The 140,837-nt window shown below is 41.1% G+C and overlaps 1 protein-coding gene across 1 annotated transcript; it reads right to left on the bottom strand.

Moving 5' to 3' along the window:
* Positions 1–53,931: 53,931 nt before the first annotated feature.
* On the bottom strand, positions 53,932–135,404 carry CLIC4 (chloride intracellular channel 4). Its single transcript, XM_065875292.1, has 6 exons — positions 134,903–135,404; positions 95,132–95,241; positions 77,348–77,473; positions 69,739–69,845; positions 55,162–55,343; positions 53,932–54,465 (listed from the first exon to the last, which is right to left on the bottom strand). Exons 1-6 carry the CDS (start codon positions 134,972–134,974, stop codon positions 54,301–54,303), a joined length of 762 nt encoding a protein of 253 aa, XP_065731364.1. The 5' UTR covers positions 134,975–135,404; the 3' UTR covers positions 53,932–54,300.
* Between the last annotated feature and the right edge of the window lie 5,433 nt (positions 135,405–140,837).

Genomic DNA, 140,837 nt, shown 5'->3' with positions numbered 1-140,837 from the left:
TCTCTTGTCCTGCCCTCACTGGAAAAAGTAGTCCCCTGCTTTTATCTCTTCAAAATAGCTGCTGGGGGTATCCTGCTGACTCCCTTCAGCCGGGGGAGGGGTGGGGGGGGATATCTCCACCCCTTCTCAGGAAGCAGCTACAAATCCATTGCCCTCGTGTCTCCTCCTCTCCTATTCTCTTTGGTTGTAGACTGGCCCCAGGCCCCAGTGGGAGGCACCCTTGGGTTCCCAGTGCCCAGCACTTTGTAGCCCCTCCCCAGATTACTACCCCTTCCTGACATCCAAGCCTCGGTGGGGGCAGGGACAGGAAATAAATCGACCCCCTCCCCAAAACTCCCTGACTCAAAGTGATGGCAGCCGTGCTGAGTCTTTTAAGGCCCATAGTGGGTACAGACAGCTTGGGCTGGTAAAAATGGGTCCTTATTTACAAGGCTGCTTTGAAGTTGTACTAGGCAAACACACTGATTTAGAAAGCACAAGGAAACAAAGGGGTTTGGGCACCATATTACTGTAAGCCTCTTGGTGGTGGGTGCGGATACGTTGTGACATATTGTCATGCTGAGGAGTTAATACCTGCTATACTCATATCTTCCGTAAAACCGACCCAGGGCTGGGAAGAAGGTGGGGAGGAATGGAAACTGCTTTGCACTATAATTTGCTTGGTGTGTTTGTTTTTAATGCACAACTTCCATGTACAGTAAACTGTCTTCTATACTATTTAACAGTAAAATGGAATTTTGACTGATTTGTTACAATAATATAGCTCTGAGATGTGTTGAAGGATCTCAATGCCAGACTTCTAGAGCTGTATGCATGGGGGTGGGAGAGGATGGGAGTCCTCCCGCCACGGCCAGGGAGGAATGGGGCCGGGCCTGGGGACAGCAGCAGGACTGACCGCACTGCTGTGGAGATTCCCCAGCGCCTTGGCCTCCCTGCATCTGGCTCCATCCGGAAGGGCCACAGAGACCACCCTGGGTAAATATAGCTGGCGAGGGCTCTCCCATGTGTGGCTGGAACCCCAGAGGAATAGCAGGTCTTCAAGGTGCCACCATCCCTTCTCCCTTCGCAGGCGGCCCATGACTTTTCACAAGTCAACAGAACAGGCGAAGCACCTGTTCCAGCTCATCCCCCAGGCTCTGAGTTGGGAAGGGGGCATAGGCAGGTGGACCGTGAAGCAGCCTTGGTGAGAGCCCATCTCTGGGAGCTGTTCGCGGCCATACTGATAAATGAGCAGCGATCAGCTCCCCCATTTTGCAGATGAGGCGACTAAGGTGCAAAGAGGGGGTGTCACCTGGCCCCACAGCTCCGCGGAGGAGTTTGTGGCTGACGGTGAGGGCGGCGGGTGTGAGGGTGTGGGCCCCTGGCTTGATAGCCTCCCCAAGCCTGCCAGCAAGGAGGCCTGGCCCACCGTGCCTGTCCAGCTGAGGCTTGGGGACGGGAAATTTCATAAAACACCTTAGTTTTGAGTGAAAATACTTCAAAAGCTAATCCCGAGACTTTGCCCTGTTCAGTTAGGTTGGTCTGCCTGAAACCCAACACCCGACAGGAAGTTCCCCTTTCCCCGGCCTAAACCCTGATCCCCGCCCCTCTGCGCTGAAGCAGGGCTTCTGCCCCAGGGCCAGCAGAGTCTTCTCTAGGCAGGATTCCGGCCAGAGCTGCAGAACTGCTCTGTGTGTGTGCTCTGAGTGCCGTCACCCGGATGAGCAGGAATGGTCCTGAAGCAGCATCTATAAGTCAACACTCTGCTTCCGTAATATGTGTTTATTTGGGGGCCCTTTGTAGAGAATGATGGAGGTTATGAGGGAGCCACACTTTGGTGCCACAGCTGATACAAGAGGAGGTGTGGCCTCCAGAGCCCCTGACTCAAAGCTCCATCACCTTAACCCTAGCAAGCACAGACCAGCACACCCAGGTTCCCAAAGGGAACCTGAGGCCCAGAGAAGTCCAGGACTTGCCTGAGGTCACACAGGCTGCTGGGGGAAGAGCTGCAGTAACCATATCAGCCTGCAGGTGGCAGCAGGTGGGGAGAGTGAACATGCCCCTCCAGAGAAGGGGGAAAGGGATTTGCCTCAGTTATGGCCAGAATTCAGGTTAGGTGTTGGAAAGAACTTCCTAACCTCAGGGGGTTCATCCCAGAAGCGCCTGGAAAATATCTCGACATGCAGGAAGGGTTTTCTTTCCTTCTTTAGCTATGTGCCTGTGGGAGGTCCCTGTCCCTCTCTGAGCCTCCCTTTTTATTCAGATATTACACGAGCATCTACCGTATGCCAGGTATGTGGTATCAAGTCCCATGATCCCCAAAGGCCCTGCTTTGGGACAGGGGTTTACTCGGCTTGAAGGAAAGGTTGACATCCCTGGCCCAGCATCCCCAGCCTGCTGGAGCCCAGGCCCGAGCCCCCGACCTCCTGCACCTCCCATCAAGGGTAAAGGGGCCATTTTGTTCCAGAGTCTGGGAGCCCCTGGACCCTTGAATTCCATTTTGAGCCTCGAGGAGCTGGTCCAGTTTGGGCAGTGCCTACGGGTTCACCAGCCGTGTCAGGCCACAGCCTGTGTCTGGCCTGGCCAGAGGCTGAGAGAGGTGGTCCAGGCCTTGGGACTCCAAGGGGTGGTCTCCCTGGGCACTGGACCGATCTTGGCACCTCCTGAGGGGTGAAGTGGTCCCAGACAGACTTGAAAGTGCTGGGCTTCTGGCCATGGGGATGGCTTTGGTTTTTGTAGTGAGAGGTGGGTGTCCCGGCAGGGGTCTACGGGCCACAGGCGATGTTGATGTGTGACCAAGGGAAGAGCTGTGAGGGCCGAAGGAGGCTGCGGTGAGGGGCTGCCCGGTGCGGGGCCAGCACCGGTGCCCTGGGGAAGGGCTTCAGGTCTGCCTTACTCCCCCCTTTCCCCAGACTGCACCCCACAAACACAGCCAGGCAGGCCCCCCCAGCATGGCCCAGGGGGCAGCTCTCAGCTGCCCCAGACACGCAGCTTGGCCACCGGGGAATGCACCTCAGTGGGTCGGTTCATTCTGGGGTCGTAAATGAAATGAGCTGTCCAAAGGACGGGGGCGGGAGGGCACCGGAGTGAAAGAATGAACTGTTCCTTGCGGAAACTCAGGGTGCCTCCCATTCCTCCCCATGAGGGCTGGGGAGCTGGGAGGGGGTGAGGCGCCGCATCCCCCCAACACCCACATCCACACCGATGTGGTCCAGCAGCTAGAGGAGCCCGGGGAGCCGGATTCCAGGCTTCCTATTTTTAGTTTTGCAGTTAACGGCACGCTGTTTGTTTTATACATTTATACTCACCCGCAGAGGGAGCCTGCCCTGAGCCAGCCCGGAGGAAGCCCTTGAGCAAAGGGGAGAGGAGCAGCCCCCGAGCTGGCTTTCTGGAGCCACCTTCCTTTGTGCCCATGCCAGCTGCTGGAAACCGTTGTGACCTCGTTGTCGTCCTAATGGGTGGCAGCTGTTTGGGCCACATACCCCACTCTGCTCTTTGGGCCCGGTGTCTGCGAGGCCTTGGCCAGAGTTCATTCACTCATTCACCAAACAGACCCAGGCCTCGATCCACCCTCAGAAGACAGACAGGAAGACAGGAGGGCTAACCCGTGGGATACACGGTGCGGATGAGACAAGATGGAAAGATGAGTAGAAGTTCACCAGCAGAACTTCTACTCAGAGAAGCAGCAGGAGGGCCTCTAGGTGGAGGGAACCACACGTGCAGAGGCCTGGAGGACAGGAGTGTGTCTAAGCTGGGAGGACAGTGGGGAAGGTGGAAGAATGGCGGGGGGATATGGGAGACGAGCAGGCCAGGGGGTCACAGGGGCTGAAGGTCAAGCTTGGATTTGGTCCTGCAGGCACTGCGGAGTGGGGGCAGGCTCAGAGGGTTGTGTGTCTGTTGGGGGGAGTCGCCATGGCAGTCTGGAATATGAACTGCATGGGGGTGCAGAGAAGACACCTGTTCACAGGCTACTGCAATGGTCCAGGCAAAGGAGGGTGAAGCCTGTGCAGAATGGTCAGAGGGGGAGCTAAGTGCTCCCTAAGGCATCTTTAGCACAAAAGTCATAGGATGGATCCAGTGCCCCAACCTCAGCTTCAAGTGTCTCTCAATTTCTTGGGTTCATGGCATTTGATGGAGCCACTGGGGACAAGGTCTTGATAATAGTTTTTGTTATGCCAAGTGTGTAATTACAGCAACCCTGCCCTCTCCCTGATCCCTACCCCCCACACATGTTTTAGTAAAGCTTTATGTCCTAGCTCGTGACAACCCCCTCACCACCCCCGAGGCCACATGGAGCCCCCCAGACTAAAGGGTCCAGGGCTCAGAGTCTGGTCCTGCCACCCCACTCTCCTCCATGGCCCAAAGATGTAATGGTTGTAAGATCCTGACTCTGAGGTTCCCAAATTCTATGTATTAAATTTTAAAATCAAATTTTTTAAATTGAAGTATAGTTGATCTACAATATTGTATTAGTTTCAGGTGTACAGCAGAGCACTTCATTCCTTTTCTGATGATACTCCATTAAAAGTTATTACAAGATAAAGGCTATGTTTCCCTGTGCTACATAATATATCCTTGTTGCTTACTTATTTTTTACACAGTAGTTTAGATCTGTCAATTCCATACCCCTGATTTGTCCATCCCCCTTCCCTCTCCCCTTTGGTAACCACTAGTTTGTTAGAGAATATTATGCTTAGTGAAATAATCAGACAGAGAATTATAAATACTGTATGATATCACTTATATGTGGAATCTTAAAAAATAATATAAATGAATGCATGTGCAAAACAGAAACAGACTCACAGATGTAAAATCACATTTTAAAATTACACCAAATAATACTAGTGTAATTAGTAGTAATTACAGAGAAAAAATAGATTATACAGATTACCAAAAAGAGGACAAGAAAAATTACCCATAACCCCATCTTTCCAAAGATAACCATTGTTAATACTTTCAGGGATTTTCCCCCATCCAGATCTTTATTTTCTATAAATATTTTTCCTGGAATAAATTTTTTCTAGCCAGGTACACACTGTATATACAGTATATCAATTAATGTAATTTAAAAAATAGAAATAAAAGGAATCTAGAGTGAACTCACTGGAAGGTTGTGGGTTATAGCTGTTTTCTGTTTTCTTCTTCATATTTTTCAGTGTTTTTTCAAGTTTTCTAAAGTGAGCACATTTGTTAGGGGTATAGTGTATTAAACTTCTAGACCTTGATGAATATCCAAGCAGAGGAGTTCAAAATCATGCTTGGACCAACTCCTTTGACATTAGCTGAGGTGTCACCTCTTCCAGGTAGTCTTCCCTGATAACCTCATGCTGGGTTTGGTGCCTTCTCTGTGAGTTTATCTTTGGAATGATAATAATAGCTAACACTGCATGCCAGGCACTATTATAAATATTTTGCCGTGTTAAATCAGCTCTTTGAGGTCTATATTATCATTATCCCCATTTTACAGATAAGAAAACTGAAGAACAAGGAAAGAATTCCCTTCCATTTCTAACAAGGACAGAGCAATACCTGAAAAAGTTGAGCTTAAGTTTCCCATTAGCTAAATGTATTGGGGGCTCAAAGTAAGAATTAAGTTCACTTTAGGAAAAAGGTGTAATTTCTTGCACACCTGAGTTTGTGCCCCATGACTCATCTTGGCCATAAAGATTGCCCATCATAGGGAAAAAGAAAGGAAAAAGCCATGAGAAAATGTCTTTAAAAAAAAAAAAAAAAAGCAGAAGCAGGGAGGACACAGGCGTTACAGCCCTTTCTTCTCATCTGAGAGCGATGTGTCCGCCTTTCTGAGTTGTGAACCTAAGATTTCACAGAAGTGTGAAATCGAAAGAGAGAAATCACCGTCTCTGGACCCTCTGGCGACCCCCAGCCTGTCCTGCATACTCAAGGGGACAGACGCCCTGCGAATGAGGCCTCCCTGGGGGGACCCGGGCCCTTGGTGGCAGGGCTCCCTCGCCCTGGACAGGCACACCCAGTGGGACCACCAGCCGAGGGGGCAGTGTTCCCTGCCTCAAACAAGTACTATTTCTTTTTCCATGAAAACAACCCAGTTCTAAACCACCGACGCCCAAAATTAGAAAAATACGCGACCAGTATTATCATAAAACTATTTTAACACGGTGGGGCCCTCTGGGTGGCAGGAGGGGTGGCCAAGAGCCCACAGCAGCCCCTTCCAGTTGCAGCCCCTGGAAACGCTCAGGGGGACAAGAAATTTGGTTTTCATTAGCGGCGAATGTGAGCGGTTCTGTCACTCTGAATGGACCTTTGATTCTGGCTGGCGGTGGAATCTTTCCAGGACAAGTGAGTTTTGTTTTGTTTTGTTTTTTTCATACAAAATGGGCCAGGCCCTTCTAGCTTACATCTCCCCGAACTACACGGGAAATGGGCGACTCCCCAACCTCTTGACTTCTAACATCAACAGCTGGGGCCGGCAGGAGGGGCACCTGAGACCATTTGGCTTTATTGACCCTGAGGTTTTATTAAAAATGTTATGTTTCCTTGAGGTCTGCCCCAGACCCAACAAGAAGCCCAGCCAAGGAGGGGCTCACCAGGCCAAGGGGATTTTCACCACCTGGAAGACAGCCCACCTAGACCTGCTTTCTCCCACCCCGGTGACCCCCAGATGTGGCCTCCACTTTGAAACCTCTGTAGAAAACCCTATCGTTTGACTTCTGTCGACTTCAAGCGAAAGAACACAGGTCCGCTCTTTTACTCATTTGACACATTGGTTCAGCACCTACTACCGTGATGGGGGCTTGGGATGCAGCTGTGAATAAGCCAGACTCCTCAGCCCCATGGAGCTTACGCCCTTAGTAGGAGAGAAAGACTGTAAACAAACAAATAAATACATGCCACGATTTCGGAAAGGAATAAGGGCTACAAAAAATAAAATGGGAGAATATGATGGAGGAAGACGGAGTGTTTGTTAGAAGACAACGTAGTCAGGGAAGGACCCTCTGAGGAGGGGACGCAGCCTGCCAGGAGCTCGGCCAGGTGTGGCTGAACCTCCGCTACAGGGGGCATCTTCACTGGGGCAGGTCAGCGTGTCTGGAGTCCGGCAGACAGCTATTGATCTGGCAAACACTCTTCATGATGTCCCACGGCAGAGAAGAGACAAAGCAGCTTGCCTTTACACGGCAGGGACCGCAGAACCCCCTTCCCGGCCCTGCCCGAGCCCCATCATAATAAGACTGCCAGGGACTGTCTTAGCTCAGGTACCCTAGAAGCAGATCCAGAGGTAGGGATTTTTGTGGGGTGGGCTTTCAGAAGTGGAATGAAGGAAGTAGGACAGAGCAGGGGAAGAAAGCTAATCCATGATGTCTTCGGGCTGGAGACTGGCCTGCTTCTGATCTCACGGGGGCCTCTGAAGTGTGAATTGCCCCTGAGTTGCCTCCCAGGCAGCCAGTGTGGCTGACCTGCCCCCGCCAGAGGGGAGTAACCCCCCTGGTAAGATCCCTACTATTGGGAGGAGAGCAATTCTCCAGGGAAGGAGGCATCTATAAGCTGCTAGAGCCAACCTGGCGGCCCAGGGTGGTGTCTGGAATGTTTAGAGGATCAGACACACCATAGTCGATGCTGCCAGAACATTACCCCTACCCCCCTCCCTGGGCCAGTGCCCCATTCCCCTGCCGCTGTGAACCTGAGGAGCTGGAAGTGGCAAGAACATGGGTGCCAGAGGGTGGAAGATAAACCCCGTGAAGATTCAGAGGTCCGACATGTTAATGAAGACAGTAAGGAAAAGGGAGTTGAGGCACGCCACGCCTTCACCTCTAAGAGAAGTCGCTACATTCTGCACCTTCTACCACGCAGCAGGCAAAAAAGTCCCCCCACCAAAAGATGCGTCCATGTCTTTATCCCTGAAACCTGCGATTATTACCTTATTTGGAAAACGGGTCTTTACAGATGTAATTAAGGATCTCAAGCTGAGAATATAATCTTGGGTTATCCGAGCAGATCCTAAATCCAATGACAGATGTCCTTATAAGTGACACACAGAGGAGGAAGCAATGTGACCACAGAGGAAGAGATTGGAGTAAAGAAGCCACAGGCCAGGGCATGTCTGGAACCACCAGAGGCTGGAGGAAGCAAGGAATGGTTCATCCCCTGGAGCCTTCAGAGGGAGCAAGGCCCTGACAACACTTTGATTTCAGGCTTCTGACCTCCAGAACTTTGAGAGAGTAAATTCTTTTTTTTTTGCTGTATGCGGGCCCCTCACTGTTGTGGCCTCTCCCGTTGCGGAGCACAGGCTCCGGACGCGCAGGCTCAGCATCCATGGCTCATGGGCCCAGCCGCTCCGCGGCATGTGGGATCTTCCCAGACCGGGGCACGAACCCGTGTCCCCTGCATCGGCAGGCGGACTCTCAACCACTGTGCCACCAGGGAAGCCCCCGAGAGCGTAAATTCTTATTGTTTTAAGCCACCATCTTTGGCCTCTCTAAATTTTGAAGCAGCATATTCCACACTTGGCAACACTACTCTGACCTATTTATTAGGTGATCAGAAAGCTACCAGCTTTGTGTGTATGTGTGTGTGCGTGTTAAAATACATATAACATAAATTTGCCATCTTTACCATTTTAAGTATACGGTTCAATTGTATTAAGTGTATTCACATTGTGGTGTAGTCATCACCATCATCCACCCCCGTAACTCTTTTCATCTTGCACAATAGAAACTCCATATCTATTAAACGATAACCCCCAAGCCCCTGACAACCGCCACTGTACTTTCTGTCTCTATGATTTTTGACTACTCTAAGTATCCCATATACGTGGAATCATACAGTATTTGTCTTTTGATGACAGCTGATTTCACTTAGCATTAGGTCCTCAAGGTTCACCCATGTTGCAGCATATGACGGGATTTCCTTCTTTTTTAAGGTTGGATATTGTTCCATTGTGTGGATATACTACGTTTTGCTTATCCATTCATCCATCGATGAATACGTGGATTGCTCCCATGTTTTAGCTATTGTGAATAATGCTGCTATAAACATGGGTGTAGAATATATCTTCAAAACCCCGCTTTTTATTCTTTTGAGTATATTCCCAGAAGTGGAATTGCTGGATCATATAGTAATTCTATTATTAATTCTTGGAGAAGCTGCCATAGTGGGGATGGGGGGGGTATTTTTAAAGTTGATTTACAATATTATATTAGTTTTAGATGTACAAAATAGTGTTTCAAAATTTTTATAGACTATACTTCATTTAAAGTTATTATAAAATATTGGCTATATTCCCTATGTTGTACAATATATCCTTGTAGCTAACTTATTTCACTAAGCATAATACTCTCCAGGTCCATCCATGTGGCTGTAAATGGCAAAATTTCATTCTTTTTTATGCCTGAGTAGTATTCCATTGTATATATACACCAAGCCTTCTTTATCCATTCATCTGTTGGTGGGCACTTAAGTTGCTTCCATATCTTGGCTGTTGTAAATAATGCTGCTATGAACATTGGGGTGCATGTATCTTTTCGAAGTAGTGTTTTCATTTTCTTCAGATGTATGTCCAGAAGTGGAATTGCTGCATCATATGGTAACTCGATTTTTAGTTTTTTGAGGAGCCTCCATACTGTTTTACATAGTGGCTGCACCAATATACATTCCCACCAACAGTGTCCAAGGGTTCCCTTTTCATCACATCCTTGCCAATATTTGTTATCTGTGGTCTTTTTGATTATAGCCATTCTGACATCTGTCAGGTGATATATCTCATTGTGGTTTTGATTTGCATTTCCCTGATGGTTACCACGTTGAGCATTTTCTCATATTCCCGTTGGCCATCTGTATGTTTTCTTTGGGAAAATGTCTAGTCAGTTCTTCTAACCATTTTTCAATCGGGTTTTTTTTTTTTTTTTTTTTTTTATTGAGTTGTGTGCGTTGTTTATATATTTTAGGTATTAACCCCTTAGCAGTCATATCATTTGAAAATATGTTCCTCCATTCAGTAGGATGTCTTTTCATTTTGTCGACGGTTTCCTTTGCTGTTCAAAAGCTTTTAAGTTTAATTAGGTCCCATTTGTTTACTTTTGCTTTTGTTTTCTTTGCCTTAGGAGACAGATCCAAAAAAATATTGCTACAATTTATGTCAAAGAGTGTTATGCCTATGTTTTCTTCTTGGAGTGTTATGTCTTACATTTAGGTCTTTAATCCATTTTTAGTTTATTTTTGTATATGGTGTGAGAAAATGTTCTAATTTCATTCTTTTAAATGTAGCTGTCCAGTTTTCCCAGCACCACTTATAGAAGAGACTATCTTTCTCCATTGTATATTCTTGCCTCCTTTGTTGTAGATTAGTTGACCATAACTGTGTGGGTTTAGTTCTGGACTGTCTAGTCTGTTCCATTGATCTATATGTCAGTTTTTGTGACAGTACCATTTATTTTGATTACTGTAGCTTTGTAGTATAGTCTGAAATCAGGGAATGTGATACCTCTAGCTCTGTTCTCCTTTCTCAAGATTGTTTTGGCCTGCCATACTGTTTTTCACAGTAGCTGTACCATTTTGCATTCTCACCAACAGTGAACAAAGGTTCCAATTTCTTCACATCCTCACCAACATTTGTTATTAAAAAAAAATAAAACTATCGTTTTTGAGACAAAAAAAGTGATAACTGTGGAGGTTCAGGCTGTAATGCAAGCTGCCCTGTTATTTAAGCCATGTGACTAAGAAGATTCCACGGTGCTAGATAAGGATATTGGGCGGAGTCTTTGGCAAACCCCAGAAGAAGAGTGCTGGTGCACACTCCTTGGTTTTCTGCAGCAGAGAACTACTCTTTCTTTGTGATAATTTCTGGCATTCTCCTGGATCCTAATAGAGACTGCATGCCTGACCATGAGACACCCAGCAACTATACCATCTGAGCTCCCCTTGTGAGCTGGGTATTATCAAATCCACCGAGTCATAATATTAGGAGGGCCCAGCATCAATCCATTATAGAATGGAAATGATATATTTGGAAATGGGACTGAGCAGGTCCCGAAGATCCAAGCAGGTTCCATGAAGAGGTGTGCCAGCCCCATGCTGCCCACTTGTGTTGCATCTATACCTGTCCCTCCACACACTCCTGTGGCCTCATGGTCATAGTTCCCTATGGTCAACTGTCAGAGGAGTCAAGGACTCAGGTCTGGGTCATGGGCTGGCACACAGCGACGAGCGATGCATGAGGTCGTCCCCTTCATGCGTCCCCTTCATGGCACTAACTCCCAAGCTGGTTGGTCAGCAGCCTGAAACTTCAAAATTAGAAGATCTCAGATGGCACGGCTGGGAAGACTGGCCTGAGCAGGATGTGTGGAAGACTCCTCAGGGCACCCAGTGGGTGAATCCATGTACAAAGCATCACCAGCTACAAACCACTGAATCTTGGGACCCTGTGAGGTGGGTCCCTTCGTGGCTCCCCTGGGCTGGGTTCCTGCATCAGTCCTGGCCACAGCAGGCTCAAGGTATGGGTACTTGTCTCAGGTTGGGCTGCCCTGAGTAGACTTTTAGAAGAGGTTCTATGTGAAAGTGAATTTCTTAAGGAAGTGCTCCCAGGACAAGCCATGAACAGAGTGGGGGTATCTGGACCTGGAAAGTGAACTAGTCAGCTCAGCTCTGACCTATGGAGGCCTCTGAAGTGTCAGCTGTACCTCAGAGTTTGTTCCCAACTGGAGGCCAGTGAACTGGGCTTTCATACTCCTGCATGAGGACCAGCCAGTCATTATCATGCTAAGGCCGCCCTGGGGACAAAAATGCCCAGGCACTTCTGGGTCTGTGTGTGTGTGTGTGTGTGTGTGTGTGTGTGTGTGTGTACGTGTGTGACAGCAAAACAGCTCTAGTAGCTCAAGGGGAGGCCCCTGAAGAGAGTCACAGGTGCAGGCTGTTAGAAGCAAAGGCACCCGGGGGGGTCACAGAAACAGAACGTCAGCTCCACCCTCCTTCCCTGTGTCAGCTCCAGCCAGCTTCCCAAGAGCGACAACTCCTCACCTCAAGCATTGGGTTTCACGGTGTCCCTTCCAAAATTCATGTCCTTCCTGGAACCTCAGACCTTATTTGGAAACAGGATCACTGCAGATGTAATTAGTTAAGATGAGATGGTAAGATCATCATCAGATGAGTAGGGTGAGCTTTTCATCTGCTATGACCGGTGCCCTTAGGAGAAAAGACACAGAGACAGCGACACAGGGAGAAGATCAGGTGAAGACGAAGGTGGAAACTGGAATGGTGCATCTGCAAGTCAAGGGGCACCAAGGACCGCCAGCAGCCACCAGCAGCTAGACGAGAAGCGTGGAACGGATTCTCCCTCAGAGCCTCCAGAAGGAACAAACTCTGCCAACAACTTGATTTCGAATTTTTAGTCTCTGAAACTGTGAGAGAACACAGTTTTGCCGTTTTAAGCTACGCAGTTTGTGGCCCTTTGTTACAGCGGCCCTAGGAAATGAATGCGCCTGGAAGCGTCTGGGTGACGGGCAGCAGAAGCAGCACATGGAAGCCCGGCGCTTTGGTGAGGAGGCCAGCGGGCCTGTACTGTCATCATCTGGCCAGAGAGGCTTGGAAAGAGACTCACGTTCCGAAAGAAAACGAGCAAAGGAAAAACCACACGCTTCCATCACCTTCCAGGAGGTGAGGAACTGCCACCCCACCCGACAGGAACCTGGGTCTGGGCTGTGGACAGGAGCACCATTGGTCTGGGCTGGAAACATATCCAAATGCTCCTGAGGTTGTTTTTGGAACCACATTGGCCAGATGGGAGAGGTGCTGGGCCTGGCAGCTGGACCAAGGCCCAGTTGGGGGAAGAGGAGGGAGCGGACGGGCACCAGATGAGCAAGCAAGAGGGATGGCTCTTCTTTGCTCCCGGAGACCCCTCGTCCAGGAATGCAGGTCTAGGAAGAGCAGGGGAGGTGAAACCTGGCTGGGACCTTGCCAAGTTGTCCCTCTGGGTGGGAGACCAACAGCCATATCACCTCAGTCCTGGCATCTTTCACTAAACAGAGCATCTCCCCAGGCCAGAGGAAATCTTCAAGGAGCAAAAATCCACTAGAAACAGCATCTCCCAAACTTCACTCACTCAAGTATCATCCCTCCACTTTTTCCCATCTCTGGCCCATATCAGCTACACAGGTGTTTTACTTAACATTTTTCTTTAAAATATTATCTTGGGGTTTCCCTGGTGGCACAGTGGTTGAGAGTCCGCCTGCCGATGCAGGGGACACGGGTTCGTGCCCCAGTCCGGGAAGATCCCACATGCCACGGAGCGGCTGGGCCCGTGAGCCATGGCCGCTGAGCCTGCGCGTCCGGAGCCTGTGCTCCGCAACGGGAGAGGCCACAACAGTGAGAGGCCAGCGTACCGCAAAAAAAAAAAAAAAAAATCATTAGGGAAATGCAAATCCAACCCACAATGTGATACTACTTTACATCCACTAGAATGGCCAAAATGTTTAAAAAAGAAAGAAAATGGTAAGTGTTGACAAAGATATGAAGAAATTGGAACCCTCATACATTACTGGTGAGAATGTAGAATGGTGCAGCCACTTTGAAAAAACAGACTGGCATTTCCTCTAAAAGTTGTACACAGAGTTACCACGTGACCCAGCATTTCTGCTCCTAGATGTATACCTCAAAGAATTGAAAATAGGTATTCAAACAAGTACATGAATGTTCATAGTAGCACTATTCACATTAGCTAAAAGGTAGAAACAACCCTAATGTCCATCAGCGGGTGATGGGTAAACAAAACCTGGTCTATCCATATGATAAACTATTATTCAGCCGTAAAAAAGAGTGAAGGACTGGTACATGCTACAACATGGATGAACCTTGAAAACGTTAAGTTAAATAAGTCCGACACAGAAGGTCGCATATTATATGATTCCTTTTATATGAAATGTCCAGAATAATTAAATCCATAGAGACAGAAAGCACATGAGTGGTTGCCAGGGCTTGGCGGGGAGGACTGAGGAGTGACTGCTTAGTGGGTACAGGGTCTCCTTTGGGGGTGATTAAATTGTTTGGAACCAGATAGAGGTGACGGTTGCACAACCTTGTAAATGAACTAAATGTCACTGAATTGTACATTCAGTGTACAATGAAATTAACAAGAAATGGAAACAATCCAACTGTCCATCAGTGGTTGAAAGGATAAACAAAATGTGCTGTATCCATACAATGGAGTATTACTTGGCCATGAAAATGAATCAAGTACAACACGGAAGAAGCTTGAAAACATTATGCGCTAAGTAAAACAAACGAGCACATACTATATGATTCCATTTATCTGAAATGTCCAGAAGAGACATTGACATTAACATTGTCTATTGTTCACAATGTTTAGAAATGTCTATCCATAGAAACAGAATAGATTAGTGGTTGCTAAGGGCTAAGAAGAAAGGGGGATGGGGAGTGACTGTGGCTAAAAGGTACATCATTTCTATGGAGGGCAATGAAAATATTCTGGAATTAGTGGTAATGGCTGCATGACTGTGTGACTATACTAAAAACCACTGAATTGTACACTTTGTAAAAGGGTTAATTGTATGATATATGAATCATATCTTTTTTCAGAAAAATGCTTTTGAGTCTGGAAAAACTGGGGACAACCTGGCACGACTGAGGCTTCTACTCTTCATGATAACAGCACCTACCTCACAGGAGGGATGAGCAGGCTAATAAGCTAATGCCGTGATTCTCAAATTTTACATTTTAGCAGAATCTCCTGGAGAGGTTGTTAAAATACCAACTGCTGGCCACATTCCCAGGGTTTCAGATTCCGAAGGAGCCCAAGGATTTGATTTCTCACAAGTTCTTAAGTGACACTGATGATGCTGCCGGTCCCTGGACCACACTTGGAGAAGCACAGAATTAATTCCTGTAAAGTGCTCTGGGTCTGGCCTCTGAGCGAGGACTCACTATCACGTAAGCACATTTTAATTATTCCCATAACCATAACTGGGAAGTTTGCAGGACCAGGGCTATTATCGTGGTGGTGAAATTGAGGCTTAGAGAAAGCAGTAACCACCTGGAGTCATGAGGACTGGAGGTGGCAGGACTGGGACTCGAGCCCAGATATTCTGGTCCGTGTACTTCCCTCTGAATTCCCCACAGTTCCTGAAGCACACGCTAGGTCCGTTCCAGACTCCCAGTGATCCAATCCACTCGCTCCATCTTAAACAAACTCACTGCAATCTCCCTGCTATTCTGGGGTTTTATCTAAACCCTCTGCTCTCAATCCCCTTCAATCTGGATGCTGCTTCCGGCCACCGCCTCCGCCAGCTCCAGACCAGGTCTCAGCCTTATCCTCCCTGCCCCACCCACCAGAGACCCAGTCCTTGGTCCCAACAGGCAGGGTTGGGGTAGGGCGGCCTGAACCAAGTCACAGAAGGAAGGGGTGGTCCTGAGGTCTCCAAAGGGGTCACATAACGATGCTCTCAGTGAACCCCTCAGAGTTCCTGCGAAGCCATGTTGCATGCCATCCTGGTCGCTCCTGTCAATTTCACAAAAAGGGACTTTCTCAAGGGCAGGAAGTCAGGCAGGCTACAGGATGCAGGATGACGTCCCTCCACCAGGGTCTGTCATTGGCTCATTCATTTAAATATTTCCGGGGCACCTGCTCCGTGTCAGGGGTGTGCTGGGTTTTTTTTGTTTGTTTGTTTGGTTCGGTTTTTGTTTTTTTGCGGTACGCGGGCCTCTCACTGTTGGGGCCTCTCCCGTTGCGGAGCACAGGCTCCGGACGCGCAGGCTCAGTGGCCATGGCTCTCGGGCCCAGCCACTCCGCAGCATGTGGGATCTTCCCAGATCGGGGCATGAACCCGTGTCCCCTGCATCGGCAGACGGACTCTCAACCACTGCGCCACCAGGGAAGCCCTGTGCTGGGTTTTGAGGGAACACAAAGTTGCAGAAGGTCACAGCCAGGTTGGGAAGACGACACTGACCCCGAAACAGTCATTAGAGGGGTCTGTCTGAGGTAAGACCCCATAAAGAACACCTTGAACCATCCCCAGAGAGCACAAGCCCCACCTTCATCTGCACCCAGAAAAGATGGTCCAGAAGCAGCCTGGTGTCAGAGCCACGGTTTCCCTCTCTTTCCAGGTCAGGGCCAGAGGTAGTAACACCCTGGAGATATGGGCAGATGCCACCTGTTTAGGGATGGGATGACCAGTGAGACTGCTGGCCGTGAGGAAACGGAGGCACATCTGCTTTACGGAGCTTAATCATCAAGACGAGCTGCTTCTCAAAGGAAACTGCTTCAACAAGGAAAGATGTTCAAAAGTGTAACAATACACTGTAACTCAGCCATTCTAAGAGGCATGGTTTTTCACATTTTAATAGCTCTGAAATGAGGGCACGTCTCCCAGTATCTGCTGGCCGGGGGCCCTCTGGATGGAGTCATTATTGTCTGCCCAGCACTCTGGTATGGGTTTCTGCAGCTTGGAAGAAAACCCTAGAAGCAATAGAAGAGTATTCTTTTAACCTCTAGGAACCAACCGGTTGTGGGTAGAGGGTGGAGGAGTCAGTAAAGCAGACGTGTTCAGCCGCATTCCTCACGCGGGGATCAAATGTGGGAAGAGCCACAAAAGGCAAGGCCAGTGTAAGGACCCTTGGCTTTCAATTTATCTGTGAATTCTTGTAAGAAATGCTGCTTCAGAGAGGCTCCTTGGCGGAGGTGGGCTAGGGAGAGCACAAAGGGGCCTTCTAGGCTGCTGGAAAACTCTCTCCTGACCCCTACAGAGGTCACACTCAATGAGGTGCTCGTAAACCAATCTCTGAGGGGGGGAGGGGAGACCCTGAATTGTAGCGCTTGCCAATTTCCATGGTGTAAATATTTTCACCATGGCTCATTTTAAGTGACCAAGAGTTTAAAAACCAGTGTGCAAAATTCCTACATATTTAACCATGAGCCCACCACTGATGTATACATACGTGGACAAAAACTCATCAGATAATCATATGGTTTTTCTTCTTCAATTCGTTAATATGGTGTAGCACGTTGATTGATTTGCGTATATTGAAGAATCCTTGTATTCCTGGAATAAACCCCACTTGATCATGGTGTATGATCCTTTTAATGTGCTGTTGGATTCTGTTTGCTAGTATTTTGTTGAGGATTTTTGCATCTATGTTCATCAGTGATATTGGCCTGTAGTTTTCTTTCTTTGTGACATCCTTGTCTGGTTTTGGTTTCAAGGTGATGGTGGCCTCGTAGAATGAGTTTGGGAGTGTTCCTCCCTCTGCTATATTTTGGAAGAGTTTGAGAAGGATAGGTGTTAGCTCTTATCTAAATGTTTGATAGAATTCGCCTGTGAAGCCATCTGGTCCTGGGTTTTTGTTTGTTGGAAGATTTTTAATCACAGTTTCAATTTCAGTGCTTGTGATTGGTCTGTTCATATTTTCTATTTCTTCCTGATTCAGTCTTGGCAGGTTGTGCATTTCTAAGAATTTGTCCATTTCTTCCAGGTTGTCCATTTTATTGGCATAGAGTTGCCTGTATTAATCTCTCATGATCATCTCAATAGATGCAGAGAAAGATTTCGACAAAATTCAACACCCATTTATGATAAAAACTCTGCAGAAGTAGGCATAGAGGGAACTTTCCTCAACATAATAAAGGCCATATATGACAAACCCACAGCCAACATCATCCTCAATGGTGAAAAACTGAAAGCATTTCCACTAAGATCAGGAACAAGACAAGGTTGCCCACTCTCGCCACTCTTATTCAACATAGCTTTGGAAGTTTTAGCCACAGCAATCAGAGAAGAAAAGGAAATAAAAGGAATCCAAATCGGAAAAGAAGAAGTAAAGCTGTCACTGTTTGCAGATGACATGATACTATACATAGAGAATCCTAAAAATACTACCAGGAAACTACTAGAGCTAATCAATGAATTTGGTAAAGTAGCAGGATACAAAATTAATGCACAGAAATCTCTGGCATTCCTATACACTAATGATGAAAAATCTGAAAGGGAAATCAAGAAAACACTCCCATTTACCATTGCAACAAAAAGAATAAAATATCTAGGAATAAACTTACCTAAGGAGACAAAAGACCTGTATGCAGAAAATTATAAGACACTGATGAAAGAAATTAAAGATGATACAAATAGATGGAGAGATATACCATGTTCTTGGATTGGAAGAACCAACATTGTGAAAATGACTATACTACCCAAAGCAATCTACAGATTCAATGCAATCCCTATCAAACTACCACTGGCATTTTTCATAGAACTAGAACAAAAAAGTTCACAATTTGTATGGAAACACAAAAGACCCCGAATAGCCAAAGCAATCTTGAGAACGAAAAACGGAGCTGGAGGAATCAGACTCCCTGACTTCAGACTATACTACAAAGCTACAGTAATCAAGACAGTATGGTACTGGCACAAAAACAGAAAGATAGATCAATGGAACAGGATAGAAAGCCCAGAGATAAACCCATGCACATATGGTCACCTTATCTTTGATAAAGGAGGCAGGAATGTACAGTGGAGAAAGGACAGCCTCTTCAATAAGTGGTGCTGGGAAAACTGGACAGGTGCATGTAAAAGTATGAGATTAGATCACTCCCTAACACCATACACAAAAATAAGCTCAAAATGGATTAAAGACCTAAATGTAAGGCCAGAAACTATCAAACTCTTAGAGGAAAACATAGGCAGAACACTCTATGACATAAATCACAGCAAGATCCTTTTTGACCCACCTCCTAGAGAAATGGAAATAAAAACAAAAATAAACAAATGGGACCTAATGAAACTTAAAAGCTTTTGCACAGCAAAGGAAACCATAAACAAAACGAGAAGACAACCCTCAGAATGGGAGAAAATATTTGCAAATGAAGCAACTGACAAAGGATTAATCTCCTAAATTTATAAGCAGCTCATGCAGCTCAATAACAAAACAACAAACAACCCCATCCAAAAATGGGCAGAAGACCTAAATAGACATTTCTCCAAAGAAGATATACAGACTGCCAACAAACACATGAAAGAATGCTCAACGTCACTAATCATTAGAGAAATGGAAATCAAAACTACAATGAGATATCATCTCACACCAGTCAGAATGGCCATCATCAAAAAATCTAGAAACAATAAATGCTGGAGAGGGTGTGGAGAAAGGGAACACTCTTGCACTGCTGGTGGGAATGTGAATTGGTACAGCCACTATGGAGAACAGTATGGAGGCTCCTTAAAAAACTACAAATAGAACTACCATATGACCCAGCAATCCCACTACTGGGCATATACCCTGAGAAAACCATAATTTGAAAAGAGTCATGTACCAAAATGTTCATTGCAGCTCTATTTACAATAGCCCAGAGGTGGAAACAACCTGAGTGTCCATCATCAGATGAATGGATTAAGAAGATGTGGTACATATATACAATGGAATATTACTCAGCCATAAAAAGAAACGAAATTGAGCTATTTGTAATGAGGTGGATAGACCTAGAGTCTGTCATACAGAGTGAAGTAAGTCAGAAAGAGAAAGACAAATACCATATGCTAACACATATATATGCAATTTAAGAAAAAAAAATGTCATGAAGAACCTAGGGGTGGGACGGGAATAAAGGCACAGACCTACTAGAGAATGGACTTGAGGATATGGGGAGGGGGAAGGGTAAGCTGTGACCAAAGCGAGAGAGAGGCATGAACATATATACACTACCAAACGTAAAACAGATAGCTAGTGGGAAGGAGCCGCGTAGCACAGGGAGATCAGCTCGGTGCTTTGTGACCACCTACAGGGGTGGGATAGAAAGGGAGAGAGGGAGGGAAGGAGACGCAAGAGGGAAGAGATATGGGAACATATGTATATGTACAACTGATTCACTTTGTTATAAAGCAGAAACTAACACACCATTGTAAAGCAATTATACTCCAATAAAGATGTAAAAAAAAAAACTCATCAGATATACTTCTGATTTGTGCATGTTATTATATGGAAGCTTTAGTGCAGTCAAATGTTTTTAAAAATAGAAAGAGAGAGTGAGGTCTGCGTCACCAGCCCTGGCCGACCCAGAGGACGATGTCGTGTGAAAAAGCACCAGCCTTGGCCACTCTGAGTCAGAGTCAGATTTTGAATGTGAAGAAGTTTATTTTCACATAAATTTAGTTTCATATAAATTTCCTTTTATTATGCACAAGAGTCATATGTATATATATACATATATATGATATGTATCTAAGTCTAAAAGAGCTCTTTTACTAAGTAGGAAACAAAAGAATCCTAAGTGATAACGTATTGTGTCTTGGTTTAACTGACAGCATTTTTATTTCCTGGGGTATATAAAATACTGGTGTATCTATGTTCAGTGATGTTGTGGATTTACTGAAATACAGTAATGTATTTTTTTCAGTTTTACAGCTGTTCTCAAGAACTGTTTAGAGCACTGGGCCAGGAATCAAGAGATGAGTTCTAAGTCTGGATTTGCTGCTCTGTGACCTTGGGCAAGTCAGTTATCCTCTCCAAGCTTCAGTTTCCATACTTCTAAAATAGGGATGATAATATTGTCTACCTCTTACAGCTGCTGGGAAGATTAAAGGAGATGTTGCGTGCAGCATGGTTGAGCATCGTGCTTTTAGTGAGGCATAAAAGAGCTCAATAAAGGGCAGCAGATTGATGTCATTGTCATTTCTTAGCTTCTCTGAGCCTCCATCTATCAAATGAGCCCAAGTCCCAGGTTTGCTGGGAAGATCCACTGAGCTGTTGCATATATAAGTGCTATGCAAACTAGAAAGTGCTCTGCTAATGAGAAAGATTGTTGAGAACAGTCTAAGGAGTGTATGCAATCGACATGAAACACATCAGAGCATCAAGACCACCACTGGAACACATCACCCAAGGAGAGAGTGAAAAGGGAACCGTGAAAACACACGTCAAGGCTCAAACTCACTTCCACATGTGGAAACATCTGTCAATCTGTGGTTAGACCTCCCGTCCCAGCCTGGTCTCTTGGTCATATCAGAATGGAGAAGTGGCCATGGGAACGGCCTCCTCGTCTGTAAGGGACTGACGTAGGGCCTTGGACAGAGGGCGGGGAATGAGGCACCAGAGATGAACTGAAAACGTTCCCAGGGAGGCATCCCATGCATTTCCGCCCCACTGCCCAGCTGTACTGTGCCAAGACCATGTGGGCTGGCCCCAGGCCTTCACAGCCAGGGAAAAGGGTTCAAATCCCTGTGTGCCCCCCAGAGCCGAGTGGGCTTGGACCCTCTCCTCTCTGAACCTCAGATTCTCCAGCTGAGACACGGGGATAATAGTGCCTAAATTCAGGTTATTGGGAGAATTAAACAATGCATGCAAAGCATTTAGTGGGTTAGCGCTGGGGAGGCAAAGTCGTGTCCACCAAGCTCTGTGCTCCGCTGAATCAGGTGGACAAACGTGGAGATTCATGTGTGATGTCATGCAGTTAGTGCTACGCAGAGAAGCAGGCACGAGGCGCTTTGAACGGGCACAAGGGTAGCGTCACCCAAGATGGGTGTGCTGGGAGGTTTCCTGGAAGAGCTGAATCTCATCAGGGGGGCGAACGTCAGCTGAGCAGCGGAGGGTGGGAAGGGCATTCCTGGCAGCTACGACAGCATGAGCGACGCCGGGAGGCATGAGGCGACTGTCTTACACAAAAGGCTCCCGCTCCAAAGATAAACCCTCATCTTCAGGGTGGGAGTCGCAAACGTCTTTTCCTTATCCTGAGCCAAGGTTCATACCCAGCAGGCAGTGAAATGAGCTGTTGCTGCTCCCTCTAGGATTAGAGAGTGAGCTCCCCAGCACCTGAGGCATTCAAGCACAGATAGTCACAGGCCAGTCCTGGGCTTCCATTCTCAAATACCTCCCTGTCTGTGTTGCATGGGGCTGATGCCTGCGGGCTGCATTGCCCAGGCTCTCCTGCCAGCCGGCTTCCAGTTGGGTGCTGCCCTGTCAAGGCACTGGGGGGCCTGGAGGAGGGGGGCGTGAAGAGAGAAGCTGGACTATTCCTCCCCCGTTCAAGTCTGCCCCAGGTGGGGTCACTGGCAGCAGCTGCTTTTCCTCTGTGCTCCACCCAGCAAGGTTCCAGCTGGCACCAGGTAGCCCAGGATCCTGGGTTCTGCCCACCCCACCGCCTCCCCTGGTCCCTCCACCCCTGGGTGGTGGCAGTTTCCCACGGTGGATGATCTCTGGTTTGACTCATCTCCCGTCTGGCCTCTCGGCTCTCCTATACACCTGGGTGGCCAACTCCCTGTTTTAAGTCCCTCTGTCTGAAATACCTAGAGCGTGTCTGTTACTCGATTGGGTCTGAAAGGACACAAGTCCTTCCTGAAGCCACATGAAGAGCCTTATCCTGACAAGTCATGGATAGAGGCTGATCCGGGAGGTCCTTTGTGAGCCTGCGACTCTCACCCAGGAGTCCACAGCCCCCTGCCCATCCCAGTGCCCACTTCCCTCTGATGGGGCATTGGACAGGCTGGCTCCACCCAGAGAGGTCCTAGAGCAGAAACTGAACCACCCCCAAGCCATCAGAAAAGTCCAGTAGCCTTTCATTGTCACCAGAGCAGAGAGAGTCCTTTCGGACAGCAGGGAAGAATTGCAGGGCGCTGGAGAAGAGTCCTTGCCACGTTTTCTGGACTGGCATCCGATGCAAGCCAAGAAAGGCTGCCCGTGCCCTCTGGCCAGCATCCTCTTTTGAGCTAGAGGAAACAGGCTCAGAGAGGGGAAGTGACTCTCTAAGAGGCCAGGCCTCCTGACTCCTGGCCCAGGACTCTTTCCCCTCCTGCGTCATCCTGTTCCCAGCCACCTCCCAGGAATCAGGGTCTCAGGTCTGCTGGCACCCTGATTGTGACCGGCGATGCTGTGGTCCGGCCAGTCCACCCTTGGGAAGGTTTCCTACGCCTGCCTAAGCGTATCAGTGCAGTGGGGTCACTGAAGCCTTGTTTAAAAGTGAAAAGCTGAAGAGAAGCTAAGTGACATCCGCAGGAGATCAGTCACAGAGCATGGCACGCCCACACTTAGCCCCCCGGGGTAGCCGTTAGACCAAACGCAGTATGACCTGCCCTCCCCTGGGTGTTTGGGGGTTCAGAGAACGCATAGCAGGGGTCAGTGTGGGGGTGGGACTGAAGATAACTCGTTTTTCACAGTAAACCTTTTACGCTGTTTACGTGGCTGCCTCAGGCACAGCATTGCTCTAAGAAGAGTTAATAAAGTTGTTTTTCATATTTCGTTTAAAAAATAAAAAAGAATGAGGTTGTGCTCTGTGTGCCGACATGGAAACCTGTCCCTGATCAATGAACGATCACTATGTGTAGTGCTACCTTTGGGAGGAAAAAAGGTTCTCCGTGTGGAAAGAAAAATGCCTTGAAGGAGACTCACCAATCTGTCGACAGAGGTTAAGGTTTGGGGAGAGAGAGAGCAATGAAAAAGGGCTTTGCTTTTTACTCTATACGCTTTGGAATTGCTTCACATTTTTACAGTGAGCTTGTTTCATTTTTGTCATTTAAAGATGAGAGGAAGGACTTCCCTGGTTGCGCAGGGGTTAAGAATCCACCTGCCAATGCAGGGGACACGGGTTCGAGCCCCGGCTGGGAAGATCCCACATGCCACGGAGCAACTAAGCCTGTGCACCACAACCACTAAGCCTGCGCTCTAGAGCCCGCGAGCCACAACTACTGAGCCCACGTGCCACAATTACTGAAGCCCGTGCGCCTAGAGCCCGTGGTCCGCAACAAGAGAAGCCACTGCAATGAGAAGCCCGCGCACCACAACGAAGAGTAGCCCCCGCTCGCCGCAACTAGAGAAAGCTCGCGCGCAGAAACGAAGACCCAATGCAGCCAAAAATAAATTAATTAATAAAAAATAAAGATGAGAGGAAGAAAACATGTTTTCAGTTAAAAATGACGGTGGTTTGCCAGGGTCTCCTCTGGTCTCTGGGCACGAGGCTGACTCAGCCTGACCCTCCTCTGGCTAAGACCTCCATGCCTCAGACAGCTGTGCCTGTGCTTTTAGAACATGAGAAAGAAAAGGATGAGAGCAAGAGAGAGCTGGCAAAGGTCATGATGTCAGGTAAGCCCACCCTATATGAGGAGGATGCCGGAGGCCCCTGTATCTTCTCTGCATTCTGCAGCCAGAGTCTTGTGCTCAGCCCTGCATGGAAGAAGGATCTGGACAAATGAGAAGGGTGGGAGGTGGGAGATAAGAAGAGCGGGGGCCTGGAGCATGCTGATGGAGAATGGCTGGGGGGACCAGAGAGCAGACCCAGATAACTGTAACTCGTACGTGGATTAGACGTGCGATGTGCTCCACGCGGTCCCAAGAGAAAGGACTGGACCCCATGGGACGAGACCCCCCAGGATATAGAGCTGGACTCCACATCAGGAAGAACTTCCAACAGACCTAAGATGGAATACACTGCTTTAAGGGGGGGAGTGAGCACCCTGTCATCAGAGGAGACCAAGCTGAGGCTGGCACTGCCCAGCAGGACACCACAGAAGTGATCAGTTACAGGATGGAGGGGTGGATTCTTCGACCTTCCTTCCACCCTGAGAGTCCGTGATGCTATGACTGGAGGACCCAGGGCCGGGACAGCCCCCTTTGCTGCTCCCTCACTTTGGCCCATGTGCTGAGCAGCGGGCTGTGCAAACACTAGCGCCTCAAGCCTCACAGCAAAGCTGCGGGCGGCATGCTACTGCTTTCCTGTCTTCCAGACGAGGAAACGACTCAGGGAGCCAGAGAGACAGTCAGACTCCACCCCCGCAGGGCAGTGGACGGCACTAACCACCTTCCTGAGACGTCCCACGGGCACCCCTAACCAAACCAATTGCCCTGGGGAGAAGATGACATTTCTGGAAAGATCCATCTTGCTAAGGATCATGATCAGTGGCTGGGCATTAGACGTCTGGGATTTTTAGAGGATGTGGGACTCCTGTGACCAGTCCAAACCCCTGCCTCTGCCTAGGGCACCTGGAAACCTGCCTTGGAGATGTGTTCCGGAGAGCCTCTCTGGGCACCTCCCGGACGCCCCTCTGGACCGCCTTGGGCTCCGCTCTCTGGGCTCCCCTCTGGGCCTGTGCACGTCTCCCCGCATCTGGGGACATCAGGCTCCTCTTGCACCTTGATCCCCCCTGCTTTGCTCCCAGGCCCCATTTCTGACATTTAAGCCTGCCTGGCCTCTCATCTTCCCACTGGAGCCGCTCCAGGGGACCAGGGGCTCTGGGCAGGGGCCTCCTCCTCCCACCTCCCCAGTGGCCCTGCCCAGGGCTCCTGCTTTCTCCCCTGTCTGAGTGGGAGCCTCTCTCGGCTTCAAGGAAAGGACACATGTCCTCAGACACGTGCCCGCCTCCTGAGACGTGTACACAGATCCCACCCGATGGGCCCCCAGCTGGGCAGCGTGAGAAGTCACATGCGCAGCCCTGGGAAAGCCACCTACTGTCTTCAGGAGTCCTTCCGACTCCTTCCCTGCTCTCGCCGCCCTGGCCTTCCTCACCCCTCAGCCACGCCAGCTCTTCCCTTCCTTGGGGCTGTCCCTCTGCCCAGGGCACTTCCCCTAAAGAGCGTAACACACGGACCTCCCACGTCTTGGCCGCTGTCAGATGTCAGCTCCCCAGAGAGGCCTCCACCAGCCACCCGCGCAGGGCCCAGCCTCTGAGGCTGCTCCATCCCACCAGCACCAGCCCTCCGCCCCGCTCCGCGTCACCACCCATGAATCCTCTCACTGGTTTCCCTGTTGATTGTATGGTTCCAGCCCTGTAGGCCACCTTGGGGGACCAGGACCTCGTCTGTCATGAGAAGGGCCTGCCTGGCATGAAAGCAGGTGCGTTATAAATGTTCTTTTCGGGAATGAATAAGCAGCACCTTACAGTTTACACGGTGTTGTCATGTCCACAATACGCTCAATCCACAAGAGCCTGGCAGGTAGGTGGTTTCTCATCCCCTTTCGAAGATGAGCAAACTGAGGCCCAAAGAGGTGAAGGGACTTGCCTGACGTCACAAAGCCAGGAAGTGGCAGAGCTTGGACACAAGCATGTCTTTCTGATGCCAAAACCCTTGCTCTTCAACACGATGTCATAAATTCTTTCCCCGGTAGCATGTTCTTTGGGCTGTTTCTCCCCTTGTGTGAGGAGGCCGCTCTGAATCCTGTCCTACCGAGCCAGTTGCCCAGTGGCTGTTGTGATCAATACATACTAAGGGACTAGTAATCTCCCACAGGGGCCAGCTGTGCTTGGGGTTAGAATCGGCCTCAGCCTTTCCTGGCTGTGTGAGCCTGGGCCAGTCACCCACTCCTCTGGGCTTCAGTTTCTTCATCTGTAAAATGGGCATCTTAATGATCCTCACAGCCTGCTACAGAGCCAGAGTTCAATAAATGGAGACTATTATTGTTATTTATTCATATACAAATATATTAAAATATTTTCAATACAAAAGTAGAACCTCAGTACATTTCTGTTACAAAAATATTAAAACATTGCAAATAAAGCTAAAGAGCTCCTAGCAACCGCTGTTTGTTTGGTGAGAAATTTCCAGACACTTTTCTCCTCATCTGGAGAGATGGGACGGGGGTGGGGGGGGGGTGGGGGGTGTTGGGGGGCGGCAGTTGAAATAATGAACATCACCATCCTGTGTGGCTCAGCCTGAACTTGATTTTCCCATCAGCACTTCGTCTCAGAGATGTCCTCATGCTTCATCTTTCATGGAGTGTTTCCCTCCCGTCTTCTATCTTGAACTTCACAGGCCTGTGATGGGAGCTGGGCAGGCAATATCCCCATTTTGCAGATGAAAAAACTGAAGTTCCAAAAAGTAAATGACAATTGCCCCAGGTCACACAGGAGGAAGGAGTGGGGCCACATCCCAAAGCAGGAAGAACCACCTCCTGAGATGAACCACCCAGGCGGGGACAGACTGCTCATCTTCATTCACTCATTCATTCACTCATTCATTCATTCAGCCTTTACCAAGGGCCTGTCACAAGCCAGGCCTCTCTCTGGGGTAGGGATTCCAAAAGGGGCCTCGAGCAATTTCCACTCCAAATGAGGGATGAGAAGTCTGTAGCGGCTCCAGAGACAGTGCAGGCGATTCAGACAAGAAGAGGCGAGGACCTTCATGTCTGTGCCGTTTACAGTCTTAAAGACAAACACACATTTCTTTCGTCACTTAAAAAGAAAAAAAAAAAAAAGCAAGCACAAAGAAGAAGTCATGACAGAGGTTCAGCAGGTAAAGCCAGGTGAGAAATGGGTGACTGGAGGACTCCGCGAGGCGCCCCAAAGCTCCGGGCTCCCAGCAAAGCCTTAGGTGCTGAGCAGGTAAAGCCGGGAAGCGTGGAGCTGTCAGCGGGAGCTCAGGCCCCATTAAAAAGGCCCCCAGACCCGAAGGTCATTTCCTCCTGTGCAGTAGATGTATTTCTTTTATGGATCTGGCCAAACGCAGGGGAGAAACCGGGCTGCCGAGCGGAGGGGCTGAGAGAGAGTCAGTGGGGGAAAGAAAACATCGTGTTTTACAAGCGGCATTAAATCCCCTCACACGATGAAGCACGCAGCCGCTAAGAAGACGACTCCAGAAAGTCTAGGGGACGGAGTCGGGGGAGATGCAGGGAGTCGGATCACGGTGAATACAAACACACATGTGCCACACACACACGTATCTGCTCTGAGAAAAAAGGGGTTGGGGAGAAAACACACCTGCAAGGTTAGAACTCTGGAACCATCCCAGCAGAGTCCCTTTGTTAGAACCCTCCAGGGTCATGGTCACCTGCGTGGAGCGCCCGGTCTCACTTTATCGTCCTCCTGCCCCTCCCATAGGGTGTAGGTGTTGGGCCTGGCTGAAGACACATCTCTCCTTCACACTCGCACACTCATTTACACACACACCACTTTCATTTCTTTTCTTCTTGGGGGAAACATCTTGACCAACCATCAAAACCATCAAAAGGTCCTCCATGGGGGTGGGAGTGGGGCAAAATCGCCAGCGCGCCCCTCCCACCCCATCCCCCTCCCCCCCCCCCCCCCACTGCAGGAAGAGACAGTTTTTCCCCACGTGGGGTTGGATGAGGGCCCGATGAGGCTTGGAAGAGCTTAGCACAGGGCTACGTACAGTCTTGGTAAATGGGAGGTATTATTTTTCATGTCATGTTATTATCATTAGCAGGGACCTTGGGAGAGCCTGTGTCGGGGGTCGGGAGTAAGGGGGAGAGAAGCAGAGGACCAAGGAAGCTGGAGCAGGCGTGGTCGGGGAGGGACTGCCGAGCAGTGTCCCACCAGAGAACAGGCCTGTCCCGAGGGCCCGAGCTAGGGTCTGCAGTAGGGTTAGGGAGCTGGCGTGAGGCCAGAGTCACCGAAGGTCACCCAGACTGGCAGTCAGAAAGGAGAACTGGATGTGAATGAGAGCAGGGACAAACCGGGTCCCCCGAGGATGGGGTCTGAGCATCTACCACTGAGCGTGGGGGGAAGGAGGGGGGAATATGGGCTCTGTCACCAGGAGGAGGGACAGGGGGTGGCCTGGAAAGATGCCTTGTGTCCACTCAGTTGTACATAGAAGCTTTGCCTCAAACTGTGTGACCCTGGGCTCACCCCTGACCATTCCGAGCCTCAGTTTCCTCTCTGGGAATCTCAGGATCCCGCCTCCCCACAGATTTATGGCTCAGTCTGACGCTGCCCACTGGCCCCACCAAGAGTGTTCCCTGCACCCCCCGCCTCGCCCTAAGCCCCCATAGCTCAGACAGCAGCCAGGAAGTTCTACTAACTGTCTCTCCCTCCAAAACAAGCCGGAAGGAGTCACGATCCAAGCGCACTTTGGGTCTGCTGCTGGTCTTCCTGAAGCCCTGCCTGATTTCCTTGAGGCCCAGTTAGACAAAATGCTACTTTATCTGACAATTGAGAAAGAGAACTGGGTTCTCATGTTTGTTCCGGACAGCAGGTAATCTGGCAAGTCGTAGACTGGTGAGTGCAGAATTGAAATTATTCAAGGCCGCACCCCAGCCCTAAGCACATACCCAAACTGTGGAGGGCCCGTAGTGAATTCGTCAAAGTTAACAACGGGTTCTGCCAGGAGGGAGTGCCGGTCAGAACCCGAAGCCCCGGGAGCCAGCTTCTGGGCAGGTGGGCGGTAAATTGTCCATTGTCTGAAGGACGGCTTGGGGGTGGCACCAGGGCCGGAGACCTCAGCACCAGCCCCGCCTCCATGCTCTCCTGCTCCTTTAAGAGTTGTGAGCTGGAGGCTTCAGGAAGCCCTCCCATCGGCCCCTACAGCTCCACCAGGGCTCCCCAGACCCCAGCTGTGGTCATGGCCAGGGTTAGGGAAGCCAGCAACATCACCCTGTTTCTGGGGGAGCCCAGGGCCAGTCATGTTCCCCAGTCCATTGTTATCGACCAAGGTTCTTGGCCTCCTTAATCAATAGAAATTGATCAGAAGCCAGACAAGAAATTCCTGCAAGGCTTTACTGGGGCCTCTGCAGCAGCAGCGGGGAGAGAGAACAAACAACAGTTTCCCTTGGTTGCTGGCTCCCCGATGGGGGCGGGGCAAGCTTGTTCCTTATATGGGGTGAGGGTAGGGGTGTGTCCAGGGGTCTGGCCGCAGGGGCGGCTTAGGGGGTTTGCCCACCCGTTTAGTGGTGGTGTGTGCAGGGGGCATGAGTAGTACCCTGCTTTTGCTCCAGGCTCTTCAAAAGTTGCAGCTGGGTTTTTTGGTCTCTTTGTATGTTTCGTCCAGAATTTGCCCCAACTGCGCATGCACACAGTTATTTTTAGTCCCACGCAGTTTCTTTGTATTTTGTTGCTGGAGGAGAGGTGCCTTCAGGTGCAAGCACTGAAGCAAAGGGTTCCAGGTTCCAGCTTGTCTCACCATCAGGGGCTGCTCAGCTGGCAGGGTCGCCAGGACAGCTGGGTGCCTTTGTGGGTCACACCCAACCTTGCCCCCTTCCTGCCAATCCTGCCCCATGTCTGATGCCCCAGGGAGGGGGAGTGACAAGACTGGGGCCCTTGGTGGCTGCAGTCACAGAATTCCCAATGCCTCCTGATGCTCTTTGCACCTCCAGGTGACGGGACTTCTGCCTTGGGGACCTACCGGTCAGCAAACAGCCATCAACAGTGGCCAAGAGAGGGCTGGGGCCCTGGATTTCCGGATGCTCTTGCCACCCAGTGGTTACTAATGGGTGTGCGGTGAGTGACACATCAGGAACCAGGATCCCCCAGGGTGGCTGGGGGACTCATTTGAAATTTGACTGCTCAGACCCCACTGCAGATCTACTAAATGAAACCCCTGGTGCCCTGGCCCTGAATGGGGCTCCTGGGCCCCCTGACAATGCCATGTGGGGCACAGTTCTTAAGGTACAGTCCCAAGAACCAACAGACTCAGGGCAGAGCCCTGATTCAGCCCCTTATGAGCAGTGCAGCCTTGAGCAAATAACTGAACCTCTCTGAGCCTGTGTTCTCATCCCTAAAGTGAGGATGCTACTGGCACCAATCTCACCTGGTTGTGAATAAAACACAAGAGGATTCAAGACAGCACTCAGCGCAGGACTCAGCATGGAGCGATGCTCACTAAACGCCACTGTTGTCATTGCTGTTGCTGGGTGACAGGGAGCCCACTGTGAACCACTACCTTGCTCGCTTTCAGGCTGGAATCTCTCTCTGCCCTGCCTTGCTGACCAAACTGCCCCTCCCAGTCAGGGCTGCCACATGTGGTTGCCTAGTCTGTGCACTGCACAAAGTGCTGTCATTGGCATTGGGGCTGAAATCCAACCTGACTCCACTAAGCCAGGTGCACTGGCATGTGAGCTGTGCCCACAAGGGGCACGTTTTCTAATCTGTCCAGAAGTACCACACAGGCAGTGAGGAGTTTTACAGAGCCCTGGCCACTTCCTGTCAACGGACCAGGATCAACGTTTGTCAAGGACTGTCATCCAGCCCCAGCTCACTGGAGCCTGGTTTGTAAATATATATATATATATATATATATATATATATATATATATATGGAGGACAACTTGGGAAATTTGAAAATCCATTTATTATCAGATGATATTAGGAAATGTGTGTTAATTTTCTTAGGTGTTGGGCCTAAGAAATTATTGAATTATTTATGAGGGATATGTCATGAAGTTTACAACTTACTTTGAAATGTTCTAGCCAAAACATAGGGCTAGAGATAGAGAGATAGAGATATCATATAAATGGGTAAAACACATGTGGCCAAGTGTCAACAGCCATTACATCTAATGGTAGGTATATACCTATACGTTGGACTAGTCTTGCATCTTTTCATTGAAATTCTTTATAATAAAAATATTTAATAACAATATTTTTAAAAAGGCAATGGTGTGAAAGGGGCTTCAGGGTCATCTGAGACCCCATTGTCCTGTCTCCAAGGTGCACTGCTATCTTCACCTCCAGGAGGGAACCTGCTGGGCAGACCCCTGCCTCCTTCGGGGCTATCTAGGGGGTCCTCCTAGGGTGACACGGTAGAGCCACTCAGAACCCTCACCATCTCTGACTCGACCCTCCCAGGGTAGCGACAATACTCCTTGTTGTATTTGCATAATCAAAAAAATGGAAATAGCCTAACTGTCCCTCATGGGGAGTTGGAGGTATACATTTAACAGTCATATATCTGCACCTTGTGACATGAAAGTATGTCCATGATATTCTGAGTGAAAAGGCAAGTTGCAGAGCAATATGCGAGGTATCATGCTTTTAAGAGAAAACACTCCCTATATATGCTCATCATGTATTTCTAGAGAAAGATCTGGAAGGTGGCCCACTGAACTATTCTCAGTGGTTACTTCTGGAGTGTGAGAATAGGTGACAGAGGAGAAACTCACTTTTCATGTCAATCACATTTGCATTTTTGGAAACTGCTTACAATTCTACATAGCACACATCTCAGAGCACTTACTACCTTCTGGACAGTGTAATAATACCACTACCCACATAGCACTTACCACGTGCCAAGGACGTCATGCAGCTTACCTCAGTTAATCCACATACAATTTAATCCACACATTATCATCTTCATCTTTCCCAGTTTAGAGATGAGTGAGGCACAGAGCTTTAAGGAAGTTGCCCAAGGTCACACAGCCAGTTAGTGGCAGAGCTGGGATTTGAACCCGTGCAGTCCCTTTTCACCGGTGGTGCCGTCACAACTCTATTATATCTGCACAGAGGCCTGTACATGTGTTGTTTCATTTCCTCCTCATGAAGCTCTCAGAGGGGCTCCTTGCCCGACTCGAGACTCCCAAAGAGCATGATCCGAGATGGCCCAGGTACTACCACGATCTGAAGCTGTGGGAGGCTCATCCCCTCCTAAGAAGGAGAAGGTGAGGGCACCTGAGAAATAAAGAAGACGTGGGTATATACAGGCTACACAGACATCTCTGGGGCCACACAGTGTTAATCCTGCAAATCGAAGCCCAGATGCTCATTTGACAGATGAGGAAACTGAGGTCCAGAGACAGGAAGTGCCCAAGCCTGGATGAGTTTGGTCAGGGCCTTGCAAGGGAAAGGGAAGAATGAAGACAGTCCTTCCCGCTGCAGGGTTCCTGGTCTTGCTCTCCATAGTCAGCGAGGACAAGTCTTGAAATTCTATCTGCTTCCCACGTGCAGCAAAAGGTGCGGCCGCCTGGGGACCCCATCACAGCTGGGACCCGATGGCTCCAGCACGCACCCCACCCGAGACATCACTGGGGCCTGGACAGAGGTGTCCACTGGCCTGGAACCACACCTTAGAATTCTGAAAATAAAAAGTGGCCCAGATATAGCCTCATCCACCAGAGGGCAGACAGCAGAAGCAAGAATAACTACAATCCTGCAGTCTGTGGAACAAAAACCACATTCACAGAAAGATAGACAACATGAAAAGGCAGAGTGCTATGTACCAGATGAAGGAACAAGATAAAACCCCAGAAAAACAGCTAAATGAAGTGCAGATAGGCAACCTTCCAGAAAAAGAATTCAGAATAATGATAGTGAAGATGATCCAGGACCTCAGAAAAAGAATGGAGGCAAAGATCAAGAAGATGCAAGAAATGTTTAACAAAGACCTAAAAGAATTAAAGAACAAACAAACAGAGATGAACAATACAATAACTGCAATGAAAAGTACACTAGAAGGAATCAATAGCAGTAGAACAGATAAGTGACCTGGAAGACAGAATGGTGGAATTCACTGCTATGGAACAGAATAAAGAAAACAGAATGAAGACAGCCTAAGAGACCTCTGGGACAACATTAAATGCAACAACATTTGCATTATAGGGGTCCCAGAAGGAGAAGAAAAAGAGAAAGGACCTGAGAAAATGTTTGAAGAGATTATAGTCAAAAACTTCCCTAACATGGGAAAGGAAATAGTCACCCAAGTCCAGGAAGTGCAAGGAGTCCCATACAGGATAAACCCAAGGAGAAACACACAGAGACACATAGTAATCAAACTGGCAAAAATTAAAGACAAAGAGAAATTATTGAAAGCAGCAATAGAAAAATGACAAGTAACATACAAAGGAACTCCCATAAGGTTAACAGCTGCTTTCTCAGCAGAAACTCTACAAGCCAGAAGGGAGTGACATGACATATTTAAAGTGATGAAAGGGAAGAACCTACAACTGAGATTACTCTACCTGGCAAGGATCTCATTCAGATTCGATGGAGAAATCAAAAGCTTTACAGACAAGCAAAAGCTAAGAGAATTCAGCACCACCAAACCAGCTCTACAACAAATGCTAAAGGAACTTCTCTAAGTGGGAAACACAAGAGAAAAGAAGATCTACAAAAACAGACCCATAACAATTAAGAAAATGGTAATAGGAGCATACATATCAATAGTTACCTTAAACGTGAATGGATTAAATGCTCCAACCAAAAGACACAGGCTTGCTGAATGGATACAAAAGTAAGACCCATATATATGCTGTCTACCAGAGACCCATTTCAGACCTAGGGACACATACAGACTGAAAGTGAGGGGGTGGAAAAAGATATTCCATGCAAATGGAAATCAAAAAAAAGCTGGAGTAGCAATACTCATATCAGATAAAATAGACTTTAAAATAAAGAATGTTACAAGAGACAAGGAAGGACACTACATAATGATTAAAGGATCAATCCAAGAAGAAGATATAACAATTATAAATATATATGCACCCAACATAGGAGCACCTCAATACATAAAGCAACTGCTAACAGCTATAAAAGAGGAAATTGACAGTAACACAATAATAGTGGGGGACTTTAACACCTCACTTACACCAATGGACAGATCATCCAAACAGAAAATTAATAAGGAAACACAAGCTTTAAATGACACAATAGACTAGATAGATTTAATTGATATTTATAGAACATTCCATCCAAAAACAGCAGATTACAATTTCTTCTCAAGTGCTCATGGAACATTCAACAGGATAGATCACATCTTGGGTCACAATTCAAGCCTCAGTAAATTTAAGAAAACTGAAATCATATCAAGCACCCTTTCTGACCACAACGGTATGAGATTAGAAATCAATTACAGGGAAAAAACCGTAAGAAACACAAACACATGGAGGATAAACAATACGTTACTAAATAACCAAGAGATCACTGAAGAAATCAAAGAGGAAATCAAAAAATATCTAGAGACAAATGACAGTGAAACCACGACGATCCAAAACCTATGGAATGCAGCAAAAGCAGTTCTAAGAGGGAAGTTTATAGCAATACAATCCTACCTCAAGAAACAAGGAAAATCTCGAATAAACAATCTAACCTTACACCTAAAGGAAGTAGAGAAAGAAGAACAAACAAAACCCAAAGTTAGTAGAAGGAAAGAAATCATAAAGATCAGAGCAGAAATAAATGAAATAGAAACAATAGCAAAGATCAATAAAACTAAAAGCTGGTTCTTTGAGAAGATAAACGAAAATGATAAACCATTAGCCAGACTCATCAAGAAAAAGAGGGAGAGGACTCAAATGAATAAAATTAGAAATGAAAAAGGAGAATTTACAACAGACACCGCAGAAATACAAAGCATCCTAAGAGACTACTACAAGCAACTCTATGCCAATAAAATGGACAACCTGGAAGAAATGGACAAATTCTTAGAAAGATATAACCTTCCCAGACTGAACCAGGAAGAAATAGAAAATATGAACAGACCAATCACAAGTAATGATATCGAAACTGTGATTTAAAATCTTCCAACAAACAAAATCCCAGAACAGATGGCTCCACAGGTGAATTCTATCAAACATTTAGAGAAGAGCTAACACCCATCCTTCCCAAACTCTTCAAAAAATTGCAGAGGAAGGAGCACTCCCAAACTCATTCTATGAGGCTACCATCACCCTGATACCAAAACCAGACAAAGATACTACAAAAAAAGAAAATTACAGACCAATATCACTGATGAACATAGGTGCAAAAATCCTCAACAAAATACTAGCAAACAGAATCCAACAACACATTAAAATAATCATACACCATGATCAAGTGAGATTTATCCCAGGGGCGCAAGGATTCTTCGTTATACACAAATCAATCAATGTGATACACCATATTAACAAACTGAAGAATAAAAACCATATGATCATCTCAATAGATGCAGAAAAAGCTTTTGACAAAATTCAACACCCATTTATGATAAAAACTCTCTAGAAAGTGGGCATAGAGGGAACCTAACTCAATATAATAAAGGTCATATATGACCAACCCACAGCAAACATCATTCTCAATGGTGAAAAACTGAAAGCATTTCCTCTAAGATCAGGAATAAGAAAAGGATGTCCACTCTCACCACTATTATTCAACATAGTTTTGGAAGTCCTAGCCACAGCAATCAGAGAAGAAAAAGAAATAAAAGGAATACAAAATTAGAAAAGAAGAAGTAAAAGTGTCACTGTTTGCAGATGACATGATACTATACATAGAGAATCCTAAAGATGCCACCAGAAAACTACTAGAGCTAATCAGTTAATTTGGTAAAGTTGCAGGATGCAAAATTAATGCACAGAAATCTCTGGCATTCCTATACACTAATGATGAAAAATCTGAAAGAAAAGTTAAGGGAACACTCCCATTTACCATTGCAACAAAAAGAATAAAATACCTAGGAATAAATCTACCTAGGGAGACAAAAGACCTTTTTGCAGAAAACTATAAGACACTGATGAAAGAAATTAAAGATGACACAAACAGATGGAGAGATAGACCATGTTCTTGGATTGGAAGAATGAACATTGTGAAAATAACTCTACTACCCAAAGCAATCTACATAGTCAATGCAATCCCTATCAAATTACCAATGGCATTTTTTACAGAACAAGAACAAAAAATCTTAAAATTTGTATGGAGACACAAAAGACCCCGAATAGCCAAAGCAGTCTTGAGGGAAAAAAAACAGAGCTGGAGGAATCAGACTCCCTGACTTCAGACTATAATACAAAACTACAGTAATCAAGACAATATGGTACTGGCACAAAAACAGAAGTATAGATCAGTGGAACAGGATAGAAAGCCCAGAGATAAACCCACGCACCTATGGTCAACTAATCTATGACAAAGGAGGCAAGGATATACAATGGAGAAAAGACAGTCTCTTCAATAAGTGGCGCTGGGACAACTGGACAGCTACATGTAAAAGAATGAAATTAGAACACTCCCTAACACCATACACAAAAATAAACTCAAAATGGATTAGAGACCTAAATGTAAAACTGGACACCATAAAACTCTTAGAGGAAAACATAGGAAGAACACTCCTTGACATAAATCACAGCAAGATCTTTTTTGATCCACCTCCTAGAGTAATGGAAATAAAACCAAAAATAAACAAATGGGACCTAATGAAACTTAAAAGCTTTTGCAAAGCAAAGGAAACTACAAACAAGACGAAAAGACAACCCTCAGAATGGGAGAAAATATTTGCAAACAAATTAACGGACAAAGGATTAATCTCCAAAATATATAAACAGCTCATGCAACTCAATATTAAAGAAACAAGCAACCCAATCAAAAAGTGGGCAGAAGACCTAAAGAGACATTTCTCCAAAGAAGACATACAGATGGTCAAGAAGCACATGAAAACCTGCTAAACATCACTAATTATTAGAGAAATGCAAATCAAAACTACAATGAGGTATCACCTCACACCAGTTAGAATGGGCATTATCAGAAAATCTACAAACAACAAATGCTGAAGACGTGTGGAGAAAAGGGAACCCTCTTGCACTGTTGGTGGGAATGTAAATTGATACAGCCACTATGGAGAACAGATGGTGGTTCCTTAAAAAACTAAAAATAGGATTACCATATGACCCAGCAATCCCACTACTGGGCATATACCCTGAGAAAACCATAATTCAAAAAGACACATGCACCCCAATGTTCATTGCAGCACTATTTACAATAGCCAGGTCATGGAAGCAACCTAAATGCCCATCAACAGACGAATGGATTCAGAAGATGTGGTACATATATACAGTGTAATATTACTCAGCCATAAAAAGGAACGAAATTGGCTCATTTGTAGAGACGTGGATGAATCTAGAGACTGTCATACAGAGTGAAATAAGTCAGAAAGAGAAAAACAAATATCGTATATTAACACATATATGTGGAACCTATAAAAATGGTACAGATGAACTGGTTTGCAGGGCAGAAATTGAGACACAGATGTAGAGAATGAACTTATGGACACCAAGGGGGGAAAGCGGTGGGGTGGTGGTGGTGGTGGTGTGATGAATTGGGAGATTGGGATTGACATATATACACGAATATGTATAAAATGGACAACTAATAAGAACCTGCTGTATAAAAAAATAAATAAAATAATTGGCATTGGAAAAAAATGTTGTAATAAAAATGCATAATAAATTAATGTCAAAATTAATTTACTCCACCTGTAATACAGGCTAATTTACTATGTATTTCCATGTTGGCACTTTTATCCTTATATATTAATTTCAAAAAGTGGCTTTATATACTTAAAATAGTCACTTTCTAGTATTATTTCTATTATTTAGACAAGAATGAAGATTCTTGCCTTCCTAAAATAAGGCCGGTAGAAAAGATTTTGTGAAAATAAATAAATAAAATTAAATAATAAAAAAAAAAAGTGGCCCAACACCCCTGAGGACACACCCAGATGTTAGCAGTGGCAGATCTGGGGCGTGAAATTGCAGGTAATTTTTATTTCCTTCTTTGTACTTTCCCACAGTTTCCAAATTTTTATTCGATGAGCACACATCACTGTTATAATTAGAAAAGAATTATCATGTTTCTTTTTTTCCCCTCCAGGAGAAACCAAGGACATATCACACGAAGTATTTCAGCCAGTGAGGGTGAAACATCCTTGTTAAACCAAGAAGAGGAAATAGGAGCAGGAGAGAGGGGGCGACCAACATCTGTTGGGTGCCTAGCATGTTGCAAGCATGGTGCTAGGAACATCTCCTCCATTATCTCTTCAGTCGTCACACCGACCCTGGGAGTTTGGTGCCATGATCCCCATTTTACAGATGGGGACGCTGAGAGTGAAAGCAGCTGCTCTTTCCGCTCACCATGCTACCTCTCCACGAGGTGGCAGAAAATGCAATTTCAAAACCAGTTTGATTTACAGACATTCAGAGTACCTATTACCTGGGGCTTCTTAGAAAAGAGTCACCAGTTCTTCACGATACAGCTGCCCCTCCAGGTATCACAGTATTGTATCCCAGAACAGTGACTGGTGTCTATTGTTTGCCATTTTCTTGATGACAGAGTGTCTTTATGTTCCATGTACAATGTTTTGTCTGGTGGTTAATGCCTAATGTAGATAAAGCTGCGGTGGACTCCGTCTACCATTTGGTTGCCGGTAGCACTGAAAATCGGAACAATCCTTTTGGAAGCTATTAAGTGACAGTAGAGCAAGAGTCATAAACAGGTTGAGATCTTTTGACTCAGGAACTCCATTCCCAGGGATGTATTTCTAAGAACTACTTCAGCAGAAAAAATAGAAAGCGAGTGACATGCATAAATATGTTCGTGTCGATATTAACTAAACAGCAAATAACTTATAATACAACAATGTGATGGGAGATGCTATAAAAAGTGACCTTTTACAATGGATAGTTTATCCGTGTGTAGTAGCCAGCTTCCAAGGAGCCCTTCATGATCCTCACTTCCTGGTAATCACGCCTTGGTGAAATTTCCCTCTCAATGCTAAACAGAGCTGACTTGGTAACCTGTAGGGTCGGGTGGAAGTGACCATGTATGACTTCCAAGGAGACGTCCTAGAAGATGTTGCAGCTTCTGCCTTGGTCTCTTGATCATTCACTCTGGGGGAAGGCAGCCACCACGTCATAAAGAAGCCCAAGCCCCAGAGAGGCACTGAGGCCTCTGGCTAACAGCCATGCAAGTGCACCATCTTGGGGACGGATGTCCAGCCCTGGTCAAGGGTTCAGGTGACTGCAGCCCTACCCAATGTCTCAAGGGCAACCTCATGACAGATCCTGAGCCTGTACTGCCCAGCTAAGCTGCCCCTGATATTCTTAACCCATAGAAACTATGAGAGATAATAAATGTCATTGTTTTAAGTCACTAGGTTTTGGAGTAGTTTGTTCCAAAGCAATAGACAACCAACACCGCCCACGATGGAATACCATGCAGCAGTGGAAGTGAAAAGTGAATGAACTACTGCTACACACACAGTATGGGTGAATTTCACAAACGTGATGATAAGCAAAAGAAGCCAGATACCAAAGAGGATATGCTCTGTGATTTTATTGGCACAGAGATCCAAAACACTCAAGGTTAATCTGTGCTATCAGAATAGAGTTCTCTTTGGGAGGCGGTTGGCGATGGTGACCAGTCAGGAGGGGGCCTCCAGGTGCTGGTAATGTTCTACTTCTCCATCTGGGAGCTGTAGAGTTTAGATCATGGGTGTGTTTTGTTTGCAAAACTTCATCAAGCTGTACATTTATGATTTGTGCTCTAGTCTGTATGCACGCTATATTTCAATACGAAATGTCTTAAATGATCATTTTATGGGCACTCTTTGAAATCTAGACACCTATGATCAGGCTCTGGTCCACAAAAAGGGCAGAACCTCAGGAGAGCCTGTACAATGATTTGCAGCCCTGTAAAATGCAAGCACGCAGAAGACAGGATGGAGAAAAACCGAAATGTTTGTGTTGGGAGGCAGGGATTCTGGGTAACTTAAACATCTTCTAAGTATTTCCTTTAGGAATGGGTTATACTGTCTTGTTGAAGAGGTATAATACATTTTCACAGGGTGTCTAACCAGAAACTAAAACGTGGTCTTCTAAGGAGTAAGCTTTTTATTCACCAAAAATTTGGCCACCCAGAATAACTCCTTCCCAGAAATTTTACAAATTGGTCAAGTGCGGTTTCTCTAGCAGAATCGGGTTATTGAAACTGCCATTTTCATTAAGCAGAAGAGTGGAGGCCTGCTCTCAAGGTTCGTGGTCCAGCCGGGCTGGGAGGGAAGCCACGCCAAGCAGAGAGGGCATGTCAGCGACGTGCAAACAGAGCGGTAAGTATTAACTTGCTGGGAAGTAAGGAAATGTGCGGGCCTGGAGGAGCCCTCTCAATGCTGATAGTAACAGTATCAGAGCAGAAACATCACCCTCAAATCCCCAAACAGCTGCAGATTCAGAAGACAGCGGAGAAAATTCTCAAGTTTCACTGAGCTATAAACTTTGGATTTCCCATAACAGCTTTCCAGAATAGGTTCCACATTGTTCTCGGTAGAAATCACACATTCCAATATTCAGGTAGCATCTTGAAGACACACTCTGTTTGGCAGACTACTCCCATATGCCATCTCCCAGCTCAAAAACCATCAGTGGATTCCCCACCTGTAACCACAAGCCCAACCTTAAAAGGTGTCCCTGATCTGGCCTCAAGTGACAAAGACAACCCATGCACCCCAGACTGTGTCACCTCTTGCCACCTGGCCAAGGGCCCACTGTATCCATCACCTGGGAACTCCCTTCACCAACTGATCTTTACATGGGGAAGGGCTTTCTAAGCTTCAAAGCTGTGGAAGAAACCACAAAGGAAATGCTTGACAGTCCCGCACTACATTAAAACAAAACATTCTGGTGTGATTAAAAAATTCAAGCAAAATTAAAAGACAAACAACTGGGGGAAAATGTTTGCAGCAAATACCACAGATAGATGGTTAGAACGCTTACTTTATAAAGAACCAACATAAATCAATATTTAAAAGAAAAGATGCTCACAGATAAAAGGGCAAAGGACGTAATAAAAAGCAAATATAAGTGGCCAATAAACATTTGGGGGGAAAAAAGAACGCTCAATCTCTCTAAAGGTCAAAGAAATGAAAATAGAAATAAGATAGATTAAGTTATCAAATACACTGCTCCCTGCTAGCTGAAGCACAGAGGGATGGCATTCGTGCACAGGTGCTGGTGGCGTGTAAATTCATGAGATATTTCTGGCAAGCCACTTGGTGATTATCAAAAGCCTGGAAAATGTTCCTACTTTTGGTTCACATTTTTTTTTTTACCATTTCTTTAGAAACTTCTCAGCAAATAATTTGGTGATATTTATCAATCTTCTTAAGATGTTTGTACTTTTGACTCACATTTCTGATTATTTTCTCCAAAACCTAAAAGTTGAAATTCAGCCGAAGATGTATGTGCGTAAAGAGATGTTTTCTGCAATGCAAACGTGTAATAATGAAAAGCTGGAAAGACCCTAAATGCCCTACAGTCCAGGAGCTGTTGAGTCAATTACTGTGTGTCCATATGACTGAAAGCATTGGGTAAAGAGCCGTGTAATAGTCAAGGGTTCCAGATGACATGGGGAAATGCTTATGATGTAATCGGTTTGCAATGGGAAGCAAGCTCTAAACTTCCTAAAGAAACGAATTTTAGCCAATAGACTGGAAAACACGCCACCTCTGGGTGGTGAATTTGGGGGAAATTTGTGTACGTGCTTCTTTACCCTTTTCTGTACTTTCCAAAATTTCTACAATGTGCAGAATTACTTTGATAATCACTTAAGCAGTTAAAAACCTGTAAAAAAATTATTCTTGATACACTCTCGATTTTCCTAGTGAAAAGCAACTGTTCCCTTTATGAATCGGCACGAGGTAGGCTCAATAAAGTGAATGAATGAATAGTGCTTTGAAGTCTCTTGTGAATTGTTTCTCACCTTCTGCTTTTATTGCCTGGTTATTTGTGTTTATGTCTTTCTCCCTTGTGATCCTGGAAGTTCCCGGAAGGTAGAAATCACGTGTCTCCATTCAGTCACATCCAGCCAGTGCCTTGCATCCAGGAGGAACTCAAAGTGTTATTTTTTAATGAATGGAGCATCTCATAAGTTAAGTGTGTTTTAACATGAGATAAAGATTCTGGATGCCAAGGACTATGTTAAACCCATGTCTCATGAAGTAAGGGGACTCCCTGAAAGCCATGGACAGGGGGATCAAGAAGGGGTTCTAGTGGCAACTCTGCCCCTACCTGGTAGCCATCATGTGTTTGCCAAATCTGCTGTCTAGTCCTGAGAGCACTGTCCTAGGAGTCTCCATGCCGCAATTAACTACCTATGGGGTCTTGGGCAAGTCACTCATCCTTAGTTCATTCAGTGATGAACCAAAGGTGCTGGAGTATTTCTAGCACAGCTGTCACTATGATTTCTAAAATGATCTGATAATGAAAGTTGGTTTGGAATAGCAAGGTGAAAGGTATCTTTAGAACATGGCAGAATTCTTCTTAAAAAGAAAACAATAACCCTCTATTGATAATCAAGTCAATAATGTGCATCCATGAGCTGGGCTCCACTTCATTTACATTTTGTCTTTATCTTCAATTTTTAAAATAATTAAATTAGGCAACCTTAAGGTTCTGGTAAGGTCCATGGGATTCCTGGAGCATCTGTAGAGATGAGGAACAATTCCTCTACAGTAAACGATTTCAGAGAATAAGATCACATCACTGAAGTGCCAGTGAAGGCAGGGTATGGAGAGGGCCCTAGGCTTTTCTTCTCCAGCCCCTTCCTTGGTGGGGAAACCTGTTCATCCACAGCAGGGTGACCTCTGTAAGGGTGACCTTACAGTGACCTCTGCAGACAGCAGGGAGCTGCTGCACATCTGTCTCTGAGCCAAGGAGGTGGAGAGCCCCTTCTGCTCTCCCTGGCTTCCCAGAGTGCCCCTCTCACCAAGCAGGACCCTCCTTATTACACAGAAATGGAGCGCCGGTCCCTGCACTTGGTACGTGGTATTAGAGCCCTTAGCTCTGCTTGCCTCGTCCCAACTTCCCTGTGCGCTTGGGAGGCTGGAGTGGGCATGGTGCAGCCTTCCTACTGGAAAAGTCTGCTTGGGGAGCTCCGGGCTGCTTCCACCGCTGGACCAAGAAACCAGCCTTCCTGAGTCCCCAACTTGAGCCCCTCCCAGCACAGGAGAGGTGACAGCACGGAATCCAGCGCCCTGATGGTTAAGCTCTGGAGCCAGACGGCCTCCATGCATTCCTGGCTGCGTGAGCTTGAGCAAATTACTGAACCTCTGGACGCTTAAAGTTCCTTATTTTTTAAATGGGGGTAATAATCATCCCTACCCCAAGATACTATTGACAAGATTAAAAGGCTTGAAACAGTTATATATTTTTTAAACATATTTATACCTATATGTATATAAACTCAGTACGATAACTGGCGCATAGTGTTTAAGGGAAATCATTTATTTTTACTTGATTGAGGAAATCAGAGAACGAGGGGGAAACGGAAGCATATTCATTTCTTATAAGAAATGGGATCAGAAACGAGTCACTGGCTTTCCCTTTTTTGTCCCCCAACGACAGCTCGCCTCCCGTGAGGCCACTCCTCCCGCCAGGGCCGTCTGCAGAAGGGAACCCCCTCCTAGCTGTCACGTTCAGCTCACTGCGCAGGGCCCCTCTCGGGGAGGCGTGCGGGCGGTTCTCTTCCACGCCGGTGGCGGTCAGCTGGGCGCCGCACGGGGCGCCTTCGGGAGCTCGGCCCCGCGGCCCCGCACCTGGCGCGGTGGCTGCACGCGGCCGGCTGTGGCGCGGGCGAGGCGGGGAGGAGACCCGGGACTAACCGCGGCAGCACCTCTTCCCCCCTGGTGCCAACTGCCACCAGACCTGTTAGTTTTGCTTCGGAGGCGCTTTCTCCAGCCGCCTCGCGGGCCAGCGAGAGCCGAGCGCGTGCACAAGTGCGAAAGGGCTGCGAAAAACGGGCGCGCGCGGCCCTGGCCAGTTGCGGGGGAAGCCGGAGCCCCCGGCGATCTGACCTCAAAGAAGGGTCCCGCCCCCGAAAAAGGTGCGAGGGGGGCCGGCCCGGCCTCCGGCGGGCTGCAGACGCCGGGGTGTAGATTAGCGGCTTCGTGGGGAGCGTCCGTTCGCCACAGGAAGGAGGGAAGAGGCCGGAGGTGCCTTCACAGCGCAGCAGCCCTGACAGATCTGATAAAGAGGAAGGAAGCCCTCGAAGTGGCTGAACCGAGCTGCCGGCTCCCCAAACGGACGAGGTCCTGCAGCTGTCACAGCCCTGCTTGCAGCCGCGGGGCAGAAAGGAGGAGAGCCTGCGCCCCCTGCCGGTCGTTTTAGAACGACCATCTCGGGCAAGGAAAGCCGGCAGGGCTTGGGGACGCGGCGCGGCCACTGCCTCCTGGGCAGGAGGTGGTAACGCCCTTGGGATGGTAAGTCCCCAGGGGAAGGCGGGGCTTGTCTGGGCCTGGATCCTCTACCTTCGCAAGAAACCTGCCCCACAGAAGAAACACAAGAATAGGTTTGCTCCAGATGGGCTCCGCTTACCTGGCAACCCAAGTCCACCCTAACGAGAAAAGTATCAATAAAAGCACGTCTCAAGATTGCAGAGCACGATCTGCACAGTGCTACATTTCTTGGCCTCTAATTTTGCTGTCACTCACTAGCTGTGTGACCTTGAGCAAGTTTCTTAACCTCCCTATGCCTCAGTTTCCTCCTTCATAAAGTGGGAATCATAGTCTAGATCTCACAGGATTGTTAGGAAGACTTGAGTTAATATATGTAAAGTGCTTAGAATCGTTCCTGGCTTACCGAACATATGTCTGTTAAATTAAAATGTTTAAATTTCACTGTAGGGTGTAGGCTTGTTGCACATGCTGTAACTGATTCCTTATTCTGGGGATTTTCTTGCTGTCTTTCAATCATACTGATTTCTAGTTCAATTCCACTGCAGTCAGAGAACATACTTTGTATGAAGTCACTCCTTTGAAATTTGTCGAGGCTTGCTTTATGGGCCAGCGAATGGACTACTTTGCTAAAAGCTCCATGTGCACTTGAAAAGAATGTGCATTCTACAGTTATTGGATGTAGTGTTGCAATGTCAATTAAGTCAAATTACTTAATTGAGTTATTCCTTACTGAGTGTGGGGGTGGGGGGGGGGGTGGGTCTGGTTTATTTCCTGCTCATTCTGTCAGTAAGAGAGCTATGTTAAAAATCTCCAGTTATGGGCTTCCCTGGTGGTGCAGTGGTTGAGAGTCCGCCTGCCGATGCAGGGGACACGGGTTCGTGCCCCAGTCCGGGAGGATTCCACATGCCGCAGAGCGGCTGGGCCCGTGAGCCATGGCCGCTGAGCCTGCGCCTCCGGAGCCTGTGTTCCGCAACTGGAGAGGCCACAACAGTGAGAGGCCCGCGTACAGCAGAAAAAGAAAAAGAAAAAAAAAAAAAACTCCAGTTATGATGGTGTATTTGTCTATTCCTCCTTTCAGCGTCATTAACTTTTGCTGTATGTATCCAAGGCTGTGTTATCAGATGCATATAAATTTAGGACTGCTGTATCTTCCTAATGAATAAAACTTTCATCATTATAAAAGTACATTATACATGGCTGTATTATAAAATGCCCTTTGTCTCTAGTAATACTTCTTGCCTCAAAGCCTGCATTTTATGATAAATAGTTACATCTGCTCTCTTGTGTTTGCTGTGTCAATGAATTAAATCCTTTAATTTCAACCTTTCTATGTCCTTATAAAGTTTGTTTCTTGTGAATGTCATATATTAGGCTTTGATTATTTTAAATAGTTTCATACTCCCTTTTAACCGGATTGGTTAGCACACTTATATTGAATATAATTAATGGTGTAGGGTTTATAGCTAAACTTTTGCTGTTTTTCCAAGTTGTCTTGTCCTTTGTTCCTTTAGTCCTTTTGTCCTTTCTTTCGTGTTTTTAAATTTATTTATTTATTTTTGGCTGCATTGGGTCTTCGTTGCTGCGTGTGGGCTTTAGTTGCAGCAAGCGGGGGCTACTCTTCGTTTCTGTGCGCGGGCTTCTCATTGCGGTGGCTTCTCTTGTTGCGGAGCACGGGCTCTAGGCACGTGGGCTTCAGTAGTTGTGGCTCGCAGGCTCTAGAGCGCAGGCTCAGTAGTTGTGGTGCACGGGCTTAGTTGCTCCGCAGCATGTGGGATCTTCCCAGACCAGGGCTCGAACCCATACCCCCTGCACTGGCAGGTGGATTCTTAACCACTGCGCCAGTAGGGAAGTCCCTGTCCTTTCTTCTGGATTCATTGTTGGTTTTGTTTTAATTCCATTTTCCCCTTGAATCTTAGATTTTTAAGTTATTCTCATAATTATCTTAATATTACCTGTTTCCCTAGAGATTACAGTATTTATCTACAATTTATTCGTTTTCTTGAATTAGTACTTTTACTGCTTGCCAAATAATGAAAGGATCATACAAGTACATACACTTAAACCTTTCTTCCACTCTTCCATGGTGTTATATATGTATAATATATAGCCACAGTTATGTATTCCACATTATATATTTTTTAACAGTATATATCTTCAAGACATTACTGCTGCTTAAGTAGTCAATACTCTTTCATATTTGCCCATATATTTACCCTTTCCATTGCTCTTCATTCTTCCTTCTGGTTCTATACTACCATCTGGGGTCATTTTCCTTTGGGCTGAAGTACTTCCTTAAGTATTTTTGTAGCACAGGTCTCTGGTGCTTAATTCTTTCAGCTTTTGTCCGTCTGAAAATGCCTTTATTTTGCCTTCCCTTTTGAGAATATTTTCACTAAGTTGACAGATCTTTTTCAGTGCTTTAAAGATTCTGGCTTCCAAAGTTTCTGCTGAAAAGTCAGCCATCGCTCCTTCAAAGGTTACATGGTATTTCCCTCTGGCCGTCTTTAGAATTTTCTGTCTTTGGTTTCCAGCCGTTTGACTATGATATTCTTAGGTGTGTTCTGTTTTGTTTTGTTATTCCATAATGAGTTTGCTGAGTTTTATGAATCTGTGGGTTGATGTTTGTCAACGGTTTTGGAAAATTCTCAGCCATTATTTCATCAAATATTGCTTCTGCCCCATTCCCTTTTATGTCTGGGACCTCAATTACATGTTTCTTATGCTCTTTTGTTTGTTTTGTTTGTGCATTCTTTTTACTCTCTGCTTGGATTTTTTCTATTGGCCTATCTTCAAGCACTAATCCTGTCTTCTGCTGTGTGCACTCTGCTGTTAGACCCACATGATGAATTCTTAATTTCAGATTTGAGCTTTTATTTCTTTTTTTTTCCAAAGAGCTTTACTGAGGTATAATTTACAAACTGTAGAATTCACCCATTTTAGATGAACAAAATTAAATGATTTTTAGTAAATTTATAAAGTTGAGCAGCCATTAGCACAATTTTTTTTTCCTCTTTCCTCTTTAAGAATATATTTTGGATAACATTTAAATTGAACTTTAATTCAAATACAAGGGAAATCGACATCACTAACTTTGCTAATCAACCTGTGTATACACTGATTATCCAAAAGTTTTAAGCAGGCAGAATTGCCCCGTTGTAATTTTTTTTTAATTGAGATATAATTTATATATCATAAAGTTTACCCTTTTAAAGTATACAATTCAGTGGGTTTTAGTATATTCACAAAGTTGTGCAATCATCACTATTGGCTAATTCCAGAACATTTTCATCACTCCAAAAAGAAACCTGTACTCACTAGTCACTCCCCACTCTCTCCTCCTCCAGCTCTTGGCAACCACTAATCTACTGTCTGTCGCTATAGATTTGTCTATGCTGGGCATTTCATATAAGTGGAACCATAAAATATGTAGCCTTTTGTGTCTGGCTTCACTAAGCATAACGTTTTCAAGGTTCATGTTGTAGCTTGTATCAGTACTTTTTTAATGGCCATGATATAGGTATGTTTATCCAGTCACTGGTTGATGGACATCTAGGTTGTTTCCATTTTGGGCTACTATGAAGAATGATGCCATGAACATCTATGTACAATGATGTAGTTTTCAACTCTCCTGGTTATAAACCTAGGAGTGGAATTGCTGGATCATAGGGTAGCTCTATGCTTAACTTTTTGAGGAACTGCCACACTGCTTTCCAAAGTGGCTGCACAATTTTACATTCCCGCTAGCAATGTATGAGAGTTCTAATTTCGCCACATCACTGCACTTAAAATTATCTGTCTTCTTAATTATAGCCATCCTAGAGGGTGTTTTTTGTGGTTTTTGATTTACACTTCCCCAGTGACTAATAATGTTAAGCTTCTATGTATTTATTGGTCATCTGTATATCTTATTTGGAGACATGTATATTTAAATCCTTCCTCATTTTTTAATTGGGTTGTCTTTCTATTATTGAGTTGTAAGAATTCTTTATGTGTTCTGGATACTAGACCCTTATCTACAACCATGTTTAAAACAGACCACTCACGTCCATTTGTGGTCAGTTCCCTCTCCCACCGCTAGTGACTGGCAACCACTAAGCTGCAGCTGCTTTCTGTGTGTTTCAGGTAAGCCCTCCCTCTGATGAAATTCTGCCTCCTAAGTATTGTGTCATCGTGGGAGATTTCACTCTGCCTCTTGGAGGCCCTGGGCTTAGCTTCTAGCATGGCATGTAGAGCTCTGGAATTCAGCAAATGTCCTGTGAGAACACCAGTCACATATTTAAGATGTCTCCGGTTTCCAGTATGCCCTATCACCAAGAGCCTTATGATTTTCTTTCACCCAGTAAAGCCCTCTCCATGGGCCAAACCCAATCCTCACTTCCAGGCCCAGAATCAGGAAATGCCCCCAAAGGAAAAAATGGCCAGACCATCAGTTCACCTCAGAAAGGCTTTCTCCTCTGAAATCCAATTCATTTAGTCCTTATTGCTTCCAGTTTTCTGATGTTTAAGAATAGTATTTTAGTGTTTTAAACCAGTTTTTTCTGGTAGTTGCAGCAGGAGTGCTGTGTTTGTGTGACTTACTATATCCTACCCAGCAATTACTATAAGCTTTTAAGACTTTGTATCTTGTCAAGCAAGTTTCCTTTCTTTCCCTCCCCCCTCCAGATATATGTTGGCTATTTGGGGGCCACACTTCTTCCATATGAATGTTTTAAATCCATTTATCTGTGTTCCCAAAAAGTCCTCTTGGGATTTTGTTGCATTTATAAATTATTTAAGACAGAATGGAAATTCTTATACTTTTACATTCTCCATCCATGAACATGGTACACTTGTCCACTGAGCAGGTTTCTATTAGGTCCTTTGATAATATTTTGTACTTTTCTCCATAAAGGAATTGCACATTCTTTATTAGACTTGATCCTAAATACCTTAGAGATTATCTTTTAAAACACTTCTAATTTTTTAGAATAGGTAATATATTTATGGTACAAATTTCCAAAAGCTCAAAAAAGTATACACTGACAATTTCCCACCCATTTTTCTCAGTCACCCAGTTTTCTTCCAGAAGAAACCGACGTTACTAGTTTATTTTTTAAATAAATTTATTTATTTATTGGCTGTGTTTGGTCTTCCTTGCTGCGCGCGGGCTTTCTCTAGTTGCAGCGAGCAGGGGCTACTCTTCATTGTGGTGCGTGGCCTTCTCATTGCGGTGGCTTCTCTTGTTGCAGAGCACGGGGTCTAGCCATGCAGGCTTCAGTAGTTGTGGCTCACGGGCTCCAGAGCACAGGCTCAGTAGCCGTGGCGCACGGGCCCAGTTGCTCCGCACATGTGGGATCTCCCCGGACCAGGGCTTGAACCCGTGTCCCCTGCATTGGCAGGCAGGTTCCTAACTACTGTGCCACAAGGGAAGCCCTAGTTTATTTTTAATGTAGTTAATATTAGTATATAGAAATTACATTGATTTTTGTCCCTAAATCTTTTATCTAGTAAGCATCTGAATTTTATTATTATTATTTTGGCTGCACTGGGTCTTCGTTGCTGCGTGCGGGCTTTCTCTAGCTGCGGCAAGCAAGGGCTACTCTTCGTTGCGGTGCGCGGGCTTCTCATTGCAGTGGCTTCTCTTGTTGCAGAGCATGGGCTCTAGGCACACGGGCCTCAGCAGTTGCAGCACACAGGCCCTAGAGCGCACGGGCTTCAGTAGTTGTGGCACGCGGGCTCAGTAGTTGTGGCTTGTGGGCTCTAGAGCACAGGCTCAGTAGTCGTGGCGCACGGGCTTAGCTGCTCTGTGGCATGTGGGATCTTCCCGGATCAGGGATCGAACCCATGTCCCCTGCATTGGCAGGTGGATTCTTAACCACTGTGCCACTAGGGAAGCCCCTGAATTTTATTATTTCTAATAGTAGGTTATTTTGAATTTTTTATATATGCATCATCTGCAAAGAAGTCATTTGGTCTATTCTTTTCCATTCCTTATTCTTTTTTACTGATTTTACTGCATTGGTGTAGGATGCCTCTAATAAAGCAGCTATGGAAAATAGCTGAATAATAGCTGTGACAGAAGGCAATCCTGTTTTATTTCTGACTTTAATGAGAGGGCTTCTGTTTCATATTTATGTATGAAATTTGCTGTAGGTTCTTGGCAGATGTCTTTATTGGGTTAAAAAAAGTTAATCTCTGGTCCTATTTCACTAAGAATGGGTAGCATGAAAGTTTTTATAAATTATTTTATGCACCTATTGAGATGAACATATGGTTTTCCTCCTTTAATCTACTAAATGTGCTGAATCGCCACTCATGAAAAAAAAGTAGTCTCAAATAAAACACTTTTACCCCAAATTGTTATTTATTTTCATGAGGGAGTAAAAAAGAACCTTTTATGATAGTGAAAATATACTTTATTTTTTAATACAATAGCTGCCAGCAATATACTGGTTCCAGAGACAGAAAAGAAAATACAAGCATTCTATAAGCTTTCATTTTCCTTTTCAACTAATTTAAAGAAAATACTCCAATTCTGTTCAACATTATGATTTGGGGGATTTGAAATTTTTTTCCATGATAAAAATATAATTTTGACAGCCCCAGCCTTAGTAATTTGTAAAGGATGGAATAAAAAAGACCATATATTATAACAATAATGAATGCTTCCCTCTCTTTGAATCAAATACTGATTATAACCAGTGTAAGAAATTGGTTAATCAATAAACTTGATGAAATGTGTATCAAAATGTTCATGAAAAAATACATTTCTATTTCTTCTCATTTTTACCATGTAGATATTTTCTAAATGGATATTTTAAATGCACAGAAACAAAAGCTATCTACATGCAACTCTGGAGAGATTCAAAACAACAGAAGTAAATATGCCTAAATTCTAAAGTCAATCAACTGAGTGTAAGAATAAATGTCAGAAACCTCTTCATTGTATACAGATTGCTCAAGGGTTTAAAGATAGTTGTATTAAAAAATAATAATAATAAAGGTAGTTGTATAAACCAAAGTTACCAAGAAATAAAATCTTACATGAATTTTATCACTAAAGTCAACAATCCTAGTAAAAGAAAATAACAGAACTGTATAGAAAATCTGCATCTACATTTTTAAAAAAAGGAAGTTACATCAACTGAAACAGTAGACAGCTTTCCAAATGTTGAACACAAAAATTTCTCAGAATCCCTTGGAAATTAGTAAGATCTTCCATTCAGAGTCTAATCTCCTTGTTTAAATGGAACAAAAGGGGTTTAAATGAAGGGGAAAATGATTCAGTAGTTGTAGAAATAATAACAGATGATTTCTACTGTGTCAACCCATATACTACATGAACTGCCATGAAAACTTTCATGTCCCAAATCTCCCAAGACATGAAGCTACGATCTTTCCACAAATGTAAGATGGGGTAAAAAGCATATTCGAGGATCATCTTTCTTAGTAGCTTTTGTTCATTTGCCAATCTCAACCTCATCTAATTTCCCTGATAAAGTAATAAGATTTGTCTTTCAACAGAAAAATAATTCTGCCTTCATCAAAATTATAACAGATAGACCTTGCCTTCCTTGGACATCCAGAGAGACAGCCAAGTACAATCAGCGGATAAATTTTTTAAAAGGAGAAGAAGAAGAGAATAAATATCCAAAGTGGAAAAGACTTCACAACTGAGTTTCAGAATGTGTTTTTTCATCCGTTTTGAGGACTGTAGCTCTATCCTCATTAGCCTTCTACTCTGTACCACTTAATCCACTGTTCACTTGAAATAGACACCCCCACTTCTCTTGAATCTTTTTCATGCTTTAAGCTATGAGGCAAGATTCAATATCACCTGATGCCAAGTTACCACTATCGTAAAAGTAAGTGAAAAGTGAAGATGGCTGTCTGTGTATTGGTGCAGAGGTGACATATTCACCCACGGAAGCTACTGCTATAGAATTTCTCAATATATAACCTGATAATGCTTCTTCCTGGAACAAGATAAATCATCATCCAACATTTTATTACAAAAAGGTGGGTACCCAAACTTTTGATCAGCAATAAGGAGTTCTAAGAAAGGTAAAGCAAAGAAATCTCCCTGAGCCAAATGGACACAATATGGAGTTTTTCTTATCTTTCTATACCAAGCTAGTCACTGATAGGTTTAAACAATGCAGAATGCTTATTAAAAAATCAAGCTGCTTCCATAAAGCCAGTGCTTACTAAATGTTAGCACATCACAGGGAAGAAAACACCGCCATTTTAAAGCAATATACTTAAAATTTCCAAAAGCAGCCTATGAGAAATAGCATTTCTTAAACAGGTTAGGTATAAAAATTACCAAAACATTATTATAGTCACAATCACAGTCTTTGGAGTAGTACATAGAAAGTCTTTTTTTTTTTTTAATGAATAAAATACATAGCAAACTTTTGTTTTATTTTCACCAAGTTCATCCTCCCTTGTTACAACACAATTCCTGGTTTAGGACTTCAATTTAAGAAACAAACATGAAGACTGCTATTCCTCAATGTGGCTGTAGGAAAATTTAATTGAAGGAAGTGCAATGATCGAGATAAGGCAAAACTGCAGTCAATATGTAGTCACCATCACAACTATAATTTAGTCCAAAAGAAGTGAACCATCCTCTACCCAAAGTCTAACAGTAAATGGGGGTGGAGTGGTAATCTATGTGTTTTATCTTGTTTTTAATATAGGATGGATAATGCATTCTTTAGATTATCCACATTAAATGTGCTTTAAAAACAAAATTCTACTTGATATTTTGACAAACCCACACTACATTCCTTAGGTTAGTTTTTACATTACTAACCATTGTACTGCTACAGCTAAATCAACTAAATATCAGTGTACGTAGTGTTGCTCAAACGACCTACAAACAGCAAGGCCGATGCCTACCTAAAAAAAGGAGCATTTTTAAAATAAAGGAAGAAAGTAATAATGTTCCAAATGAATGGCACTGGGCAAAATACATATAACCAGTAACATATTTAGACAGAGAGTATCACGTGCCCATTGGTTTCTCTTATATGCATAAAAGGCTTGAAGAAGATCTTGCAAATATTGTTCCTCCCTCTAGACCTTTAGCCTCTACGTAGTGTCAGATATTATAATTGATATGAAGGATAAATGCGTTTAGGCAAAAGTAAAAATCCACATACAAAGTAACATAGCAATATCTGTAGTGACTTTCTGGAGAAGGCTCTCTTCTCTGGTGGTAACATCCTTTAGTACATAACCAGGATAGACTAAATTGAAACAGAATATTTTGATACAGTAGCAATCCTTTCATATACTCTTACTAAATATTATAAAATTCCAAAAATACATAAATATTCCTTGTACCGTGCATTATGCACCAGTTTGGGCCTGATGAGGTTGTGATTACTATTTTAACAGTTAAACAGTGCACCTCAAAAGTTCTGCCATCTATACACAGTGAATGGAGACAGTGGTGAGGGCTCTAGAGAGATGGCAAACTGCCTTTAAAGTGAAAAGTTTTTATGGAGTGTCTCCAAATTAGGAGGATACGGGGTAGGGGAGGTAGGCAGGGTAAAAGAATTTTAAAATAATACTGCTTAGGAGTATATATTTAAAGATAGCTACTATACCTTGTCTATCCTTCATCCTAATCTGGAATAACTGCATGTTCGTGCAAAATAAAGTTTCTATCTTATAGGAAGAGGAGCAGTCTGTTAGGAAAAGCATGTTCTTAGGGGAAGATGTGAAGACATCTCTCTCGTAAGTGTTATTTTACTTGGTAAGTCTTTTGGCTACATCACTATATGCTATTTCAACCTCCTTATCACTGGGGCAGGTATTGGTGAACTCATCCCTACTATACGCGTTAGTTAAGTATCTCCAGATGCCGGTCATTCCTTTTGGAATATCAAAGTTGCGATATTTTTTGGCCACCACCTGAAATACAAAGAGATCAAAAATTAACATTTATATGCCATGTCTTATAAACCAGACATATATCTGATTTCAGGGCAAATTAATTCTGTGAATCTCTGAAAACTGCTCCTACCTGAAGTCTGTCACCTTCGTTCTAACTAGACTTTTAAATAAGGACTGCACGCTACACCAGAGATTCAGAAGTGTGATGGTCATTGCAAATGCCTGCCTTGGCCATCCAGAGAAACAGCCAAGTATAATCACTGGATAAATACTTTAAACACACACACACTAGATCTCTGTTTTTCTTGATCTTGATCTTTACTGCACAACCATCCTATACAGCATAGTGTTTCACACAATAAATGCTCAATAAATATTTTCTGCCTTGAAAAGAAAAAGCCAGGCGATCAGAGAACAAAGTTTGATGCTATAAGTCAGTGTAGCCACCACTTCAAAGTTACCTGTTACATCTTTGAATTTTTATGCAATCCCAGAAAAAAAAATCCTATTTGTCATATGCCTTGATTTTAACACACAATTTTCCACTTAATCAACCCTAGGGTGTTTCAACTATTGCCTGAACAACATTAGGTTACACTATTTGGGGGTGCTAAATAGTGCGTGTCAGAAGATCAGCCAAGTTTTACACAGAGGAAGTGCTGCCTTAGTAAACAGATACTAGGTGTAATAGTGCCCCACATCCTGCAGGCCTACCTTGACAATGTGCAGTTTGGGCAGAAGGTTGCAATCAGCTAGCGTCATTTCATTGCCATCCAGAAATTTACGTGTGGAAAACTTAATGTCCTCCATACTATTCTCATCAATTTCATCGGGGAGGGGAGAATTCAGATATTCATCCAGCTTCTGCAGTGTTTTCAAGAGACCCCTCTCCAATGCTGAAAGAAAAATGGAAATACTCTAAGAAGAAAAACCACCCAAGCCCCAAGTAGAAGCGTTGCTCCTTCAGTCAATAACTATTTGTCAAATGTTTCTCTGACACAGGAGAACAAAACAGACAATCTCATGGAGCTTATTTACTTGGGGGGAGAGAGATAAGACAAACAAATTTATAGATAAAATTATAGATAAATATTTTTAAAAAGCATGATAATTTCAGATGGTGGTATCTATAAAAATTTGTTAATAACTAAATGCCCCATATACAAACACATCATGGCCCAATACAGTTGATATTTAAACTGGGGGAAAAAATGGGTGAGAAAAGGTAAACCTGTTATTTCAAATCTAGTAAAGAAAATCTTGCCAAGACAGATTCTTGCCCTCAATTTTAAGTCCTGCTCCCGTAAAAATATTTGGATTTATATCCATGAACTGTGTTAAGAAACTCCGATCCAAGCACTCCAAGCAGAGAAGCCTGAAGTTTCTGCACTGCCTTAATATTCATAAGAAGCCAAAAATAGCACTATCTTAAATAACATGAAAAATAGAGGTCAGATTAGAAAGTTCAATTTACAATCCGAATTGAAGGCCTCACTAGCAAAACAGATCAAGATACTATATGTTATAATTCAGAGAGAAGCAGGATGCAGCCACCCTGTATATCTAGAAAGTCAAGGTTAGTGACCCTTAGCAAAGAGGGGATGGGAACATCATTAGAAAGGAATATGAAACTAACAAAAGACAGATCCTCCCTTATCCCTTTTTGTCTTTTATCCTCTCAACCCACCTTCACCTCCCACCCCAGAACAGATGAGTTCACACTGATGAGCACAGTACTTGGCCATAAAAGAAAGTTAAAATCATGACGTGGCACTCCATATTAGTTATAACTCTGAATAAAGTTGGATCCATCACAGAAAAAGGCAAAGTTTTACATGCTGTATATTAGATATTTCACCAGCAACATAAATGTCCTAACCTTATACCTCTTCTTCCAAACTGCTCCCACTGACTCATCCCTTGATCCCTTCAAAGTAGTCCAGACAACAGATGGTAGTCTTAGCTAGGTAGGGGCTGTAGGCATTACAAGGATTTTATAAGTACTTAGGAGATAAAAACCTACCGAGCTTGGAAACCAAACTGAATATGGAAGAAGGAGGATAGAAGTATTCAACAAAATACAAATGGAGGCCCTACTACATGCCAAGTTTTGTACCAAGCATCGTTAAATTCACTACTGAATAAAAGATAAAAGGTTCCTACTCTCAGTTTATATTTTGGGGCTCATCAACAAAAGATTCCCGGGGTGAATGCTGGTACCATTGCTGAGACATGTACCTTCCTAGAGGAGAAGCAGATTCAGGAAATGTGGAGATGAGTTCAGTATATGCTGACTTTGAGATGTCTGTAAGACATCTGAGCAGCAATGTCCACAGACAGTTGAGTTCTAGTCTGGAACAGACTAGGCTGGGGCAATATATTTGTAAGTCCTGAAAGCACAAATGAACGCTGAGGTCATGGAAATGAAGGAGAAGCAGAGGGCCTAGGACAGAACCCTAAGGAACATCACTGATGGTGTTGTGTGAGGCAGATAAGACATTTTTGTCATTATTTGGCATTTCATTATATGATTATAGAATAAATACGTATCCATTCTACTGTTAATGACATTTGTGTTGTTTACAGTTGGGGCTTCTTGTGCAAATCTCTTGGTGTGCATCTATTCATATTCCTATCAAAAATGGAATTGTGGATGAGATATCTCATACCTGTTAGAATGGTCATAATCAAAAAGACAAGAAATAACAAGTGTTGGTGAGGATGTGGAGAAAAGGGAACCCTTAGGCACCCTTGATGGGAGTGTAAATTGGTGCAGCCACTGTGGAGAACAGTATGGAGGTTCCTCAAAAAATTAAAAACAGGGACTTCCCTGGTGGTCCAGTGGGTAAAGACTCCACTCTCCCAATGCAGGGAGCCCGGGTTCGATCCCTGGTCCAGGAACTAGATCCCACATGCATGCTGCAACAAAGATCCCACATGCTGTAACTAAGACCAGGCACAGCCACAACAATAAATAATAAATATATTTAAAAAAAAAAAAAAAAAAAAAAAAAATTAAAAACAGAACTACCATGTAATCCAGCAATATCAATTCTGGATATTTATCCAATATGGAAACAACCTAAGTGCCCACTGACAAATGAATGGATAAAGAAAATGTGGTGTATACACACACACACACACACACACATCACATGCATATGATGGAATATTATTAAGCTACAAAAAAGAATGAAATCTTACCATTTGCAACAACACAGATGAAACTTGAGGGCATTATGCTAAGTCAGTCAAACAGAGAAAGACAAATACCATATGATCTCACTTATATGTAGACTCGTAAAAGACAGACAAACAAACAAGCTCAAAGATATAGAGAACAGATTTGTGGTTGCCACAGGCAGGGGGTGGGCAAAATGGATGGAGTGACAATGATGTAATATATAGCATGGCGACTACAGTTAATAATACTGTACTGCATATTTGAAAGTTGCTAAGAGTTGTAAATCTTAAAAGTTCTCATCACAAGAAAAAAAATTTCTATCTACATGTGGTGATTGATGTTAACTAGATTTATTGTGGTCATGATTTCACATAGTATACAAATATCAAACCATGTAATACATCTGAAACTAATAAATGTCAATGATACCTCAATAAAATTTTTTTTCAATCTTTTTAAATGGAGATGTAGGTTATAGGGTATGTGTGTGTTCAGGTTTAGTAGAAACTGTGATCAGTTTTCCAAGTTCAGCACAGCAAGCAGCAGTGTATGGATGTTCCAGTTACTTCACATCTTTAACAACATTTGGTATTGTTGGTCTCTTTAATTTTAACCATTCTTGGGTATGACAAATTCGGTTTAACATATTTTCATATTTATTGACTCTTTGGATATCCTCTTTTTGTAAAGTGCTGTTTGCTCATTTTTCCTTTGGACTGTCTGTTGTACTGACTTGCAGTCTTTTTATATATGCAGATGCAAATCCTTTGTGGTTATATGTATTATGCATACCTTCCCCCTTTTCACTTGCTTAATGGTGACTTTTGATGAACGTAAGTTACTAAACCTAATGTAGTCCAATTTATTTTTTTTCTTTTATGATCCGTACTTTGTGTTCAGCTTAAGAAACCTTACCTACTCCCAAATTATGAAGCTATTCTCCATTATCTTCTAGGAGATATATTATTTACCATTCGTATTTATATCTACAATCCACTAAGAACTGATTGTGTATGGTGTGAGATAGGGATATTTTCTTGACTCTATATTCTGTTCCACTGTTCTATTTGCCTACCCTTCTGTTAATACCACACTGTTTTAACTATTGTACCTTTATAACAAGTCTTGATATCAGGTAGTGGAAGTTTTCAAACACATCTTTCTTCGAGATCATCTTGGCTATTCTTGGCTCCTTACATTTCCCTAATAAACTGTACAATTAGCATGCTAATTTACACACACACATGCACATGCTGTTGGACTTTTGAATAATCTATAGATTCAACACAACCCCAACTTGCAAACTGGCATCTTTATAATTTTGAGTCTCCCAATCTATGAATATCATTTATTTCTTTTAAAATTTTTTTATTTTATGAAATTGAAAGAAATTTCAATTTCTTTTGTTTTCTATGTAAAGGCCTTGCCCATTTTTGTTAAATTTATTCCTAAATATTTGACATTTTTTATTGTATATTTTTATCACATTTTCTATTGTTTCTTGCTAACATGCACAAATACAATTGATTTTTATAATAGCCTCATATGCAATCACCCTGCTAATTCACTTTTTTTATTCTTATGGTTCATCAGATTATTTTAGATTTTCTACATGTACAATTATATTAAGAATAATGATAAATTTATCCCTTCTTTTATAAGTCTCATACCTTTCATTACTTTTTCTTGTCTATTATACTGGCCAAGACCTCCAGTACAATGCTAAATAGAAGTGCCGACAGTAAGCATCCTTCTTCAGTTCTCAATTTCAAGAGGAAATCTTTCACTACTCCCCTATTATGATGCTTGCTATAACTTTTCTGTAGATTCTCTGTCAGATTAAGGAAATTTCTTGCTGTATCTTTTTCGCAAATTTTTAAAAAATAAACATCTTAATCATAAGCATTAAATTTTATCAAGCACTTTTTCTGCATCAATTGAAATGACCACATAATTTTTCTTTTATTCTATTATTGTGATAATTCGAATAGATTTTTGAATGTCCAAACAATCTTCCATTCTTGAATTAAACTCAACTTGGTTATGTGCATTACCTTTTCTCATATTGCTGGATTTGGCATATTTTGTTTTAGACTTTTACATCTATGTTTCAGAGAGACTGGCCTGAAAGTTACTTTCTTTTGATGTTTTTGTGTGGTTTGACCTCAAAAAGCAAGTTGGAAAGTATTTCCTCTTTTCTGTTTCCTGGAAGAGTATATGCAAGACTGATGTTACATCTTTCCCAAATGCTTAGAAGAGTGAAGCCATCTTTGTGAAATGGTTTTTAATTACAGATATAAGATGATTCACATCTTGAATCCGTTCTTGCAACAATTTTCTTACACTGTACTTTCTGTAAATATACGCAATAGTGTTTTCAAATTTATAAGCATAGGGCTTCCCTGGTGGCACAGTGGTTAAGAATCCGCCTGCCAATGCAGGGGACATGGGTTCGATCCCTGGTCCGGGAAGATCCCACATGCCGCGGAGCAACTAAGTCTGTGCGCCACAACTACTGAGCCTGAGCTCTAGAGCCCGCAAGCCACAGCTACTGTGCCCACGTGCCTAAAGCCCGTGCTCTGCAACAAGAGAAGCCACCTCAATGAGAAGTCCACACACTGCAATGAAGAGTGACCCCCGCTCACCACAACTAAAGAAAGCCCAGGCGCAGCAACAAAGACCCAACGCAGCCAAATATAAAAATACATTAATTTTTTAAAAAAATTTATAAACATTGTCATAATATCCTCCAAAAGTCATTTAAATGCAAGATCTGTAGTAATCCCCTTTTATTCCTAATATTGGTTATTGCTGCCTTCTCTCACTTTTCTTAATTTTTCTTGTCAAGGATTTATCAATTTCCTTATTAGACTTTTCAAAGAACTAACTTTTAGCTTTCCAAATCCTGTCACATTTGTTTTCTATTTCATAAAATTCTACTTTTAGTATCTCATTCCTTCTACCTTCTTGATTTGCTGATCTAACTAAACCCCTGAGGTGGATACTTTAAGGTTACCAATTTTTAGCTCTTCTTTTTGCCATTCATTCATTCATTCATTTGGCTGCACCAGGTCTTTGTTGCAGCAGGCAGGATCTTTAGTTGCAGCACACGGAATCTTTTAGCTGCGGCATGCAGGATCTAGTTCCCTGACCAGGAGTCGAACCCAGGCCCCCTGCATTGGGAGCACGGAGTCTTAACCACTGGACCACCAGGGAAGTCCCTTCTTTTTTCTAATATATGCATTTAGAGCTATAAGTTTTCCTCTAAACACAGCTTTAGTGGTAGCATATAAATTTAGACATGCTATATTTTCATCATGTTATTCTTCAACCTATGGGTTATTGAGAAATGCACTGCTTAATTTTCAAACATGTAGAAATTTTCCATCTGTACTTTTGTTACTGATATCTAGCTTTTCTTTGTGATCAGGGAAAATATTCTATACGATTTCAATTTCCATTTTTTGGAAAATTTTTCAGATTTGCTTTATGGCTCAGCTTTACAGTCAATTTTGTGTTCCATGTGCATTTGAAAAACAAGGGTATATTCTGCAGTTGTGGGGCACAGTGAGATTAAATTTATATATCAATGAGATTAAATTTTTTCACTGTATTATTCAATTCTTCTGTATTCTCACTGAATTTTTCTTTTTGGCAGATTCTAAGTTACTAAGGGAGTAAGTTAAAATCTCCCACCGAGATTGTGGATTAGTTTATTTCTCTTTTAGCTCTGTCAATCTGGTTTATATATTTTGAGGGTAGTTATTTGGTTACACAAATTTAGAATTATTTTATTTTCCTGGTAGGTTAATCTTTTTAAATCAGTCTGAAACATGTTTCATTATCTCTTGCAATGATGCTTTCCTCAAAGTCTACTTTGTGCAATGTCAGCATAGTTTTGCCAACTTTCTTTTCGTTAGTATTTACACCATTTTACATTCAACTTTCCTGGGTCGGTCAGCCTATCTTATCTGTCTGTCTATTTATTGGTGTGTATTTCAAATGTAGGAGGGAGGGAGGGAGGGAGGGAGAAAGAATTCCTTCTTGTACATAAGCAACACATTTTAAATGCAGTTAGGAAACTCTGTTTTCTACTTGGAGTATTTGAATCATTTACATTTAACATAATGACTACAAACTTTGGCTTAGAACTGCCACCAAACGTTTGTTTTCTATTTGCCCTCCTGTTCTGTGTTCTCTTCTTCTTTCTTGCCTTCTTTTGGATTAAGGTTTTTTTTAAATTATTATTCATTTCCCCCTCTACTTGTGTATCATACATTTTTTCATATAATTTTTGAATTTTATTTTTTTATACAGCAAGTTCTTATTAGTCATCATTTTATACACATCAGTGTATACATGTCAATTCCAATCGCCCAGCTCATCACACCACCATCCCCACGCCCCCGCAGCTTTCACCCCTTGGTGTCCATACATTTGTTCTCTACATCTGTGTCTCAATTTCTGCTCTGCAAACCGGTTCATCTGTACCATTTTTCTAGGTTCCACATATATGCATTAATATATGTTATTTGTTTTTCTCTCTCTGACTTATTCACTGTATGACAGTCTCTAGATCCAACCACATCTCAACAAATGACCCAATTTCGTTCCTTTTTATGGCTAAGTAATATTCCATTTTATATATGTACATATTCTTTATCCATTCATCTGTCGATGGGCATTTAGGTTGCTTCCATGACCTGGCTATTGTAAATAGTGCTGCAATGAACATTGGGGTGCATGTGTCTTTTTGAATTATGGTTTTCTCTGGGTATATGCCCAGTAGTGGGATTGCTGGATCATAGTATCACACATTCTTTTGCTAGACTTTGTTTCCTTGACTTACTAAAGCTTAATTATAACTTTTACCACTTCCAGGATAATGCAAGGACCTTAGAACACTCTAACTGTATTTAATTTCCCTCCTGTCTCATACGCTACTATTGTTTTGTGTATTAATTTGACTTTTTTTTTTTTGGACTGCGTTGGGTCTTCATTGCTGTGCACAGATTTTCTCTAGTTGCGGTGAGCGGGGGCTACTCTTCGTTGCGGTGCACAGGCTTCTCATTGTGGTGGTTTCTCTTGTTGCGGAGCACGGGCTCTAGGCACGCGGGCTTCAGCAGTTGCAGCACACGGGCCCTACACGGGCTCAGTACTTGCGGCTTGCGGGCTCTAGAGTGCAGGCTCAGTAGTTGTGGCGCATGGGCTTAGTTGCTCTGCGGCATGTGATATCTTCCCAGACCAGGGATTGAACCCATGTCCCCTGCACTGGCAGGTAGATTCTTAACCACTGTGCCACCAGGGAAGTCCCTGGACATATATTTTAAATCCCAGAAGACACTACTGTTCTATAAGACAGCATTCATTTCTATTTTATATTTATACTACTCTTTGCTTTCCCTTCCTTCCTGCATCTCTGGGTGTTCATCTGAAATCATTTTCCTTCTGCCTGAAAAACTACTTTTAGTATTTTGTTTAGTGTGAGTCTGCTGAGATGAATGTTCAGTTTTTGTTTATTTGAAAATGTCTATTTTGCTTTTACCATTTAAAATTCATAAATAAAAAACTAATATATTAATCATTACATTCTTATAGTAATTTTCAGTTGAAAAACTTGGTGAACATATGTTAAGAGAACTGATTCTCAGAGCAGCCATGGGACATAGGATGGGTAGATATTATCCTATCTTATAGATACTGAAATAAAGAAGAGACTTTGCCTTTTCTCAAAATCAAAGAAAGGAGATCTGACATCTTGGAATTTGACTTGTTACGACTACCTGAAATTATAAATTGAACTGTGAATTTTAGAGGCTCACAGAAGAGGCAGTAAGAGAAAGCTGACTGGTCAGCAAGTATATGGATCCAGGGCTATAAACATAAATGTCACATCTTGAGGCAAGAATAAAATATTTGGATGTGTTTGCTTTCACTTTGGGAGGGTATTTCACGGCTTACAGAATGCTAATTCGTTTTCTTTTAACTCTTTGAAGATCTCATAACACTGTCTTCTGGATTCACTGTTTCTGTTAAGAATCAGTGCTCAGTCTTATTGCTTTTACCTTGAAGAGCTTTCTTTCTCTCTGCCACTTTTAAGATTCTATCTCTGGTATTCAGCAATCTGACTATGACGTATACAGGTATTGTTTTATTTGTCCTGCTTGGGTTTTGTAAGGCTCGACTCCATGGCTTGTTATCTCTCATCAGTTTGGAAAATTCTTGGCAATTATCTAGCTATAGCTTCAATTCCATTTTCTCCTCTTATTCTGGGATTCCAGTTATACACATGTCAAACTTTTTTTATTGTGCCCCATATGTCTTACACTCTTTTATGTGGTTTGTTTTTTTTTGTTGGATTTGTCTTTTTATCTCTCTGTGCTTCCATTAGCTATTTCCTTCTGACCTATCTTCATGTTCACTAATACATTCTCATCATTGTCTACTCTGTTAAATTCATCTATTGAGTTCATAATTTCAGATATTGTATTTTTAAATTCTAGAACTTCCATTTGATTCTTTTTTATAATGTCCAGTCCTTTGCTGTAATTTTCACCTTGTTCTTTTACTTTTGAATATATATAAGTTATTTTAAAGTATCTGATAACTGAATACCTTGTAGTTTTTTAAATGGTTTCATAAAATGTATTAGCTGTATTCAGTCCTTGATATGGGTACTTTCTATTACTATTAGATTTTTAAAGCTGGTAAATTTTTAAACTCAGGGCTGGTTTATATTAAAATAATAGTCTACTAAGTCAGGAACTTCTTTCTTCATATTCTTGTTAAAATTAATGCATCGTTCTTGCTCCCCAACCGTACTATATGTTCTTTGAAGGTAAAGTCTGTGTCTTGTGCTTCTTCTTCTGCATATCCCCTTAAATTCATGGCACTTTACCTCAGCATATGGTGGACACTTGGTCAATGTCTGGACCAGACTGAGAAAGGCCAATAGTTAAGTATAAGAGTTTTGAGTTTCATAAATGTATGAAGTTCAAAAGGCAATTAGGTGAAAATGTAGAATAGACACTTTTCAAGTCAGATGATTGAAGATATTTATACCTGACTTTTATATCTTCGTGGGAAGCTGAGAATAAGGTAGGTACTACATATTGCTATAGAGCACGTAGCCATTTAAAAAATGTAAAAAAGAACTGGTAATATTTTTAACCTAGGTAAATATCAAACAAATTGGAATGTGTTATGTCAAGTGATAGACAACAAGATTAAGATCAAAGAACTACCTGTTTTATTAACAGAAAGTCGCTCTAGCCATAGCCAGGATCAAGCTAGTTTATTTCTTAGAGAAAATAGTTAAGAAACAGGCCAACAGAACCCAGTAAAATAAAGTTGACGAGTTAGGGGAGCTTAACTGCAACTGGGGAAGTGACAGGGAATCAAGCCATTTAAAGATAAAAGATCAAAAATATAAAGGCAATAAATATAACCTTTTATTAATTACATACAAGCTGTTAATAATGCATGCAGTCAGCTGAAATGTAAAGTTTATAAATTAACAAGAAAATGCAATGTGAGAAACAGCTACGTTAGTAAGGAGTCCAGGGCATGATGGAAAATTTTCACGGTTGCACTTAAAAAGAAAAAAAGGAGACAGCAGAATCTCAGGACTGTAAAAGAACAAACTTTTAAGATTCAATATGCTTCCTGTCAAAAGCAGTGAATACAAAATAAACACATATTAGATATAAGGACTTGTTCTTTGATCAGATTACAATGAACAGGATCATGACCTATAAGGAATACTGAATTCAAACACTGAAATAATGTCTCAAACGGCACTTGAGTGGTATAACAAGTGCAAGCAAGTTTATGATCTCTGATCTACTGTAAATTAATCCTTTTCCTGAATTAACTCTCAAAAGTATCCAATAGAGAAATAAAATATCCTATATTTCCAAGGTTTACAATATACAATGCTTATGATCCTAGCTGTAAGGCATGGACTAAAATTCAGAAGCTAGCAGAACATTACAATTACTGCTCTATAATTTTGGACGTAGCAAAGTACCTGCAATGAAGTTGAACTGCTGTACTCGACCAGAGTGTTAGTGATTTTTCATAGTTAAGAACGTCAGGAAAAAAAAAAAAAAGAATGTCAGAGTAAAGGGCATATTAATGAAAACAAAGAATGCTGAATTAGTTTGATACAATTTTTATGTATCAAACTAAGGAATGGACAACAAAACAAAGAAAAACGAGGTAACAAAGTTTTAAAGACAAACCATCACAAAGGAACGTGAAATTGGTTAAAATAAAGAAAATGTCAAGATTAACCACTAGAAGGCAGTAGCAGTCCATCAAAAAGTAGCTCTTTTTTTTTTTTTTACACCTTTATTGGAGTATAATTGCTTTACAATGGTGTGTTGGTTTCTGCTTTATAACAAAGTGAATCAGTTATACATATACATATGTTCCCATATCTCTTCCCTCTTGCTAGCTCCTTGTGTTTTGTAATTAAAAAGTAGCACTATTATTCTCTAATACCCCTACTGTAGTAATGCCGTATCTCTAAGGAGGTATTTCAAAAGTTCTCAAAAAAATTACTAAGTACCCCAGAGGCCATACGATCAGTTTTTAAATTAATTGTGAAAATCAAAATATTAACACATACTCTCTCTCTCATACACAGACACACACAAACACACCAGGGAGAAGCATGGAGAAATGAATACTTTCACATTAGTGGGAATAGAAACTATTATAGTCTTTGGAGAACAAAACCTTTTGACCTATTTGAAATCTAGCACAAGGACACTGGCAGCACAGTGTGTCATAATAAAAAACGAGGCAATCTAAATGTCTATCAGTAAGGAAATAGTTAACTAAAAATCCATATTATGGAATATTAAGCAGCATTTCTAAAAAATGAGGTAGATCTACATTTTGATATTAAAGTATTTCTACCATATAGTACATGATAAAGATAACTGAAGAATGTATATATATATATATATATATATATATATATAAATACACATTTAAGTACAACGTGTGCATAGAAAAAAAGAAGGATACATACTAACTGCTGGGGAAGAGTTTATATGATATGACTAAGAAGGGGCACTGAAATTTTATTAATTTCTGTACTATTTTAACTTCTTCAAAAAGCATGCATTATTCTACTACTTGTATAATTTGAATGAGTAAAAGCGCAAGGCAAAAAGCATTAAATGTAACAAGACAGTTACTGTTGTAGAAAAATATAATTTACAGTGAAGAAAAAAATTATGAGCACTTACATGGACAAAACTATATTTTAAAGCTACTGCTAGTTTTAATAAAAGGGTAATCTTACACAAGCAATTTTTAAATGCCAGGTAACACATCAGTGGAAAACAGGGAGAGGTAATAAGTATTGAAACATGATTAAATACCCAACGCAGTTTCATTGCTACAATGATGAACAACCATCCTCTGACTCCACACACTTTTCCGGAGAGAGACGGAAAGAGAGAGATGGATGGAGAGAGGGAGGCAACTAGGGAGGGAGAATAAATCTTGAATACAAAGCAACGGATCAGAATCTAAAGATTCCTTGCCTCCATTTAAAAGTGGAAATTGGGACATTATGAAATATGCCTCGGAGGCTATAATGGCAGATTTCATCACTGCTAAATTCACTGATCTCTTAAGAATGTTATAAACATCAACAGACTAATAAATTATCTATTAGTTACATTTGGGAGCTTAATAAGTTATATAAATGAATGAAATCACAGAACTGAAAAAAACTTAGGAGATCTGGGACAGGTCATAATGAACCCATCCCATAAAAGGAATTACCCATTAATTTCTCTTTTAATGCTTCAAAAAAAACAAGCTGTTACTCCCAATCACCTCAGACATGTTACTGAAAGAATTACATGTTTTATCTATCTATCTATCTGTCTGTCTATGTTTCCTTTCATTTATTTTATTCTTTAAATCATATTTGCTTACTCTGTACCCCAATATAAGCATTGGCCCTTCTCTTTCACTTTCACTAGCCAATTGCTATAGCATCTAGGCATCTAATCCCTTACTTAAATAGAATTAGCTCTTAAAAGGTCTTAAAATTGTCCAAACACATTGGATTTTATAAAACATTTAATAGGTTTTTAAAACTAATCAAAGGCTTGCCTACTCTGATTTACCATGTAAAATGACAAATCCATCTTCATGTAAGTTGTTTATTGTTTGGGGGAATTAGGAGGTGGATGACTAAGGCTTATTTAAGGCATTTAATTGCACTGAACAGACAGATAAGAGACCTGCAACAAATATACATAAGGGAGACCTGTTAAGCTCCAAAGTGATTTGGAATACTGTTTTCTAAAGTCCCAAGGCAGTGACAGGCCACTGTGGGGGGAAGTTGCTTGGTAACTGGAATTCTTATTTACCAATAGGTAATTTAATGTAAAAAGCCTTCTAAATTCTGCACTGTGTAATCCATTATGTTGTTTGTTCTTATTGGTTACAGCATTCTAAGGACAGTAAGTGTAGGTGGCTACTTAAGACAGTAACAAATTGATAGGAACAAACAGAATACAAAGTTATACTTAAATGAGTCACTTTCTCCCCTATTCTCTACCCCCATCCCATCCCTCAAAGCAATTGGTTTTGTTGGGTTTTTTTAAGCAAACACATTTTATTTCCCTCTCCTCCCCACCAAGTGTCAAAATAAATTCAACCACCCTCTAGTTTCCAAAAGCCACACAGAGAAATAAAAACATTATGACTTTAACTAAGAGAGTTCAAAGAACTATGCAGCAAGAGCATCTGGGTGTAAAAAAACAGTCACCTGCAGGAAGGAGGGTAGAACAGAAAAGATACTGTCTGTGGATAGGAGGGGCTCCAGTATAACTGTTTACCTAGTATATAAAATTCTCAGACAGAAACAGTAGTCAGAAAGAAAAGCCAATTACTAAGGAAAATTGCTCCCAAACTAAGGCAGCTACTGAAACACATTTAATAAGCCAGGCCTGAGCACTAAGGTTTTCCCTTCGCTATAGAAAAAAATAAAAGGCTGAATAGCTTGGAAATCTACCCACTGAAATAACATAAGGAAATCAGCAAATGTTTCAATTTTTTAAAATGTTTATTCTTGCTTAACCAGCACTGATATTTTTTCCCCTTTGGTATTCTTGCTCATTTGCTGCCATAAACTCTACCCAAAGAAACCCACCCAAGCTACCAAAGAGTCTAAAATTATGATGGATTATAGTGTCTTCAGGAGTTGGCTCTTTGGTTATTATTGTTACTTTTAATTAAACACTAATGCTCTCTCTATATAGTTTTCCTCAGGAAGAACAATGCTTAACACCCTAAAGAGAAGAAAAGGGGAAATGACTGAATGGTGACATTAAGACAAGGTTCATTAAATGGGACCTCTTTCTAAGAGGCTTCCCTTTACTATATGTAAGTTTGGTAAATGAAATAATAAGATAGTGTCTTTTAATAAATAAAAGAAGGAAGTTGCATCTGTACTACCTAAACAATTCTCACCATGAAAATATGACTTGAAACTAAAATTTTAATTTTAGGATATGGAGAAATTTGGAAGGCTGGTGAGTCCAAATCTCTCTTAGAGCAACTCCAAAAACTGCTCTTAAGGGTAATTAGCACAAAAATCCACCCAGGCTGACTTCAGGTTGCTGGCACGGATAATAAACAAAGATTTGGAAACACTTTAAATTGCACTGTATCCACCTATTCCAACCTCCTCAACCACCCAGGCCACTGTTCGTGAGGCCATAGTTTTCTGTATAGCTCCCTTAGTGGTAACTTCTCAGAAGAATATGAGAACAAATTTATTCAATAAACATTTTATCACACATCTGCTTTATGCTAGGCACAGTCCCACTAGCAAGAAACACAGAAAAAAGCAATTTAAGGACTTACCCTGGTTTATCCTCAAATCTCTGATCAACTGTGAAAGCCAGTTTTTGATACTTACGGGAATGTCTGGCCTCCAAAGTAATCATTTATAATCACTGTCATAATAGGGATTTTTGGTCTTTGTTCCCGTTTTTGTTTTGTTTTGGGGTATTTTTGCGGGAGGGGGGAATGGTTCTACAGTGCTAATTCAATCATTTGGTTTTTTTTACCTTCATTAGCCTCTGGCCTTGAATTCTTGATATATGCAGAGAATTTGGCAAAGATGTCCATTCCAGCGGTATTTGATTCTGGGTGTTTTGGTGAAAGCTTTAAGTACCTAAATGAAAAATGTAATAACGGATTATAGATCCTCCAAAGATACATTAGCATAAATTCTCTCAATCAAACCATTGTGCTAGCAGTTACTAGACATCTTTTAACAGTTATTACTCTAAGAAATGCCATGATCTGTTTCCCATGATATTTTTAAGATGTGTTTTTTCCTTAGGAAACAAAGTTCTACACAGTGTTTTTGTTCACATATTAATATTCTTGGCAACCAAAGCTCATCCACACTCCACCTCCATTTTATAAATTAGAATGCTGGGGAAACAGTCTACTTGTTCAGAGACTTGTGCCAAGCCCATGGGCGTCTTGGAAAGAGAACTCTAGAGCAGAGCTATCCAAGAGAACGTTCTGTGATGATGGAAATGTTATATATTTGAATTGTCCAAGATGGTAGCCATTAGTGACTTGTGGTTATCTGAATACGAATTTAAATTAATCATAATAAAGTTAAAATTCATTTCCTCAGTTACACTAGCCACATTTCAACTGTAGAGCCTTCTCAAATAGGAATGCCAAACAGACAGATCTTGGGTATGCCACACACTGAGCCAGCCATGTAAAGCCAGTACCACAGAACCCTGACAGGAGGAAGAGTCTAAGCTGCCCAAGCGTAGATTAAGGACAAAAACAGCAGGAGGCTGATCATTCACTTTCCTACACTCAGGATTTTCCAAAACCTCCCATATATTAAATATTCTAAGGGTGACAATGAGCAACAGAAAAATAAGACATCAGGAATTTTGCTAACAAGTGCTCTGTTGTGTTGTTACAAAGTCTTTCTACTTTGAGAAAAGACATTCATGACACAACAGCTTTTTTAAAAAAACACACACAAATGTGTATGTCATATACTTAAATTTTCAAACACACATACCCAATGTTTATTTCTTCCTCAAATTGGAAAATACATGTGAAAAAGCCCAATTCTTTACTTCTCCCTTCAGCAGAGCTTGTATCAGCTCCAGAGAGTCAGGACTAGAGAAGTCTAGACTCTTGAGCACCACTTTAGGGAAGACCGACCAGCTTAAAAGCCCTGCAAAACGGGCTGGGGGCCGGTAAGACTACGGAAAAAATCTTACATTGAACTAGTTTAGATTTATTCATATATTTTAAGATGCTGTCTTACTACTTTTCTTTAAATTAAAAATGAAAGTGAGGTATTTTTAGAAAAAAATTTGTTCAGTTGCAAGCTGTAGTTTCAGGTTAGTTTTTATATTCGTATCTTTTACGTTTGCCATTTTAAATTCAAGAAAAGATACATCTTCTAAATTAGACATAGTACTATATTGGTAAGGAGAATATAAAATATCTATTGAATACCAACATGCTCAAGTTATTTTCCTGTTTAATATCTATTTTTAAGCTTAAAGAGTTCTTCATAATTAGAAATGAAATTAATTACATAACAAGCTTTTCAGTGAATGATTATAGTAAATTTCACCTGTGTGTGTATGTATGTGTATATTATATATATGTGTATGTGTGTATATATATGTATTTTTTTTCCTGCTAACTATAGAAAACTTTACCTTCTCTCTCTTTTTATTTTCCCTGCCTGAGCTGAAAGAGTTAATTCCAGCTTCAACATTCCTGAATTTCCCTTGACTATGAAAACAACCAGCCTCTAATTTAAATGTTTCCACCGCTTATAATACAGTACCTTCACTGACTCATTCCAAACAAAAAATAGTGCAAGGAACAAAATATACTGAAGTGCCTCTTCAATATATCTATGACTTCCTCTAGCCAAGTTTCCAGATTTACTTCTTTTCCCCAACCAATATTTAGCAGTACCAACTTTTTCTAATGAAGTTAACTTCATAATTCTCATAATAACTTATAGAAAGGTAGGCCTGAACTACAGATTATTTATATATTCATTATTCATGCACATATTCATTTATTCTAAATATTAAGTATCTACCATGTGTCAGGAATTGTACTAAGTACTGGGGTTGTAATGATCAGCACATAGAAGCATGCTTACTAGAGATCTATTTTAATGAACAGGTAAAAATTAAAGACTTGCAATCAGCATATCCTTTATTCATATGGAAATAGATGCTGTTACAATTCTTAAGAAAAACAGTGTTCTCTAAAGCAGGTTAAACATGCCCTATTCTCCTCCTCTAAGACAATTAAATTTGTACTATTAATTTAGTGCATACAATACTATAGTTACAAGAGACCACTCACCTCAATCTCTCATTTTGCCTAAAAGGAAATTATATTCCAGAAAGCTTACATAGTTGGCCCCAGAATCACTGGACTAGTTAAAAGTATTGTCAAACTGAAACTCACATCTCCTGTCCCCAGGTCCAGTGTTGTTTTGTTTTTGTTTTATTAAAGATCACGTTCTAAAAGATAAGTCAAATGCTAAACTGGTAGGTCCAAAATCAGCTGTCAACTTTTTTTTGCATTCCCCCCAAACACTGGATTTTAATAATTCATTATTAGTAGTTTTAGCAAACTGCTTGATAAATCAATACTTTTCAATTATTATGAGCATTCACTTAAACATTTAACAAAAGGAAGGCAAAAAATTAATAAAAGGCTATGTGTCAACAACAGAATAGACATGTGCATCCAGGGTAGACTTTCAGATCAGTCCTTTATCACATCCTGTATTACATCATGGACTATTATTAATGGTAGACTAGCTAAGAATACTTCCATCCTTTAAGAAAGATCTCAAACATTTTCTCCTTCCTTGTGTTAATGTAAGAATAAAGTGTGGTTATACAGTCTATTAAATTATCCCTGTAAACTCAAGTTTCGTTATATTTCTCTTTAAAAAAAAAAAAAAGGCGGGCTTCCCTGGTGGTGCAGTGGTTGAGAGTCTGCCTGCCAATGCAGGGGACACGGGTTCGTGCCCCGGTCCGGGAAGATCCCTCATGCCGCGGAGCGGCTGGGCCCGTGAGCCATGGCCGCTGAGCCTGTGCGTCCGGAGCCTGTGCTCCGCAACGGGAGAGGCCACAACAGTGAGAGGCCCGCGTACCACAAAAAAAAAAAAAAAAAAAAAAAAAAAAAGGCTTAACAGTTTATAGAACTCTTCTCCAAAATTATCTAGCTTCCTCTATCCTTTTATCAGTAAGTTAGCCAAGTATACAAGCCTGCTTCAGTTAAAAACCCAAATATCCAAGTTTTTTTGAAAGCTTTTTTTGGGCAAAGTAGTTCCTTCTTTCAAGCAAGGGGAACTGAAAAAAATATCCCCAGAAGAGAAGAAAGACAGTTTCTTCTTTAAAACCTATAGTTACCTAGACCAGCAAAAGTTCCTTGATTTTATCTTTTCATCAGTCTCTAAATTCTAAACAACTCTAGAATAGACAGTTGCCTGTATTTGTACTTGTCATGATTAAATCAGAAATGCTCACATAAAAACCCCTCTGTTCTCAGTATCATCAAATGCCAAAAACATGTTATTAGAAATGCTAGATTCTAGTCCACCAGCTTGTACAACTCTTCTGCCTTTTGTCCTCATCCTATCTGGAAACAAGAAGGCTTACAATCAGTGTGAGTAGGGTCAGCTAAGGACCTGAAGACCTCCTTATCTTACAGAGAAAAGGCAGACAGCCCCTGGCTGCCCTAGAACAGAAGAAAGGAAGAAGAATGTATGTGGTGGTCCCAGAAACACTTCCTCCTCTCATCCTCTAGAAGCAATTCTGCATGACAGAGAATATGCTGTTTGATCCGCATTTCACATTATGTGTTACAGAGCCCACTAAGGGCAAGGTACTCCCAATCCAAACATGCTGTTCCAATGCATATAAATAAAAACTCAACAGAAGTTAAACCTCACCTACTTTTAAAAAAGGATTCATTAAATTAAGTTTGAAAACCACTTTCAGTCCCACTTGGTCATCACAGTAAAACAAACTACCTTTGCTTTTTATATTACCTACCCTTCCTCTAAACTTGAGCTAGCCTTCAATTTTGTACTCACTAAAGCACAATTACAATTAAAGACTCACATTTTACCTTTTACAAAAGTCAAACATAGGTTTTTGTTTTTACTTGGCTTTGAAAGTAAGTATGCCAGCTCTGCCACCATGAACTGTGAAATCTTGGACAAATTATTTGGATTACTCATCTTCAGTTTTTTCATAGTCTTTGAGAGAACTGAGATAATCCACAAAATAATGCACAGCGCATGGCACATAATTAGCACTTGAATGTTAGTTCATAATAGCAGAGGCATTAGTAACATCAAAAATACTCCCTTCTATATAAAGTAAAATTTTAAACTTTATTTAGAAACTCTTCAGAATATAAACTTCAACATAAAAACAAGGAAAATTAACCACAGAGAGAATTTAATGGATTATGAACCCTTTATAACAGAAAGATCTCCAAGTTTTAAATTAAATTATTTAAACCAAAAGAAAAGATCATTCCTGGTTAGAGTTTCTCTATGAATATGCCCAAATGAAATGAAGCTGAATTTTCTCTATATGAAAAGCAAAATGAGGGAATTCCCTGGCAGTCCAGTGGTTAGGACTCCGTGCTCTCAATGCCAAGGGCCCAGGTTCAGTCCCTGGCTGGGAAACTAAGATCCCACAAGCCACATGGCACAGCCAAAAAAAAAAACAGAAAACAAAAAAAAGCAATGTGAAAATGTTTATTTTCAAGGTCCAATTCAAAAAGCTATGGTGTCTTACAGAGTACTGGATGCCAAAAAAATTGAATATTTTGATATTAGTTCTACTACTTCTGTTAATATTTATTCCCTCTGAGAAAAATAAGAAAGAATAATGAAAATTATTTTTGTTGCTGTTATTGCTGCTATTGTTGAAGAAGAAGGCTAGAAGAGAATATGAGAAAATGCCCATTTTACTGAAATGGTATATAATGTTATCAGCATACTTATTTCAAAAACGTAAATATCCTTGGAAGGATTTACACAACAAACATTTTAGACAATGCTTTAAAACAACATACAACTTCCTTCACAGAGAATGAATGCCATTCAAACTGTTTCTCTATTTTTTTTTTTTTTTTTTTTTTGCGGTACGCGGGCCTCTCAATGTTGTGGCCTCTCCCGTTGCGGAGCACAGGCTCCAGACGCGCAGGCTCAGCAGCCATGGCTCACGGGCCCAGCCGCTCCGCGGCATGTGGGATCTTCCCGGACCGGGGCACGAACCCGTGTCCCCTGCATCGGCAGGCAAACTCAACCACTGCGCCACCAGGGAAGCCCTGTTTCTCTATTTATAATTTAATGTTGATACAATGATCACCAGTTATGAGAGGACGATCACTTCCATTAGTGTCTGAGGATAAGATGGCAAATATGGAGCTTTCCTTAGAGCTGACAGACTTTAAGAATAAAAAGGGTAAAATATACATACATACATAAAAAGAGTAAAAGAGATCCAGTAGGTTCTATGATGCAAAACAATATCTGAAAAGTTATTTCTACTAAGCTGAATGCATGTTCATAATAGTTCCTTACTTATGTGTATACAGCTTCAATTTATATTTTTACAAGGATCCCAGTTTCAATTTATCAGTATTCTAACTATATACATGGCCTGGAGGAAAAGACAAATATGGTTTTAATTAATGTTGGTCTAGAGAAACTTTACTAGGGATGGAAGGAAGGTTAGGACTCCTGGACAGTAGAGATAAAAAAGTGTTGAGGCTTACATATGGCTGAGTCACTTCACTGCACAGCAGAAACTAGCACAACACTGTGAAGCAGCTACACCCAAAAAAATAAAAATTAAAAAAAAAAAAGAATTTTGAGGGTCTTAGAAAGACAGGAAGGAAGGCAGAGAATAAGCTTTAGAATACACGATTAAGAAAATGAATTTTGGGGCTTCCCTGGTGGTGCAGTGGTTGAGAATCTGCCTGCTAATGCAGGGGACACGGGTTCAAGCCCTGGTCTGGGAAGATGCCACATGCCACGGAGCAACTAGGCCACATGCCGCGGAGGAACTAGGCTCGTGAGCCACAACTACTGAGCCTGAGCATCTGGAGCCCATGCTCTGCAACAAAAGAGGCCGCGATAGTGAGAGGCCCGCGCACCGCAATGAAGAGTGGCCCCCGCTTGCCACAACTAGAGAAAGCCCTCGCACAGAAACGAAGACCCAACACAGCAAAAATAAATAAATTAATTAAAAACAAAAGTACCAATGCCACCGTGGATGTGAGGATTAAATTAGTCAATGCTTTAAAAAAATAAAAGAAAATGAATTTTAAGCTTAGTATAAGATTGCTAAACAGAGGGCAATTCTGTTCACAGTTGAAGATGGGCTAGTTGTAGACAGAGGTGTCATTATTCATATGTCTCCTGGCAGTCTTCCTGCCTACCATCCCCAACCTTGCATGCTACGCTCCAGCCACAGCTTTAGGTCCCCCAAAGAAACACTATTTATTCAAAATTATTTTTCTGCTTGGAACATCTATCATCCCTTCATTCACCTGCTAAAGGCCACATTTTTTTTTTTTTCAGTTAAAGCTCAGTTCAAGTGTTATCTCTTTCTATAAAGCCTTTTCTGATTCTACTCACTCTCCCATGGCACCACTATCTCTTCATACGTATTTGACTGCACTTCTTGAGAGCAGGAACTATCTTATTAACTATTACATCCATAGGGCTTTGTTGCCCAGTAACCGTTTGCAGGATAAACTAATGAATGAAGGAATGAATACTGATTAACTATTATTTTAGAACTCTCACCCATTAATCCCAATTCAGGGAAATTTATCTGTATATATGGAGGGTGAAAAACAACTAACATGAAAAGGTTTGGGCCAGAAGAAACATTCCAGTTTTCAGGATAACGAAACTGGAAAAGCCTAAAAGAAACCAATGATGCTTTGAACCTATGCCAAGATTACATTATGATGAATAGTTGCAATTTAGGTAACTGTCATTACAGTACATCTATTCCTCAACTACACCTCACAATATAGTAAATAGTTGAGTACTTTAAAATCATTAACCATGTGGGCTAATATGCAAGACTGGGGGATCCAGAATACCTCAAAGAAATACATAAATAAAAATGGAATCCCAGGGACACAATCTAAAAAGTTAATTCCCTTGGGTGGTAGCTTCAGAAAGTTACCTTTAAAATGGCCTGATAGGAAATCTCCCAGCAACCTGTACCACACTCCTGCTTAGATATTCTGGCTGGGTTCAGTTCAGTCTTTCCCCATCTTTTCTTCTCCCTAAACTTCTCTCTCATTTTGGGACCTCAAATAACCAGTCTTTCCTGACCTATCTCATGTGTCTCAAACCTACTTTCACAAGGTATTCTATAGCTTAATCAGATTCCTACCTTTCTTGGTGTGGCTTACTGGCCTACCTGGCAGCCAATTCTGTCATTTGTGTAGCATTATAATGTATGAAGAGAAGTGCTAGTCATTCCAACTTAATGCTGTGACAATTTAACTCAAGTACAATCAGGAGAAATGTCTCTAACGGCCAAATAAGACAAACTTTAAAGAGATGACAATATTTCCATGCATATTTTCTTCAGTACTCACTTGGGGGGGCATAAGACTTCTTCAAGAAATTCTTCAATCTTATTTACATCCGTTTTGACCTCATTGTTGAAAGTTATAAATGGTGGGTGGGTCCCCGGAGCCAAGTTCTGCAGGTCTGCAGGCTTCCTGTTAGACAAAATAGTGGTCAAAATCAGGTCATTTTTTACTCTAACTGAGAAGCAACAATACTTTACATTCTCAGAGTGATTCTAAATTTTAAAATATATAAAAATGAATAAGAAATAGTATTTTTTCCACTAAGTATAACAGCCACAATAGTACTCTAGTAAGAAGCAAACATCCACAAAGCACATAATTTAGGAGAAAAAAATTAAAAGTCTTTGATTTTAACCAAAGACAAAGTTCTTCATTCTCATTCCAAATGTAACTGAGGTACTTATTAGAAATGGAGGTGGAATGAGGGGAAGAAGACTTGGGAAGGTCAGTCTCTAGTCTCAACTCTGGCACCAACTCACTGTGTAAAGACGGGCAAACTATAGCTTCTCTACTTCTCTAGGCCTTCCTTTTCTTTTCTTTTTTTTAATAAGAAAGAAGAGCAGCTGATTCCTACAGTCCTTTTCCATAAGATTTCAAATTCAAATGCTACTTCTCCATTTTCCTATAAGTCCAGACTTAACAATGAAAAAGATTATGAGATTTGACTATCTAATATCAAAATTACTTCAATATATAAAAAAATAGCATAAACAAAGGTAAAAAGCAACATAGAATGGAAAAAAATAGTATAGTAAATAAGAAGGATTTTGTCCAAATTCATCAAAAATTCAAGTAGGTATGGGTGAAAATAAATTGATAAGCAATAGGTAAGTGAATGCATGGAAAAGTGTCTGAGAACCCAATCATCAAAGAAATTCAAAATTAAGTAATGAAGAAATTTTCCTCCTATGAATTAGGAGAAACTGAAAATACACAGGACACTGATAAAAATGGTGAAACTGTATGCTACCCTATTAAAAAGCAAAATGGCTCACCTAAGCCTACCAATGAATCCTAGAGTCAATAACATGACAGATACGGTGTGCATCCTAATGATAAAATATGAGGCATACATCACCACCTATGAAATATTCTTACCAAATAAGTCAAACCTGACTCTAAAATTAAGTCTCCTTGGGCAGCTGTCTCTAAAATTGTGATCTAGGGGACCCTTTCATCAGATGGTCCATGAGGTCAAAACCATTCGCATAATACTGACATCATTTACCTTTTCCACTCTCATTCTCTCATGCCTGTACAGTGGAGTTTCCCATAGGCTACTTGGTGTGTGTCATCACAAAGTAATATATACAGAAGCGGATATGAGAATCTGTCTTCTGTCAAGCAGACATTAGATAGGTACAAAAATATAAAACAGGGCTTCCCTGGTGGCGCAGTGGTTGAGAGTCCGCCTGCCGATGCAGGGGACGCGGGTTCGTGCCCCGGTCCGGGAAGATCCCACATGCCGCGGAGCGGCTGGACCCGTAAGCCATGGCCGCTGAGCCTGCGCTCCGCAACGGGAGAGGCCACAACAGTGAGAGGCCCGCGTACCGCAAAAAAAAAAAAAATAAAATAAAAAAAAATAAAACAATGCCACTCTTCTCACTAATTTTGTTTTGGAAAATACAGATATTTTTAATTCTTAAAAAATTTTGTGATAACAATGAGTTCATGATTGTTTTACTTAAATGAATTAGTAAATATTTTAAATTTCTCAGTTTTAATTTCTAATATAGTAAAATCAACAATAACTGAAAGCTCTTTGAGGTCCTCAATAATTTAAGTGTATAAACGGGTCCTGGGACCAAAAAGTTCATTTACAGGAAACACAAGGAGTTACAGAACAAAGTTAAATGATACCACAAGGAAGCAATCAGCCAACTCCAGAATCTGGGGCAGTCTACAGTTCAACTAATTAGATTTCTACCAGTCAATGGCATGGGGACAAAAAGCCACAAATGGGAGTTTGAACGGATTGTTGTGGATTAAGAAAAATTTAAGAGACATAACAACCAAATATGAATAGAATTCGTTTGAATCCTAATTTGAACAAACCAGCCAAAGATAAGATGTTTTGGAGACAACTGGGGAAACTGGATTGTACACTGGGAACTAGATGTTATAATGGCATTGTGGATAGTTAAGGACCTGTCATTATTGTTTGGAGATGTACACTGAAATGAGTAGAGGTGAAATGACAGGATTCCTGGGATGTGCTTTAAAATATTTCAGGGAAAAAAAGAAAAGAAAAGAAAGAACAAGAAGCAAAAAGGGGACAAAGCAACTGGGAGCAAAATCTTAACAGAACTGAAGTTATGGGGAAGTTTATTCTTTCTGTGTATATGTTTGAATACTTTCATAATTAAAAAGATGAACTTAGGGCTTCCCTGGTGGTGCAGTGGTTGAGAGTCCGCCTGCCGATGCAGGGGACACGGGTTCGTGCCCCAGTCCGGGAGGATCCCACATGCCGCGGAGCGGCTGGGCCCGTGAGCCATGGCCGCGGAGCCTGCGCGTCCGGAGCCTGTGCTCCTCAACGGGAGAGGCCACAACTGTGAGAGGCCCGCGTACCACAGAAAGAAAAAAAAAAAAAAAAAAAGATGAACTTAAAAAATTTAAACTTAAAAAAATATTAATATAATATATTGCTTCAAAGAACTTTTCCCCCTACTATAGACCTTCCTTCCTTCCATCCTAACCACAAATGCATGGAATTTGAATAAATAAAGGATATCTTTAAGTGTATCATGAAGGTGAAATACTTTGTCATTAAAAAGAATTTTTAAAATAGAGTGTACCCTAAAATCTATACTCACCCCAGATTTTCAATTATGGTCTTATTCATATCAATTCTCTCTCTTTCTCCCTTTCTTTCCCTCCCATTGCCCTGCACACACCCCCTTGTCTCTCTCTCAATTTAGGTTTGGAAAGTGCCTCATCTATTACTACATTCCAATCAAATATATAAAGACTTATTAATTATAATTAGTCCAAATGTTCTAACTCAGAGCCTCCCTCTACTCAAGTTCTAGAGCCTATCTCCTTCCCAAGCCAAAGAAAAATAAGACTATCTATCAACTGCTACAAAAACCTAAGCTCCCAAAGAGAACTTTTTAAAGTCAAAATCTAATTTGATTTTCAACTCTTGATTCTTTTACTGAGCATTCCTTCATTGGACAAGGTAAAGTTGAGCACGAAATGATTGGAATACATGAAACTTGAGTAAGTCTTCCAGATGCCCATTTATTTAAATAGTGAGGTATGCCTATAAGGTTTCAGTAACTTTTATAAGTATTCAGCTCCAAGTCAGAACTAATCCTGTTCTGTTTTTCATTTCACTGTTTTTCTCTCCCTGCCTCTGGCCATACCATGTGGCTTGCAGGATCTTAGTTCCCTGACCAGGGACTGAACCTGGGCCCTCAGCAAGGAAAGTGCGCAGTTCTGACCACTGGACTGCCAGGGAATTCCACATTTCATTGGTTTCTTTTTGTTATTCCCTCTTACTCATCATCTTAACCACCTGTTCTTTGATCACTAAAGGGTTCAGCATGCCTAAGACCACAGTCATCTCTAATCTTCAAGTCACCCACTCATGTTCTCACTCAGACTCACATTTGTTCCCACTTATAATTTACTTCCTACTCAACTCAGGAAGACCTTGTACATAATCAAGAGTCTAGAAGTCCTAACAGTTTAGGGTTTACATATTTATTTTCTAATCCTAACACTTTAAAGTTTAAAAAGGTAGCACAAAGGTAAGCAAGAACAACAGTATCTCACCACAGCAAGTAGGGCTAATAAAACTCTATAAAGTACACAAGAGAAAGAGAATACACACATTTCCCATCAACGCCGGTGATGAATAAGAATGTTCTTTAATCTCATCATACACAAACTGTGATCACCTGGAAGGCACTTTTCTCATTCCAAAGTTATAAAATATATCCACCAACATTTTTATGACTAACAAACAGTCCATTAATGCCTAAATATAAGGTAATAATTTTTTCATGAACAGGGTGGATTTAGGTAAGGGAGAAGAAAGAAACCAATGCTTTAAAATAACCCATAAGGGAGGGCAGCAAAATAAATAGCAGCTATTACTTCTATAATACAGCTATTACTTCTATAATAAATTATGACAGCTTTCAAGATCTCAAAACAAAAGTATTTATTAGAGGAGGGATAAAGTTAGCATGCTAGAGAAGAAAGAACCAAAGACCGAATAAAAAAGGACCTGGTTCAAGTCCCTAATTGAACAGTTCTGCCATTCACCAGCTATGTGACTACGTAAATCACAACCCCTTTGGGTCTAGATTTCCTCATTTGTACTATGGATATAAGACTGGCTCTGCCTGTAAAGATCAAATCAAATAATGGGTGTGACAGTGAACTAAACTTTATGCAAGTGATGAAATTGCAGTTTTAAACTCTATTTGAGTCTGATGGTTCAAAACTGGTTATCTAGCATTAACTGGCAGTAAGAAATCTGATTAATATAGAGGTATGTAAGTAAAGCGAAACCAGGCATATGCTTACCAATTCTCCTTAATATTAATGACTAGCGAATAGTCTTTCTTGTTTCTGCTAAAAGGCTATAAAGATTTTTTTTTAATAGATGATAAAACTATTTTCAGGATTAACTGCTGAGATAAAGCACAATCATGTTAGGTCCTTACTCCAAGTGAAAGTAAATTTGAGAAGAAACTTTAATGCCCCTAACAGATCAGTAGACGTCAAATAAATGGACAAGTTGTACGCACTGAAGTGACTCACTTAGAAGTTGTTATCAAGTCAGCAACCAGATAGAATCTAAGATTCTTCAACTTCAAGTCCTCACTGGCACTCTAAGGTCTCAGGTGTTTCATCTGACCCACAAAGGCTCATTTTTACAGATGCTTTCGCAGAAACTTAACATTTCAAGAACTGCAGTGTGAGAAAAATGAAACTGAATAAGCAATGGCTAAAATTTTCAGGGCATCTTTGGTTTTTTTCATAAAAGGTCTTCAATAAATATTCAAGAATTCATTCAAATTCATTCAAATGTTTCCCTTAAGTGATATCTAGGAAAAACAAAATGCATAGAATTCATGCCTTGAGATGAGAGCATGAATATTCTCCAATATTTTGGGGGCTTTTTATTTTCACCACTACTTACCAGAGTAAGTTTGTTTCAAGATGAAGAAAAGGAAATATATAAAGAGAAAAAACTAGGGGGGACCTTCAAGATGGCAGAGAAGTGAGACGTGGAGATCACCTTCCTCCCCACAAGCACATCAAAAATACTTCTACAAGTGGAACAACTCCTAAAGAACACCTACTGAACGCTAGCAGAAGACCTCAGACTTCCCAAAAGGCAAGAAAATACCCACGTACCTGCGTAGGGCAAAAAAAAAGAAAAAACAGAGACAAAAGACTAGGGATGGGACCTGCAACTCTGGGATGGAGCTGTGAAGGAGGAAAACTCTCCACACCCTTAGGAAGCCCCTTCACTGGTGGAAACAAGGGGTAGGCGGGGGGGGGGGAAGCTTTGAAGCCACGGAGGAGAGCACAGCAGCAGGGGTGCAGAGGGCAAAGCAGAGAGATTCCCGCACAGAGGATCGGTGCCAACCGGCTCTCACCAGCCTGAGAGGCTTGTCTGCTCACCCACCAGGGCGGGTGGGGGCTGGGAGCTGAGGCTTGGGCTTCGGAGGTCGGATCCCAGGAAGAGGACTGGGGTTGGCTGCGTGAACACAGCCTGAAGGGGGCTAGTGTGCCACAGCTAGCCGGGAGGGAGTCCGGGAAAAAGTCTGGACCTGCCGAAGAGGCAAGAGACCATTGTTTCGGGGTATGGAAGGAGAAGGGATTCCTTTCCCGTGTGCCCACAGTAGGCAGAGCACCACCTAAGTGAGCTCCAGAGACAGGCGCGAGCCATGGCTATCAGCTCGGACCCCTGAGACGGGCATGAAACACTAAGGCTGCTGCCACTGCCACCAAGAATCCTGTGTGCAAGCACAGGTCACTATCCATACCACAGCCCCCGGAGCCTGTGCAGCACGCCACTGCCAGGGTCCCGTGATCCAGGCACAACTTCCCTGGGAGAACACATGGTGCCTCAGGCTGTTGCAACATTAGGGCGGCCTCTGCCGCCACAGGCTCGCCCTGCATTCCAATTATGACTACCGTACCCCTCCCTCCCCCTGGCACGAGTGAGCCAGAGCCCCCTAATAAGCCGCTGCTTTAACCCTCTCCTGTCTGGGCAGGGAACAGATGCCTGAGGGCAACCTACATGCAGAGGCGGGGCCAAAACCAAAGCTGAACCCCAGGAGCTGGGCAAACAAAGAGGAGAAAGGGAAATTTCTCCGTGCAGCCTCAGGAGCCGCGGATTAAATCCCCACAGTCAACCTGAGGTACCCTGCATCTGTGGAATACCTGAATGGACAACACATCGTCCCAAAATTGAGGCGGTGGACTTTAGGAGCAACTGTAGACTTGGGGTTTGCTGTCTGTGACTGATTTGTTTCTGATATTTATGTTTATCTTAGTTTAGTTTTTAGTACTTGTTATCATTGGTGTATTTGTTTACTGGTTTGGTCGCTCTCTTTTTTTTTTTAATTTTTTTTTTTTTTATGTTAATAATTTACTTTTCTTTCTTTTTTTCTCCCTTTTCTTCTGAGCTGTGTGGCTGACAGGGTCTTGGTGCTCCAGCCTGGTATCAGGCCTGAGCCTCTGAGGTGTGAGAGCCGACTTCAGGAAACTGGACCGACAGAAACCTCCTGGCCCCACGTAATATCAATCTGCAAGAGCTCTCCCAGAGATCTCCATCACAATGCTAAGACCCAGCTCCACCCAACGGCCAGCAAGCTCCAGTGCTGGATGCCCCATGCCAAACAACTAGTAAGACAGGAACGCAACCCCACCCATTAGCAGAGAGGCTGCCTAAAATCATACTAAGTTAACAGACACCTCAACACCAGACGCAGCCCTGCCCACCAGAGAGACAAGATCTAGCCTCACCCACCAGAACACAGGCACCAGTCCCCTCCACCAGGAAGCCTACACAAGCCACTGAAACAACCTCACCCACTGGGGGCAGACACCAAAAACAACGGGAACTAAGAACCTGCAGCCTGCGAAAAGGAGACCCCAAACAGAGTAAGTTAAACAAAATGAGAAGACAGAGAAATATGCAGCAGATGAAGGAGCAAGGTAAACACCCACCAGACCAAACAAATGAAGAGGAAATAGGCAGTCTACCTGAAAAAGAATTCAGAGTAATGATAGTAAAGATGAGGCAAAATCTTGGAAATAGAATCGAGAAAATACAAGAAACGTTTAACAAGGACCTAGAAGAACTAAAGAGCAAACAAACGATGAACAACATAATAAATGAAATTAAAATATCTCTAGAAAGAATCAATAGCAGAATAACTGAGGCAAAAGAACAATAAGTGACGTGGAAGATAAAACGTGGAAATAACTACCACAGAGCAGAATAAAGAAAAAAGAATGAAAAGAATTGAGGACAGTCTCAGAGACCTCTGGGATAACATTAAAACGCAACAACATTTGAATTATAGGGGTCCCAGGAGAAGAAGAGAAAAAGAAAGGAACTGAGAAAATATGTGAAGAGATTATAGTTGAAAACTTCCCTAATATGGGAAAATAAATAGTCAATCAAGTCCAGGAAGCACAGAGAGTCCCATACAGGATAAATCCAAGGAGAAACATGCGAAGACACATATTAATCAAACTATCAAAAATTAAATACAAAGAAAAAATATTGGGCTTCCCTGGTGGCGCAGTGGTTGAGAGTCTGCCTGTTGATGCAGGGGACACAGGTTCGAGCCCTGGTCTGGGAGGATCCCACATGCCACGGAGCAACTGGGCCTGTGAGCCACAACTACTGAGTCTGCGCATCTGGAGACTGTGCTCCGCAACGAGAGGCCACAATAGTGAGAGGCCCGCGCACCGCGATGAAGAGTGGCCCCTGCTCGCCGCAACTGGAGAAAGCCCTCGCACAGAAACGAAGACCCAACACAGCCAAAAATAAATAAATAAATTTTAAAAAAGAAAAAAATATTAAAAGCAGCAAGGGAAAAGCAACAAATAACATACAAGGGAATCCCCATAAGGTTAACACATGATCTTTCAGCAGAAACTCTATAAGCCAGAAGGGAGTGGCAGGACATATTTAAAGTGATGAAAGGGAAAAACCTACAACCAAGATTACTCTACCCAGCAAGGATCTCATTCAGATTTGACAGAGAAATTAAAACCTTTACAGACAAGCAAAACTTAAGAGAATTCAACATCACCAAACTAGCTTTACAACAAATGCTGAAGGAACTTCTCTAGGCAGGAAACACAAGAGGAGAAAAAGACCTCCAAAAACAAACCCAAAACAATTAAGAAAATGGTAATAGGAACATACATATCGATAATTACCTTAAATGTAAATGGATTAAATGCTCCAACCAAAAGACATAGACTGGCTGAATGGATACAAAAACAAGACCTGTATATATGCTGTCTACAAGAGACCCACTTCAGACCTAGGGACACATACAGACTGAAAGTGAGGGGATGGAAAAAGATATTCCATGCAAATGGAAATCAAAAGAAAGCTGGAGTAGCAATTCTCGTATCAGACAAAATAGACTTTAAAATAAATACTACTATAAGGGATCCATCCAAGAAGAAGATTGCAAATATTTATGCACCCAACATATAAGAGCACCTCAATACATAAGGCAAATGCTAACAGCCATAAAAGGGGAAATCAACAGCAACACAATAATAGTAGGGGACTTTAACACCCCACTTTCACCAATGGACAGATCATCCAAAATGAAAATAAGGAAACACAAGCTTTAAATGACACATTAGACAAGATGGACTTAACTGATATTTATAGGATACTCCAACCAAAAACAATAGAATATACTTTCTTCTCAAATGCTCATGGAACATTCTCCAGAATAGATCATATCTTGGGTCACAAATCAAGCGTTGGTAAATTTAACAAAATAGAAATCGTATCAAGTATCTTTTCCGACCACAACGCTATGAGACTAGATATCAGTTACAGGAAAAAAACTGTAAAAAATTCAAACACATGGAGGCTAAACAATACACTAGTAAATAACCAGGAGATCACTGAAGAAATCAAAGAGGAAATCAAAAAATACCTAGAAACAAATGACAATGAAAACATGATGACCCAAAACCTATGGGATGCAGCAAAAGCAGTTCTAAGAGGGACGTTTATAGCAATACAATCATACCTCAAAAAACAAGAAACATCTCAAATAAACAACCTAACCTTATACCGAAAGCAATTAGAGAAAGAAGGACCAAAAAACCCCAAAGTTAGCAGAAGGAAAGAAATCATAAAGATCAAATCAGAAATAAATGAAAAAGAAATGAAGGAAACAACATCAAAGATCAATAAAACTAAAAGCTGATTCTTTGAGAAGATAAACAAAATTGATAAACCATTAGCCAGACTCATCCAGAAAAAAAGGAAGAAGACTCAAATGAACAGAATTAGAAATGAAAAAGAAGTAACAGCTGACACTGCAGAAATACAAAGGATCATGAGAGATTACTACAAGCAGCTATATGCCAATAAAATGGACAACCTGGAAGAAATGGACAAATTCTTAGAAGAGCACAAGCTTCTGAGACTGAACCAGGAAGAAACAGAATATATAAACAGACCAATCACAAGCAGTGAAATTGAAACTGTGATTAAAAATCTTCCAACAAACAAAAGCCCAGGACCAGATGGCTTCACAGGCGAATTCTATCAAACATTTAGAGAAGAGCTAACACCTATCCTTCTCAAACTCTTCCAAAATAGGTAGCAGAGGGAGGAACACTCCCAAACTCATTCTACGAGGCCACCATCACCCTGATACCAAAACCAGACAAAGAGGTCACAAAAAAAGAAAACTAGAGGCCAATACCGCTGATGAACATAGATGCAAAAATCCTCAACAAAATACTAGCAAACAGAATCCAACAGCACATTAAAAGGCTCATACACCACGATCAAGTGGGGTTTATCCTAGGAATGCAAGGACGCTTCAATATACACAAATCAATCAATGTGATACACCATATTAACAAATTGAAGGATAAAAACCATATGATAATCTCAATAGATGCAGAAAAAGCTTTCAGCAAAATTCAACACCCATTTATGATAAAAACTCTCCAGAAAGTAGGCATAGAGGGAAGCTACCTCAACATAATATAGGCCATATATGACAAACCCACAGCCAACATCATTCTCAATGGTGAAAAACTGAAAGCATTTCCGCTAAGATTAGGAACAAGACAAGATTGCCTACTCTCACCACTATTATTCAACATAGTTTTGGAAGTTTTAGCCACAGCAGTCAGAGAAGAAAAAGAAATAAAAGGAAACCAAATCAGAAAAGAAGAATTAAAACTGTCACTGTTTGCAGATGACATGATACTATACACGAAGAATCCTAAAGATGCTACCAGAAAACTACTAGAGCTAATCAATGAATCTGGTAAAGTAGCAAGATACAAAATTAATGCACAGAAATCTCTGGCATTCCTATACATTAACGACGAAAAATCTGAAAGAGAAATTAAGGAAACACTCCCATTTACCATTGCAACAAAAAGAATAAAATACCTAGGGATAAACCTACCTAAGGAGACAAAAGACCTGTATGCAGAAAACTATAAGACAATGATGAAAGAAATTAAACATGATACAAACAGATGGAGAGATATACCATGTTCTTGGATGGGAAGAATCAACATTGTGAAAATGACTCTACTACGAAAAGCAATCTACAGATTCAATGCAATCCCTATCAAACTAGCAATGGCATTTTTCACAGAACTAGAACAAAAAATTCCACAATTTGTATGGAAACACAAAAGACCCCGAATAGTCAAAGCAATCTTGAGAAAGAAAAACGGAGCTGGAGGCATCAGGCTCCCTGACTTCAGACTATACTACAAAGCTACAGTAATCAAGACAATATGGTGCTGACGCAAAAACAGAAATACAGATCAATGGAAAGGGATAGAAAGCCCAGACATAAACCCACACACATATGGTCACCTTACTTTTAATAAAGGAGGCAAGACTATACAATGGAGAAAAGACAGCCTCTTCAATTAAGTGGTGTTGAGAAAACTGGACAGCTACATGTGAAAGAATGAAATCAGAACACTCCCTAACACCATACACAAAAATAAACTCAAAATGGATTAAAGACCTAAATGTAAAGCCAGACACTATCAAACTCTTAGAGGAAAACATAGGCAGAACACTCGATGACATAAATCACAGCAAAATCCTTTTTGACCCCCCTCCTAGAGAAATGGAAATAAAAACAAAAATAAACAAATGGGACCTAATGAAACTTAAAAGCTTTTGCACAGCAAAGGAAACCAGAAACAAGACGAAAATAGGAGAAAATATTTGCAAACAAAGCAACTGACAAAGGATTAATCTCCAAAATACATAAGCAGCTCATGCAGTACAATTTCAAAAAAACAAACAACCCAATCCAAAAATGGGCAGAAGACCTAAACAGACATTTCTCTGTCGAAGATATACAGACTGCTAACAAACACATGAAAGGATGTTCAACATCACTAATCATTAGAAAAATGCAAATCAAAACTACAATGAGGTATCACCTCACACTGGTCAGAATGGCCATCTTCAAAAAATCTACAAACAATAAATGCTGGAGAGGGTGTGGAGGAAAGAGAACCCTCTTGCACTGTTGGTGGGAATGTAAATTGACACAGCCCCTATGAAGAACAGTATGGAGGTTCCTTAAAAAACTAAAAATAGGGCTTCCCTGGTGGCGCAGTGGTTGAGAGTCCGCCTGCCGATGCAGGGGACACGGGTTCGTGCCCCGGTCGGGGGAGATCCCATGTGCCGCGGAGCGGCTGGGCCCGTGAGCCATGGCCGCTGAGCCTGCGCGTCCGGAGCCTGTGCTTCGCGACGGCAGAGGCCACAGCGGTGAGAGGCCCGCGTACCGCAAAAAAAAATAAATAAATAAATAAATAAAAAATTAAAAAAAAAAAAACTAAAAATAGAGCTACCATATGACCCAGCAATCCCACTACTGGGCATATACCCTGAGAAAACCATAATTCAAAAAGAGTCATGTACCACAATGTTCATTGCAGCACTATTTACAATAGCCAAGACATGGAAGCAACCTAAATGTCTATCAAGAGATGAATGGATAAAAAAGATGTGGCACGTATATACAATGGAATATTACTCAGCCATAAAAAGAAACAAAATTGAGTTATTTGTAGTGAGGTGGATGGACCTAGAGTCTGTCATACAGAGTGAAGTAAGTCAGAAAGAAAAAGACAAATACTGTATGCTAACACATATATAGGGAATCTAAAAAAAAAAAAAAAAAAAAGGTTCTCATGAACCTAGGGGCAGGGCAGGACAGGAATAAAGACACAGATGTAGAGAATGGACTTGAGGACATGGGAAGGGGCAAGGTAAGCTGGGATGAAGTGAGAGAATAGCACTGACATATATACACTACCAAATGTAAAACAGATAGCTAGTGGGAAGCAGCTGCATAGTACAGGGAGATCAGCTCAGTGCTTTGTGACCACCTAGAGGGGTGGGATAGGGAGAGTGGGAGGGAGACGCAAGAGGGAGGGGATATGGGGATATATGTATACATATAGCTGATTCACTTTGTTATACAGCAGAAACTAACACAACATTGTAAAGCAACTATACTCCAATGAAGATGTTTAAAATTTTTTTTTAATTTTAAAAAAATTAAAAAACTGGATGGTGAATACTCATTAAAAAAAAAAGAAAAAACTAAAATAAGATACAGAAAGAAAGGGAAAGACAGGAATGAAAAGGAGACATCTTATAGGAGCTAATACTTTAAGCAACTTAAGTGGCTTAATTGCAATTAAAATTTAATTCAGCACAAACAATTGGAGGCCCTCGGGCTGGTGGCTCGGTTCCAGCTGCTTGGTATAAAATGAGTACAGCACAGCCACAGGACACTGGAGCTGGTCCTTAAAAATGACCTACTGTAACTAGTTGACTCACTAAATGGAGAGAAAAAAATACGAAGTATGTAGACTCACACGTTGAGTTCCCTTTTAAAACTTTAAAGGTGTTGATTTTCAAGGCATAGAATTATTTCATACAAATCAAGAGAATGCTGGACACCAGATGGCGAATAAGCAAAAAAAGATAACACAAATCTTTGGTTTCAGATCACTTTACTCCTATTAATTATCCTTCACTAGATTTGCTATATTCTGACTAATACTAAAGTCACTAACTGAATGACTGAATTGTGAACATCAAACCACACACACCAAGATCCCAGTTACTAAGTATTTTGTCTGTGTGTCCCGTTCAACCAGTTAAAGGATTTTATTTATTGTGATTAAATGTGGTATACTGCTGATCTCTGTCTACTTTAATGTCAACTTGTGGAGCAATCATTTTAGAACAAAATAGCACCCATGAAAAGGTATCAAAAATTCAGCTTTTATGATGCTCAACAGATTTTATTTATAGTTTATAAGCAGAGTTTATACTGACAACAGGTTTAGAAAACCTTTCACTAACAATCCATTTTTCTATTTCAGCTCTTAGTGGCCTCAACAGGATTTTTCATCTTTGAAATTATCTTGAAAAAGAACATAAAGACATGTGGCAGTGGCAGTGAAATTATGTCTGTCTCTGTTTCTATCTCTCTCTGTCTCACACTCTCACACACACACACACACACACACACACACAGGGTATGTATACATGTGATTCAAAATGCATTCATGAGACCCATATCTTGAATTGTAGGACCATTCTAACAAGGTCTTCACGTAGCCCAAGTCAACTTTACAAAGGGGAAGAACAGAGTCTGTACTTCCCTGACTGACCAGCAGCAGGAAATGATTTCTCTAAAAGGCTGGCCTGTTCCACTCCACTTAGTCTCTCTGTATGTGTTATTCATGCTGCTGTGTACTGAAGATGTACCTGGAACTCAAACTGATCTCTCAACTTGCTGAAGACTATTTTCAGAAGGGTAGAACCACAGAGACATGATAATGAAAGCAAATTACCTGAAGAATCTATTTGGAAATCAGATTTTGTTCTGAGTTTATAACTCCTTTTAAGATATACAGAACTATCAGTTTTATAGTTCTGCTGTAACATTTTAAACTATAACAAAATTGTTAAAGTTTAAACTATTATAATAATAATGCAAAACCTTATGCCATGATCATGGCAATTTACTTGTGGGTCTGACTCATACAATGTTACAAATGGTATGCTGACTTCTGAAGCAGAAGGAACTGGTGACACCACAAAGGATGAGACAGTTTCAATGTTTAAGGTGGGAATGGGAAAAATGAAAACAAATATTTCCCAGACTTTTAAAGTGGTCTTCTCCAATTTATCTATTTTCTCAGAGAATATCATGGAGGAGGAATTTTATTCACTGGTAACATAGCAGATATCACTGCTTTTACAATAAAAAGCTTATTTCTTAAAGTTATCATTTCCACTCTTATTTCCCAAAACCAGAAGAGTTTACCGTAACAACTATATGGCCACACTCAGCTATATCCAAGTCAATGTCTCAGTGTGTATATGTATGTGTGTCTGTCTCTCTCTCTTATTACTGTTCTCACGCTTCCTTCTTTCTCTTCCCCCAGCCTACCTCTCAGGCTTATCTGTGCTCTAATGATGCTGATCTCTGATTTAAGAACTTCTGAGCATAATGAAGATAATGGAAGTCTTCAAATAAAGATCTTGATCACTGCCATGAACCTGTCAGCCACAAAGGCCCTGTAACACCAGTGTGATAAAAATAATAAATTCTATTCAATAATAGGTCTGAAAATGGTCTGATAACAGTAGTAAAAAGTACCCTGAACAGTGTTTAGCACGTAATAGACAATGAAGAAATGTTAGTTTATTTTTCCCTTCTTTCTTACTGAGATTAAAAATGAGGTAACTGACCTCCAAGAAGATGAGACAGCTTGCCCAGCGAAATCAGAGACAGGGCTCTCTCCACACAGAACCAGGTCTCTACCCCTAACACTTTCTGCTGTGCCATGGTTGCTCCCCTTTTGATGACACATGATAACATCCTGAAATGTGTCCCATATTTTAATATTTTCACTTATATTTACCTGAAGCTTTTGTTCAAATGGCAGTTGATATAAACCTGAATTCCTAAAGCTTGGGAACTATTTTTTTTTTTAATCTGAAAGTTCTGTAATACGACTGCAGCATAAACAAAAAATTAGGTTTAGAAATTACTCCCACAAAAGTATGAAGGCAGCACTCGCAGGAAGCAATGGAAGGTTGTTCCAAGCCTCACAGGGGCATATGAATACCACCAGCATAGTCACTAACACCGACTGAGCTTCAAAGAGAACATGTTACACAGTGCCAGAACTAGAAACTGGCTTGTTCTTATGGATGAAATGTCATTTAACAATAATTTTTTCAGAGCAGAGAGTGGGCTTCTAAAAAGCTCTCAGTAGAGTTCTATTGCTCTCCGCCAGTTTGTTCTGGGATCAGTACATTTCATCAAGAAATTAGGCAATTATCAGGAAAAGCAAGAAAATAAGCACTATAGGCACCAAATCTTTCTCCCCTACAGCTTTCTAAAAACAATCATATTTAAAGTTTTAAAGTTAAGAATACATTATGAAAGGTACTTTTTACTACAGCATGTTTTAGTCCTCTGTGACAACTTTATTTTATTTATACTGGTTTTTTTTTGAGCCAACGTTCACTCTCTTGGGGTACCTTCTCTTTGAAATCTTACTTAAGACTATATATATAAGCGTGTAAACTCATAGAAAAGGTCTGGAAGGATGGTAAAGAGCAAACCTAAATGCAATTATCTCTGTGAAGGGGAACCTGATGACCAAGGTTAGGGATGAAGGGGACTCATTATCATGTACTACTTGTACACTTTTAACTGACCTTAAGAAGGATTTTTTTATATGTACTGTAGACCTAAGACTTTTAAAGAAAGCTAAAGAATATAGGCTCCAGTATTAAGTGTTCTCTGTAGATTTTACACAAAGCTCTAGGAAATAAACACACATCTTCTTTGAGTAGCAAATTTTCTAATTAGGAGGCCCTGAATCTTTCATCCTACTTCCCATGTGTCACTTTTTACATGTAGGGCACATTACTCCTAAACATATACAAATCCCCAAATATCAATCAACTTCCAAGAATAATGCCATCAACACTTGGTAAACGAAAAGTGAAACAGATGACTTAGAAACAGCCGTTATGAGTTCACTTCCTTTTCTGAACCAGATTCCCATTGTTTATGGTTCTATTACTGGTGTGCACCACAACCAAGCACTGTATTGAGCTGTTCAAAGAAGGCTTTTTCAAAGCATGTTAGTCAACTCACTTGCTCCAAGCCAAAAATGGAATAGGAGAAATCCATGTATTTTAAGACACACTAAGGGTGTGTTCTTGGCGGCACGGTCTATTTTTAGGAGTTATATTGGGAAACTCCCTTTGTGAATGCATGTAGGAAAAAAACAGTAATAGAAGGGTAACTATATAAATTATTTCATTCTTACAATAGCTCTGTCCAATATGAGCTAGGTATGTCTTCAAATGAGCCTGTAGTTCTTACAATTCCCAAAGGCTTATTTCTACATTCATATATATAACCAAAGGGGTTCCTGGAAGACTTTATGGCTTATTTTCAATAAATAGATTTTAAGTCTGCAAAATCTCAATTAAGTGAAGTAAAAAATAAATTTTAAGGAACTGACAGGGGTCCCAGAGAATGCTAACCTAGAGCAGGGAATGGGATTACAGCTGTCAGGTAATTCTCACATTGTGATGCCCAGAAGGAGAATGTTCATGAATTCTGCTCCCCATCCAGTGATAGCCTGTCATTATTTTTTCTTGGACACTGCACATGTCTAATAAGCTTAAAAAATAAGTAGCAAAGCATTTTTTGCTTTGTGGCATTTGTGTCAAGAGGAATACATTTCCACTGCCAAATCCCAGATTTTCTATTGGTAAAAATGTTCTCAACCCTTGGTTTAAATCTTTTTTTTTTTTTTTTTAAGTATGAATGTTCTTCGCCTCAGACCTGTCTGCTAAGGGAGAATAGAAGTTACTGAGTAAAAAAAGCTTACTGCTCTCAGGGCTCTTCTCTGCCCTCTCCACTTTGGTCTGTAGAGAGAAAGTCAGAAACAACCCTTCACCTAGCAAGAACAATCACAGGGCCATAGATAACTGCTCTTATTCTTAATTGTATTTAACCAAATATGGTTAAAATCATATTATAGAAAACTCCTATTATGCTTTGAAAAGTAGATGAAATGAAAAAGACCACAGCAGTAATCAGCCTCCAAAAATCCCACTCTTGGTTTTAAAGATCCAGATTGTATAGGCCATGTGTCTACGAGCACATTTGAGAAGTCGCCTGCTTAGAAAGTTCTGCATAGTTACATGTTTATGTGTAAAGTCAAAGATTTCACTGCTTCTACCCTAAAACAGCTCCTGGTGCTGCTCTTGATATTATAAGGTAAACATACAATAAGCTCCTAAAAAGACTGAGAGGCCACAAGCAATATACTTACATTGTGAATTATCCATAATACTTATACAAGTTAAATGTGCCCATAAATCAGCTGAACTTTAATACATTTCTTTATAGAACATATGCAAGCAAAGTGAGAGATGAGGAGAGGATCAAACTGAGAACATCAAGTTGATCCCCAACTACAACCAAATCTTACCTTTTCAGGTCAACAGTTGTGACACTAAACACAACTCCTTTGAGCCAAAGAATCATGAAGAGCCTCTGGGAAAAGGGGCAGTTTCCTATGCTTTCACCATCACTGCCAGCCTGGAAACAGAAATAAACATTAAAAAACAAGGCCAAAGTGATGATACACAAAACAATAGACCTTTTCCTGAATTTTAGTCAAGGGTACTAGGAGACAGGAAAAGTTGCATTGTGGAAGGAAGAAATTCAGGTCTTTCATTTGCCTCTTTCTCTTTTTTTTGTTTTGGCCACACTGCACAGCTTGCAGGATCTTAATTCCCTGACCAGGGATTGAACCCAGGCCCTCGGAAGTGAAAGCACAGAGTCCTAACCACTGGACCACCAGGGAATTCCCGCCTCTTTTTCTTAAAAATGGCCAGTCTAATATAGCGCTGTCCAAGAGAGCTATCTGCAATGATAGAAAGTACCTGAATTATCACTGTCCAATACAGTAGTCATTTGTGACATACGGCTAATGAGTACTTAAAATGTGGCTAGTTCAAATGAACTGAATTTTATTTACTTTTAATTAATTTATATTTAAACAGCCACACATGGCTAATGGCAACCTTATTGGACAGCACAGGTCCAATCAATCCCTAGGGGGTACATATATCCTTGCGTCAGGGCAAAGACTATCATAGGTTTTATGAAACGTATTTCTTGTTCTATGAAACAGTATTCTTTAGAGGGCAACATAAAAAGGGAAACGTGTGCCTCTCTCCAAAGGGTAAAATAACTGCCAATCTCCCCCACATTAAGCAAAATTATTCATGGGACTTCCCTGGTGGTCCAGTGGTTAAGACTCCACACTCCCAAGGCAGAGGGCCTGGCTTCTATCCCTGGTCAGGGAACTAGATCCCGTACGCTGCACTAAGAGCCCACATGCCGCAACTAAAATATCCCATATGTCACAACTAAGACACAGTGCAGCCAAACAAATAAATAAATATTTTTTTAAAAAGTATTCATTATAAAAATCCCATACCCTGTTTACACATTCCCTCAGGGAACAAGAAAATAACAAAAGATATCTTTATAATAAGTTATTTGTAATCCTACTTAATAAATGAAGCAGCTGACTTCCCTGAGCTCTACGATAACACAATTTTCCTAAAAATTAGAGTGGGACAAATCTTGAATTCCATCAAGTATGCCCCCCAAGTTTAAAAAGGAGGGAAGGGGGAGGAGGAAATGAAAGAGCGAGCAAGCAGGCTGGAAGAGAACATTCTGACACTCACTAGCAGCCAACACAGCCCTCTTCACCATAAAGTCTATGAATAGAGCCAGAAACTAACTTTCAACAAGTCACTCAAAGATGCTGGGTAGAAGTACTGTTTATTATCCTGAAGTAACTCTCAAAAACTTCAGAAGGCATTTCAGTAAAATGCTACATTAGTAAAGTCATTAATTCCTAAACTAGTGGGGAAATGGAGGGGAGTTAAAAAAAATAAAAGCAGTTACCTGATTAAATATAATACAGGGGACTCCCCTGGTGGCGCAGAGGTTGGGAATCCGCCTGCCAGTGCAGGGGACACAGGTTCGAGCCCTGGTCCAGGAAGATCCCATATGCCGCGGAGCAACTAAGCCCATGCACCACAACTACTGAGCCCACGTGCCACAACTACTGAAGCCCACGTGCCCTAGAGCCCCTGCTCCACAACAAGAGAAGCCACCAAAATGAGAAGGCTGCACACTGCACCGAAGAGTAACCCCTGCTCGCCACAACTAGAGAAAGCCCATGTGCAGCAACAAAGACCCAACGCAGCCAAAAATAAATAAATAAATAAATAACTTAGCATGTGCACTCTTCAGGATAAATCTGGAAAACGCCTTTGTATTAACTGCTCTCCTAAAACTCATGACAATTCAAATAAGAAGTACTGCCATGATTAAGTTTTTCCAAAGTCATAACAGCACTAGAAAATTGGCAGCTACTAGCCAGATGATGTTTTCATAAAGTAGAGTGAAACTGTGGAAAAACTCGGATGTCCAGTAGTCATAAATCAAAAACTCCCTCCTTTAATCCAAGTTGTACTAATAAAATTCCATTTCAACAAAGTTAAAGAATCAAAATTACTCTCTTCAGTATGAATTACAATAAATACAACCTATTGGTTCAACTGACTGAGGAGGTGAGGAGGATATTATGGTATAATGGAAAGCATACTACACTGGGAATCAGGGTATCTTATTCTGCATCCAGTTTTTATTAATGTTAAAAATGAACACATAGCATCTAAAAAAAGTATGCTTTTTTTTTTACTGCTTCTAACGGTAACATATACACTCATCTTAAATTTTTTTATTAAATGAAATTCTTTAAATTCTATACTGCTTTAAAATTTTCAAAAATTTCACACACATGATTTCATATAATCCCAAAATAACTCTTTTTTACTCCTACCACTCTATTGCCCCTTCCCCCCCACCACTAGTTCGTGCTCTATATCTATGAGTCTGCTTCTTCTGGTTTATTCACTAGTTTGTTGCATTTTTTAGATTCCACATATAAGTGATATCATACAGTATTTGTCTGTCTCTGTCTGACTTATTTCACTTAGCATAATGCCCTCCAAGTCTATCCATGTTGCTGCAAATGGCAAAATTTCATTCTTTTTTATGGCTCAGTAGTATTCCATTGTATACATACATCACATCTTCTTTATCCATTCATCTGTTGATGGGCACTTAGGTTATTTCCATACCATCACTATTGTAAATAATGCTGCTATGAACATTAAGGTGCATGTATCTTTTTGAATTAGTGTTTTTGTGCTTTTTCAGATATACATCCAGGAATGGGACTCCTGGGTCATATAGCAGTCCAATTTTTAGTTTTTGGGGAAACTTCCATACTGCTTTCCACAGTGACTGCACCAATTTACATTCCCACCAATAGTGTCCAAGGGTTCCCTTTTCTCCACATCCTTGCCAACATCTGCAATTTGCATTCTTTTTGATGATCGCCATTCTGACCGGTGTAAGGTGATATCTCATTGTGGTTTTCATTTGCATTTCCCTGATTATTAGTGATGTTAAGCATCTTTTCATGTGCCTATTGGCCATCTGCATTTCCTCTTTGGAAAAATGTCTATTCAGTTCTTCAGCCCATTTTTTAATCTGATTGTTTTTTAATGTTGAGTTGTATGAGCTGGTTATATATTTTGTATATTAATGGATATTAACCCCTTATCGGTCATATCATTTGCAAATGTCTTCTTCCATTCAATAGGTTGTGCTTTCATTTTGTCATTGATTTCCTTCACTGTGCAAAAGTTTTTAAGTTTCATTAGGTCCCGTTTGTTTATTTTGCTTTTGTTTCCTTTGCTTTAGTAGACGGATCCAAACAAATATTGCTGCAATTTATGTCAAATAGTTTCATGTGACTTTTAAGTTAATCTATATCAAAGGAAGCCACTTTATAAATTTAGACAGCTAATTTAGATAGAATCCATGCTAAAGGTAAAACTTTAAAACCTCACTTATCTATGTTTTCCTCTAGGAGTTTTATAGTATCTGGTCTTACATTTAGGTTTTTAATCAATTTGAGTTTATTTTTATATATGGTATTAGAGAATATTCTAATTTCATTCTTTTACATGTGGCTCCAGTTTTCCCAACACTATTTATTGAAGAGACTGTCTTTTCTCCATCGTATATTCTTGTCTCTTTTGTTGTAGATTAATTGACCATAGGTGCATGGGTTTATTTCTGGGATTTCTATCCTGTTCCATTGAACTATAAGTTTGTCTTTGTGCCAATACCATACGGTTTTGATTATTATAGCTTTGTAGTATAGTCTGAGGTCAGGGAGCATGATTTCTCCCCCTCTGTTCTTCTCTCCAAGATTGTTTTGGCTACTTGGGGTCTTTTGTGTTTTCATACAATTTTTTAAATTATTTGTTCTAGTTCTGTGGAAAATGCCATTGGTATTTGGATAGGGATTGCACTGATCTGTAGATTGCCTTGGATGTTATGGTCATTTTAACAATATTAATTCTTCCAGTCCAAGAACATGGTATATCTTTCCATCTGTTTCTGTTGTCTTCAATGTCTTTCATAAGTGTTTTATAGTTTTCTGAGTATAGGTCTTTTACCTCTATTCTTTTTAAAATAAAAACCGAAACACTACAGAATGTCAGAGTTCCCCTACCCTTGAACCATTCACTAGTTCTAGATTTTTATTTTCTATGTACACACTACTTTTTTCTTTTAAACGTGTGATCACACTATACAGCTTTTTAAAATATTTTATTCCCAAACTAATATAATCAACCCTCTGGAGGCTGTAATGCCCCCACCAGGATGGTATCAGAGAAGGCCAAAGAGGGAGCCAGGCTTTAAACCCTGCCAGCCAGTAATGAGAAACCCCCCTTTTTCTTGGTTGGAAGAGAGGGAAGCAGAGGGGTGTCAGAGGAGGAGGCCTAGTAGAGTAGTCAGGACTTTCAACATCAACCAGCTGTAATGAGGCCACCTCGACTGGGGTCTCAGTGGAGACCACATGGGGAGCTGGAACCCTCACCCCTGACCAACAATAATGAGGAGCCTTCCTACCTTGGGTATCAATGGAGGCCAAGTGGGGCACCTGGACTTCTATCTCCACTTGGATGTCTATGTCCATCTGGCTTCTCCTTCCCACTGCCGTTCTTCTCTCCCACCCCCCTCCAGAGCAATGTCAGAGAAGTCTTATTTGAGTGTCAGAGAAGTTTAAACAGAAGGTTTAAACAAGATCCAGAGTTTCACAACGTAATAAGAAAATGTTAGGTTTCAACTGAAAATCCCTTGTCATACCAAGAACCATATCAAACTGAATGAAAAAATGCAATCAAAAGATGTCAACATCAAGATGACATAAATGTTAGAATTAGCTGACAAAGATTTTAAAGCAGCCATGATAAAAATGCTTCAATGAGCAATTATGAACAGCTTAAAATAAACATAAAAATAGCCTCAGCAAGGAAATTCAAGATGCAAAGAAGAACCAGAAATTTAAGAACTGAAAAATACAATAACTGAAATAAAAAGCTCAGAGGGTGGGCTCAACAGCCAATGGAGAGGACAGAGAAAAGAATTGGTGAACTGAAAAACAGAATAATAAAAATTACCCAATCTGAACAACAGAAAGAAGATAGAAAATTTAATACTTCTTATATATTTCCATATTTTAATGTCATCTAATGGTCATTTTTGAAGGCTTCACTGTATGCTATTGACCCAACAATTTCATGTCTAGAAATTTATTCTATAGAAACACTTATACAGATGTCCAAGGATACAAGAGGAAGGAAAAATAAAGTGTTGTTTATAATAGCAAAACACTGGGGATCTCCCAATGCCCATCAGTAAAGGATTTGTTAAATGACATCACACCACCAGAGGGTGGAGTCAGGGCTAACCCATTCAGCCTTCGCTGGCATGGGTAGAAAACAGGACCATAGATTTTTCCTGTGGTGTTTGGAATAGAGCAGCTATTGTCTGAAAGTTTTCTGTCCTGCTTAGGCTGCCCCTTTTCCTGGTTTTCTGGCTAGAGAGAGCAGCCTTTTGTCAAAGTTTTTGTTATTGTTTTTTCTGTCTACAATTGCTGGGAGTTTCTGGGTTGCTGGGTTCTATAGTGCCAAGTCTGGGATGTATGAAGCAAAAACCCAGGAAACTCGCCACCACCATCTAATCCATCTTCCCAGAAGTGGAGGTTTCTCAGATATATTAAATTTGAAAAGCAGAATTAATACAATGGATTATTACTAAACCATATAATGCCATTTCCAGCAACATGGATAGACCTAGAGATTATCATGATAAGAAAAATAAGTCAGAAAGAGAAAGACAAATACCATATGATATCGCTTATATGTAAAACCTGAAACACAACACAAATGAACATATCTATGAAACAGAAACAGGCTCACACAGAGAACAGACTTCTGGTTGCCAAGGCGGGGTGGGGGGGAGGGAAGGAGTGGGAGTTTGGAATTAGCAGATGCAAACTGTTATATATAGGATGGATAAACAACAAGGTCCTACTATACAGCACAGGGAACTATATTCAATATTCTGTGATAAACCATAATGGAAAAGAACATGAAAAAGAATATATACATGTATAACAATAATTTTGCTGTACAGCAGAAATTAACATAACATTGCAAATCAACTATATTTCTATAAAATTTACAAAAATTAAAAATATATGAAAGGTGATATATATACATAAAGTAGAATATTATTTGATAATAAAAAGCAATACATTACTGATACATGTTATAACTTGTATGAACTTTGAAAAATTATGCTAAATAAAAGGAACCAGTCACAAAAGGCCACATATTATATGATTCCATTTATATGAAATGTCCAAAATAGGCAAATCTACAGAGACATAAAGTTGATTAGCAGTGGCCTAGGGCTGGTAGAGGGGAGGAAAGAAAGGGGAGTTGGGAATGATTGCTAATGGGTAAAAGGTTTCTTTTTGGAGTGATAAAAATGTTCTAAAATTAGACTGTGGTGACGGTTGCATAACTTTGTGAATATACCAAAAAAACACTGAATTGTACACTTTAAATGGCTGAACTGAATAATATCTGAATTATATCTCAGTAAAGCTGTTTTTAAAATACATAGACTCAGGACTTCCCTGGTGGCACAGAATCTGCCCACCAACGCAGGGGACACGGGTTCAAGCCCTGGTCCGGAAAGATCCCACATGCCGCGCAGCAACTAAGCCCGTGCGCCGCGACTACTGAGCCTGTGCTCTAGAGACCATGAGCCACAACTACTGAGTCCGCGTGCCAAAACTACTGAGACCGCGTGCCACAACTACTGAAGTCTGTGCATCAGCCTGTGCTCCGCAACAAGAGAAGCCACCGCAACGAGAAGGCCGCGCACTGCAATAAAGAGTAGCCCCCGCTCGCTGCAACTAGAGAAAGCCCGCGCAGCAAAGAAGACCCAACTCAGCCAAAAATAAATAAATATATATATATAAATTTTTTTTAATCTTATAAAAAAATAAATAAAATACATAGACACAGATTACAAGTATAAATATCACATACTGGACAAAATTTTAATTTGCAATACATAGTTTTTAAACTATAACTTCATATTACAGAAAACATACATGTCTATATTTCTTAAAAATTAGAAAATCCAAATAATCAAAGCAAAAACATGAACAATACCACTGACAGAAATAACCACCAATTCCAGACAAATAATGAATCTTAGCATTCATTTAGGTTTTGTTCTTACAAAAGGGGTAGTTTTGTTTAATTTGCTATCTAGGGTTCTTCTCATACACTCACTGTTCCGCACCCTTCCCCTGCCCCACCTCTGTTGTAATTCTTGAATTGCCTAATACCAGTATTTATTCAGAAACTACTTGATTAACTCCTACATTGCAGAACAGGGGTCAGTGGTAGGTGCCATAAATATTTTAATGTTTTACTAATTCAAGGTTAAGGAACTGCTCACTTAGAAAACCCAGTTTAATCAGTTTTCAGAATAGTCAGATTTTAAAACACCCTAGAGGGGTTTTCCTGGTGGCACAGTGGTTAAGAATCCGCCTGCCAATGCAGGGAACATGGGTTCGAGCCCTGGTCCCAGAAGACCCCACATGCCATGGAGCAACTAAGCCTGTGCACCATAACTACTGAGCCTGCGCTCTAGGGACCACGAGCCACAACTACTGAGCCCACGCACCTAGAGCCTGTGCTCCGCAACAAGAGAAGCCACTGCAATGAGAAGCCCATGCACCGCAACCAGAGAAGGCCCAAGTGCAGCAACAAAGACCCAACGCAGCCAAAAATAAATAACTAAATTAAAAAAAAAAAAAAAAAAAAAAACACCCTAGAAAGAGAGCGTTAACTTGGTCCTCTTTATTTCTTTGTGTTTAAGGGACTGGGGGTGAGGGATGACTATGACTAGAAGAGAAAGAGAAGCTGGGACCTGAAGGTAAGAATGGGCTCCTGACCATTAACTTATCAATATTTTCCTTGACATATTTTCAAGGCAATGTATGAGAACAGTGTGTAGCTGAAAGAATGAACTTTAAAACTTTAAGAGCTCACTTACCTTTAACGTTGTTTCTATCTAAATTAGCTGTCTAAATTCACAAAATGGCTTCCTTCGATTTAGATTAACTTAAAAGTCACAAAACAACACAATAAATGGGGTGAAGTCACCTGGCTTCTATTATCTATTTCTTCAGAGCTTTTGCTAAACATGCTGGAACCAAGGTTTAGAGTCTACACGTTTAATAAGCTGTTATCCTTCTACAGGGTCTGCAGAGTATGGAGGAAATAACAATGTTTAGATTAAGACATCTGGATTTGAATCCTGACTTCACTAAGTATTAGCTGTGTGACCTTTGGTAAAATACTTAACATTGTGAAACTTACGTGATATTATGAGGATCAAATCAGTTAAGGTACACACAGTTCCTGGCACATGGTAAGAGTTCAGTAAATGTTACCTGACGTTAAAGATACTTCATGCACAGAACTCAAGGCCTAACAACAGGTTCTTCAGTTCTAGCACTGTCATTAGAATCCCTAGGTTACATCATTTAGAAAATAAGAGAGGGGAATGAATCTAAGTATTTTCTACGTTAAGTTCTTCCAAATGACATATATTATGCCCTAATGCTTTAAGAAATATGGTCTATATAAAGTTTAAATAGTCCACTAAATGGAGTGAAGCAAAGATATCCTCTATTTGAGGTGTCAAAAATCTCTGGCCATGTAAAGAATGTATCACTGTTTCCTGGCCATAACCATATCATAGAAATAATTCTATAAATAAAGCAAAGGATATGTAATGGAAGAATTACCGTATCCCAAGCTCTGCCTGGGATGTATTTTATGTAAATAAAAGACAGACAGGCAATGACAGGACCCTGAAAAGACCTCAGTTGCTACCATTTTCTTGTTCAGTATCACCAATTCATGAAGTCTACTCTCCAGAAGAGAGCCTGTGCAATTAAGAGAACTGATTAGTTCGAAATTACATAAGGATTAGATACCAGGCTTAGATGAAATTCCAGGGTAGGCTGTTAGAGTTCATTTGAAACATTTACCATGTTGAAGATGAACTCTATACTCTCCCAAAACAAGCTCTTCACATGTGTTAATCTAGTTAATCCTTATATCCTCTCACTCAGCAGAGGATGATGGTTAAGAGTTAAGAGCCAGACTCCCAGACAATTCCAGCATTTCCTAGCTGTGTGACTTTGAAAAAGTGATTTAACCTCTCTGGGCCTGTTTTTGTCTTCTATAAAATGGGAACAGTAACATGACCTACCTCACTGGATTGTTTGGAAGAACTGAATGAATTACTATATTAAAGGGCTTAGAACAGCACAATGCTCTAAAACAGGGGAACAGGGAGGGAATTGTGCATTGTATACACTTTCATACTTTTTGATATTTGTACCATGCACGTGAATCTTTCATTTAACAACAAAAAAGCAAGCAATCAAAAACCTTCCCACCCTAAACATATGAAAATTAAGTAAAACACAAGTTATAGAATGAATGTGGAAAAGCCCTGAAAACGAAAGACACCTACATAGGAGCAGGATTCTAGAACTCTTAGGATACATAAAAATCCATAAGGAAATGGGTTTAAAACACAGATTACCAGGTCTCACCTCCAGACACTGATTCAGTATGTCTGTGGTAGGGTTCAGGAATCTGCAATTTTTAACAAGCACTCCAAACAATTCTAATTCTGATGCATTTGATAGGCAGACCATATTTTGGTAAACACTGACATGGAGGAAAAACAGGCCAAAAAAAAAAGACTGGAAAGATGTTTACTCCATGGTTAAACTCTGAATTCCTCATGATGCCTTCTGGACTCTGCTCTTTGTAAGCCAGCAACCTAGTCACCATTTGTTGGGGTCACATTTGATAAATAACAGCCTCCTCTCATACTCTTAAGTAATGCCACACTATGCTACCTTGCCTCACACTTGGCAAAAGCCAAGTTACTTAAACCAAACTAGCCTAGAGCCCCTTAAAACCTAGACACTCAAATTCAAGAACACTCTCATTCCACAAAAACTAGGAAGCAGAGGCAAGTACCTTTTAGTGCAAAACAATATAACATTAATGTTTCTTTATTTTTTATTTATTTATTTTTTGCGATACGCGGGCCTCTCACTGTTGTGGCCTCTCCCGTTGCGGAGCACAGGCTCCGGACGCGCAGGCTCAGCGGCCATGGCTCACGGGCCCAACCGCTCTGCGGCATGTGGGATCTTCCCAGACCGGGGCACAAACCCGTGTCCCCTGCATCGGCAGGCGGGCTCATCTTAAGACCAAATACAATGTCAAGGACAATTATGATGACCCAGAGTCCTTTATAGATCAAGTCCTTTATGCTTGCTGCAGGATGGTTATATCTGGTTTTAGAAGAACAATTATAAATTTTAATTAGTATATTATACTGTTAAGTGATTTGACTTGTCAAGAGAAAAAAAGAAAAGATACTGCTGTGATTTAGGGATGAGAACCAATACTTGACTTGCAAAATAGGCTGCATTTTTCACTGAGAAACTATATAACCATGGGTAAATCACTTAATCTCTTTGGGTCTTAGTTTCCTATTCTGGAAAGGGGAGGTTGAGGGGTATGATGGAGACTGATTTACAGAGTTAATAACTGTTATGCTGTAATACAAGATATATCCCTACTCTTAGGGAATGCACACTGAAGTATTTAGGGGTAAAGGGCTACAATGTACACAACTTACAAGAGAAAGAGTAAATAACAAAGCAAATGGGGTAAAATGTTAACAATAGGTAAACCTGGGTAAAAGGTGTCTTTGTACTGTTCCTATTCTTACAACTTGTCTGTAAGTTTGAAATTATTTCCAAATAAAGTTTTTTTCAATTATTAATCTAGTTTCCATTCTAAATAGTTTCTAACTATATTAAAACCCACTTTTTTAATGTCATTTATGTATTATCTCCAAGGGCAGATAAGTCTTTTTTAATTAAAATTTTTATTTTTTAATCATTCATCAACCAAGTGAGGACCTACACTAAACAATGAAAATCCAGTGATAAACAAGAAAAGACATGGTTCCTGCCTTTGTATTACCTGTGGTCTACAAAGTTTAATCTGAATAATTGAAAAATTTGAGAATACACAAAGTAAAAATGTCACTATAGGATACAGTGAAACTCAAAATATACCCCCCAACTTTACCACAACTGTAATAATACTTGTTTAGCATTTTCTCATAAACATCCCCCAATAAATCATGATTTTGTGAGTTTCAGTCTTAAGGGCTTGCCATGTCTCCTCCTCTGAGTTGGTGATTCAACTTATAACAGGAGACTTGATGTTCTCTTGCTTTAGTCTAAATCACTGTGAATTGAGAAATCATTTAAAACTATACAAATATGTCTCTTCACTTTATTCTTAAATTTTAAACAAGGAGGGAACAATTAAAGCACAGCCAAAATTTATCATGCTTACCTATCTGAAATAACCCACTAAAATCTATAGTTATTACTAAAGTCATCAAGATGCAAAGTTATTTGAATGCTGTTAGAAGAAATAGCTAAGATACACAATTTAGCCAATTGTTTTAGCTAAATGTCAAGGTTTAGTGAAAAAGCTCTCCCACGACTATCCACAGTTAAACCTGTCAAATGGGAGTGACAATTCAATTCCAGTAGTTTCAAAGGTTGCTTGTTTCTGTTTCCTTCAGTAAGTGATCAAATTATGATTCAACTAAATAGCTAATAATTTAATTTTTTTTAACTTGTAAACATGTACAATAGCCTTTAAAAATGAGGTCTTGAAAAAGGTCTCTCTCCTCCTTTCCTATTGCCTTCCCCACCAATATCCTTGAGTGTCCATACTACTATTCCATTATCCCCTCCCATTCATCCTGTACAATAGTCAACATAAATCTGGACACTTTTGTGACTAAAATCACATTATCCTCCATCTGAAATGCCCCTGCTGCACCTGCCCTTCTGGTCAAGCTCAAGCCTCTCCCCCAAGAGAACTTTCTAAATCACTCTAGCCCAAACCAATTACCTGTCCAATTACCCGCCCAGCTTTGCAAACCCTGATGTCAACATAAATCAGCAGAGGATCTCGTTAAAATGCAGATTCTTATTCAGCAGATCCAGGGTGAGGCCCAAGATTCTGCATCTCTTAACAAACGCCCAGGGAACAGCAACTCTATGTTATTTTTTAAAAATTAATCATGGGGGCTTCCCTGGTGGCGCAGTGGTTGAGAGTCTGCCTGCCAATGCAGGGGACACGGGTTCGTGCCCCGGTCCGGGAAGGCTGGGCCCGTGAGCCTTGGCCGCTGAGTCTGCGCGTCCGGAGCCCATGCTCTGCAACAGGAGAGGCTGCAACGGTGAGAGGCCCGCGTACCGCAAAAAAAAATAATAAAAAAATTAAAAAAATAAAAATCATGACTTGGCTTGTGATCTCTTAAATCACTACTGTGAATTATTACTTTAATATTCATATCTCTGCACTGTATCTCCTGAACTAGACTACAAACTTATCGACACCCCATACTTTTTTTTTTCTTTCTATAGGACTTCATCTACTGCAGATGCCTTACTATTTTTATTTATCTATTTATTTATTTTTTTTGTGTGGTACACGGGCCTCTCACTGCTGTGGCCTCTCCCGTCATGGAGCACAGGCTCCGGACGTGCAGGCTCAGTGGCCATGGCTCACGGGCCCAGCCACTCCGCGGCATGTGGGATCCTCCTGAACCAGGGCACGAACCCATGTCCCCTGCATTGGCAGGCGGACTCTCAACCAGTTTGCCACCAGGGAAGCCCTGCCTTACTATTTATTAGCTTTCTGTCGATTACTAACAGTGAAAGCCTTTGAATTACAAAAAAAAGGTTATCAGTATAGAAAAAACTTATTAAGTTAAATCTTTCTGATTTAATAAGTTTTCTCAAAAAATTTAATTAGGTCTCCAAATCACCTTGGGATAGAGCTAACAAACCACAGAAGCCACACAGCAAAATCTGATAGTTGCCTGCCCAAGATCCAGTCTCCCCTTTCTTTTGCTGATAGAACTTGCAACTTTTTTTTATCAGGAATCCATTCCTCCCTCCCCCAAGTGATACAGGAGATGATAACCCAATCCCCAATTCTAGGGGTAAATCCTGACTGATTCTAAGCCAGTCATGATAGTTCCAGTCCTCTTGCCAGTGACAGACCTACTGTAATCATGTGACTCAGTTCTAATCGACAAAACAGTCCCCTGAGAAAAGTTTCTCACTCTTAAGATAAAGACAGCAGAAGAAGAAACCCTTCGATGAGAAAACTGTGGCTGATGTGGCCAACTTGATACTGCCTGAGGCTGCAACCAATACCAAAAGAGGACAGACCCAAAAGAATCACAAGGGAGCCAGTCTTCCTATTAGACTTCTTTCTTAGATATGCTGCCTTAGTGGTTCAAGACAATTTGGGGCAAAGTTTTCTGTTACTTACAATCATAAGTATCCAAACCAATATCTCTATTTGTCTCCAATTAAGACTAGCAGGAAGAATGAAAATATGTAAGTGTGGTAAGGAATGAAAAAAGAAAACTCTCAATATAAGTGAAAGGAGATATAATAACCAGGGCTCTGGTTTGTTTACAATTAATTCTATTTTCATAGGCTGCCATTTAGACTTCACTCTAGGATTTCAGTAGTCTGTATAGTACTTGCCACTGAAGTTCAAGCTATGGGCTGTATTTCCTCATTCATAGAACACCTTTTATACACCTCCTTGCCTAGGACCCAGATATATTTATTCAACATTCAATACATATTTACTGAGGACCTCCTGTCCTCCCAAGCACTGGGAGCTGGCATTGGAGAAACAGCTGTGAATGAGACAGATAAGACCTGACTTCATGAAACCTTCATTTTTATGGAAGAAACAGATAATAAATATATCAAATTAAAAACTTTAAACTGCAATAAGTGCCTAAAGGGAAACAAAGTACTAAGAGAGATGACAAGGAGCACCTACTTTAGATAAGATGGTCATAAAAGATCTCTTAGACCTAAAGAATGAGAAGAAGCCAGCCCCGCAAAGAGCCAGTATGACTAGATTGCTGTAAGTACTAGAGAAAGTTGTATTGGGAGGGGCCAGATCATGAAATACTTTCTAGACCAAATTAAGGAGTTCAAACTTACATTCACAGAGGGAATAATTTTTCATTCGTTTAACAAATGTTTACCAAGTACCTACTACGTAGAAAGAAATCATTCAACACAATGGTTAACAGCAAGGATTCTGAAGGCTGAGAGCCTGGGCTGATATATGGGTTCATCTTAACCACCTGTATGATATTGGGCACTTAACCTCTCTGGAACTCAGTTTCCTCATATGTAATAAGGGAATAATACCTACTTCACAGAATTATTATGAGATTAAATGTTAATATATCAAAATCTCTTATAATATTGCTCAGCATGTGGTAAGTGCTTGGTAACAAAGTATGTGCCAAGTAGAGAATATATTCCTTACTTCACGGAGCACACACATGCTTGCATGCGTGTGCGTGTGTGTGTGTGTGTGTGTGTGTGTGTGTGTGTGTGTGTGTGTGTGTGTGTGTGTGTGCTGGGAGGGGAGAATATGCCACAGAATGGGATAATAGGATACCCCTGAAGGGTTTTGGTGGGTGGAGGTATATGAAGGTAAAATCGGATTTCAATTCTAAGACAATAAATAACACTTGCTACCATATGGAAAACAGGTTGGGGGCATGGAGCTGATGAATAATGGAAGCTGGGATGCCTACTGTAATAGTCCCAGTGGAATGTGGCTTGGATTAGGTAGAGGCAATGAAGATGGAAAGAAATGCATAGGTTAAATTGAACTGGGAAGGGTATAATCCTAAAGAGTTGTGGATGGTTTGGATGTGGTAACTGAGGGAAAGAAAGAAATCAAGTACCTCCTAGATTTCTGGTTTGAGCAACTAGGTAGAGAAAAGCCTCAAGATGGAGGTGAGGGTTTGTCTGCCTATATTTTGCTGAAGGAGAGAAAGAGAAATCCCTTTAAGAGATAACTACAGAGCTATAATCTTGGCTTGAAAATATTTCTCAGGTGTGGGAGGTTACAAACCAAAATTAACATTGCTTATATCTCAGGACAGACTTGGGGAAAGGTAGAAACAGGGGTATTAACTTTATAGACCTCTGTACTGTTTTGTTTTTTTTTAGATTTAAGAAAGTTTTTAAAGAAAATGTTTATACATGATAATCTTATTCCTGCCCCAATCACTGTCAAAATATTAAGCTGTTTAAATACGACAGCATTTTTTTCAAGCACTATGAAGAATTCAAAAGAAATTCTGAATACAAAGCTGTTACTGAAAAACTACTACTGGAAATAACATAGGGAATTAATGACAGTTGAAAAAGATTCTACTAAGTACTACTTTTGTTCTCTGTTACATATTTGAACTGTATGCTGAAAATGAAAACAAAGGCTCTAATCCATACTAAAATCAAATCTGAAATGTCTCAGCCAGAATCGTTTGTTAAAACTAAGTGCCAGATACACAACGACCGGACTTTCCATCTAAGCACAACAGAACCATAATGGAAAAAACAAGCTCTGCTGGAATGTTTACATTCACTCATCAAAAGCCTAAAATAGGAGGAACAAAGTCTATTATCTCTTCAGAACAAATTATAACCCATATAACTAAAAATACTGCACGATAAGAAAGGAAAAAAAGATAGCCAAAGGTATAACCCTTTTTATTGTCTGGATCGACCTTGAATCTACTCCCTATAAGAATCAACTACAATAAATGAAAATGCTGCCAAAATTGCCTGCAAACAAGTTAACAGCCAGTGTTTAATTTAGCAGCTGATTTCTCACTCAACATGCACTATTTGAAAGTGCTTTATACAGATATATTAATCCTCACAATACCCATATGAAGTTAGGTATTGTTTTCCTCATATTTCAAACAAGGAAACTGAGATTTAGAGAAACTGAGTAACCTGCCATAGGTCACACAACTGAGGAGTGGTGAAACTGAAGTCTGAACTCTAAGTCCATGCTATTAACCACTTTTACAGTTTCTAACACCAAGATAAGAAGGAAATGCTGGAACTGTACCTGTTAGTCTCATGATTTGTGTGGTACAACCACCAACTCACACAGATGGACATGACTATTATCAAGTAAGATAAGTTACCTGAACCACAACCATTACAATGTGATCCAGAATTGTTATTTAAATTTTCTAGCAGCCATATTTAAAAAAAAAAAAAAGTGAAATTAATTTAAATATTTTATTCAATATATCTAAAATATTATCATTTGAACATATAATCAACATAAAGTTATTACATTCTTTTCTTTGTACTAAATCTTTGAAATCTGGTATACGTTTTATACTTAGAGTACATCTCAATTCAAACAAGCACTTAATAGCCACATATGGCTAGCCACATATCATACTAGACAGCACATAGCTAGAGAAAAAGCCTCTGAACAACAAAAACTAACGTATGTCACCAAGACCATGTACTAAAGGTCACGTACCTGACTCATCAACTCAACATTCAAACTCTCAGAAATTATTTACTCTTATTTCAAACAAACTTTAACAAGTTTGTTTATCTGGCTTACCCAAACCACAAAAGATTACAATAGAAAATTAAAGGAAATGGGCTGCATCAATAGAGAACAGTTGACAAAGGAAGATAGAAAACACACAGAAACATACATGCACCCATGTATGCATACACACAGGAGATTCAAAAAGCACAAAAGCTGAGGCCATTTAGCAGAAAGGCAAAAATAGTCTTACATACCTCAATAGTTCCTTAGGCCATCACTGCATTACTGAATTTGTATTCAGAATGCTGACAATGACAGTTAAATTCAGCATTTTAATAAGTCAAGGAAATATTAGTATACTTTAGAAATATTTTCATTTAAAATCAATTTGAGAACTCTATACTATTTTTGCAAATATTCTATAAATCTAAAACTATTCCAAAATTATAAAGCTAATTTTAAAAATCAATTTGAAGCTTTTAGTATGGCCAAGTAGTTCCCATAAGATCAACCCTTTGCCCCCATAAAAATGATAACATCTAGACAAAAAAAAAAACCACTTGGGGTGAACTACACTGGAGAATGAACAAAAGCAAGCAGATGTTGGATGGAGTTGATACCTGCAAGGGAAATACACTGGACAAGTTTCCCCAATTTTTATCTTTTAACCTTGTGCCTTGCAGGGCAGCTAAAATTCCAATGAACGATTCACAGTCCTGCTGGCTTGAAGAACCAAAGGACAGAGTTTAGAGAAACCATCACCACCAGAAAATAATGTCGAACACCACAAAAAAGAGAACCAGAGAGGGGGAGCCCTAAAATCTGCACAAAACTCTCTCCAGATATCTGGCTGATCCCTGGCGTACATATGCACAGGGCAGATTCCAAGTAGGCCAACTAAAAGAACTGAACTGAAATTTGAGCTGCCACCCACCAGAGGAGAGAGAGTTTTTCAGTTTGAGTTCAGGAGAGGGAGAGGGAGAGGGAGAGAGAGAGAGAGAGAAAGAGAGAAAGGAAGGAAGGAAGGAAGGAAGGAAGGAAGGAAGGAAGGAAGGGGAAGAAAGAAAGAAAGGAAGGAAGAACGAAAGAAAGGGAAAGAGAAGGAAGGAAGGAAGGGAGGGAGGGAAGAAAAAGAAAAGGGAGAGAGAAAGAGAAAGAAAGATAGATCAATACTCTTCAGAAGAACATAACAAAATCCAAAGTTTCCACTGATACAACTTATTATCATTCACAATATCAGAATACAATCCAAATGATTCCCCATAAAAACAGGAAAACATGACCCATTCTCAAGAGAAAAAATAGTCAAGGAGATACACGCTAAACAGACCTAGATGCTGCATTTTGCAGACAAGGATTTTTAAAGCAGTTATTATAACTATGTTCAAGGACACAAAGGAAAATAAGCTCATGACAAAGAAAGATAGGAAATCTCAGTAGAGAGAGACCACAAAAAAAAAAAAATGTAAAATTCTAGAATTAAAAAATGCAATATCTGAAAAGTTTTAAAAACCACAAGATGAGCTTAACAGTAGAATAGAGTCTATGAATGTGAAGACAGATGCAAGAAACTACTCAATCTGAAGAAGAGAAAAAAACAAACAAGTGAAAAAAATCAACAGAGCCTCAAACACCTATGAAAAGATCAAAAGGTCTATATATATATATATATATATATATATATTTTTTTTTTTTTTTTTTTTTTGGCGGTAGGCGGGCCTCTCACTGTTGTGGCCTCTCCCATTGCGGAGCACAGGCTCTGGACGCGCAGGCTCAGCGGCCATGGCTCACGAGCCTAGCCGCTCCGTGGCATGTGGGATCTTCCTGGACCGCGGCACGAACCCGTGTCCCCTGCATCGGCAGGCGGACTCTCAACCACTGCGCCACCAGGGAAGCCCTCAAAAGGTCTATATATTTAAATAGAGTCTCAGAAGGAGAGGAGAGAATGAGGCAAAAAAATTTCAAGAAATAACAGTTGAACTTTTCCCAAATTAAGACAAATTTACAGATTCAAGAAGCTTCATTAACATCAAGTAGGAATAATATAAAGTAAGTCACACCTAGGTATATCATAATTAAAATGCTTAAAAAGCAAAAAGAGACAATCCTAAATGTAACTAGAAAAAACAACTATACTGCATACAAAGGAATAATGATTCAAATGACAGCTGAATTCTCATCAGAAATAATGGAGGCCAGAAAACATGGAACTACATTTTTAAAATACTGAAATAAAAACAACAACAAAAATCACCCCAAAATCTTACATCCCACAAAAATGTCTTTAAAGAATGGAAGTGAAATCAAGACATTTTCAGATAAAACTATGTAGAATTTGAATGTGTGACATTTAAATGAGTTAACTTCAGGAACACAGAAAACTAATTAATGTTTATTATATTAAGGCATGATTGTATTATTTAAAAAAAGAAAACAGGTGCCCTTTACAATTACATATTCTCACTTTGGTCACATAGAAAAAAATGTATCTCAAACTTTTTCAATGGCTAAGCCTCATTCTTTTAACATCTTCTAACCAAAGATAAACTCACTAACTGCCGGTGTTCCCTTGCTTATCAGCTGAAGACAAATATGTTAGAGCAGGTCAGTGAGCGAAATTCTTATGCAAGGCAAAATCCAGCAGCCCACCTCCCCTAAGGGCAAGTTAAAAATATACATGCTGTAGTATAAACTAAATTCAGAAAGAGTCCTAGGAGAGAAAGAAAACAATTAAGTGTTCAAAAAATACTCCTCCCTCCCCAATCTGTGCTTACAGCAACTACCTAACTTTAGCGTAAGAGCTATTTCTCTTTATCAACAAGTTCCCAGACCAAGCAATTTTAACTAGAAATTCCATCAAGAGGTCAGCAGTAGAGTCAAAAATTTCTCCCTCTGTAAAGAATCTAAATTCTCCAGAAAGTTTTTAAAGAGATTACACTTTAGGTAAATAAAAGGAAAATGAAGAATTCAGAGGATAAATGAGATTTGTGAGGGACTTTAAAAACAATTACATGGGGACTTCTCTGGTGGTCCAGTGGTGGAGTCTGTCTTCCAATTCAGGGAACGTGGGTTCGATCCCTGGTCGGGGAACTAAGATCCCACATGCCACAGGGCAAGTAAGCAAGCGTGTCTCAACTAGAGAGCCCGCATGCTGCAAACTACAGAGCCCACGCACCCTAGAGCCCGCGCACCACAACTAGAGAGAGAAAACCCGCACGCCACAACTAGAGAGAAGCCTGCACACCACAATTAAAGATCCCGCATGCCTCAACAAAGATCCTGCATGCCTCAACAAACACCTGATGCAGCCAAAAAAAGACAATGGTTATGCACAGAAAAATGGCTATAAAGATACACATTACAGCACTGGTGGTTTTTTTCTTAAGCTATTTATTTTTGCAGTTTTTTTTTTGTAATTGAAGTACAGCTAATTTACAATATTGTGTTAGTTTCAGGTGTTCAGCAAAGTGATTCATATATATATATATATATATCAATATTTCAGATTATTTTCCATTATAGAATATTACAAGATATTGAATATAGTTCCCTATGCTATACAGTAAATCCTTGTTGCTTATATATTTTATATATAGTAGTGTACATATGTTAATCCCATACTCCACCCCTCCCTTTCCCCTTTGGTAACTATAGATTTGTTTTCTATGTCTATGAGTCTGTTTGTTTTGTAATATATAGATTCATTTGTACTATTTTTTAGATTTCACATAAAGTGATAGCATATAATATTTGTCTTTCTCTGTCTGACTTACTTCACTTAGTATGATAATCTCTAGGTCCATCCATGTTGCTGCAAATGGCAGTATTTCGTTCTTTTTTATGGCTGAGTAATATTCCACTGTGTGTGTGTGTGTGTGTGTGTGTGTGTACCGCATCTTTGTAAACCAATCATCTGTTGATGGGCACTTGGGTTGTTTCCATGTCTTGGCTGCTGTAAATAGTGCTGCTATGAACACTGGGGTGCACATATCTTTCCAAATTAGAGTTTTCACCTTTTTCAGTTATACGCCCAAGAGTGGGATTGCTGGATCATATGGTAGCTCTATTCTTAGTTTTTAAAGGAACCTCATACTGTTTTCCATAGTGGCTGCACCAATTTACATTCCCACCAACAGTGTGGGAGGGTTCCCTTTTCTCCACACTCTCTCTAGCATTTATTATTTGTAGACTTTTTGATGATAGTCATTCTTACTGGTTTGAGGTGATACCTCATTGTAGTTTTGACTTGCATTTCTCTAATAATTAGCAATGTTGAGCATCTTTCCATGTGCTCATTACACTACAGTATTGTGTTTTTTAATTTAATTTTTATTTTATATTGGAGTATAGTTGATTTACAGTGTTGTGTTAGTTTCAGAGGTAAGCAAAGTGATTCTTACACATATACATATATCCATTCTTTTTCAGATTCTTTTCTCATATAGATTATTACAGAATATTGAATAGAGTTCCCTGCGCTAAACAGTAGGTCCTTATTGATTATTTTATATATAGTAGTGTGCATCTGTTAATCCCTCCCCACTACCTTTCCCTTTTGGTAATCATAAGTTTGTTTTCAAAGCCGGTGAGTCTGTTTCTGTTTGTAAATAAGTTCATTTGTATCATCTTTTTAGATTCCACATATAAGTGATGTCATATGATATTTGTCTTTCTCTGACTTACTTCATTTAGTATGATAATCTCTAGGCCCATCCATCCATAATGCAAAGGACATTATTTCATTCCTTTATATGGCTAATATTCCATTGTATATATGTACCACATCTTCTTTATCCATTCCTCTGTTGATGGACATTTAGTTTGCTTCCATGTCTTGGCTATTGCAAATAGTGCTGCAATGAACATTGAGGTGCATGTATCTTCTCGAATGATGGTTTTCTCCAGATATATGCCCAGGAGTGGGATTGCTGGATCATATGGTAACTCTATTTTTAGTTTTTTAAGGAACCTTCATACTGTTCTCCATAGTGATTGTACCAATTTACATTCCTACCCTATAGTGTAGGAGGGTTCCCTTTTCCCCACACCCTCTCCAGCATTTATTATTTGTAGACTTCTTATTTTTTTTTTTTTTTTTTTTGGCCACACCGCGCGGCATTCAGGATCTTAGTTCCCCGACCAGAGGCTGAACACATGCCCCCTGCAGTGGAAGCGCGGAGTTTTAACCACTGGACTCTGCCAGGAAAGTCCCTATTTGTAGACTTTTTGATGATGGCCATTCTAACCAGTTTGAAGTGATACCTCATTGTAGTTTTGATTTGCATTTCTCTAATAATTAGCGATGTTGAGCATCTTTTCATGTGCTCATTACACTATAGTATTATTTTAGTTAAATTTTGGACCTCTAAATGACTAAGAACAAAGGATTAATAACAACAATAAGCAATGCAAAACTGAAGTCATAAGAATGCTATAGACTATTTTAATATAAAATACTCACACACAATAAACATATGAATGAATGACTCTGGTATTTTATTTTGGATTATCTATGTTTAAATTTTTCATTAAAACATATTACAAAATAAGTTTCTTTTAAAACTGTATATGCAACAACATATTGCAGCTGTGAAAAGTTACTTACCATTTCAATGCACAGGCGCCTTAAATATGATAAAGGCAAATTTTAACTTAAAACAATGCTTTATCTGTTTTATTTTAGACACAACAAAATATTTATCTTTCAGGTAGTTCATTTGGAAATACAATATCTTTCTGGTCAAATAATTTACTCTTGAAATATTTTTCATTTCTCTGGCAAACTGCCCCCATTATCACTGATAAATTTTTTTTTTTTTTTTTTTTTTTGTGGTACATGGGCCTCTCACTGTTGTGGCCTCTCTCGTTGCGGAGCACAGGCTCTGGGACGCGCAGGCCCAGCGGCCATGGCTCACGGGCCCAGCCGCTCCGCGGCATGTGGGATCTTCCCGGACCGGGGCACGAACCCGTGTCCCCTGCATCGGCAGGCGGACTCTCAACCACTGCGCCACCAGGGAAGCCCCACTGATAAATTTTATTGGCTCCATTTATATTTGTTTTCTAATAAACTGCTTCCAATTATGAAAATTTAATTATCTGGACCTGATTTTGAAATCTCAAGTCTCAACTTTCTGTGTGGGTCTAAACACCCAAGACTCAGGCTACTTTGGGTACATAAAATAAATCCAGACTAGAATGTTCATCACTTCTAAGAAACACACCCACTTTACAGATGAGAACAACAACTTAAACCTGATCTTTCAGTTATATAATTTGAAGATTCTTGACCTCTAAACCAATCTGTTATTAAGTTTAGATCAATGGCTATCTATCTAGTGAGCAGCTTAGTCATAAAACCTAAATTACAAGTCTCAACTTCAATAACTGAACACTATTTTTATTTCTGGTATTTTACTATGAGTTAATATGGAACACAGTACCAGAAACAGACTTAATACTCTCTTACTTGCTTCTATTCGCAGACTACAGACACCAATTTGTCCCAAAACGTTAATAGATACTTACTGAATTGATGAGTTATCTCCTATATGACAAGATTTGTGTTAGGTGAGAAATAAAAGATGAAGAAAATAATCCCTGACCCCTCATCTCCTGGAATTCACATTCTAACTGGAACAATGATATGAAGGAAAATGATTCAGATGAGTGACAGAACATGCAACTGCACAGTGCTCCAGACAGATGGTAGGAAGGGTCAGCTCTGCTGAGGAAGCACAAAGATCAGAGAAGGATTCAAAAGATACCTGAACTAAACCTTGGAGAGCATTTGGTTTCATGAACTAAAACCCTTGAAATATGTTAAGATAAACTTTTTACAGAGTTAGTTGTATTTTAAAATATTTCTAATAAAGATATGCTATAAAGGTAGATCATTCTTCTCTTCAGCAGCATAGTACATTGCTAAGTGCCTGAATGTTTTGGCATGCTTACAAAGGGCTCTGTGGAGGAGCACAAGAGCTGAAAACATTTATTGTGGGTAAGAATGCTTTGGGGGGACTTTTAAAAGTCCTTATTGAGGGGTTTCCCTGGTGGCGCAGTGGTTGAGAGTCTGCCTGCCGATGCAGGGGACACGGGTTCGCGCCCCGGTCCGGGAAGATCCCACATGCCGCGGAGCGGCTGGGCCCGTGTGCCATGGCCACTGAGCCTGCGCGTCCGGAGCCTGTGCTCTGCAGCGGGAGAGGCCACAACAGTGAGAGGCCCGAGTACCGCAAAAAAAAAAAAAAAAAAAGTCCTTATTGAGAACGACCTGTGCTTTTGGCCAGAAATGGGAGATTCTTTCATTCTGTTCTACTACAATACCTGTACTAACCAACCAATCAGAAGAATCCTAATTACTACTTGGCCACACTGAGATCTGACTTAATGGTTAAACACCAAATAAACCAAGAAGATACTAAGTAAAACAGATGACAACAAGACAATAAGAGTCTAGCCTCACAGTAAAAATACGTGAAAAAGACTTAAAACTAACTAAACAAACAAACAAAAAATAGAGATAGGAAAATAACAAGAGGGTCAAGAAACTAAAATATTTATTACACTCCCTCAAAAAGAGGCTTAAGCGCGAGTTCCCTGGTGGCCTAGTGGTTAGGATTCCAGGCTTTCACTACCATGGCCGGGATTCAATCCCTGGTCAAGGAACAGAGATCCGCAAGACCCGCAGCGCAGCCTAAAAAAAAAAAAGAGGCATAAGTAACTATTCCTTATACACAAATCAGAATAGTTTAAAGTTATGTTTGCTTAAAGGAAGATTCCTTATTAAAAAAATTCTTAAGGGACATGGAAGGCTGACCATAGGACTAATCAGTTTGGTAAGCTTTTAGTGAGCCAAAAATTAAAGAAAAAAACCCAGATCCAAAAGCACTGGCTGATCTCATTAGCTCTGCTTAAGAAACTTTATAGATGTGACTTCACTCCTGGAATACACATCTATATTTAGTTTATACCTAATATGGATAAAGTCCTGAACTAACAGCCATTTCCTCTCTCCACAAAAAGAAACTTCCTTGCTTTTTTTCTGTCAACAATGCAAAGATTAGTGTAGGCTCCTCTGAAGGGAGAGGTTAAGAAAAAAAAAAAAAAACAGGAAAACTAAAACTAACAATTTAATACATGATTTTTGTTAAACTTGGAACCGTTTGACACTTCTAAATTGGAAAAAACAATCCTAAAATCAAATATGTGATATTCAAGTCAAGTCCCTCGACAAGTTTATAAATAAACCCTTAAAGTACTTTTAAAAATACTAATTAACCAGGCCCCCAAAATGCAAAGAGATGAGGTAATGGAAAGTTTACAGTTTCCTTTCAAATTTAACCAAGAGAACTGGAAGCACCAAACTCATTTAACAACTATCTAGGCTCACTGGTTGTTAGTGTTTTCGAAATATTCTTAAACATTCTCTGAATTCTTTCTTTTTCATTTTTCAGGGTGACTGAAAACAGCAAATAGTGAAAACAAAACTCTGTTAGGTAAAAATTCAAGTTTCAAACAGAGAAAAAGAATATAAACAAATAAAAAAGCTCTTAGCGGTTAAGAGTCAGTCTCTCTGAATCACAAAGACCTTGGTACAAATCCCAGTACTGCTACTTACCAGCCCTGTGAGCACATACAAGAAATGACCTAAACCTCATGTGTAAAACAGTACTGATAGTTCCTATTTCTGAGTTTATGTGAGGATTAAATTACCTAACATATGTAAAGGATTAAATTACCTAACATATGTAAAGGGCTTGGCACACTGTGCCTGAACCACAGTAAGCACTCAATGCTACCTATTATCTTACGACTATTACTCTGACTTTAATAGGAAAACAAAAACCTACTGCTCATTTTTATACACCAGTGTACTCTATCTTATATAGGAATAAATTAAGTAGTTTCAAAACGCTTATATATAAAATGAAGGATTTTTAAGTCACTTTATGATCCTTACATCATCTATCAATTACAGCCATGCCAAAGTTTACCAAAAAAATCAAGGAACAGTGAAATGTAGTAGCACAGGGAGCTAAGTGAAACCTATATATATGCCAAGATCCATAAGTCAAAAGTACTTCTGCAGAACCACTAGATCCTATATGTTTTAGATTAGCCCTCTTTATTTCTTTTATGCTCTCACAGAAAAGAATAAGAAGAAAAAAAGAAAAAGAAGACAAAACAAAGAAATAAAAAACAAGAAAAACACTCCTGATAATAATGGACTCTCAGCTTTAGCTACAAGTCCAGAAAGAGCTGCTGAGGCAGATGTTCTAAGATGGCAGAGTCCAATCTGACTGTCCTTTAGTTACCTAACAAGTGTTAACAGGATCATGGTTCACTGAAGTTAATTCAGGAATAAGTTCAGGTCTAATCTTGGACTTTTTTTTGTACTAAACCTGCTCTTCTGATAAACAATGGAAAGTTCCCCACCTATTTGTAATGGCAGACTGGCAGATGCTTCTCACAGTAACATCCTGGAGGTTGAAAGCATATATGTTAAACATACAAACTGGGCTTCCCTGGTGGCACAGTGGTTGAGAGTCCGCCTGCCGATGCAGGGGATGGGGGTTCGTGCCCCGATCCGGGAAGATCCCACATGCCGCGGAGCGGCTGGGCCAGTGAACCATGGCCACTGAGCCTGCGCGTCCGGAGCCTGTGCTCCACAACGGGAGAGGCCACAGCAGTGAGAGGCCCGCGTACCGAAAAAAATAAAAAAAATAAAAATAAAAAAATAAACATACAAACTATCCATGGGCAGTCTTAACTCAGCATTCCCAAAGGTCCATGGGATGACAAGCAAACAATGCTTACTGTGTCAGACACTAAGTGCTTTTCTTATATTAACTCTTTTAATTTTCACAAAAACCCAAGAAGTAAATACTATTACCCCAGAGGAGACACTAAGACACAAAGGGAGAACTAGGGTTGAAACAGTCTACATTGCTCCAGAACCTATGCTCTTAACAACAACCCTACAACAACAATGTAACACAAAGATCCAGTCTTCCAAATGACACCTCAATTGCCTACTTGAAGTATTAATTCTAATTATCTTCAATTCTGAAATAGACTATTTCAGTGCCTACATAGGGAATACAAATGATACTTCAAGTCCACAATCATCCCCTGGGTCTGACTTTGGGATCTCGAATCTCAAATATTACACAGGACAGAAAGAACCTTTACAAACAACACTGAGGCAACACCATAATCTAGCACATGGGTCCCTGCTGAGTCATCAGGAGAATGACAGCAACTCTTGGGGCTTGTGGGCTGTCAAACCACAAACTTAGGGTCAGAACACAGCTGTGGACTCTCCCTTCGATCTTTTTTATTTTGCAAGGAAAAAAGGTAACTGTTCATTTCAATCTAAAGTAACAATGATTTTGAGGCTCTAAATCAAAACTGCAAATATGAACTGAGCCCAGTGATTTGCATTCTACTCCCAGCTTATTTCTCTGGCTTCTCTATATGAAGATTTCTGTGAATTTAATAGGCATCTGCTTTTCCCCAATAATGTGATCTTTTATTTCTTCTTTTCCCCCCAGTCTCCTCTGGAATCAACTCTGTTCATGGGAAGAGGGAAAAAAAAAAAGCTTCTGTATATTCCTTCAGCAAATACTTTCTTGAAGAACAATCAAATGAGTTAATACATGCAATGCAGTAAACAGTGCCTGGCACATAGAAAGCACCTCGTAAATATTTATAATAGTTCAAGTAAGTATGAAATACCCTTCTATATTTCTATCTCATGCATTTGGAAAATGCAACAGAAAAAGTCAGTGAGATTAAGCATCTATTCTAAATATACACAAACCAGATCTTCCTTGCAGTAAGAAGTTCTCCCAGTCAGTGAATTATGATGATTCTCATAGGAAATATTTTCCCCTTTAAGATGATGGTGTAAGTGTTCCTTCCTACATTATAGCTCTTACAGCTGATACTTTTTTTTTCTTAAAAGCCTTCCCTTGACATGTATCCCCTTCTACCTACCAACCTGTCTCTTCTACACAGCCAAGTTTCTTGTTAGAATTTGGCTTTACTCATTGACCCCACTCTCTTACTTCCTCTTCACTCTTCCACCCACTCTATCATGGCTTCCCCACCACCACTCCACCAAAGCTGTTACTACTAAGGTTACCGATGACTTCCAGGCTGATAAAGCAAATACACACTCATCTGACTTGACACAACTGGTCGCTTCCTCCTTACAAACTTCTCCTAGTTTCCTTGGTGCCTGGCTCTCATAGTTTTCCTCTTCCCACTACCGCTTGATGGCAAGTCCTCCTAGTTCTCCTTTTCCAGATTCTCGATTCTACAACCCCTTAGTGTTGTGAGTTCCTCAGAACTTGGTCCTGGGCATTCTCCCTATTCTTCACTCCTCCACAGAATGATCTCACACACTTTAAATACCACATAAACAAACAAACAACTAAAGTATGTGTACACACACACACACACTCAAGTCCCAAATCTCCCTACTCTGCCTAGACTTCTTTCTGAGCATCAGGTCTGTACATCCAACTTTCTACTAGACATCTCGGTCATCTCAAACTCATTAAGTCAAAAACTGAACACTGTCTGCTCCTCCTCCATCTCAATAAAAGGTACCTCCATCAACCAGTGATTCTACTAAAATACCCAAGTCATTTTTCACACTTCTCTCTTTCTCAGAACTCCTTTTTCAGTATCTTCCTATGTACTCTACTTTCAAAATTTATCTCAAATCCATTTTCTTCTCTCCATCACCATCCTAATCCAAACCACCACCATCATCTTTCTCCATCACAACAGCCTGCAAGTAGTGTTGCTTGTTTCCACTCTTGCCTCTCTCTTCATTTTCCACAGAACGGCTGGACTACTCATCCTAAAATGCAAATCAAATCATGACACTCCGTTTGAGAACTTCCTTTTTACTAAGGATAAAACTCACATGACGGGACTTCTCTGGTGACGCAGTGGTTAAGAATCCACCCGCCAATGCAAGGCACATGGGTTCAATCCCTGGTCCAGGAATATCCCACATGCCGCACAGCAACTAAGCCCGTGCGCCACAACTACTGAGCCTGTGCTCTAGAGCCTGCGAGCCACAACTACTGAGCCCATGCACCACAACTACTGAAGCCCGCGTGCCTAGAGCCTGTGCTCTGCAACAAGAGAAGCCACTGCAATGAGAAGCCCGCATACTGCAACGTAGAGTAGCCTCCACTCGCTGCAACTAGAGAAAGCCCGTGCGCAGCAATGAAGACCCAACGCAGCCAAAATTAAATAAATAAAATAAATTTATATTAAACTCACATGACACACAAGAACCTCCATGATGTAGCCTGTCTACCTCACTCTACACCTCAGTCTTGTTCTCTCTATTCCAGCCACACTCTCAATTTGTTGAATACTTCCAGCCTTTACATATGCCAATTCCTCCAGCCTGGAATGCTCTTCCTCTCATTCTTCCCCTAATTACTATGCATCCTACAAGTCATTTTCTCAAAGAAGTCCTCATTAAGCTTCCATCTAAATTGGATTTCCTGTCATTCTTTCTCAAGACACCCTGTTCTTGTCCTTAATGTAATTATATACTATATTTGTGTATTTTTTAACATATTCCTCTCTCACTAGACAACAGGTTCCATGAGGTCTTAAAATATTCAAATTTAACACATCACAAACTAAACTCCTGATCTCTCCACCAGAACTAGCCCTTCCCAAAGGCTTCCCCATCTCAGTTAATGGCAACTCCATCATTCTAGTTGTTCAGAACAAAAATCTCAGAATCATCTTTGACTTCTCCTTCTTTCACGTCCCACATCCAATCCATCAGGAAATCCTGTGATCTCCATCTTAGAAATATATCCAGAATTAGACTACTTCTCACCTCAGTCCAAGCCACCATCATTTCTTACCTGAATTACTAAACAGCCTCCTATTGAGTCTCCCTGATTCTGCCCACGCCTCCCTATGCTACTTTCTGCAAGGCTACATACTCAACAGAATGTTCTGTTAAATCGAAAAGAGCACACACCCCCCTATCATTCTCTATACTCCTTACCCTATTTCATTTTTCTTCATAGCACTTTTCACTAGTAGACATACATTTATTTTTTGCCTCCCCCAACTGAATATGAATGCCATAATGTTCTTTAATGTATCCAAGTCCCTAGAACAGTGCTTCAATATTTGTTAAACGACTGAATGAAAAAAGAACAAATACTATTCTGGCAGGCAGAAATTGAAGGTAGGGGGAGAGGCTGGCAAAGCCGAAGATATTTCAAACAAAAGAAACAAGAGCAAAAATCTTCCATGAAGGCAGAGTAGTACAGGGCATGTTGAGGACCAATCTGCCTAGAACATGAGGTATATTTGCAGCTGCAGTGGGGGAAAAGACTGAAAACACAAGTCAGGATCATGATCTGAAAGACTATGAATGCTAGATCATGGAGTTTGTATCTAATCCAATAGACAACTAGAGAAAGTAGGATCCATTTAAGATTTATGGCAAGAAGTATCACAGTTTTATTTTAGACAAAATTACAGAATATAACACAACTAATTATTGAGGGAAAGGATAAAAAAGGATAAAAGTTTCTCCAAACTGATAATATACAGTACTTGGTAGATTCAGTAATACTAACTACCCTTCATGTTAGAATATAACATAAACATTTCATTCATCTCTAAGTCAATTATGTCATGTAGGTTGCCACATAAATCATTTCTAAAGGTCTTAATTTAACTGGACTTTAAAAAGCATATGAGACAAAAAGTCACTGTATTACATGGGAAAAAGCCATCATCAACCATGGCTCATTTACTCATCCTCTGTCCATTAAGCTGTTCTGTAAGCTCCTTGAAGACAAGGGAACCTGTTCTTATTTCTTTCCCTCTCCAGCACTTAGTGCATGGAAAGTATTCAATATTTGCTTCTATAATGATCCCTATACTGTACTCGACTGTTCCTAGACAAAGATTGCATCTTATATCCTCCAACTATAAAATGGGCATACCTCACCTACTAGACAGTTATTGAAGGGGAAAATTAATACTAAAACATAATTTGACTTTTCAAAACAGATTTCTCCTAAAGAGCACAAAGGAGGGCCTACCTTCAAACCATTTAATCAATTTCTATACTATGAGCAATTCTAGGTGTTGGCAGATTTCACAACATAAAAGCTTCCCTTCTTCAAGCAAAGATCAAACAGGGTAAATGTTCTTTTAGTGCCGTTAGGAAGGTAAATCCAATCTGAGTTTCTCCGATAAAACCTAAATAAAGTAAATTTTCTTTAAACCAACTCACTTAATACATGTTACATATTAGATTGGGCTTCACTGTGCATTCTTCCAAGAATTCTGCTGTCATGAAGAACATTAAAACATTATACATAAAATGTCATCAATAATTCACGCAAGTTTATGAATAAGATTAGGACACATAACAAAATAGCAATAGCAGTCATTTCAAGAAAAAGGGGATATAAATAATTTTTATTTTATGGTGCTTTTCTGTGTTCTAAGTTGTCTACAGTAAACAAGAGTTGCTTTTATTAACTGGAAAAAAAAACATTTTTTTAAAGCACAATACATACAAATGAATATACTAGGAAGCAGAAGGAAAATGACATTACTTTTCAAATTTAGGGCCAATATTTAAACTAAAACAGACTAAGGTTAGATACTATTTATTCTGAGTCACTTTTTTTAGGTACATTTGCAATCAAGGGTCCTGCTGACAATTACAAAATGTAAATCAAGTCTATGTTATTGATGGCTAGCAACAGTTTTTACTTGATATAATGAAGAATCAAAAAGCCCTCAACACTTTTAAATCAAAAATGTAGATTCCTGAGTTAACTAAAATATTCTGTAACTTAGAAGAACAAATAATACAAAACTTCATACTCTTCATAAGTTTATGTCTCTGCAAATGTTTCAGTTAAGTCTTGTGCATATGTATATTCAAAGCCAAAATTTCATTTAAGTCTAACCATCTTCTTTTTCTCTTGATTAGTCTATGTAGTCTGGTCTCACCACTCTTCCATTTCCCTACATAGCACAACGGCCTGATTCGGTTGTCTTTAGCTTTTAATGAACTTTCACTCTAGCCATCTACCACCTGGTGTCCACCTCCATAATAAAGCAACTGGTTGTTAGCTGAGGAAAACATGCATAGAACTCACATATTATTAAAAAAGTTCTTAATTACTTCAGCTTTCATCTAACTGTTTGTTTTTGTATTCTCCAATGTTTGTTCAGATTCTCCTTTTCCCTTCTCTCACACATACAAATAAATACCTATGCTGCATGATGGTAAAATTCAATACTTAAATTATTACAGACGATTGACATTTTTACTATTCTAATGAAAACTTAATCCTTTTCACAAAAATGAATTATTTCACCTGTAAAGTTGGAAGTAATAATTTTATTACCAAAAAAGTGTAAAAAACCTGTTACACCTCTTGCTTAGAGTTACACTGTATTTCAGCTCTAAGCAAAGCAAAAAAAAATCTACAGAACAAAATCTATGCTCTGAGGGTCAATACATGGCCCTGGTTCTAATATTGTTACTTCTTCAAAATAGATTTTTTTTAATCTATTTATTTATTTTTGGCTGCATTGGATCTTCGTTGCGGTACACAGGCTTCTCATTGCAGTGGCTTCTCTTGTTGCAGAGCACAGGCTGTAGGCGCACGGGCTTCAGTAGTTGTGGCTCGCGGGCTCTAGAGCATAGGCTCAGTAGTTGTGGCGCACGGGCTTAGTTGCTCCGCGGCATGTGGGATCTTCCCGGACCAGGGCTCGAACCCGTGTCCCCTGCATTAGCAGGCGGATTCTTAACCACTGCACCACCAGGGAAGCCCTCTTCAAAATATTGATATTAAAATATAAAAGACTCGTAGGCCATCTTTGGCACAACTTTCAAATATAGTCTCATTTATCTACATAAGTTATTTTCATATATTTAGACTAGTACAGTCTCCTGGTTTTATATTTTAAATAAAGGAAAATAACAGAAACCAAACAAGGCTAACTGATACTCCTTATACCATTTCTTGGTACTGAGCACTGATGGATAAAAGTCAGGTCTCCAAAAAGACAAAAGGATTAAAACTTCCAAGAGAATTCGCAAACTGATGCCCTGAATTAAGTTTAGATTTCTGTTAAATCATACTTGGACAGTTTGTAATCACGACCTCCATGTTATTTTCCTTCAGAAACTCCCTTTCCATTTTCTACAGGAACCTATACAATGGGCAAACCTACCCTAACTTACTCCACTACTTGATCAAAATCTTAATTCATGCCTTAATCACACTTCCCATCCTGACTAACAAATTTCCCTTTTATAGACTCACTAATTCCCTATTCAGGAGACATTAGAACACTGAGGCTCCATAGTGCCAATGAAACAGGAAGTGGGAAAGTCTTGCTCACCATCCTTTTACCAGCTTCCAGGCATCTCTGTAAGCATCCTTCCAAACCAACTCAGATTTTTAGTGACAGCCAGGTCCTCCGCATTGCCTCTTTCCTATTATTATTCATACCATTAGGCTTTTTTTTAAATTGACGTATAGTTGATTTACAATGCCGTTTTAGTTTCAGGTGTACAGCACAGTAATTCAGTTTTATACACACACACACACATTCTTTTTCAGATTCTCTTCCTTTATAGGTTATTACGAAATATTGAGTATAGTGCCCTGTGCCACACAGCAGGTCCTTGTTGGTTATCTCCTTTATATATAGTTGTGTGTACATGTTAATCCCAACCTCCTAATTTATCCCTCCCACCCACCTACCCCTTACCGTTAGACTTTTCATGTGTTCAGTCACCTTGTCTCAGAATCCTCCCATCTCTTACCCATTTTGGGCCCCTTTCTCTCAGAATTTTACATTCAACCAAAATTATCACCTTGGTCTTTGCTCAGAGAGGCACTGTTAGGTCTTCAAGAACAGCTCAGACAAAACATAATAAGAATAGAGTTCCCATTAACCTCACATTTTTACATTCATTTCTATCTCCTGAATTTTCCCCTATGGAAACCTCAAATGAATGTCAAACCAATTCATCCAATGTAACACTGTCTTGATGCTGAGTTAGTTTTTGTTCAATTATTAAAACAAAGTTCTCAGCATCACTGCCTTTAGAAAATTTATTTCATCTGTCTGTGTTTTTAAAAAAAAGCCTGCGCTCAAAACAAAATATAAAGAACTCCCGGGCTTCCCTGGTGGTGCAGTGGCTAAGAATCCGCCTGCAAGTGCAGGGCACACGGGTTCGAGCCCTGGTCCGGGAAGATCCCACATGCCATGGAGCAACTATGCCCGTGCACCACAGCTACCGAGCCTTCGCTCTAGAGCCCGCAAGCCACAACTACTGAGCCCATGCACCACAACTACTGAAGTCCACGCCCCTAAAGCCTGTGCTCCGCAACAAGAGATGCCACCGCAATAAGAAGCCCACGCACCTCAACAAAGAGTAGCCCCTGCTCGCCGCAACTAGAGAAAGCCCGTGTGCAGCAATGAAGACCCAACGCAGTCAAAAATAAATAAATAAATAAAATTAATTTTTAAAAAAAGAACTCCCATTTTATACTATAAAAAGACAGCTGAGAGTTGTCCATCTGTACAATCTATTTGCACCTTCCCAAATGCTGCTGGGAAGTTGTTGAATAGACAGCAATCCAAAAAGTAGGGAAGTGTTGGGAGGACAAACAAGACTAAAAGTTAGGTTTTAAAAGTCTCATTCTCAACTTTTAAATAACTTCTCTCCCTGGCACTATGGGTTTGAATCATTGCTGGGTCCTTCTTCTTCGAAAGTACCATCTGTCTACTGTTTCCTGCATAACGAGTTTACGAATGACGTCAAAACTAATATTCCCATTCTTGGCTATTCCCAATTCACTTATTCCAGCCACTTTTTCAAGGTCAAGTTAAAGCTTACTTTCACCTTTCCCCATATGTCCTGGCCCAACTTAATGTGAACCACACATGGCTCGTTAAGTATGTACCATCCTGTATTGTTTTCTTTCCAATAAAATTTATAAACCTAAAGGTAGAAAATGTTTAATAATTTCTTATATCTCCCATAGTGCCTAACTCAGTATTAGGCACTTCCTTCATGACAACAAATGCTTTAAATCACAGATAATAAAATGGAAGTGACTTTAACAATCATGTAGCCCAAACCTTTCTTCTATACCTTGCCTGTATGAATTATGTTCGACACTCAGAATGCCACCATTTAGAACAATGGTTCCTAATCCCCCCAAAAAAAGACTAATATAGAATTTTAAATGTAATTTCAAGGATTTACAGAATCCCCTGAATTCTATTAATGAAGTCCACATTTAAGAATAATATACTATTGGAGGGGGCTTCCCTGGTGGCGCAGTGGTTGAGAGTCCTCCTGCCGATACAGGGGACACGGGTTCGTGCCCTGGTCTGGGAAGATCCCACATGCCGCGGAGCGGCCGGGCCCGTGAGCCATGGCCGCTGAGCCCGCGCATCCGGAGCCTGTGCTCCGCAACGGGAGAGGCCACAACAGTGAGAGGCCCGCGTACCGCAAAAAAAAAAAAAAAAAAAAAGAATAATATACTTTTGGGAGTTCCCTGGAAGCCCAGTTAGGACTCTGCATTTTCACTGCCAAGGGCCTGGGTTCAATCCCTGGTTGGAGAACTAAGATCCTGCAAAGCCACACTGTATGGCCAAAAAAAAAGCAAAAGAAAAAAAAGAATATACTATCTATCATCAACAACAAAAACAGGTGTCTACTGTGTGCCAAGCACTATTCCTAATACTTTACATAGCGTGATACATGGTTAGATCATATTTCCCAGCACTCCTTGCAGTTAGACGAAACCATGTGATTAAAGTTCTCCCCATTGGAGTATGAAAGGAAGTGACAGGTAGAAGTTCTGGTCTGCGGGTCTTGAGATGAGCCTCCTCCATACTCTTCACCTCCCACTGCTGCAACCAGGACTTCTCAGCAACCAGCTGTCAACTGTGAGGACGACAATGCTATGGGGGTTGGTGGAAGAAGAAGTTGGAAAGACTTTGGTCCCTAAATGACTCTAAGGAGAAAAGCCACTAACATCTAGAACATCCTCCCTGGGCTGCTAAGTGAGGAAGGAAATAGGCTTCCATTTTGTCTGAACCACTGTTTGAGGCAGATTACAGTATTTCTTACAGAAGCTTAGACTACCCTAATTAATAGACATAGATCACCAGTTAATCCCCTCGGCAACCCTATAAAATTGTGTTATTATTATCCTGATATTAGAGGTCGAGGTACTGAGAACTGAAGAAACTTCCCTGTCACACTACTAGAAGCCAGATTCAAGCCAAGCAGTCTGGCTCCAGGGTCCACACACATTAAAAATCCTGCCAAATATCTGAAAAGAAGCATTCTTATGTGTTAAGCCACTCTGCACCAGATTAACTTTTTACACCACCCCATTTCTAACAGTTTAGGGATGACTGCCAACAGTGAGTGTCCCAATGCAAAATGGCATGCCAACAACTTTAAATTCCAACCAATAAAACTAAACTCTGCAAAGGGACTCCTCCTAAACCAAAATCAGAAATACCATCACATCATACCAAAGATACTAGTGGGGGCTGGGCGGAAGGCAGCAGCGTCAGTAGGAGTTAGGCATATACAAGGAAAGGAAAAATCCAAAAATTCAGTCTCTTCTCAACTTCTCTCATTTTGTTGTTCAACACAATATTTACTTTTACCCAATACAGAAATCTTGGCTTCCGAATTCTGAACGTAACCAAGAAGAAATATTGGTGGAAAATATATGGCAGATACATGAAAAGCTCAGAAGTACCAAAAAAATGGAGGGGAAAAAAGATAGATAAAACCACACAGAGTTTTGGAGACTGGAGGCTAGGCAAAGTTAAACAAATGAAGGACCAAGGTTTGAGAGTCAGATTACCAGGTTCTAATAAGTAAGTAGCTCTCAATTCTGAAGCATGCCAGATGCATATATTGACACCAAAATGCTCAGAAAGAAGGAAACAATCTCATTTCAACTATTTGGTACCCTCTTTGGTACTGACTCAGAACAATATACAGACCTTACCCTCAAGGAACTTACTGCCTATCTAGCAGGGGAGATGAGCATACAAATAAGTATATACAAAATGACACACAACTAGCATTTATTTACTTGCTGTATACTAGACACTATTCTAAGCTTATTATCACCACATATATTAACTAATTTAATCCCATAAGGTTGGTCTATTAATATCCCACCTATGCAGATGAGGCAGAGAGGTTTATGTGTCCTGGGACACACAATTAGTAAGTGGACAAATTGGATTAGAAACCTGGCAGCAGATAAGAGACCTTATGACCTTGCTAAAGGGTTTGAACTTCACCCTATTAATCAGTGGTCCCCAAGTGGGACTGGTGTATCAAAATATATACATCTACTAGGCCCCGCAGGGTAGGGAAAGAGGGCATTCTAACTCTTGAGGATGACTGCCTTTGTAAGCCTCTTTTACTATTGGGAGGGTACCCTATCCTATAGGTGTTGCGGTAAACGAACAAAAATGGAGCACTGCTGTTATACAAGTGATGAGGATTCACTGGGCTCATGGACAGACATCTCCAAAGACAATACTCACAAGGAAAGAAATGTAGCTGTGAGTCCAGTCACACTAGTTGGGAAGGTCCTAGCCTATTTCTGTTCAATTTAATGCTACCTAAACAGGTGGCACTTCTAAACTCATTTCTTTTAAGTGTAGATAATAGTTTTCTGTTACAAACTCAGATATCTCTTGGCAGAATAATTAACACTGCTTAACACACCACACTGGACAACCACAGCCTCTGCCCTTTCACTGCTTTCAAAATAATTGTATTTACAAGGGGATTTTCCCCCACTTGCATTTCCCACACATAGATTTTAGAAACTATAAGAACAGTCTTTACTACAATTTACCTGGCCCCTTTTTCCCCTTTGAAACAGCTATCCTGATTAACATCAGTATAAAGTTTTACCTATGCCGAACCACAGGACAGCAGAAAACATTTCATCTCTTACTCCACGAAGGAGGAAAACAAGTCTCAGAGAGGGAAAACAACTTGCCCAGGTTAAACCAGCCAGTGAGTGCAAAACTGTGACTTGAACCTGGTTCTCTGCCAACAAGCCCAGTGACAAAGGCTTACAACTAGTGATAAGCAGGATGCTTTCAGGGGCTCACGAACACTTTTTCTTTTAATAGTTATGCACACACACACACACACACACAAATAATAGTTAGGTACATAAGAAATATAGTCACCACACCGAATCCACATTTTCACAGGTATTGCTTAGGGCAATGTGTTTATGTTTTTAAAAAAATGGGCTGAATTTAGTAAATAATAATACCAATTCAACACATATATGGAAAACTAAGAAGGGGTATGCAAGTGACTAAAGTTTGGGAAACACCTCTCTCCTTCTAACAAAAGTTAAATTAATAGTAAGGAGGGCATTAAGCATTGATCTCCTCGTCACTAATTCATATACTTTATTTCTTTTTCTTGTCTTATTGTATTGGCTAGACCTCCAGTACAATGCTGAAAAGAAGCCATTACTGATAGTACCCTTATCTGACACTAAATGATACTTCTAAAGTAACATGTTTAAGTAACATGTTTTTTAGGTGTTTAGTAGATACACTGTTTTTGAATTTATGGAAATTCATTCCTATTCCTGGCTCAGTTATATTTTTTAAACATTTATCTCTGACCCACTCTTCTCCCTTCACCATGCTGTCTCCCACTCCTCTTCCTTTTTCTTATTTCAGGTTTCTTCCTACATTCCCTGCATCTCAAAGTACTATATCTGCCATTCGAAGCAACTGAGACTCTTTGAAGATATTCTGGGGGTTCTATACCTGTCTGTTGTTTCAGTTCCCTGAATCAAAATGTTTCTAAAACTGATAACTGAAAGAAAATCCTAAAACAAACAGTTTCCATCATTTGCAGATCATTTCTTCTTTCCATGTCTTAAACACACCCTTCAGTGTCTCCCGTTCTTTAAAATAAAAACTCAGGAAAAAAAGAATAAAATTGTTCTGGATTTCTGTTAAACTCTCCAATTCAGAGCCTGGTTCTGAAAGAGCCTGCTTAAGTAAGTGACTAAGAAAGAAAATCTCGAGGATTTTAAAGAAGTTTTTTGAGGGAGGCAGTTGAATCCAGATGTTCATAACTTCTTTCATCTTTGCTAAAACGAAAAATATTAAAGAAAAAAGGAAAGGGCTAGAGGTAGTACTTGTCTACAAATATGGTACTTTCAGGATATATAAACTGAAAAGACCAGAAGGGAAAAATCAACCCTTTAAAGCCCAAGCAAGTGAGGAGTTCTTTCCCTCATCAGTTTTTCTTTCAAAACAAAAGGGCACACACAATCTTTCCCGAGGCAGCAACACCGAGGGGAGCAGCCAAAATGTTGCATCATACAAAACACTCGCGCTTGAGAAACAAGAAAATCAGATGGTGGTAAAATAACTAAGACAGAAAAACCCAAGTTGGGAATCTCGGCCTTTTCCTGAGGTCCAGGAATGTCTGCTCTTTTTAAAAAATTGTTTCAGATGGAATCGAAAATTAAAGTTACAGTTTCCTACCAGCCGGGAGCGAAACGCCCAGAAAGCGTTCAAAGAAGTTCAGCTCATCAGCTCACGACGGGCTCGAGGCTTCGCCTCCCGGGCTGGGGGTGAACTTGGGAGAGCCGAGGGCTGGGGTGGGGTGAGGTGAGGTCGGGCGTCCGGGCGGTGGCAGGGGAGAGGGGGTGACAGGACACACCCGTGCACGGGTCCCAGGGGCTGGCGGCTTCCGGGGCACCCGGCAGGAGGGGGGCAGCTCGTCCCACCCGGACGCGGGACGACGGTGCGGCGTCCGCCGAGGCCAGCGCGGCGGGAGGCGGTGCCCCTCCCCAGTCCAGCAGTGCTGTCTTTCTGGGGTCCCGGTCCCAACCCGGCTCCCTCGACGGTCCTCGGCGGCGGGAAGGCGCGGGCGGCCGAAGACAATGGCCCGGGGGCGCGGGAGCAGCGCTCCCCCTCGGCCCGGGCGCGGGGCGCCGCGCGGGGGCGCTGCGGCTAAGGAGCGCCCAGGGACGCCGCCCCCCGCGGCCGGGCGAGCGCCGGGGGCTCGGAGGGGTGGGACGGCGGCGAGCGCTCACCTTGACGAAGAGCTCGATGATGGGTTCTTTGTCCTCCTCCTTCAACCCGTTCAGCGGCATCGACAACGCCATGGCCGGTTCGGCAGGACTCCGCGGTCGGCGGCGGCTGCTTCTGCTCCGGGGCTGGTCTAGCTACGGACTCCTGTCGCGCTGCGCCTCCCTGGGCAGTCCCGGCGTCTAACTCGCCTCAGCCTCGGCGCCTCAGGGTCGGCTCCTCAGCACCGCCCCACGCCCAGCGCGCGACTCTTGAGTGAGCCACAGCCCCAGCCTTTTCAAGTCGCTGGGCGGAGTAGCGGGGGCGGGGCCCCGTTGGGGGCGGGGCCAAAGCTCGGCGTCTCGGGACTCCGTGAGGAAAGAGGACAGCCCGGGCTTGGGGGCGTGGCCTCGGGTGAGGGAGGTGGACGGACCGCTCTGGCTCCTCGAGGCAGCTAAAGCGGCTTGACCTAGGCTCGGGGGAGTGGCCTTGGTGAGGACCGAACGAAGCCAAGGCTTGGGCGGGCGGTGGGCGGGACTCTGAGCCTCGCCTCCAGAGGAGACGGAAGGGAAAGTCCCCCCGGGACCAGCGCCTGACACCGCCTCCCGCCGAAGCGCGGGCGCGTCCTCGCAGCTGCTGCTGGCGCTGTGCCAGGTGACCTCAGCTTTCCGTCGCTTGGAGAGGCAAGAAGGCGTCTCCCGTCCTCTCCCCCGCTGCAGCCCCCAGGACTCATCGCCCTTTCCCGCACTAGTCGCCTCCCCAACGCCCTGTGTTAGGCGGAGCTCCCTTTTCCCTTTTGGGAAAGTTTTCATCCCCTTAGAAACACCGTTTTTTCCCTCCTCTGACTTCTTCATTTTCCCGTTTGACTCTCCCGTCACTTCTGCCTTGGGAGCCAGCGTATTCACAAATATTTATGAGGCCCTACAGTGTTCCAAGCCCCCGGTGATAAACAGCACGGACGCGATCCCTCTCCTCTGAGAGCCTACAGTCTTGAACGGCAACCCCAGTGCCTGAAGGCTACAACGAACTCCCAAACCGTTGTCGATACGGTTCCCCTTTCCTGGCGTGATTTCTTTCCCCATTCACCTGGCAAACCTTAGTGTGGTTTGCCAGACCTGCTTCACCCAATTCTCTGATTCTCCTCCGGTGGGGAAAGAAGAAATTCACATTTTAACAAGCACCTGGACTTTTTTTTTTTTTTCACTGTTACTTGGTACTGTTGCTCTAAATCTACCTACACTTTCAATCTTAGTCAATGAATACATTTGGCTGATTAACAACAGAGTCTACTGTTTGCTAAAGATAGCACCGGGACGTTTTTGATGTAGGTGGTCCTCAAACTGGAAAAACTGTACTGGGGTTTGAAGCCGCTGAGGACAGGGGCTGTGATACTTTGAGCCAGGAACCGGGTCTGGGTTTGCTACTGTTGAATGCCTGGGGCAAATGTCACCCCCTCTGGAAACAGTTACTTGTCCCCTCTTCTGACTTTCCGTAATACATGACTCAGCTTCTCCTCACCTTCCAGTTCAAGTTGAAGGCTGAGTCCTGAGAGGGCCAGCCCTAGGTTTGTCTTTCCACATCCTCAGTGCATAGCACATGTCAGAATGTTTGAACAAACTGAAGGTATGCGTGAAAATACAGTGAAACCTGCAGTTTCTCCCTCTCCCAGTCTGTAGCAAGTTGCTCAAATATTCTTGCAGGGACTCTGTTAAAGAAGCATCCTACCGCAGAGCACATGATCTGGAGTCAGACTAAGTCCTGAAACTGCAAGATCCTGAAATCCCTAAGCCTCAGTTTCATTCTCTAGATGGGGGGTGGGACTGTTACTGGTCCATGCCTTACCACACGTCCTGCTCAGTCAGTGATAGCTGTTATCACTGCACTGGGCCTTGTACTGTCCCTGTCCACCCCTGTAGGCTAGGATGACATCATATTCAAGTGCCTCCAAGACCAGCTTGTTTGTTGGAAAGAAGTAAATGCCAGGAGGCTGTCAGGGAAGCCCTAAAGTGAATACCTTAATAAAGCAAGTCACACAGATTTTTTGGTTTCCCTGTGCATATAAAAGTTATGTTTGCTCTATACTGTAGTGTATTAAGTATGCAATAGCATAATGCCTGAAAAAATAATGTACATACCTTAATTTAAAAATAATGCTTTTGGGGCTTCCCTGGTGGCACAGTGTTTAAGAATCTGCCTGCCAATGCAAGGGACACAGGGACACAGGTTCGATCCCTTGGCTGGGAAGATCCCACATGCCACAGAGCAACTGAGTCCGTGCGCCACAACTACTGAGCCTGTGCTCTAGAGCCCGCGAGTCACAACTACTGAGCCCACGTGCCACAACTACTGAAGCCCGCACGCCTAGAGCCCGTGCTCTGCAACAAGAAAAGCCACCGCAATGATAAGCCCATGCACCGCAACAAAGAATAGCCCCCACTCGCCTCAACTAGAGAAAGCCCGCACGCAGCAATGAAGACCCAACGCAACATAAAATAAATTTATGTTTTAAAAAAGCTCTTTAAATAAATAAATAATGCTGTTAAGGAATTCCCAGCGGTCCAGTGGTTAGGACTCTGTGCTTTCACTGCCGAGGGTGCAGATTTGATCCTTGGTTGGGGAACTAAGATCCTGCAAGCCGCGCGGCACAGCCAAAAAAATGTTAAAATATTTGCAAATGACACAACGAACAAGGGATTAGTCTCCAAAATCTACAAACAGTTCATGAGACTTAATATCATCAAAACAAACAACCCAATCAAAAAATGGGCAGAAGGGGCTTCCCTGGTGGCGCAGTGGTTGAGAGTCCGCCTGCCGGTGCAGGGGACACGGGTTCGTGCCCCAGTCCGGGAAGATCCCACATGCCGCGGAGCGGCTGGGCCCGTGAGCCATGGCCACTGAGCCTGCGCTTCCAGAGCCTGTGCTCCGCAACGGGAGAGGCCACAACAGCGAGAGGCCCGCGTACCGCAAAAAAAAAAAAAAAAAAAAAAAAATGGGCAGAAGACCTAAATAGACATTTCTCCAAAGAAGACATACAGATGGCCAAGAGGCACATGAAAAGGTGTCCAACATCACTAATTATTAGAGAAATGCAAATCAAAACTACAATGAGATATCATCTCACACCAGTCAAAATGGCTATCATCGAAAAATCCACAAACAATAAATGCAGGAGAGGGTGTGGAGAGAAGGAAACCCTCCTACACTGTTGGTGGGAATGTAAATTGGTGCAGCCACTATGGAGAACAGTATGAGTTCCTCAAAAAACTAAAAATAGAGCTACCATATGACCCTGCAATCCCACTCCTGGGCATATATCCAGAGAAAAGCATGGTCCAAAAGGATACATGCACCCCAGTGTTCAATGCAGCACTGTTTACAATAGCCAAGACATGAAAGCAACCTAAATGTCCATCAACAGAGAAGTGGATAAAGAAGATGTGGTACATATATACAACGGAACATTACTCAGTCATTAAAAAGAATGAAATAATGCCATTTGCAGCAACATGGATGGACCTAGAGATTGTCATACTGAGTGAAGTAAGTCAGACAGAGAAAGAGAAATATTGTATGACACCCCTTATATGTGGAATCTAAAAGGAAATGATACAAATGAACTTATTTACAAAACAGAAACAGGGTCACAGACTTAGAGGACAAACTTATAGTTATGGTTATGGTTATGGGGGTGGGGGGGAAGAGTGGGGGAAAGGGATAGGGAGTTTGGGATGTACACACTGCTATATTTAAAATGGATAACCAACAAGGACCTACTGGTTCCCTACAGGGAACTCTGCTCAATATTATCTGGCAGCCGGGGTGGGAGGGGAGTTTGGGGGAGAATGGATACATGTATATGTATGGCTGAGTCACCTTGCTGTGCACCTGAAACTATCACAACATTGTTAATCGCCTATACTCCAATATAAAATAAAAAGTTAAAACAAATTTTTAATTAAAAATTAAATTTTTTAATTTTTAAAATAAATTAAAAATTAATTACTTAAAAATAAAAATAATGCTGTTGGTACACTAGACCTGGGTCTCAAATACTTTTTCTTTGCTAGCTAAGTGACAATGGGAAAAATAGCAAATTAGTCTCTAAGCCTCAGTTTCTTTATTTATGAGATAGGGATGATAATAATACTAATTTCACAGGGTAATTGTAAGGATTAAGTGAGATAATACATGTAAAGGATCTAGCAGAGTACTTGGCACATTATAGGTGTGAGATACATTTTAAAAATACATAAATTAAATAAATTAAAATAATGGTGTTGGGAAATGGTGCCAATAGACTTGCTCTATGCAGGGTTGCCAAAACCCTTCAGTTTGTAACAAATGCAATATCTGCAAAGCACAATAAAGTATGATAAGATCATGTACGCCTATAGTCATTATTTATGCTCTCCTATGCCTAACTCAGTGCCTGGGGCATAATAAAATAATAATAATCTGGATAAGATTGAGTGAAAGAATAAACAAAATTTAAATATTGCCTTTTAACTTCCCATGTCCTAAGTTTCACATCATTGTTTCTCTCACTGCACCTATAATAGGTGCTTAATTAATCTCTAGTGATGTCAGTCAACCCAGCTATGGAAAATTCCAATGCAGCTTTGAACTTCAAATGTGTCCCAATGATATGAATTAGGTCCTATAAAATCCTGCTAATTGTGACTTAGCCATCATTTTGGCTAAAGTTTAACCTGAATGCTGTGTCCACAGAAGCACCAACTTTCCAGCCTCCCTGTAGATATGGACTCCCCTGGAGGAAGCAAAGTCACTCAACAAACATAGGAGCTGGAGACACATTTCAGTTCAGCTTTTCTAGGTTCTAGAAATGGAGTTCCAGTGTGTGGGTCCAAGGACTGAGGTGTTCTTCCCGGCCACAGGCTCTACTACACAGACCTTTATTGAAAGGAGGACCATTCAGGTACCATTTGTAACAGGGATACAGCAGAGAGGCTGAGGCTCAGAGACTCAAGCAGTGTGCCTAGGGTCACACAGCTGGAAAAGCAGCAGAGCCAATAATCAAACCCAGATCTCTTTGTCCTTGTGTCCAGGTCCTGCCCAGCCATCTGCTCATAATACCGGCCTCCAAGAGTTCTTAGGAGCATTCAGAAAGATGGTACGTAAAGTTTTTGGCACAGGGTAGGCATTCAAAATATGTCACCTTCTGCTGCTTCTGCACAAACCCCTCTCTAACCCCTTCTCTCTTTTGTTTCGCCATCCTAAGATCGAAAATTTTACATAACAGGCCTCAGTTCAAATTCCAACCCTGCCACTCACCAGCTAAGGCAAATCATTTCACCTTGCCAAACCTCAGTTTCTTCTGTCAAGTGTGGGAATAATGTCTATAACAGAGGCTTATGTTGAGTCAGGGAGAGAAGGGAAAGTTTACACAGATGTGAGAGGTCACCATTCACATCAAAAAGAGTTTATTAACAAAGCATCCATGGGTGCAGGATCTACTGGGCTGACTGTCTTCAACGTCAGTTCCAAAGAAAAACAACTGGAAATCTATTACCAGCAATAAACAACCTCATGAATGTGATAAGGTATCAAGTTAATATTTTTTTAGAAAGCAGTGCCTTCCTATATTCAAAGCCCCACTAGTTAGAAATTTGGAAGAAAATGTCCCAATTATTAAAGCAACCAAAAACATAAAACTATCTGGGAAATAGGAAATCATCTCAATAATATGTGAAGTTCTATTCGAAAAAATGTTAATGCTTTTGAGAAACATATATATGTGAGACGATATATATATTCACCAAAAAAACCTTGAAAATGCTTGGATAAATGGAGAAGCATAATCTATTCTTGGATAGGAAGACTCAAAATCATTGTGACAGTAGGTCTTTCTATCGATATATTAGTCAAAAATTTAATGTGATACTCATATACCATCTTTGCATGCCTGTATATCACATTCTCATACCATACTCATCTTTTCAT

This window comes from Phocoena phocoena, chromosome 1 (assembly GCF_963924675.1).
Source record: "Phocoena phocoena chromosome 1, mPhoPho1.1, whole genome shotgun sequence".
NCBI lineage: Eukaryota > Metazoa > Chordata > Mammalia > Artiodactyla > Phocoenidae > Phocoena > Phocoena phocoena.
Note: the sequence above shows the minus strand (reverse complement) of the source record. Positions and strands in the feature narration are given on the sequence as shown.

Bases quoted from the DNA above. Each gene is read 5' to 3' on its own strand.
- CLIC4 (XM_065875292.1), bottom strand. From the start codon at position 134,974: ATGGCGTTGTCGATGCCGCTGAACGGGTTGAAGGAGGAGGACAAAGAA. The intron at 77,474-95,131 runs GTAAGATTTGGT...TTTGTCTAACAG, and splicing joins ACAACTGTTGACCTGAAAAG to GAAGCCTGCAGACCTGCAGA. The intron at 54,466-55,161 runs GTAGGCCTGCAG...TTTGTATTTCAG, and splicing joins CCAAACTGCACATTGTCAAG to GTGGTGGCCAAAAAATATCG.